This window comes from Oryx dammah, unplaced genomic scaffold (assembly GCF_014754425.2).
Source record: "Oryx dammah isolate SB20612 unplaced genomic scaffold, SCBI_Odam_1.1 HiC_scaffold_4, whole genome shotgun sequence".
NCBI classification, from domain to species: Eukaryota; Metazoa; Chordata; class Mammalia; order Artiodactyla; family Bovidae; genus Oryx; species Oryx dammah.
In genome coordinates, this window is record NW_024070188.1 from 29,764,069 (window position 1) to 29,908,247 (window position 144,179).

At 44.0% G+C, this 144,179-nt stretch overlaps 1 protein-coding gene across 2 annotated transcripts; it reads left to right on the top strand.

Annotated features, from left to right (window-relative positions):
- Positions 1 to 2,760: 2,760 nt before the first annotated feature.
- SCML4 (Scm polycomb group protein like 4) lies at positions 2,761 to 121,135 on the top strand. 2 transcript variants are annotated; one of them, XM_040238576.1, is made up of 8 exons: positions 2,761 to 2,962; positions 49,411 to 49,625; positions 66,545 to 66,674; positions 69,627 to 69,827; positions 74,750 to 74,944; positions 99,821 to 100,111; positions 106,709 to 106,854; positions 109,351 to 121,135. In XM_040238576.1, exons 2-8 carry the CDS (start codon positions 49,470 to 49,472, stop codon positions 109,474 to 109,476), a joined length of 1,245 nt encoding a protein of 414 aa, XP_040094510.1. In that variant the 5' UTR covers positions 2,761 to 2,962; positions 49,411 to 49,469; the 3' UTR covers positions 109,477 to 121,135. The 2 variants fall into 2 exon arrangements, with proteins under 2 accessions (XP_040094510.1, XP_040094509.1); XM_040238575.1 differs by lacking the exons at positions 2,761 to 2,962; positions 49,411 to 49,625; positions 66,545 to 66,674; positions 69,627 to 69,827; positions 74,750 to 74,944 and adding an exon at positions 85,349 to 85,970.
- Positions 121,136 to 144,179: the final 23,044 nt, after the last annotated feature.

Consider the following 144,179-nt stretch of genomic DNA (forward strand, 5'->3'; position numbering starts at 1 on the left):
AGGGTGCTTTTCCCCACTTAGTGGTCAAGGCCATAGCCACAACCGCAACTGAATTCACATCCAATCCAAAGTATTTGTCTGTTCCAGACCAGCAGGTGAAGCAATTCTTCGGGCTGTGGAATGTTAGGACCATAAGAGGCCAGAAAGGTGTTCTAGTCTCCTACCCCCATCCCCACGTTATAGAGTGATTCGCCCAGTGTTATTTGGTTAACGGCAGAGCTGAAGCAGGAGCAGTACCAGGAGGCTGTGTGACCAGATGACTGAGTACTGTGTCTTTAGGACAAACAGCTTGGGTCAGTCTTGAATCTAACACTTCTGAGCTATGTACTTGAGGAACTTATCTAAAATCCTCATGTCTCAGTTTCCTTATCTGTAAAATGGGGGTGATACTCATAATACTTACTTCATAGGGTTGCTGTAAATGAGATAACATATGAAAAGGACTGGTACATAATATTTTCCCAGTAAATGTTGGTTATTATTATGATAACAAGGGCTGTGTTTTCTATACCACTGATGCCCTTGTCCAGGACCCAGTCCTAGCTGTTTACCCGATTCTTGTGTTGGAACCACAGCTCTCCACCAGCAGCTGACAGAGGAGGATTAGTCTTCAGATAGAGGCTACTCTAAGTAGGTTTGTGTTTGGGAGGCCCTAAAATTAGCCTGCTCCCTCTGGACACTTCTTGCTTACCACAAATCCAGTAGCATTTGTATGGAAACAGTGGAGCATGCTGCCTGTGGTCTGAGACAGAAATGCAACCACAGCACTAAAGAAAATTGACAACATGGCACAGCCTGAGCATCCTGATCACAGCCCAGGGATGTAGCCCAAGACCTGGAGATACATTAGCTCAGAAGGGGCCCTTTTCTTCCCACAGACTCCTGAGCTTGTCTGCAGCCATCCTACCAAATTTCTTTTCTCTTATGTGTTTGACTTTAGTTTTTCTTGGAATTAAAAACTTGAACTTAATTACTTAAGATCTATAGTCATGGTTGCATAAAGAAACAAATCCCAGTAAAATTACCAATTTTTAAAAATCTAGCTGCCATCTATCTAGTTTTTTAAAGCAAGTCAAGTTTAGCTAATTTCTATTTTAAGCCTCATTATGCAATTTACCTGTGCTGCCAATGACTGTATCCCAGACACCCTTGACAAGGACAGGTCTTGTGGGCCCCAAGGACCAGAATCACCCTCACAGAACTGGGTAGGACAACTGAAAATTCCTTTATTTCAGGCAGATCCTGCCAAACCTTTTTCTTCTTTTACTAGATTTGGGAAATAGTCTCGATTATTTAGGAAAATTTTATTTGACTTCTCTGAAGAACCATTTTAAAGTGAAGACTGGTCATCTCAGGCCAACATACTTTGCTGAGTGTAGTGCAGGATTATGTTCAAGGCCATGGGCATAAAATACTACCACTGCTGGCCAAACGGAAATCATCCGTTGGGTCCTGTTTTTTTTGCTCCTCCTCTTCCTCTCCCTCTTTAATGAAATAAACTTGTATTAAATGAGCAAAATGAAAAACTACCAAACTTGCCTTTTCCCACACAAAGCAAAACAACAAAATTACATGATTAAGTAAACTAAAGTGGTGAATTTACTTCTTGCTCAATAAGTACAATGTTTTGATTTCAGAAAAATTTAACTTTTTTCTATGTTTATAATCTGAGGAGGGTGATTTCTTATTTCTTTCTTATGGGACTCTGTATATATATTCAGAAAAACCTCAAGTTGTAATTTCATTTTTTCACTCTCAGTAACTGTCCAAGTTGTGGCCTAAACCTTAATTAGCCCTGGTTGATGTTTGGTCCTGGCTAAATTTGCTTGTTGCCTATCCCCAGGAGTAAGCCTGTGGGTGGTCACATTAAATGGATGTTTCATTTTGTAGGAAATACTTGGGAATAAAACATCAGGATGGGGTGAAAGAGGTGGGCAATGGGGAGCCTTGCTCCACTTAACAAAGAAAAGATGAAAAAGTCCCTTTACCAGTATAAATTGATTTGCCACAGAGAATACAGTAGGGCATGGAGGGTGAATAGCAGCCTTTCTCCCATGTGAGGACCATTCCACCCCATGAGGCCCCTATCATATTTATGAGTATAAACCATGTTTACACTTCTGCATTTACACACAGGTCCAGGGCCCAGGTCAGTGCCCTGTTTAAAAGAACTAATCATATGCATTGTATGCAGCTATATACATATGACCATGGTATGCTCACCTTCTGGCACACTCTTCTGGCAAATGCAGTCTCCTAAACAATGATGTCATTAGAATAATTCTTTTTGTTTTATTTGTCCAAGGTCAAACATTCACTCTTTCAGATCACTGGTATCTTATAAGCCCCGCGCTGGCTCACACTGCTGCAAGACTGGGACAAAGAGATGATGTTACAGTCTGGTTTCCATGGCAACAGAGGAGGGGTAATGAAAACCGAAATGTTGGAAACACCCATTCTGACAATTGTAACATAATTCAGGTTATTACAAGGATGTAACTACTAAAGAAGCAGAAGTGTCATTACCTTGCAGCTCGTGTAGGCAAAAAAGCTACACTGCACATTTCTCTAGTTGGGCTGCTAAGAGGAAGGAAACACACACACACACACCACACACACTCGCGCGCCTCGTTTTCTGCATGTAAAATGTGTGTGTTCTTTAAAAGCCAGTGGTTGGCTGGTTTTCCGGACATGATGTGGTTGAAGCTGTCATCGTAATGGAAATTCATTGCTGTAGCTATGGTAAATCGAGTTTTCTGCCTGTGCTGAATGCATTAGTCTAATGAGATGTTTGCAGCCGGAGAGCAGGGCTGCTGGAGACTAACTATGAGCTACTAACACACGGGTGGAAGATTAGCTTTTGCAACACTCGGTTTGCATGTACTGAAAGTCATCTGTCTTCTGAGTCAACATTCCCGGCCTGGTAAAGAACCTGATCAGGGCTCTGGTGCACGAACTGTAGGTAAGGGAGATGCACAATCGGTGGGTGTGCCGCTGACATGGGATCCTTCTCTTTTCACTATCAGCGTGACAGGTTACCTGTTTCAGATCTCCTGGGTTGCATGTCTACATTTACGACAATACACAAGCATCCTGCACTAAAACTGCTGAGACTGGCAGGTAAACTTTAGTTCCTCCTATTCAGAACACAGAGATTTCTTGGCCAGATCTCAGAGGGGGAGATGTGGTATAGAATTATATAGTTTATCCATTTGGTGTGTATACACTACTTTCACTCTGCCTTTGAATATGTAGAGAGTTACTGTTTTTCCCAAATGTGAACTCAAATAATTGGTTCGCTTTTTTTTTGGCATGGTGATTTCACTTTTTTTGTTTTTTAATTATAAAAAATTACAGTATATCTCGGGAGAAAACATATTAGCCTAGAATTTAATGTTTATAATCAATATGTTGTGAACATGCAAGAGTGGTATTTAACATTGAATTTTGTGTTTTCTATCTCAGATGGAATATTTCATATGTCTTTATGTTGGTTTTTCCTAATTTACCAGGATAGACAAGAATACTATTTATTGCTAGCTGCTGGTGTTGGTTAGTTTTGGGGAAAAAAACAAAAAAAAAAAAAACAAAAAAACAGGTGATTGTGGAGTGTCAGGAACAGTTTACCCAAGTTCAAATACAGAGTCACCTCCTTCCCAGGTGGGGCTTTTTGTGACTTGAATCCAGCAGCATGAAGCTGCCTATCCAGGTTGCTTGCTGAACAGGACAGGACAGTGAATGAGGGTGAGGTGCCAGCTGAAAGGGAATCATTTCATTGATGGTTCAGGTACAAAGTCAAAAGTTCTTTCCACTACCTGTAACAGTTTAGGAGAAGAGGCTCTGGATTCTACAATGATACTCAAGAGTGTCAAGACGATCAGTAGCTTCCTGAGAAAGTGGCTTTTGGGTTAGTTTCAGAAATTGTGGTATTTGAGGAAGTAATCCAGTCACTTCACAATCCAGACATTTGTTGTATACTTTGTTTTTCTTCTTTTTCGGGGGAACCATTTTTGAAAACTGAGAAACATAGTTCTTTTTCGTCCTCACGAATTTTTTTTTTAATAGGCTATTTGGAGTGAAAGCATAAAATAACTTTGAAGGAATTTACAGTGTGGAAAAGTAAACTACCTAGGGTGCAATATTCCTGTGCAGCAATTTTTTGTGTGTGTTGTTTGGTAAAACTAGTCTGAAAAAATGAAGCGGGTATTTGAGCAACAGCACTCGGTGAAGATTACCTAGCAAAGCGGTAATGAATCGTCTAAACTCAAATAAAATGTGAATGTAGAACCTTCGGTTTTAGGGAAGTTGTTTGGTGACTTCACAGTCTTTATCTTTCAAACATATTTGTGACAGATATTTTTAAAAATATGAATGTACTTTATCTCTGTAAGTTGTGTATATGGAGAGGCTATGTATTATTTTGGTAAATTTATGTCTGCTTGATTTGTGGAATTATAAGAAAAGTGAAAATTCCACAAATACCCAGTTCTTTTATGTTTAACATGTTTAAATTTCTTCCCTGTGCCACTTAAATTACTTCTATTTTGCTGCCAGCGCCCACCGCCCGAAACAACAACAATAACAAAAACCTAACAAGTAAATGAACAATAATAGAAAGAAAACAAGAATAAATTGCTTTCGATCATTTATTTGCTTTTTGTGGTGTGTTTTTGAGGCAAGTGAAACCAGCAGAAGCAGTTTCACTTTCTATAGTTCTTGGTTTCTGGGGTTTGGGGTCGCAGGGGTTCTTCCAGCAGCAGGTAATATAAGCAGTCGAGCTGCTAGAACACAAGCCAGCCCCAGGTACTGTCTCAGCTCTAAAGCTTTTGTATTGAAAATTCAAAAGATAATGACTTTTTAAATGTGAAATGTTTCCTTATTATAAAAATTCAAGCGATGCCCTAAAGTACAAAGATAGGATTTCTGTTTTTCTTTTTTAATTTTAAACTTTAACTGATGTGAAAAATCAAAAGCAGAAACCTCTTATATTGTGGCGGCTTTTATGTATTTTTAAATCTCAATTTTGGACCTTAAACACTTCAACAAGTTTAAGGAAACATTGCTGAAGTGCCCTTTAAACAAGGGATGTCCAGAGAGAAATCATCTTTATGCACACGTGGGGAGGTAGATTTTACAGGGTTTGGTAGGCTTGTTTACAGTCTGGCGCGGTGGGCGGACACATCACACGTGTTCACTCGCTCCTGAGGACGCTTCAGAGCGAACGCGGGTCGGGCAGAGATGAGGCGGGGCTCAGAACTGGCACTCTGGGGCCCCCGACAGAGCTCCGCGGGTTGAGGTTCCTCCCGAGGCTTTACCCCTGGAAGCCGCAGCGTCACCCCAACGCCAGGTGGCCCGGCGTGCTTACCCCGATCCAGCCGTCCTGGAGAGAGCAGGAGGCGACACCGCCTGGGAACTTAAGAGCCCAGACACCTCCAGTTTCATTCCCTGAGGCTTCTCCTCCACCGAGCTTTTATTTGGGGATGGTGTGGGAGAGAAAAGAAAAGAGATGAGGAAAGACTCTTTTCCATCAAATTATCGAAGGGCATACAATTCGGTCTAACATTTTGGAGATGAAGGTTGTAAAAGCAGTCCCTTTTGGTGTGAGCACATGTGCTGCTTCATTTCCGTGGGCAAATCTGACATTTCTAGGAGAGAACTTTGTGTGAGTGCTCCCCCGGACATCTTACTTCTTAATCCTGCAATCTCTCAAAAGGCTTTTTAAAGATTTACACGTTTTTAATGCTTTTGTTGCTTTCAAAGGCAGACAGGTGAGGAGAGGCAAGGGGGATTAAAAACAGCCACTGGGAGAAAAATCAAATGGTTTGGTACCTATATAACATAACAGAAGCCACCACTGTGTCTAGTAAATTACTCTAAATTTTAATTAATGAGTCACAAAAGCCACACCATAAGCTTTAAAAATTACCCCTTTATCAATAAGGTGATAATTAACTTTCTCTGGAATTAGCAATTCTTTCAGCCCCTGGCAGTATGCAGCCTAGTAAATTCTCTGGAAACTTGCCAATTTTTAACAATTGGTCTTTTGGCAAACCTACTGGATTTTAATTCAAATGTCTATTGTGACATTTTCTAACGTGATTCCGAGACCATTAGGATCACCCAAATTGTGGCACAATTTCTGAAGTTTGAGAGTGGCTCAGTGTTTGGATTGCCTTTGCATCTGTCGCTCTTTCTTCATTTTCCTTTTCTACCTTTCCCCCGAGGCCCGCCCCTCCCCCCCCCCCCCGAAAAAAAAACCTCTGCATTTGCAAGAACGCCACAAGCTAGTCTCTGCTGTAAATCTCTGCTAGAATCTCTGCTGTAAACCTATGTGGTGAAGCCTGCGTTTCTTGCTACGTACAGACCAAATTCGAGTGTTTGGCTATGAGCCCATGTGGTTCTAAGTGTTTTTCATTGTTGTTGCGTTCATCTCGGTTTCAGTTCTGGCAAGGGTTCGTTCCTCAATGTGTCTGCAAACTGTCACCCGCGGTTTGTCCGATGCCGAGATTGACTGAGACTGATGAGAAGAGCTGCAGGCCATTTTCGACGTGCTCAGGGCTGTTTGAAATCTGGCTTATTCTGAGCTATGTGGATTAACGTCTGAGGAGGCAGAGGAGCCCTGAGCAGCCTGCTCTACCACGAACCCTCCCCTACCACACATTCCTGGGGCTGCTGGTCACTTGTGGATGGCATTCAGGGGCAGCCTGAGGAGGGACGCTGCTATCTGGCCACAGAGGCTGGAAGGCAAGTGGTGATGGGTGTAGATTGCTCCTTCCAGGAGTCTACCTCTCTCTTCACCCTCTGGTTTCTTTAAACATTAGCATCGGTGAGATGTTACTTCTCTCGGTCAAGAGGGCTGGATAGGACCGGATGTTGGAGACAAAGCTTCCTGCTGGGTTAAGCTGGCAGTTCTGATGCAGTCAAGAACATTCCTTCCTTGGTGGGTGGGGAATGGAGAGGAACAACCAGCAGAATTTGTGCATTCTGGAATAAATCAGCATTTTTCAATCTGAAGAGGCACTTTGCCACCACTGAGATAAAACACCTCTTGCTTCTTGCAGTGATTACTTCATGGACTACTATTTTAGCCCAGAAAGGAATTTATTACCCAGTGGCAGTTCTCACTTTGCATTAAGCTGAAAAGTCATTCCACCGAGTTTGTGTGACACCCTGAGTAACCGGAGTGTATTCTGAGATCCACAACGGGGGCTTCCCTGGGATTGCTTTCGTTACTGTTTGACCAGTTGTGATTTATAGAGAATTGTAGAAACGCTTCTTTACCATCCCACCAGCTCAGACACATTCTCCCTGAATTTTTATTTGTGGGGAGGCAGGTGTGCATTTCTTTGTCATCAGCTGCATTTATTGATTACGTAAGTGGAAGCTGGTCCCAGTGTTGCTGCTTTTTTTTTTCCCCTTCATGTTAGTACTTTTTAGGAAAGATTGCACCCTCCTTTGAGCCCTTTGGGGAAGGGGTTGGGCTGAGGAGTGGTGGCCTTCCTGTCTCCATAGGGCATTCAGTACAGAAGCAGAGGAGTGGAGTTGGCTGTTGTGAGAAAATTAACATGCCAGGGAAAAACAGTGTCATCGCTATACTTTGAAAGGCGATGATGTTGTCTGGTTAGCTCTATGTGACTCAACATTTGGGAGCTGAATCTTTGGAATCAAAAGCCTTTGCCCTTTTTGTCTCTCTGTGCTGACCATTCTAGAGCAAAAGCCCCAATTCTTTCAAAGCAGAAACATATGGCTGAAATTCATTCTAATGAAATAGACAGCCTTTCATCAAGATGGGCAAACGGGAGCAAATGCTGATCTGGGCAAAGCAAAGAATTATATGGGTTGGGTCCTAGTCCATCCCAGAGAAAATAGCTCTAAACCAAGGTAAAAACCAGGGAGAGAGCCTGTTTCATCCCTCTTCCAACGAGGACTTGACCATTACCCTCTCTTCCTGTACCCCTTGGTGCAGTTTAGAAAGGATTCAGTAAGAGCCAATAGTAGCTCATGGCTGTCAGCTCACAGAGCTTATGGGTCATTCGTTTTCTTTGGGAAGGAAAGATTTTCTATGTTCCCTTTCACATTTGTCCACAAGTCATCCTGAGACATGGTTGTTCTGATGAGAAAACCAGGGTGGAAAGCCAAGGAGTGTGTTTTTCTCTGGTGTCCCGAGCCAGGCCTTGAGCCCTCTTGCTGGACTGACGTTAACACTCAGAGGCCATGTGTCGGGGTCTGCCTTGAATGCAGCCTTTGAGCAGGACTGGGGCTGGCATCAGGATTTGAATCCTGTTTTGACAGAGTTTTGGTAAAAGAAAAAAGGAAGAATTGAGAAAAACCCAAGGTACAAAACAACTTTGGGGCATTCATGCTTTTTGTTTTGGAGCTGGTAGTTGGAGGTTGTGTTACTTAATTCCTTTGGGTCTAACTGTTGCAGGAAGAGGGACCCCTTCCAGGGCCCGAAACTGGGCTCTTGTCTAACACTCGGAAATGAGTTGTCCGAGGAGACACATGTGCTGACAAAGCAAGAGATTTTATTGGGAAAGGGCACCCGGGTGGAGAGCAGTAGGGTAAGGAAACCCAGGAGAACTGCTCTGCTGCGTGGCTTGCAATATCGGGTTTTATGGTGATGGGATTCGTTTCTGGGTGGTCTTTGGCCAATCATTCTAATTAAGAGTCTTTCCTGGTGGTGCACACATCGCTCAGCCAAGATGGATGCTAGCGAGAGGGATTCCGGGAAGTGGACGGACACGCGGTGTCTCCTTTAGACCTTTCCCGAACTCTTCCGGTTGGTGGTGGCTTATTAGTTCCGTATTCCTTATCAGGATCTCCTGTCATAAAACAACTCATGCAAATGGTTACTATGGTGCCTGGCCAGGGTGGGCGGTTTCAATCAGTGTGCTTCCCCTAACATAACAATTTCTAATTTATTACAAGCCAGGAGGAATCATTCTCATTCTTTGTGGCCTTCCAGAAAAGAGGCTGACCTCTTCACAGCCTTTAGGATTTAGTGCCCTCACTGTTGGGAAATTATGGTGATGTCAAGGTTTAATCAAACCATTAACTTTTAAGATATGCTCTTTATTCTAAAGTAAATAACTCCTAAATTCACTTTATCCTAAAGTGAATAACTTTATCCTAAAGTGAAAATAAAATGTTGGGTGAGGCATTGGGTTTCTTGATCAGGAAAGAACTCCACTGTCGGAATGCAGTTCTATCATTTTTCAGTCCAAAGAAACCTGTGGTCACTAGTGTGATTCATTCTGTTGCCATTGTTGCCTGTGCTGGGGGGCTTTGCTGTGAGATTTGGGGGTCAACAGCCATCTGTGCGTTCCCACTTCTATTGAGCATTCCCCCTTACAGATGCCAAAAGATACTCAAGCACATTTGATTTCACCACTTTACAATCTCATTTGTAAAGGTGCTTCAAGTGGAAAGCTGTAGAAAGCTTTAAATTTTGGTGCACATAATTATAAAGCATAGGAACAGTGGGAAAAAAATCCATCTGGCTCTAATGCCTGAAATCATCACCTACAGTGTGAAAATATAGCCCTTGTATTGAGTGTTTGCAATGTAATTAATACTAAGTATTTAGCATAAATAATAAGAGCAGACTGTAAGGTGAGACTGTGTTGGTGCCTAATGTGGAAATAGTTAATTGGTCCCACAGTGAGAAGCTGTACAACTGTTTTGTGTTAATGAGGCCAAGTGAATATAAACTCTCTCCAGGGAACTGAAGTTAGAAACTGGAGTTGGGGTGCAATGTGTGTGGTGATGTGTGGGGGCCAAAGGTACACGATGCCATAAATGGGGTGTTCCTTTCTTTCTATTGCTCTTCTTTTAGTTATGAAGTCATTTGGCATGAACCCAGTAAAGAATAAAGTACCTAAAATTCTCTGATAGCAGAGTAAAGAAAAAATACATTCAGAAAAGTTTGTCTTTTACACACATTTCCCTGGAAGCAGCCCAAATCTGCTAGGATCAAGTGTGGAGAAATTGAATTCCTACTAGTTGGCTTGAGACCAGAGTAGTGTAGAATAAACTGGAAGTACAGTCATTAAGGGACTTCTCAGGTAGCTCAGCTGGTAAAGAATCTGCCTGCAATGTAGGAGACCCCAGTTGGATTCCTGGGTTGGGAAGGTCCACTGGAGAAGGAATAGGCTATCCACTCTACTTCTTGGGCTCCCCTGGTGCCTCAGATAGTAAAGAATCCATCTGCAATGCAGGAGACCTGGGTTTGATCCCTGAGCTAGGAAGATCCCCTGGAGGAGGGCATTGCAACCCACTCTAGTATTCTTGCCTGGAGAATCCCCATGGACAGAGGAGCCTGGCAGGCTACAGTCCATGGAGTCACAAAGAGTCTGTCACGAATAAGCAACTAAGCACAGCACAGCACAGTCATTAAAAAAAAAAAAAAATCTGTTTCTCTTAGGCCACTGCTTTTATGACTATGGTTGACATTTCTAAGCCCAGGGTAAAAATATTTCCATGGGACCAAGACTTAGCTGGTCTTTGTAGATTTCCAGCAGTGGGCAGGGTGGTTTAGGTGGCTTCCTGGACAAAGTTAAGCAGTGACCAGCTGCCCTTTGGTTGAGATTTCATATATTCTGCTTGTGCACTCGCTAGATTTGGGACAGGATAAGAAGAATTTACACTGAGACCGTGGATCCACTTAAGTCTTGGACCATTTTCTAGCCAGCTCACCCCTCAGTGGAAGCTGGAATATTAAAATAATAGCCTAAATAATTATACTGAGGGAAAAACATCTGACATTTGAAGGGAAGAGTTAAAAGTGAAAACATATACTCTGAGAAGTGGTCTCTAAGTGATCATGAGATTCTTTGACTGAATGGGTTTTGAAGGTCTCCCTCCCAGGGCAAGCCTCAGTCTCTCCCCAATATTTCAGAAGTTGTTGGGAAGGGCACTGGGATAATGTACATAAAGTTCAAAAGAGGCAGTATATGGAAAAGGGCATTATAAACTGTAAAGTGCTGTACAAATGGTAATGTTCTTAGCTTCCTTAATCAATGGAAATTGATCAGAGGCCAGGAAAGAAATTCAGGCAAGGCTTTATTGGGGCCCCTCCTGCAGCAGGAGGGAGCAAGGACAAGTAACATGTTCCCTTGCTCCCTTGTTTGCTCCCTGAGGAGAGCTGAGCTCGTTGCTTATATGAGGTGAGCTTTAGGGGGTGTGTCCAGGGGTTGGGCAGAGCGGGGTTTGCCCACCCTTTTGGTGATGTTGTGTGCAGGGGCCATGCATAGCACCCTGCTTTTGCTTCCAGCAGCTTTCTTTTGCTTCCCACTTTTAAGAAGTGGCAGTTGGGGTTTTGGTTTTTCTGTATCTCGTCGTCCATAATTTGCCTCAACTGCACATTCACATAGCTATTTTTAGTCCCATATAATTTCTTTGTCTTCTGTTGCTCCAGGAGACATTTGTCCAGGTGCAAGCATGAAGCAAAGGGTGCCGAGTCCCAGCCTATCCCAGTAATAAACGCCTGTTTCCATTTATTGAGCCCCATATGCTCAGAGGTGTTGGGGAAAGCACGAAACATGCTTTATCTCATCTGTTTGATTTGATCCACATAGTAAGTCATTGTGGGAGGGGCTGCTTTTACCTTCATTACACAGATAAGGAAACCAAGGCTTAACTTGTCGTGGGTCACATGGCCCTGTGAAGTCTGGTGAGCCTTGATGAAGTGTCTGTATCTCTTCACCACTGAGGGTGAAGAGAAAGAGTTCTTTCGTGCCTCAGTGCCAGCTGCTCCTGCTCAGCTTGGCTGGGCTGGTCCTAGGTCCAGCAGGTTCCAAAAAGGAAATGATTCCCTGGTGTTTTCCACTTGGAAAGCCATTTTTGATCCAGAGCAAACTTTTTTTTTTTTTTTAAGCAATGAGCTCTCAGGCTTGTCAAACTCAACTCTCATTTTTATTACAAATACTTTTTAACACCTTGTTTACAATCCTGGGCTTCCCTTGTGGCTCAGTTGGTAAAGAATCTGCCTGCAGTGCAGGAGACCTGGGTTTGGTCCCTGGGTTGGGAAGATCCCCTGGAGAAGGGAAAGGCTACCCACTCCAGTATTCTGACCTGGAGAATTCCATGGACTGTATAGTCCATGGGATCACAAAGAGTCAGACACGACTGAGTGACTTTCACTTACAATCCTGAAGTAAATTTCCCAGATAGTATTCCACCCACATTCATAATTTAAGGAAAGTCAGCATGATGTCACCCGTGAGGTATTACAGAGAGGAATGAAGGCAGCATGACTTGGGGTTACTTCCAGGGCAGGTGCCCGGCTCTGGACGCCGCCACAGCGACGAGGTCAGGTGCATGACACCTGCCACCTCCAGCACAGCTGGAACAGTGAGTGGGACGGGCCCTTGGATAGCACGAGCTCACGCTGCTGCCAGTGACAGGATTTTCCAAAGCGGTAAACAACTCTGGGAATTAGGAACAAAACAGAGAAGAGTCTTTTCCTTGATTTACGTACTGACTGAACGCCTGGAAAATATCACAGCTGAATAGAAATACATTATGTTTACATGCAAATGAAGTTAGTTCTAGGTTCAGAAAAACAAGGTCTTCCCTTATGTGACTGTCTGGTATGACATTGCTCCCTTATGTGGGACAGATCCGCGTACTCAGCATCCTGGTTGCCACCCTCCAGTAATGTTCACCCTGCCCCCAGCCAGGTAAAAGCATCTCCCACACATTTCTAAAATGCCCCTCCACAAGGGGTGTTATCACCACCACCAAGCACCTGGAGGATCAGAGCCTGCCAAGTTGCTGTGCATTTCACTGTCTCCTGCCTCCTCAAACACTCGATTAATTATGGCTTAGAAAGAAGATGGTGCTGTTTTGCCAGCTCCCTACATGATTACTAAGCACAGCCATCTCAGGTATCATGGAATTTGGGGGTAACTGACATTCTGAGAAGATGCTTGCTGGTGAATTTCCTCCAAAAACTGCAGCTTTTAAGCTAAGTGAGAAGGCTCTTTCTATTATGTCTCATTTTCCTTCAGAGTGTGAGTAGGTTTTATGGTAAATACAGTACTTTATAAATACCTTTGTAAAATCATCACAGTTTTCCTGGGTTTGCTTAAGCTCATTAATTCTTACTGATTAAAGTTTTTATTTTTTACTAGGTATCCACACAATAGCCCTGGAACATACCATTATTCCACTTTACAGACAAGACTCCCCCATGCAACCTATACCCCCTGAGATTCAGTGAGTTTAAGGTCAAGGTCACCCAGTCAGTGGTATATATGGTCTCAAAGCTGACTTCAAACTGATGCCTTTGCTCCAATGTGACCTGGCTCCTGCCTTCATTATGGATACATGATACACTTTTATCCATGATGTGGAAACCTCATGTCTGAATACTTTCTCCTTCTTCCGTACACGGGAATGGGGTGAAGGAATAAAGCTGGCACAGATTCTTTGACATTCCTCCCATGGAGCTGTAGGGGTTCATTCCTTCTCTTTGACTCTGGGCTGTCCTAAGTGACTTGCTTGGCTCATAGGATGTGACTTCCAGGACAGAGGTAAAGAGCCTCTGGGACTCTTGGAATGCTCACGCTTGGAGTGCTGAGACACCACGTAAGAAGTGTGACTGCCCCAGGACTGCCAGGCCACAAGAAGCTCTGGAGACCCTGGAGAATGAGACACCCCAGGGGAGAGAGAAAGAAACAGTACATCGAGCCACTAGACATGCGAGTGAAGATGCCATCCTGGAAGTGGGTCTTCCTGTCCCAGCCTCCCCAGCTGATGCCTCAAGATCAGAGACAGATGGCTCAGTTGAGCCTTTCCTAAATTCCTGACCCACAAAATGATGAGATGGACAGAATAAGCCACAAGTAGTTTGGGGTAGTTTTCAAGTGTACCCACGTTACGCACATAGTAATGTCGCTCTGTGTGTTGTGCTGTGTGTTGGGTATTATTTTTGGTGCCTAAGAGAGAAGGATTTTCCACTTAAAAAGGAGGGTAAGAGTCACTATAAAATATAGTTGATTTCCATTTGGTAGGAATTGAAATGAGAGACGTTTGGTCCATATACAGTTACCATCAGAAGTGTGTGTTTTCAGGGGAGCTATTATTTTAATGTGTGTATTTAATCTTATATGTTTATATTTTTAATAAAAATGTTTGATTTAAACATCAATATGACAGGGTTGCATTTTAAAATTCATTTACGTAAATAGGCTGTTTAAAGATTTAGCAGTTATTAGGTAAATATGGTACAGGAGGTATATTATTAGAGTTCTCCAGAGAAACAGAACCAAGAGGATAGGTAGATAGATAGACTGATTAGAGATAGAGATTTATTATAAGGAATTGGCAGGAAATTCCCTGGTGGTCCAGTGGTTGGGACGCGGCTCTTTCCTGCTGTGGCCTGGGTTCAATGCCCAGTTGTGGAACTAAGATTCTGAAAGCTGTGCAGCGTGGCTCCCTGCCCCTTCCTCCCACTCGCACCTTGGCTCAAATGATTATGGAGGCTGAGAAGTTCCATGATCTCTGGTCAGCAAGCTATAGACCCAAAAGAGCCAATGGTAGTTCCAGTCTGAAAGCTGGCCAACTTGAGACCTAAGAGGAGCTGATGTTTCAGTTCAAGTCTGAAGGCAGGAAAAAACCTGATGTCCCAGCTCAAAGGCCATCGTGCACGAAGAGTTCCCTCTTACTTAGCCTTTGTGTTGTATTCAGGCCTTCACTACCCACATTAGAGGGAACAAATCTGCTTACTGAGTCTACAGAGTCAAATGTTAATCTTATCCAAAAGCATCCTCACAGATACACTCAGAATAATGTTTGACCAAATTATCTGGTTGTCCTACAGTCCAGTCAAGTTGACACACAAAATTCACCATCACCATAGGAGATGTTCAGACACCACAGATATCACAAAAGTTGTTGCTAAGGATCTAAAGTTGGCTAAGCACTGTATTGTGCCCTGGGCCATCCCTATTGAGGGTTTGAGAGTTTGGAGCTAAAATTCTTGGTGCTATTGCTTAGTTCACCTATAGAGGCTATGATCCTCTGAATCCTCCCTGTAATGTGTCTTGGAGAAGTTATTCTTTGACTTTCAGAGGAGATTTTAGGTCAGAGAACGTCCTTGTTGGTGACTTTTCTTCTGGGGAGATTTGAGCCACCCTTCAGACTTCCAGCTGTCTTCCTGGGAATGGCCATTCCCTGCACCCCTAGCTGGCTGCCCTGTTTTCTGTAGGTGCCGCAGGCCACCCCTGTCAGCTCCTGCACAGAATTGTTATGTCACAGGCAGCTTGGTCCCCTGGTAAGACAGTGTCACTGGGCATCCTGTCTCAAAATGTGATGTGAAGTCTGGCTCAGTGGTGACAAGGAGCTCAGATGTGATGTATACAGTGTGACATCATAGGTGCTATAATAAGTCCATGTCTCATGACCATGATGGGAGTTGGACATTTTCATTTGCCCCTCTGGGCTGGGCTTGTTTGGATAATGCTGTGTGACACCATCAATTTCACTTACCTCCTGTCCTCTCTCTGAGAATTTGTGTTCTAACTGCCCTTGGAGGTGGGATGAAAAGTCCTTAGGACAACATTTTTATCTCTTTGGCTTCTTTGACTTAGTTTTATAGCAGAACAGAAAATCAGAGGTGGGTACCTCAGTGAGATTGAAGAAGATACACCTTTTCTCCAGGTGGATTCCTTTGACTGGGCGTACTCTGGACAGCCCTCACTCACGCAAGGTGCTGTGTCTGAGAGACGGATGGAACTTTCCACAGTGCACACTGCCCCTCTCAGTAGGACACAAGACATCCTAAGATAATGTCCTGGGAGACATCCTAAGATGCTTTGTGCACCAGTTGGGTGGGAAAGTCTTGAAGATACAGATTCTACTTAAGTGAAAACTACTAATCTACATTTCACCCTTTAACTAGATTTTCTTGAACTCTTCAGTGTAGTAGTTCCTTCTTATTCTTGAGAGATTAGCCTGTTGAAATGAATGATAGTTATTGTGGCCTGAATTTGACACAGATGTTCGGATGCATGTGGTTAACAGGCTCTGCTGCAAGAAGGCTGACGCGCTCTTGCTGCAGTGTCTATGACAGTAGCAGGGTCAAACATCCCAAAGAGGTGTTTTTTGGTTTTTTTTTCATCCAACTTCTCTATTACTCTGGGTAAAATATGTCTCCCACAGATGAGTGTGGAGGCATGCAGCCAGACTGACAAAGCAGGAGGGAGTCATCGAGGGGGTGTGCAAAAGTAAACTGGATTCTGAATATCACGCAATTGGGCTGATGTGATTTGGAGTGATGTTGAATGTGATGCGTGATGTTTGTTTTCCCCTGACACTGTAATTAACTCAAGGAAGCACTATAGATTGTTAAATTTTAGTAAGCAGGTAATAGAGCTGTTCTTTGAAGTAAAATCAGTGGCAACAACCTAGTCGTTTTACAGTCATGTGAATGAAAGACAATTACAGTTTGTGGGAACTGTCTCCATCAGGTTTGGAGAACTGTCTCCATCTAATGCAGACAACGTCGGCAGGACAGGGCTGCTTGTCTTTGGTGGGGTGTTGCTGTGAACACAAATCACAGAGTTGATGTGCGTGCAGGGAAACGGCCAGGCATTTTTCCCATTTAGCTAAGGAGAGTGCTTAACTCGCTTTTCAGATATTCCAGCCAGTGTCCAACAGGGAATTGTGCTAATAAATATGACAATAACATTGTAATGGGACAAGAAAGGCTGACACAGCATTTAGTTAATTTGTGTTTGTCATTAGCAGGGAGCTTTGCAACCCCTGGGCAATGAAACAGGAGCATACTGGTTGACTGTAGGCATTTTAATTAGAGGTCTTGGGAATATTTCTCTGCTGTTGTAGCTGAGTGAAACCTGGCCCCACAAAGTTTACCCAAGGCGGGCTTTCCTCCTTGCCCTCAGCAGCCATTAAAAGGTCTTACCCAAGGCACGGAGCTGGGGGAAGGGAGGAAAAAGTTTCTATGAAGAGAAGGACTCCTGGTGGGCTGGTGTCCAACACCAATTAGCTACTCAGCTGTCAGCACCCAGAGCCCTCATTTTAACCAAGTGGTGGCAAAGATTGACAGAAATGGCTCGACCCCATGATGGGTCCCCAAGCATTTTTAAAAGGTTCTTTTGACTCTTGCTACCTTTTCATAATTTGGCATAAATACAATGCAAGAATAAAGACATTGTAAATCAAAAGCTGTTAGCGCACATGGCCCCTGAAATTTATGGGTATTAAGTAGAAAAAGCTTAGGAACATTTCACCAAATAATTTTCCAATCCCCTAAGACTTATTTAAATTTCCCTCTTCCCCCTTCTGTTGCTGATGCACGTGCTCTCGCTGCCAGCGATTTATCACAGAGGAGCACCTGAGCCCTATGGTGGGGGAAACCAGTTCTTTGCCATCAGACAAGCTGGGGGCTTCTTGTAGGGTGGAGGGCAAAGCTCTGACAAGCTACCAGCACCATATGGGCAAAGAGCCAGGTAACCAAGAGAAAGATATGGCATCTGCCCTCAGGTCAGTGATTTGGCCTTGGAGATGCATGAGTCAGAGAGATGAAAAGAGGCGATCTAATCACCTCGGCAGTGGCAGGGCTGGGATTCAAATCCTGGGTTGCTCAGACACCAGTCTTGCATCACAGCCTCAAGTGCGAGGCAGCAGCTGTCCTCAGAGATTTCCCTCAGTGACAAGTCACAGTCACACACACGAAATAGATAACCTCCAACCTAAGGGAGGAGAAGGAAATGGCAACCCACTCCAGTGTTCTTGCCTGGAGAATCCCAGGGACGGGGGAGCCTGGTGGGCTGCCGTCTATGGGGTCACACAGAGTCGGACACGACTGAAGCTTCTTAGCAGACTTAGCAGCCTAAAGGAGCAGGGGATTGAGGTACTGACCTGAATGGCTCTCTAAGAGAAAGTACAAGAATTGGGTGAAGGCAGGGAGGCTTCCTGAAGGAGGTCATCCTTGAAGGGCAGGAGACTCACTTCTGGTGCTAGTAGATCTGACTTTGTCTTTCTGAATGGCCAGAGTAAGTTTCTACTGTGTGTCTCACCCATCAAGAGAGGTTCAGTAATTTTTTTGTCAAGTTGACTAATTAACTACTAGTAACAAACATAAGTAACAACACCAGTTGGTTTCTACTTCACTACTAGCAGTGAGACTTAGTAACCACCATCCAGGGCACAGCTGGGTGGTTCTGCTCCTTATGTTGACCTGTGATGGGCCCACTGCTCTGCAGACATGAACATCTGTATCACAGGTAGCTCTGGAAACAAACAAGGTAAGATGGGTAAAACACTAGCATATTGCCTGGCCACAGGGAGTGTGCAATAAGTTGAAGCTAATGTAAGTCTGTCTTTTAGCACATGGATTTTCAACCGAGCCCTTTTTTGTTCATCGCCTGTGAAGACAAAGTCTCTTTCTGATTGTCCTTCTGAGTTGATAAAAGTGAAAGTGAAGTCGCTCAGTCGTGTCGGACTCTTTGCGACCCCATGAACTGTAGCCTATCAAGCTCCTCTGTCCATGAGATTTTCCAGGCAAGAGTGCTGGAGTGGATTGCCATTGCCTTCTCCAGCTATCTGAGTTGATAGGGGACCCTCTAAGTTGATAGCTGCTTGGAAGAAGTAGCGAAGGTAGTAGGCCCAGAACTCCCTATGTGTCTCCTGGCCCTATGATAAATCTTATTTTATTCAATGAGGAAGGAAAAGAAGATGAACTTCTCCTTAGATATTCTTCTGAAGCTGACAGAAATCTATAGATCGAGAACTCATAACCGTGGCCTTCTCCACATGAATCCCTGTGCTCTCATGCTCTCTGATCCCCAGCAATCCTGGTTCTCCTCAGAGATAACATTTGTCCATTTCAATGGCATCGTTCCTACTATAATTAAGAATGTTATATTTTAGACCCAGGCTAACTTCTCAGGTCTCCAATATTCTAGCTATCATGTGCTCTTAGATCTGAGGGCCCATAAAACCGCTCACCATACATGTGAAACTTGACGTCACTCTTCGCTTAGCTAAGTGGGAAATTTTATAGTTTAGGAGAACACAAAGTCAGGTTGAAAATATGGCTTTGGCTGGGTCTGGGTGTAATTGGGGTTTTCAGGTGTAGTTTGGCAGCTTTCATCTAACAGAAACATCAGGGCTCATAAAATCAGTCCAATGTCAGAGTTTCAAGGTACTCTATTAAATATTCCTGCACTGGCTGCCATCCCTCACTTTTTAGAAAATGAGGGTATGCTAATGGCATGATGTGTTGCTTTAAAGGCCACAATCTCAATTGTTCTCACAATGAGGGAGAAAAAGCATGCTGTTAAAAATAGATGGTATCTGATGTTTTCCCATCCATTCATATTTTAACATCTAATAGCAGCTCTACATTTTAGGCACTATTCTAGAATACGAGAAAAAAGTTAAGTCATGGTCCCAGCCTTCACGGAGCTGATGATATACTGGAGGGTCAGCGAGCATTTTCTGTAAAGGACCAAACTGCCAGATGTTTTAGAATGTGGGCCATTTTGTTTGCAGCCCCTCAATAGAGCCTTCTCCAGGCCCCTCAGCTCTCCAGTCCCACCTCCCTCCCTTCAGCCTGCTGACCCTCACTCCTCACCTTATGAACACCTGTGTCTCCTCACCCAAAGGACAGCTGGCAGGATCTCCAGCACAGGCTGATTGTAAGGATGAACCAAGGTGACAGTGTAAAGCTCTCACTCAGACCCTAGCTGCCTCCCTTCCTTCCAGAGGAATCTGAGAAAGTAACATCCCTCCCCTCTCCTAGGTTAGATCATTGACTCGTGCCCCACTGTAACCCAAACATCTTCTCCAAGACTCCTATCCATACAGTTCTTTCTCTTGAACGTTCTACCATCCCTCTGTCCTGTTACACTTTGCCCAGAAACACACTTGCTGCTGCTAAGTCACTTCAGTTGTGTCCGACTCTGTGCGACCCCATAGCCGGCAGCCCACCAGGCTCCCCCATCCCTGGGATTCTCCAGGCAAGAACACTGGAGTGGGTTGCCATTTCCTTCTCCAATGCATGAAAGTGAAAAGTGAAAGTGAAGTTGCTCAGTCATGTCCGACCCTCAGCGACCCCATGGACCACAGCTTTCCAGGCTCCTCCACCCATGGGATTTTTCCAGGCAAGAGTACTGGAGTGGGGTGCCATTGCCTTCTCCGAGAAACACACTTAGGTCTCCTCTATTTAAAGAGGGCTTTAAAGGAGGAGAGTTGAGGAGGAATCTCCTCCAGCCACCATTCTTTTTCTTGTCAATCCAACTGGTCTCTAGCTACTTTAACTTTCCCATCATCTCTTTGTTAATTTCTGTTTCTTCCTTATGTTTTCCCCTCTTAAAGACAGATTGAGCTGTAGAAAAGGAGGGCTTTAGAGTCAAGCACACTTTCCACATCACCGTCTGAATGTTACAGAGCCTGGGCAACTTACATAGCACCAAGAATCTCACCTACAGAATGGAAACAGCAAGACCTCCCTCATCAAGGGATTTATGAGGACTCAGCAAGGAAATCAGCGAGAGGCACTGCGTCAGCACGTGGCGTGTGCCAAGTGCCGCTCGATAGATCTCTTTCTCCTCCACCAGCTGCTTAAGGAAGGGCAGGGGCCTCCGTCCTTGGGGGTTTAGGGAAGAGGGGACTGTTTACTCTTCTCAACAATACCTAATACAGTCTTCTGACTTGGGGAAATAGGCCTAGATGATTTTCTTTTATTAATCTTTTTCCCCCATCTTTGTTAAGACTTGGAAGAAAGCAACATAGGATTCAGGTCATGTGAAAATACATAGGCGCTCAGGTTCAGTTCAGTTCAGTCACTCAGTCGTGTCCGACTCTTTGCGACCCCATGAATCACAGCACGCCAGGCCTCCCTGTCCATCACCAACTCCTGGAGTTCACTCAGACTCACGTCCATCGAGTCAGTGATGCCATCCAGTCATCTCATCCTCTGTCGTCCCCTTCTCCTCCTGCCCCCAATCCCTCCCAGCATCAGAGTCTTTTCCAATGAGTCAACTCTTCACATGAGGTGGCCAAAGTACTGGAGTTTCAGCTTTAGCATCATTCCTTCCAAAGAAATCCCAGGGTTGATCTCCTTCAGAATGGACTGGTTGGATCTCCTTGCAGTCCAAGGGACTCTCAAGAGTCTTCTCCAACAGCACTGTACAAAAGCATCAATTCTTCGGCGCTCAGCCTTCTTCATAGTCCAACTCTCACATCCATACATGACCACGGGAAAAACCATAGCTTTGACTAGACGGAACTTAGTTGGCAAAGTAAAGTCTCTGCTTTTGAATATGCTATCTAGGTTGATCATAACTTTTCTTCCAAGGAGTAAGTGTCTTTTAATTTCATGGCTGCAATCACCATCTGCAGTGATTTTGGAGCCCCCCAAAATAAAGTCTGACACTGTTTCCACTGTTTCCCCATCTATTTCCCAGGTTAATTTCATTAAATAATAAATCTACTCAATATATACTTATTCAGCATCAGCTATATGTTCATCCCTATGAAAGTCCTGGGGATGAGAAGTTGGCACTTGCCTGAGAGAAGCTCTCAGTCTGGTTGGAGGTGCAGAGAAGCAAGCCAGGCAAGTCACATGCAGCCATCATTACCAGGCACTGAGAGGTCCACTGTAGGAGTTCCTACAAAGTGCCATGGGAGTGTAGGAAGGGGGTGATCCTCATTGCTGGACAGGTTAAGGAGTCTTGACACAGAAATGACCTAGGAAACTTCTGGAAGGATGACTTTCAGTGTGCCAGGGCAGAGAAGGGAGGTGGGAAGGGATTTCACAGGTGAAACAGTGTGTACAAGACAGTCTGTCTGTAGATCAGGGGGAACATGCCTTGAGTCTGGGATGGAGAGAGACAAGGTAAGAAATACAGGCTGAAGGTGTGAATTTCACCATGATTTTCCTCTTGAAATAAAGAATTAGCTTCCATATGGAGGGGAAAGTGGACTTCCCCATGTAAATACAGAGATTGAGCTAGGACCAGGGGAGAGAAGTTTCTGGAGGGCAAGGTTCAGCTCAAGATCAAGAAGAATTTGCAATCAGTCATATCTAGCAATGGAGCAGGTTTCTGCAGACCATGTGTAGGCCCATGGCATATGAGGGCAGCAAATGTGGGGACTGGCTCCTCTGCCAAACATAGGAGGAATTCATAAACGGGATGAGAGGGACAGATGAACTTGAACTCCACCCTCACACAACCCTGCTCAGATGACCGGTGCTGATCTCACGCCTCAGGCTAGGATGAGAGCAGGGCCTTGTCCCGGGTAAGGGCTGTGTGTCCAGCTCAGCTCTGGGTTGCCTCAAAGGCCTCAGTTTTGTCACACTTTTTCTTTTTAAGGGACGAGAAAAAGTGGAACAGCTGGATAATATCCTCTGCTAGCAGGAGAAATATGGAGGGCTGGCCAACTTTTAAAATTAAAGGGTTTTATGTGTCTATGTGTGTATACACATATACATAGGTATAAAATATTGTGTTTGGATTCCAATATTAGGTCCTTGGATGCTTCATCAACATGTTGCAATTTCAATCTGGCTCCATTTTCTCTGTCTTATTTGTACACCCCTCTGGGTATTCTGCATCTGTAAGGCTGAAATGAAACTTGAGAAGCAGAGCCCTGGGGCCCACCTTGCCTTCCCAGGGGGTCTGGCCTCAGGCAGTGGTGGACACTCTGCCAGGGCTTAACTTTGTAGCAGGCTGTTGAGGGTTATTTATTTATTTTAATTTTTTTTTTGAGTTATACAAGTTGTACACACACATGTTCATGTTTAAAATGAAAATGAGTAAATTGGTACGGAATTCACATAGCTGTGTTCTCCACACAGCAGCCAGAGTGACTCACATTACTTCTCTGGCTCAGAAATGTCTGGTGATTCTGCATCTCAGAGGAAGAACCGACACTCATAAGTGACCTACAGGGTGCTGCACTCTCTGGCCCCTTATTCTCCCTTTCACTTCTTCTCACACCCCTCCCCTCAGACTCTCTACACTGAGTATCCTGGCCTTCTCACTGTCCTAGTACACTAAGTATGTAATCACTGTGGGCCGCTTGTGGTCTTCTCTACTGTACATTCTTCATTCACATATCCTCAGGGCTCACTCTCCAAGTTCAAGGTCTCTGCCCAAATATACCTTGATGAGAGGCTTTCCCAGGCCATCAATATAAAATAGCACCCTGTTGCAAGAGGGCATCAGAGGGCAGACACACTGAAACCATACTCACAGAAAACTAGTCAGTCTAATCACACTAGGACCACAGCCTTGTCAAACTCAATGAAACCAAGCCATGCACGTGGGGCAACCCAAGACGGGTGGGTCATGGTGGAGAGGTCTGACAGAATGTGGTCCACTGGAAAAGGGAATGGCAAACCACTTCAGTATTCTTGCCTTGAGAACTCCATGAACAGTATGAAAAGGCAAAATGATAGGATACTGAAAGAGGAACTCCCCAGGTCAGTAGGTGCCCAGTATGCTACTGGAGATCAGTGGAGAAGTAACGCCAGAAAGAATGAAGGGATGGAGCCAAAGCAAAAACAATACTCAGCTGTGGATGTGACTGGGGATAGAAGCAAGGTCCGATACTGTAAAGAGCAATATTGCATAGGAACCTGGAATGTCAGGTCCATGAATCAAGGCAAACTGGAAGTGGTGAAACAAGAGATGGCAAGAGTGAACGTCGACATTCTAGGAATCAGTGAACTAAAATGGACTGGAATGGGTGAATTTAACTCAGATGACCATTATATCCACTACTGTGGGCAGGAAGAAATGGAGTAGCCATCATGGTCAACAAAAGATTCCGAAATGCAGTACTTGGATGCAATCTCAAAAACGACAGAATGATCTCTGTTCATCTCCAAGGCAAACCATCCAATATCACAGTTATCCAAGTCTATGCCCCAACCAGTAATGCTGAAAAAGCTGAAGTCGAAAGGTTCTATGAAGACCTACAAGACCTTTTAGAACTGGCACCCAAAAAAGATGTCCTTTTCATTATAGGGGACTGGAATGCAAAAGTAGGAAGTCAAGAAACACTTGGAGTAACAGACAAATTTGGCCTTGGAATATGGAATGAAGCAGGGCAAAGACTAATAGAGTTTTGCCAAGAAAATGCACTGGTCATAGCAAACACCCTCTTCCAACAACACAAGAGAAGACTCTACACATGGACATCACCAGATGGTCAACACCGAAATCAGATTGATTATATTCTTTGCAGCCAAAGATGGAGAAGCTCTATACAGTCAACAAAAACAAGACCAGGAGCTGACTGTGGCTCAGATCATGAACTCCTTATTCCCAAATTCAGACTCAAATTGAAGAAAGTAGGGAAAACTGCTAGACCATTCAGGTATGACCTAAATAAAATCCCTTATGATTATACAGTGGAAGTGAGAAATAGATTTAAGGGCCTAGATCTGATAGATAGAGTGCCTGATGAACTATGGAATGAGGTTCGTGCCAGTGTACAGGAGACAGGGATCAAGACCATCCCCATGGAAAAGAAATGCAAAAAAGCAAAATGGCTGTCTGGGGAGGACTTACAAATAGCTATGAAAAGAAGAGAGGCGAAAAGCAAAGGAGAAAAAGAAAGATATAAGTATCTGAATGCAGAGTTCCAAAGAATAGCAAGAAGAGATAAGAAAGCCTTCTTCAGCGATCAATGCAAAGAAATAGAGGAAAAGAACAGAATGGGAAAGACTAGAGATCTCTTCAAGAAAATTAGAGATACCAAGGGAACATTTCATGCAAAGATGGGGTCCATAAAGGACAGAAATGGTATGGACCTAACAGAAGCAGAAGATATTAAGAAGAGGTGGCAAGAATACATGGAAGAACTGTACAAAAAAGATCTTCATGACCCAGATAATCATGATGGTGTGATCACCCATCTAGAACCAGACATCCTGGAATGTGAAGTCAAGTGGGCCTTAGAAAGCATCACTACGAACAAAGCTAGTGGAGGTGATGGAATTCCAGTTGAGCTGTTTCAAATCCTGAAAGATGATGCTATGAAAGTGCTGCACTCAATATGCCAGCAAATCTGGAAAACTCAGCAGTGGCCACAGGACTGGAAAAGGTCAGTTTTCATTCCAATCCCAAAGAAAGGCAATGCCAAAGAATGCTCAAACTACCACACAATTGCACTCATCTCACATGCTAGTAAAGTAATGCTTAAAATTCTCCAAGCCAGGCTTCAGCAATATGTGAACCGTGAACTTTCTGATGTTCAAGCTGGTTTTAGAAAAGGCAGAGGAACCAGAGATCAAACTGCCAACATCCACTGGATCATGGAAAAAGCAAGAGAGTTCCAGAAAGACATCTATTTCTGCTTTACTGACTATGCCAAAGCCTTTGACTGTGTGGATCACAATAAACTGTGGAAAATTCTGAAAGAGATGGGAATACCAGACCACTTGACCTGCCTCTTGAGAAATCTGTATGTAGGTCAAGAAGCAACAGTTAGAACTGGACATGGAACAACAGACTGGTTCCAAATAGGAAAAGGAGTACGACAAGCCTGTATATTGTCACTCTGCTTATTTAACTTCTCTGCAGAGTACATCATGAGAAACGCTGGACTGGAAGAAACACAAGCTGGAATGAAGATTGCCGGGAGAAATATCAATAACCTGAGATATGCAGATCACACCACCCTTATGGCAGAAAGTGAAGAGGAGCTAAAAAGCCTCTTGATAAAAGTGAAAGAGGAGAGTGAAAAAGTTGGCTTAAAGCTCAACATTCAGAAAACGAAGATCATGGCATCCGGTCCCATCACTTCATGGCAAATAGATGGGGAAACAGTGGAAACAGTGTCAGACTTTATTTTTCTGGGCTCCAAAATCACTGCAGATGGTGACTGCAGCCATGAAATTAAAAGACGCTTACTCCTTGGAAGAAAAGTTATGATCAACCTAGATAGCATATTCAAAAGCAGAGACTTTACTTTGCCAACTAAGGTCCGTCTAGTCAAGGCTATGGTTTTTCCTGTGGCTGTGTATGGATGTGAGATTTGGACTGTGAAGAAGGCTGAGCACCAAAGAATTGATGCTCTTGAACTGTGCTGTTGGAGAAGACTCTTGAGAGTCCCTTGGACTGCAAGGAGATCCAACCAGTCCATTCTAAAGGAGATCAGCCTTGGGTGTTCTTTGGAAGGAATGATGCTAAAGCTGAAACTCCAGTACTTTGGCCACCTCATGCGAAGAGTTGACTCATTGGAAAAGACTCTGATGCTGGGAGGGATTGGAGGCAGGAGGAGAAGGGGACGACAGAGGATGAGACGGCTGGATGGCATCACTGACTCGATGGACATGAGTCTGAGTGAACTCCGAGAGTTGGTGATGAGCAGGGAGGCCTGGAGTGCTGCGATTCATGGGGTCACAAAGAGTTGGACACGACTGAGCAACTGAACTGAACTGAACTGAATCGCTATCAGACTTTATCCCCTTTAACTTAACATATTCTTATAGCCTTTATTATTACCTATTTTATCACATATTTTTTTGTTTACTGCCTTTCTCTTCCCACTAGAATATAAATTCCATGACAGCAGTAACCTTTTGTTGTTATTCATACTATATTCAAATCTTGAAAGATGACACTGTGAAAGTGCTGCACTCAATATGCCAACAAATTTGGAAAACTCAGCAGTGGCCACAGGACTGTAAAAGGTCAGTTTTCATTCCAATTCCAAAGAAAGGCAATGCCAAAGAATGCTCAAACTACCACACAATTGCACTCATCTCAGACACTAGTAAAGTAATGCTTAAAATTCTCCAAGCCAGGCTTCAGCAATATGTGAACCGTGAACTTCCAGATGTTCAAGCTAGCTTTAGAAAAGTCAGAGGAACCAGAGATCAAATTGTCAACATCTGCTGGATCAAAAAACAAGAGAGTTCCAGAAAGACATCTATTTCTGCTTTATTGACTATGCCAAAGCCTTTGACTGTGTGGATCATAATAAACTGTGGAAAATTCTAAAAGTGATGGGAATACCAGACCACCTGACCTGCCTCTTGAGAAACCTGTATGCAGGTCAGGAAGCAACAGTTAGAACTGGACATGGAACAACAGACTGGTTCCAAATAGGAAAAGGAGTACGTCAAGGCTGTATATTGTCACCCTGCTTATTTAACTTCTGTGCAGAGTAGATCATGAGAAACACTGGGCTGGAAGAAGCACAAGCTGGAATCAAGATTGCCGGGAGAAATATCAATAACCTCAGATATGCAGATGACACCACCCTTATGGCAGAAAGTGAAGAGGAACTAAAAAGCCTCTTGATGAAAATGAAAGTGGAGAGCGAAAAAGTTGGCTTAAAGCTCAACATTCAGAAAACGAAGATCATGGCATCTGGTCCCATCACGTCATGGCAAATAGATGGGGAAACAGTGGCTGACTCTATTTTTCTGGGCTCCAAAATCACTGCAGATGGTGATTGCCGCCATGAAATTAAAAGACGCTTACTCCTTGGAAGGAAAGTTATGACAAACCTAGACAGCATATTCAAAGGCAGAGACATTACTTTGTCAACAAAGGTCCATCTAGTCACGGCTATGGTTTTTCCAGTGGTCATGTATGGATGTGAAAGTTGGATTGTAAAGAAAGTTGAGCACTGAAGAACTGATGCTTTTGAACTGTGGTGTTGTTCTTGAGAGTCCCTTGGACTGCAAGGAGATCCAACCAGTCCATCCTAAAGGAGATCAGTCCTGAGTGTTCATTGGAAGGACTGATGTTGAAGCTGAAAACAGTACTTTGGCCACCTGATGTGCAGAGCTGACTCATTTGGAAAGACCCTGATGCTGGGAAAGATTGAGGGCAGGAGGAGAAGGGGATGACAGAGGATGAGATGGTTGGATGGCATCACTGACTAGATGGACATGGGTTTGGGTGGACTCTGGGAGTTGGTGATGGACAGGGAGGCCTGGCGTGCTGCAGTTCATGGGGTTGCAAAGAGTTGGACACAACTGAGTGACTGAACTGAACTGAATACTATATCCTTAGGGCTCAGAAGTAGGTGCTCGTACAGTAGGCATATAGTAGGTGCTCAATAAATAGTTGCTGAATAAATGAATGAATTAACAAAGATCATAGTAGAAAGTAAAAGATATCTCTCTTTACCCACTTATGTGCTCAAACCCATTCCACACTTGGCATTGTATTAGCATATACTTCTGGAAACTGTCTTTGCATGTGCAGGAATACCTAGAGGCTTCTACTTCCAGTTAGGATGTAAAAACAATGTGAAATATTTTTGGTCATGGGAAGCAACAATAAAAAGCTAGAAAAAATAAAATCCAAATTTTTCAATGAGACTAGCAAAAAGTTGAAGGATGCAAAGATACCTTGATGAACTATATTCCAGAGAGAAATGAGCCCTTCGTAGGTGTAGCAGAGAACTCTAGCTTCCGTACCTAAGGGGTGGGCAGGTATAGGTAGATGTAAAAATAGAGAATTTCCTCAAGGAGATGCCTTTGAGCCATCTGGAAGGATGACTTTGAGTGCACCAGGCCAGGAAGGGAGGTTGGGGAAGGGATATCAGGAGTTGAGAATAGTGTGTGCACAGATAGCACTGTGTGGGGACCAGAGAAAATCTGGGTCTATAATGGAGCAGGCCTGTAAAAGACAGAGAGTTTATAAGAAAAAACCAATTTTTGGACTTTATATAACAGTGTGTGCTGGTAGGAAGCACTAAAAGACCCCTGGGATCAGTCCAAGGTATAAACCACACCGGCAACTTTAGTAGGAAAGATTTAATACAAAGAATTGCTAAGTAAAAGATGGTTAATTACTGAGAGAGGTAAAGAAGAACTCTAAAGTAGTAACTGCGGAGTACAGTAACTATCCCTAAAAGCTGAAGGATAAGTGATTAACAAAGAAACTTAGAAACTCAGAGGAAGAGGCCCCTGTAAGGCTAGGATTCAGACCTCTGCCTGTGGAGACAGTGTGTTGACGTGTGTTGGAGAAAGCCTGCTTCTGAACCCAAGAGCCGTCTTTCAGGCTAGGAACACTGCCAGGGCCCCTGCATACTGACCCACTTGCCACCATGTAGAAAAATAAAACACTGCAAGGAGAAAAAGTCTTTCTCTTCCAGATTTGCAATGTCTTTCCAATACCGTCTGTTGACAGGGGCTAACATCAAGCCAACTGGCAAAGGCAAAATACAGTCTGTAGAATCCAGCTCTGGTATCATGGAATAGAGCAAAGAAAGACACATTTGTTGCTGGGAAGCAATAAATTAATAAGTGGCACAAAAATATATTCATAAAACCTGCAAAAACCCCAATATCATTATCTCCCCCTTTCTAAACTTTTTGGGACAGCACCAGTGGAAGAGTGACTTGTAAGCAGAGAGAAAACCACATGGTTTGAAACATTCTCCTGGGGTTTAAGTTCTGGGAGCTGTACAAGAGTTCAAAGGTAAACAAAAAATCAAGGAAATTGGCTGGAAGTTGGGCAAATTAATCTGAATAACTTTAGGTAGACTCAGTCTAAATAAAGCTGCACCAGAACCATTTCATCTCAATTCTAGGTAAACCTGAATAGCTACCCGGCAGAGGAAAGGGCGTGCAACCTGGGAAATAAACAAAAGCAAGCCAAAAATTATGTTCCATTCTCCACTATTTTTCTATACACAATTCTCTGAAGCAAGACTTTTAAAGAGAGAGGGAGAGAGACATGTAAAGAAGCAGAAAAAATGTCACTCATTATTGATAAAAAATAGAGACAATAGGAACATATTCTTGGATGAACTCAGTATTGGAGTTATCAGATAAGTACTGATAATTATATAACTGTTATAAATATGTTAAATAATGTAAGGAAAAGAGAAGGCTATTTCAGGAAAGAAATGAAAATTCTGAAACAAAAATAAATGGAAATTGAAATTCTAGAGCTAAAAAGTAAAATAAAATATAAGATAAAATATAAAAATAAAATATAAGACACAAAATATAAAATACAAGACATGCTTGGATGGCCTTAACAATAGATTAGCCATTGAAGAAGAAATGATAAGTGAACTTGAAAACAACTAAGAAAGAAAGCAAATAGCTCAAAATTGAAAGGCAAAGGTAAAATAAAAATTGAAAATTAACACAAAATAAAGTAGGAAAAGAGAAATAAAGGACCAGTAGTAAACAAATAGCAAGATGGTAGACCCAAAGTCAACACTTTCAATAATTACATTAAATACAAATGGACCAAATACCTCACACATATAGGCAGTAATTTGGTCAGATTAGATAATAAAACAAACCTAGCAAGCTGGCCCCAGAGACACATTTTAAATATAAAACTGAAGATAGGTTACAAGTAAAAGATAAATAAAATAAATATAAATTATACACAAAATATAAATTGCATGAACATTAATCATAAGAAAGATGGAGTGACTATGTTAATATCAGACAAAGTAGACTTAAAAACAATCAGTTTTATCAGAAATAGAGATACTCACAATGATAAAACAGTCAAATCATCAAGAAGACATTAAAATCTTAAATGTATCTGTACCTCAGCAACAGCCTCAAAGTACATGTTATAAGATCTGTTAGAAAGTTGCAGATTTTAATACTGCACATTCAGGTATACTTGGTAGAACAACAAATATAGAAAAAATTTATAAAAGTATAGAGGATTTGAACAGCATATCAGCCAAATGAACCTACTTAATATTTATAGAACACTATACCCTACAACTGCAGAATAGTCTTTCTTTTCAAATGTACATAGAACATTCACCAAGATAGACCAAAAGTTGGTCTATATAATAACAAATTTCAAGGATTGAACCCATACACAATGTTTTGAAAGTCAATAATGGAAACATTAGGAAAATCCTAAATATATGAAAATTAAAAATATGCTATCAAATAACCATTATGTTAAATAAGAGATTATAAATGAAGTTGTAAATGTTTTGAAATGATGGAAAATGAAATAACACTACAATTAAGGATAAAATATTAAAAAACTTCTCCTCTACAATCAGGAACAAACCAGTCTATCCTCTTTCACTGTTTATGTGCAGCGTTATCTGGGAGGTGCCAGCTGTTATAAGAAGGCAAGAGAATGAAATTTTTAAAATATTAGAAAGAAATGTAATTTTAAATTCAGACAGCATTGTGTATAAAGAAAATCTAAAGGAATGTACAAAAAACCCTTACTATATCTGGTCATTAGAAGTAGTTTACTAGTAGAACACAGAGTCATTGTGGGAAAGTCAATTGTACTTCCATACAAAGGTAACAATTGGAAAAAGAACCATTCCAATAGCATCAAAAACCAAAGCATGTTTAATGATACATTTAATAAAACATGTGCATGATATCTTTATGTATATTTTGGTGTTTGATGCTACTGGAATGGTTCGTTTTCCAATTATTGCTTTTACGTAGAAATACAATTGACTTTTGTACATTGACTATATGTTCTACTAGAAGTAAGCTACTTCTAAACGACCAGATATCTACACCAAAAAACTACAAAAATATTTCCAAGAAAAACCAAAGAAATCATAAATAAATGGAGAGATATACTCTGTATACATGTTATAAGACTCCATATTAGTAAAATTTCAATTTTTCCAAAATTGATATATAGGTTCAATGCAATCCCAATTAAAATGCTAGCAGAAATTTCTTCATGGCCTAATGGTTAGGATTCTGGGCTTTCACTATTGTGGCCTGGATTCAAACCCTGTTCAGGGAACTGAGAATGTGCAAGCCATGCAGCACAGCCAAAAAAAGAAAAAAATAACAGCAGATTTTTTTTGTATTTACGTGGAAATTCACGAAATAAACTTGAAAAAGGAAAATGAAGTTGGAGCACTCACATTACCTGATTTTAAAATTTACTATAAAGTTATAGTAACCAAAAGAATTTGACATTGGCACCAGGATAGTCCAGAAATAGACTCAAATTTATACAGTAAATTGATTTTTGACACAGGCACCAAAGCAATTTGACAGAGAGAGAAAACTTTTTGAACTAATTATTTTGGGGATAACTGAATATCTGTATGGGGGAAGAATGAATTCTGAATCTTATCTCCACACCAAACGCAATTGTTAATTTGATGAATCATAGACCTAAAAGCTATGACCAACCTAGACAGTGTATTAAAAAGCAGAGACATTACTTTGCCAACCAAGATCCAGCTAGTCAAGGCTATGGCTTTTCCAGTAGTCATGTATGGATGTGAGAGTTGAACTATAAAGAAAGCTGAGCACTGAAGAATTGATGCTTTTGTGGTGTTGGAGAAGACTCTTGAGAGTCCCTTGGACTGCAAGGAGATCCAACCAGTCCCTCCTAAAGGGTATCAGTCCTGGGTGTTCATTGGAAGGACTGATGTTGAAGCTGAAACTCCAATACTTTGGCCACCTGATGTGAAGAAGTGACTCACTGGAAAAGTGACTCATTAAGCTCTCACCCTGATGCTGGGAAAGATTGAGGGCAAGGAGGAGTAGGGGATGACAGAGGATGAGATGGTTGGATGTCATCACCGACTTGATGGACATGAGTTTGAGTAAGCTCTGGGAGTTGGTGATGGACAGGGAAGCCTGGTGTGCTGCGGTCCATGGGATCGCAGAGTCGGACATGACTGAGCGACTGGACTGAACTGAGGCCTAAACTGTAGTGAGTAAAATCACAAAGCTTCTAAATTAGAAGAAAACAGAATAACTTCATGATCTTGGGGTGAAAAAACATTCCTTGGAGAGGGCACAAAACTCACTAATCAACTAGAGGTTGCTATATTGGACTTCAATGAAAAAAAAAAGACAACCAAAATTTCTGCTCATTAGAAGACACTAGTTAGAGAGTAAATAGGCAAGACTGAGAGAAATTTTGTAGTACAGGTATTTGACAAAAGACTTGTATCTAAAATATATAAAGAACTCATACAGCTCAACAATAAAAAAGGCAATTAACTCAATAAAATTCAGGCAAAAGACTTGAACATGTACTTTAAACAGAAGATGCGTGAACAGCCAGTATACATATAAAAAAGGTATTCAACATCTCTACTCATCTAAGAGATAAAGATTAAACTCCACCCACTAAAATAACTGAAATCAAAGGCTGACAACGCTGAAAGTGAGGATATGGAACTCACACTGCTGGTGGAGTGAAGAGGGCACAACCACTGGAAAAATGTTTGGCAGTTCCTTACAAAGCTCAACATAAGCCTATCCCATGAACCAGATAGTCCACTCCTAGGTATTTACCTTAGATAATGAAAGCATATGCCCACAAAAGACTTGTACATGAATCTTTCCATCAAAGTTGTTCAAAATAGCTTAAAAACAGAAATAACTCAAATGTCTATCAACAGGTGAATGGATTAACAGACTGGAATATTCATACAACAGGATACTAATCAGCAATAAAAAGAAATGAATTACTGATACATGCAAAAATATACTTAATGAACTAATGAAGCCAGATGCAAAGGAATACATAGTGTATAATTCCATTTATATGAAACTCAAGAACAGACAAAACTGATCTACGGTGATAGAAATCAGAGCAATGGTTGGCTTTGGAGGAGTGCAACTGACTGGAAAGAGGCATAAAGGAACTTTCTGAGTTGAAGAAAATGTTCTGTATTTTGCTGGGGATATATGAATTACATTGGTATATACATTTGGCAAAACTCATTAAGCTGTACCTTTAAGACCTGTGCATTTCACTGTATATATTTGTGTCTCAATTAAAACAGATATTTGTACTTGGGAAATTTAAATTTAAAATGGAAAACTTTACTTGCACAAGTTAGCTTGAATGTAAATAAATCATGATTAAATTACAAAAGGGCTATCAGGTTTTCTTCTTCTTCCCAGGCAATATAGGAATGAAAATGCCTTAAAGTATAGCAAAAGATTTCTATAAGAAATTCATATTCTAGTTAACACACCACAGATGGTAAGATAAAGACAGTGCTTGTGCTTAGTTGTTTAGTCATGTCCGACTCTGTGACTCTTTGGACTGTAGCCTGCTAGGCTCCTCTGTTCATGGGATTTTTTAAGGCAAGAATACTGGAGTGGATGCCATTTCCTTCTCCAGGGGATCTTCCCAACCCAGGAATTGAATCTAAGTCTCCTGTGTCTCCTGCATTGCAGGCAGATTCTTTACCCACTGAACCATCAGTTCAGTTCAGTTCAGTCGCTCAGTCGTGTCCAACTCTTTGTGACCCCATGAATTGCAGCACACCAGGCCTCCCTGTCCATCACCAACTCCCGGAGTTCACTCAAACTCACGTCCATAGAGTCCGTGATGCCATCCAGCCATCTCATCCTCTGTCGTCCCCTTCTCCTCCGGCCCCCAATCCCTCCCAGCATCAAAGTCTTTTCCAATGAGTCAGCTCTTGGCGTGAGGTGGCCAAAGTACTGGAGTTTCAGCTTTAGCATCATTCCTTCCAAAGAAATCCCAGGGCTGATCTCCTTCAGAATGGACTGGTTGGATCTCCTTGCAGTCCAAGGGACTCTCAAGAGTCTTCTCCAACACCACAGTTCAAAAGCATCAATTCTTCGGCTCTCAGCCTTCTTCACAGTCCAACTCTCACATCCATACATGACTACTGGAAAAACCATAGCCTTGACTAGACGGACCTTAGTCGGAAAAGTAATGTCTCTGCTTTTGAATATGCTGTCTAGGTTGGTCATAACTTTTCTTCCAAGGAGTAAGCCTCTTTTAATTTCATGGCTGCAGTCACCATCTACAGTGATTTTGGAGCCCCCCAAAATAAAGTCTGACGCTGTTTCCACTGTTTCCCCAACTATTTCCCATGGAGTGATGGGACCGGATGCCATGATCTTTGTTTTCTGAATGTTGAGCTTTACGCCAACTTTTTCACTCTTCTCTTTCACTTTCAGGGAAGCCCAAATTGATTTCCCCAAATCAAGGATCAATATATAGTACTTGTACTGGTCTGGATAGTGTTCCCCCAAAGTTCATGTCAATGTAGAACTTCAGAATGTGATGTTATTGTCGTTAACTAAAATTCCTAGATCTTTTCCACATAGGAAACCTTTCCTGTCAAATCTCTCCTTTACATCTGTAAATGAAGGTTTTAAATATTTCATCTTTTAAAGTTTCTATTTCATTGATTTGGTCTACCTGTCTAGAAAAATTTTGAATCTTAACTCTGTAATGTGTTACATTAGCTGTCCCTCCCAGACTTGTATCATCTGCTTTTATTTGATAGGCCTGCTTTCTGGATCCTCATCCATGTCATCAGGGAGATGTATTAATAACTATTAATAAAACTAGAGACATGTAGCATGCCAATGGAGGCAACTGGCAGATTGGTGTTTTCATTAATTATGCAAGTTGGAACCTGATTAGTTACAATTCTACCCAAAAGTATTATCCTCTGTTCACATTTACTATCTTGATCCATGAAATAATCTTGGGAAATATTGTCAAATACTTTGCAACATCAAGACAGCCCATGGTTATAGCATTCCTTATTTCCACCTAATCTCTACTTCCCCATCTCACCCCCTTACCGCACCAATAAATCTAGTTAGGTTAACCCTTAAACTTTAAGGGAATTTGAGCTTAGTGAACCAATGTTCCAGTGTTAGCCATGATCTCATTCTTTTATAAGAGCTTACCAACTTGTTTAATAATCAGTTCGGTAATGGATTATTCACATCCAGAATTCAAACAGTTTTGAAAATTGGGATAAAATATGCCCCTTTGCTCTTCTAGTACTTCTCTTTCTATGAGTCCTCAGAGATTTCTAACAGTAGCTCCGAGACCCTATGCGTAAATTGTTACTGCCCCAGAGGAAGGGTTTGTCTGAGCCTGGAGAGATTGCGCTCATGAAAGTGATGAACAGTTTTCAGTTCTTCTGCCCCGGCCCCAGGCAGCCATCCTCTCTCTTAACTGTGTTCTGGCATCTCCCAGTTTGAAATCCTTCCCCTTCCCATCCTAAACAGAAGCAAATAGTCCCTGAGCTGTTGTATCAGTTCACTGTCACTTGTGACCCCTCCAGTCTACTTTAAGCAGTAGGCTAATCCCATCCTTGTTCTTCTTGTTCTGAAAACTAAAAGTTAGCCCAGTGGTGCCCCCCTGTACTCTTCAGGACTTTTTGCTCCTCAGCTCCTTCGGGGCTGTGAGTCCTGCTGAGACTTGTCCGCCTGCTTCCCGCGGCGAGCATGCGAGGTTCATCCCAGACCAGGTGCATCCGCCACTGCAGATGCTTTTCCATTTGTAGGCTTGTGCCGACCCCCCTTTGTATCTCCAGGAGCTGGCACACATGCTCCGCGCCTAGTAAGTCATAAGTGTTCAATAAATATTCATATAGGTCTGGATTTTCAAAAGATAAATGCTGAAAGCTAATTAAGAATTGATTTAACTGCTGTTGCACAGCCTCAGGAGACCTCTGAGAAGGGGAGAAGATCTGGAAAATTATCCGGGAGGCCCCTGTTTGCTGACGGCTAACCCACTGGAGAGGGGCCAGGATGAAAGTCATTATTTGTTTTCTTTTTTTGACCTTTTCTTTCACAATCCAGCAGTAGAAGGCCACAATTGTGTCATTGTGTGCTCTTCTCCCTCCCTTTCTTTTTATGAGTCAATCAAATCATATTTGCTGAGGATTCAGTGCCTGCAGGGCCCCAGGAGGTCACACTAACTTTACCCAGCCCAGGTACAATAATAACATCCTTGATTTCTCTGAAATTGTATGCGAGGCTTCCAGACTTTTTGGTCAGACATTTTAAAATGCAACATCTCCCACTCCACCTCCAGCCAGAAGCAAAAAGCCCTGAGAGGTGACACCCCCTTGGGTCTCAATGGCTAACATCTTGTTAACCAGGTGCTGGTTGGGAGCGGCTGTGTCTGGCACAAGACACAGAGCCTCTCTGAGCCATCATCTGTGTAGATTTGACAGACTCGTCATCTGTGTAATGGGGGTACATAATAATACTTGCCCTAACGCCTCGTAGTGAGAATTTAACAAAATAGCGTGTGCGCCTTCAGATGCTTCTTTCATCCATTTACTGATTCATCCTGTTTGTTACCTTGCTCGTCCTGTGTGTTGCCATGTCTACCAGGGCTGGCACCTGCAGCATCTCAGGCACAGATGTGAGGGAAGCAGCTTATGGGGGCTGGTGGCACCTGGGATCCCATGTCCCAAGGCAAGCAGCAGTTGCTCAGGGAAAACCTGAACATAAACTTGGCTGTTGGACCATGGGCTGGCAGGCCTGTTCTGCAGAAGCTCTGTACTTGGGGTGACCAGCCACCGCTCCTTATCTGGACCCCAAGTGTGTGCTATGACCACTTCTCCTTTTCCAGTGACCTGAGAGTGTCATCAGGCTCTGAGCCATCCTGGAAGACGGGACTGAGAATTTGGCTGTGCTCTGCACACCGCAACATGCCAGAGGGGCCCCCTGGAAGGCGGTGTGTGTGTAGACCTGATCTGTGCTCGCTGGCCAGGCTGGCTCCTCCTAAAAGCCCCACGATCAAAGAAACACACACGGTCCTTGTATACTGGGAAAGCAAAGCTCTGCCAGTGAACACAGAGGACCCAAATCAGAAGGGCTGTTGCCATTCATCTCTAAAATACATCTTTCCTTGACTTGCAAAGAGGCGAGGGCTTTGGTTCCTGAGTTGTTTTCGTATTTGTATTCTATTGAGTGATGTATCATGCCTACATGGAGCCAAGGTGTGTATCTTTCTTAGACAACAAATTCTTCAAGGGCAAACATTGAGTTGCCAGGTCTTGAGACAACTAACAAAGTGTCTTGGATACTTTAGTGTTTTGCGAAGAGTATTATAATGCAGATATCATAGTTACACATTTCTACACTTCAACCTGAACAACTGTGTGCCTGAAATTTCGTGTGAAAACATTTGTGTTGAAAGGATGCTGTCTAAAACAGCCCTGTGTGAAATCCTTGAGGAATTCACAACCCTCAAGACTGCTGAGTGGATTCCCACTTCATGAGACATTGATTTAGACAGTTGTGATTTGTCTTATTATTAAAGCTTTAAGAATCTTTCTGAGCAAAGTATTTTAAAGGAATCTAGGCCTACAGTTCACTTATATTACAAAACATACTCTTGAAAAGAAAGTTCGCTTTGTTGATAAAGATTGAACTAGAAACAACCAAAACACCAAACCACTAGTGCTTTCTTAAAACTAAATGTAAAGTATAAATAGAGAACAAAACAGGAAATCGTGGTTTTCAAAAAAAAAAAGATATAGTTGTAGCTGCCCTAAAAAGTGACTTTCCTTACACTGTAGACTGAGTTCAGAGCCCAAGTGACAGAAATTCACTGGTTCCACCTCCCAGCAGAGACAATGTCTTCCAGTACAAGCTGCCCTACTGCTACTGAAACTATAACAATCCTTTAAAAGTATTTAGATCAGCCCGTGGGTCACAGGCACTGGCCAAGTAAGTGTGCTCCTGTGTCTTTCCAGTCATCACATGCTCAGTGAGTTGATTGTGTTGCCTAGTAAAGCTCCAATACTTTGGCCACGTCATGCAAAGAGTTGACTCATTGGAAAAGACCCTGATGCTGAGAGGGATTGGGAGCAGGAGGAGAAGGGGACGACAGAGGATGAGATGGCTGGATGGCATCACTGACTCGATGCACATGAGTCTGAGTGAACTCCGGGAGTTGGTGATGGACAGGGAGGCCTGGCGCGCTGCGATTCATGGGGTCGCAAAGAGTCGGACACGACTGAGCGACTGAACTGAACTGAACTGAGTACCACTTAAGCTTTCCCTTTGTGTCAGTACCATCTCTTTAGAGACTATAGAGATGTGGAAATGTGTCTTGAAGGGTCAGGTTCCCCCCTTGTCCCTCTAGCAAGCTCCATTGCCAGCTCCTGGCATGCTACTCAGGGCTGACCCTGGGAGGCAGCTGAAGGAATTGGTGAATTTACGAATGCCCACTGAAATGGCTGCTGGTCAGTGTGAATGCACACAACGATGGCACCTGATGAGTGTGGCACCCACAGGATGACTTGTGATCTGTGGCCCTTGAAGAGTCCAGGGCACCTGCCCCATCCTACCCCCCACATGTTAGTGCAGGTAGCCCTGCTGCTCAGTGGTTGTGGATGGCACAGCCACTCACTTATTCTTCTCTGGAGTAAGAATTTGTAGATGCGCTAATTTATTTTATTTTTATTTTTGAATAGACATGAACTATAAAAGGTAGAAAACTGTGCAGAGAAAAGTTCCAGTCCCCCTGCTACCAGCTTCCAGATGATTGCTGCCATTTTTTAATACTTCCTGAGATATTTTATGCATATAAAAGTGTATATATATATATATCTATGAATATTTGTATATGTAAGTATATCTTCCTCACCTACCATATGATAGCAGGCTATCCATGCTACTGTGTAAACTTAAACATTTATCTTGAAGATTATGTGCTCTTATTTTTCTTAACCACAATTCTGCTGACCACAGCAATGGCAGAAAACATTCTATCACCTCCCTCCTCCACACAACCCAGGGGTTTGCAGCTATGCAGAGCTCCAGATATGGCAACAGAAAGACAGACTCCATTCTTTGAGATAGCAGGAAAGATGGGAAATTCCCAAAGGAGTCTTTCTTACAAAGTTCTGCCTGGTCACTAACTGACCTGCCATTCCATGTCTGCCTGTAGGGGTCTAACTAGGAAATCTCATTAGTATTTAAGGGCTGGGCATCTCATGCAGGGAAATGGAGGTATAGGGATGGATGAGCCAACCCGGGAGGCTGGACCATTAGCCACAGTCCCTGCAGTGGTACTACTGTAGCCTAGAGAGGAGGTGGTGGTGCTGCAGGCAGGGCCAGGCCACCTTGCAGAGTGTGGGGCTGTGTGGGCCTGTCTAGTGGGAGCTGGAGCCTCAGAGCATAGGAGGTTTCTGGCAGAGCCAAGCAAAGCAAAGACGGTGGATGATAGAGCCCTTGGCTTCACCCATGCCATCAGCCACCCTCCAAACTCAGATTGGCACCTCCCATTGGGCAAACCCAGCCAGCAGTCAGCTGTCACGGCAACTTTGGAAAACCACTTTGGGTACCAGGCCTATCATGTAGAGAATTGCTGGGCAGTGTGAGGGATGGAACTTGAAGGAGATAGGCCCAGGGCTGGCCCACAGAATCTCCAGAGAGCTGTTTTCTGTAAGGATGTCACCTGCAAGGGAAGAAAGGCCTCTCAGTGTGGGGAACTTGATTTTTTAAAACAGAGATGAACATTTGAAACAAGAAGGTGTGTTTTAAAAAAAAAAAAAAAAAAAAGAAGGTGTGTTTTGCCAAAAATTTTACTTATGTTTTAGGTTTGAAAGATTCATTAACAAAAGAAATCACTCATCACACAAAATAAACAATTTCAATATTTAATAGAGGATTATTTGGCTTAATTTCAAAATACAGTCATTAAAAGAAGAGAAATAGAAACAACAGAAAAGAGTTATAGCACATACATCACCAAACTGGGTTGACCAACATACAGACTTAAACAGCGCTGGGAAAGTCCCTTGTTAACAGCAATCGGGAATCCCAACTGGGAAAAGGTTCTGGGCAGTGCATACACCCCGTGGGTGAGACTTCAAATTGCAGTTTGGGGGCTCCTGGTTCTAATCATAGGCTGCATACTGATATTACCATTAATTTGCGTGCAAAAATGCAGCTCTGATGTACTTTTTAATGCTGTTTGTTTCAGCTTGTGAGTCATAGGATTTCCTTAGACCCCAGGCAGGGGGGGGGGGTTGGCCAGACTTCCAGGGGCCTAAGACTTCCAAGACCCATTCCCTTCCTTTCTTTTTAAAGTGCCACCTGACTTGCTATGCCTGCAGGCATGCACAGAACCTGGTCTGTGTGTGGTTGGGGGGAGGGGGCGGGGATCAGAAGCAGGTCAGAGGCCTGGTCTCCTGCTTCTGAAACCCAAACAAGACTCCCTTCATGTTCGTTTCCCTAACAAGGTAGCAGCCAGTGCCTTCTGGGCTTGGCCTCTGCTTTCCCTTGTTCTCTCAAGTACACCTCTTAGGAGCAGCTCTAGGCCAGATGGCAGTGCTGGAGTTAGAAGCAAATTTCTCTTCTTCCTGTGCCAGCTGAGGGGACTGGTGAGACCCAGAACATAGTTGATTAATTTACTGCCCAGTCAATAAATAATTTGTCACTCTGTAGTGTGCCTATCTCTCATACTTTCAAATGTTCCAACGTTTTCCCTAACCCTGAAGATCAGGATGCGTGTTTTCCCCACTTTGAGGTGCATACTCTCTGCTCTTGCTTCACGTATCTTTCCTCCTTAAATATATAAATTTTGGCTCTCTATCACCCTGCACCCTTACTGCACCCTTACTGGATACAAGGAAGTTTCCAGTATTAGCAAGGGAAGAGCTTTTATAAGTTTGGCCAAGGGTGGAATGGATGTGACAGGTTTTAGAATCTGCCCTCTCAGCCAATGACCAGTTAGTTACAAGGGAGTGGGAAGGCCCTTCACCTACCCAGCAGCAGAGCTGGAACTTCTGGCTGTGGGCAAGGAGACACTTATGCCTTGAAGTCTCTATATACTTACTATCTGCATCTAGAAGCTACATGTCTGGGGACTGAGGGAATAAGTCTGCACATTGTAACCCCTCTAAAGACATTTAACAGACTCATCACCTAAGAATGTTCTGTTGAACCCACTTTTTACCTGGTTATTATGTGTGACAACTGGGGCTACCTAGTCCTTTTTGTTCCTAAGTTGGTTCCTATTTTTCCAGAACAAACTGACTTATTTCTCATTTCTTTGTATTAGATGTGGAAAGACATTTATCATTTCCATGTATATTTAAACATGGAAAGACAAGGGCATATCACTATGCAATCAATGGAACAAAAATACCTGTAGATAAACCCTTCCCTGGTGGCTTAGTGGTAAAGAACCTGCCTGCCAACACAAGAGATGTGAATTCAGTTCCTGGGTGGGGAAGATCCCCTGGAGAAGGTAATGGCAACCCATTCCAATATTCTTGCTTGGGAAATCCCATGGACAGAGGAGCCTGGCAGGCTACAGTCCTTGGCGTTGCAAAAGAGTCAGACACAACTTAGTGATTAAATGACAATGACAACAACAAAACTCTCCTATACTTATTAAAATCAACAAAAGAAATATAAATTATATTATACTTGAGAGTCCCTTGGACTGCAAGGAGATCCAACCAGTCCATTCTGAAGGAGATCAACCCTGGGATTTCTTTGGAAGGAATGATGCTAAAGCTGAAGCTCCAGCACTTTGGCCACCTCATGCAAAGAGTTGACTCTTTGGAAAAGACTCTGATGCTGGGAGGGATTGGGGGCAGGAGGAGAAGGGGACGACCGAGGATGAGGTGGCTGGATGGTATCACCGACTCGATGGACGTGAGTCTGAGTGAACTCCGGGAGATGGTGATGGACAGTGAGGCCTGGCGTGCTGCAATTCCTGGGGTTGCAAAGAGTCGGACACAACTGAGCGACTGAACTGAACTGAACTGATTCTTACTTCTACTGCATTTAAAAAATTACAAATAGAGTTTGATGCACCTTAGCTTATTCTTCTGAATATCATAAAGAACTCATAGCCTTTCACAATCATTCCAATTTACTATATCACCATTTATTATTGTTGATTCATAAATTGTTACAACTTGCTTCTTTGTCCTCTTAGCAGTCATCCTTGTCTGATAATAATAAGATGTTCCAAGCTAATTCTGACCTTTCTCTGTCCCCCAGATATGGAATCAGCTCTCTAAGGAGTGTTGGTTTTATTGTAAGTGGAAAATAGTATCAGAGAGCAAAAAGTGAGTTCTAGGAGTGAGTCCACATGAGTATTGGTTTTGGCTTCTGTTGGCCCAATTCTTGTGACAGATTGGGGAAAAATTGTATCTTAAGGGAATATACATTTCCATTCAACAGATTATATTGCTGTCCCGCTTCTTATGGTAGGAAGCTTTCATTGACCAGCAAAGTGTTCTATTATATTGATATATTTCTATCCAAAATCAAAACATTTGAATGCAGAGCTTTGACCCTGACTGTGGGCCGTAAGCCTCAGTGAGATGGCAGACTCCACGGTGAAAAACGTTGCCCCAGGTGCCAAGTGCACTCTGTGGGGGCAACGTTGTACCGGGTGCTTTGAAGTGCAGAATGACAGATGAAAGAAACATAGCCCCTGGCCTCCAGGGGTGCACAAAAATCACTTACGTGCATGAAACAATGAGAGAATGATATAAACCATCATTCAATCAGTGTCTGCTGAAACTAGTGGTGCAGGCAATAGGCAATAAGAAAGTTGAGAGAAGAGAGAGACCAGTATGTAGAAGGGAAAGTCTCTGAAGCAGAAAGACTTGGGCCAACATGGAGAGCAGCCGAATTTTAGATAGATGGCAAGGCGCATCTTAATTGCTTGAAACCACCTCACATACAGACCTAAACAGAGTCGGGAGCCATGGCTATTAAGGTGCATATGAAGCTGCTGGTAAAAAAAAATGACACTAGAAATTCTGGCTTATGGTGAATTCAACTGGTGCCCCAGAACGAGAGAAAATAGGATTCTGGTTGTACTTTTAAAGTGACAGTGAGAAAGAGCGTGACACTAAGGTCAGGGACCCACCCCATGCAGAAGGAAATAATCTCAAGTCCATTAGGAGGCTAGAGAGCCTTGTAACTACCTCCTCTCAGTACTTCTAGAAACAATAGGCGGCCATTGCCCCTGCCTCTGGTCTGGCTGGCCCATCCCTTCTCCAGGGACCACCAAGCATCCCTGTGCATACCTACTCTGTTGCCAGTTCTGTGCGCTTAGCTTCTTCTGCTTGGAAAAGCTAGGCTCCGATGTCACCTTTTCTGGGCTTCTCCTGCCTCCACTCTTTCCAACCCAGTTAAAAGAATGATTTCTTTCATCCCTGATGTTCACATGTCATTTAATAGGAAATCTTTGTTATACCCTCTACTCCATGTATCATTGTTGCCTCCTTACTTGTCTGCTTCTCCACAGTGAATATCTGAAGAGACGTGAATTATTTATTCTCATCTGTAATCCGAGTGCCTATGCATAATACTCGACACTCACTGCATATTCAACAGATATTTGTTGGATAAATTAATAAATGAGAGAGTGAATGAATGAGTGGATATATAACACATGCCTCAGGATTGAATTAAGTGACTCAGTGGTCCCATGGGATTGGTGTGTGCTTTGAATTTGATAATTCCTTTTTCTTTACCTTGATGAAGCACCATTAGCCAGGATCTTGATTTTTATGTATTATATTTGCAAGGTTAACAGGGAAACTGTCATCCCCAAATTCATAGACCAGATCTTAGTTTCTCTTGGCTTCAGCTATAATATTTCTAGCCAAGCCTTTTTTTTTTTCGGGGGTGGGGTGTAAGATGAAGGAGACTTAGGAAACCAGCAGCAAATCACTTGATTTAATATGTTACCAGGATTTGACAACTACTTAAGGGGTTATAACATGGAGATTTAGAAACTTGAATGTTATGTTGTTCTAGGGACAGAATCTTTTAATGTTTAGTAAAATTCTTTGCTCCAAGATGGCTCCGATTCTGAAGTGAACAGAGGCCATCTGTATTCACTGAAGTCCTCGAGAGAAAGCAGAGAAATTCAGAGGTGTCATATACACCTTGAGATTTTGACAGTTCTCAAATGGTTTATATGATTGGTGATATCAGATTATGTGTCCACGGCTCAAGTGTCCTTGGACAGCATTTGAGGCCTTCGAAGGTCTTTGGAGATGAATGGAAATCTCTGGGTGGAGAGCAGTAACCAAGGAGCCAACTAGATAGAAAAGCCTGTAGGAGGTGGTATCAAGGTGGGTAAGGGTGGTGAGCTGGTTCTCTTAGGGGCCCAGCAAAGCACCCCGTCCACCATCTGTTTATGGATAGTCTCCTTAGCTCTGAAACAACCTTCTCTGTAATGTTGGGTATAACGTCTTTTTGCCTTTTGTTACAATTTATTTGAGATGCTAAAGCATGGCCAGTGAAGTTCTGTGGCTTTGGAGCCCAAACCATTAGAAAACAAGACAACAAAAGGCCATCGAAAGAAACAAAAATTTCCAATAGAAACTTTCAGAGAATGAGAATTAGTCACTCATTGTTTATTTTTCCCTTTCAACTGTTTTCCTGCCTATGGTTTAAAGTTTTCAAACAATGCAGAATGGTACAAAAAAGAAAGCAAAAACATCTTTCAGTATTCTTTTGCCCAGACACCACTACTATCAGCTTTTTTGATGATTATCTTTCCCAGACCTCTTTCTATGCCTAAGCACATGCAGATTTATTTCAATCTGTATATATAAAAAGGTTATGAATAAAATCATACTATAAATGCTACTTTATAGTCTTTATAGATGCATGTATGTATATGTACGTGTGTATTAATATATACACACAAGTTTTCTATTTTATGAATGTGAAATAATTTACTAAACTGAGGCTGCTTTGAGAGATATTTTGATTGCTTTCAGTATTTTACTATTATTAATATAAATAATGTTTGAAGAATATCCTTAGCCTTATATTTTTGTTTTTTCCCCAGATTATCTTCTTAGGACAAATCCTCAGGAGTGATATAGCTAGAATAGGAGCATGCATGTATACAGTTTGTAAATGGTGGTGGTTTGGTCACTAAGTTGTGTCTGACTCTTTGTGACCCCATGGACTGTAGTCCACCAGGCTCCTCTTTCCATAGAGTTTTCCAGGCAAGAATACTGGAGTGGGTTGCCATTTCCTCCTCCAGGGAATCTTCCCAACCCAGGGATCAAACCCGGGTCTCCTGCATTGCAGGCAGATTCTTTACCGACTGAGCTACCCCACAGCAATAAAGTTTGTAAGTGATTTTCAAATTGCCCTCCAGAAAAGTTAGCCAATTTCTAACTCTACCAACAATAAATGGAAATGTCCTCTATACACCCTCACCAACATATAATATTGTCAGTTATTCACATTTGTCAATCTGATAAATGACAAATGATACCTCAATTTGCTTTTTGGGAAATAACCAGTAAAGTTCAGAATCTTTTTTTTTTTAATAACTGATCATTTATTTATCTCTCTTTCTTCCTTCTTTCCAGCTCCCTCCTTCTTTTGTTCTTTCTTGCCTTCTCTAACATAGCCTGTGCTTTTCGTGAGTTTTCCGTGTCCTTTGCCCATTTTTCTATTGGAGTGTCATTTTTATTTTAATAATTTAAAAGAGTTCTTTATGTTAACCTTCTGTTGGTTCCATATGTAGCAAATAGTTTCCTCAGATTTTCGTTTATTTTCACCCTTCTCCATGATTTTACTTTTCCTGTGTGAAGACATTTGTGGGCATGCCTGTCAGTCTTTCCATGTCCACTTCCCAAGTTTTCCATCATATTTAGAAAGTCCTTTCCAATCCCAAGAGTATAAAAATATTGACTTATATTGTCTCCAACACTTCTTAATATTTCTCTTATTTTTGTATGTATTAGTCTTGGATATCTCTAGGATTTATAAATATAGTGAAATTTTATTGGTTTCTAAGTGCCCTTTGTCCATGAACCATTTATCGAGCTGTCTACATTGATATGAAATGATCCTAAATTTCAAACAAATGAAAACTTAATATAAGTTTAATTTCTGGACTAACGTTCCTTTTGATCTGATTGCTTATTTCTGTACCCAAACTACTGCCATTTTTACAGTTTTCTCCCATGGACAGAGGAGCCTGGCAGGCTACAGTCCATGGGGTAGCAAAAGAGTCAGATATGACTTAGTGACTAAACAACAACAAAAAACACATTTTAAGAAACAGAAGGGCAAGTCTGTCCTGAGACTTGTTTTGTCTTTTTTCCCCCTAAAATTAGTTTGGGTTTTTAATGTGATTGCACTTAATTTATAGAATACTTTAGGTGAAAATTATATTTTTAAAATACCCATTTGTCCAATGATAAACTTTTTCTTTATTCGTCTTATTTTAGGGCATAATTATAATTTCAAAAACTATTATTTTCATCAGATGAATCCTTCTACTTCTTATTAACTCTGTATGAAAAATAGTGAAGGGTCTGAACTTTTATCCTCTGCAAGCAAACAAGTTAGCCCACCCTTGGGTCATAGATGTTGGCAGAAAAAAAGATGACTGCTCGGTCAGAGGTATTACAGGTGGTATAATCCTCATATTCCAATCTGCTTCTTTTGTCCAAGTTCCATTGTGGATGCTTTACATGCAATTGTCACAGCTGAGGAAGTCTAAGCTTAGGAAACTCTAATGAGAGCTCAAAGTGAGTTTTGTTGAGCTAACTGATGAAGAATGAGAGGACTAAGCCAGAGCAAGAGGAAAGAGCAATGTGGGCAAAGGGAACTATATGTGCAAAGTCCCTGTGATGGGAGGAAGTTTGGAGACTATAAATAACTGGAAAAGTGACCATCATACTGATTCCATTATCTTTTGGCTAATGGTGCTGAAGACAGCTAGCTTTTTTATTTTTCCCACTGTAAATTATCTGTTTGTTCTGCCTAAATGCTTATAGATTTTTTTGCTTTTGAGTGTTTTTTGTTTGTTTTTAGGAATTTTTTGCTGTTCATTCTTAAAAAAATTTTTTTAAGACACATAGAAACTCTTTATGTTTGATGACAGCCTCTTAATATATCATTGAGTATTTTAGTTTGCTATTAGTTTTGACCTTATCCTTAAACATTTGATAAATTATGGTTGTCTATCATCCATAGTTACATTTTCCCTAAAAATTTGCATCTTTTTTGTTTCCACTGTATTCTAATATTGGTATTTTTTTTAAGTATTCATATTTGCTATTCTTACTTTTCTTTGTTCATATCTTGGTCACGGAAAGGGAGATTTGGGGGACTCCGGACTTTTGACACCATCTTTTCCAGAATGTCTGGATTTGTTACTGAAAGGACCATTTTGTATATACTTTCCTCCAATTCTCTGAAATTATTCCAAGAAGTTATTTTGAGACTCCCCAGTGGTTAAAATAACCTATTTAGTTTTTTAAGAATTTCTATCCCATTACTTAAAATTGGATTTGACTCTGTGTTAAAATGGTCTATATTTGTAACAAGAAATTGGGGAACAGCATCTTCCTGACTGATGGATGAAATACAATATGTAATCATCAGGTGTTTTGTGAATTGAGAGGACTGTGAGAAGACTCTCTCCAAGTACCTCCCCAACCATGGAGGTACTTAGTATTCCACTAAAAATACTTTACTGCTGTTCCATTGGCATGAAGTCTGTTGATCAATTTAGTTACCCGGAAAGGTCCTTCGTATTCCTGAGATTGATGTGCTTTTCTATAGAAGGACTTGGAAAGCAGCACAAATCCTAGTTTTTTCTCCCTCTAGGGAGAGTGAAGTAGAAAAAAAGAATTCAATTTAAAAGATGACTGTTTTTCCTTAGAAAGTTATTTCTGGCATATTGAAATTTGGGGATAGTTAGAGTGTAATTTTAGGGTAACGTACTAATTAGTTTGTTACCCTTTCTTTAATCTTCAAAACCTATTCAACAAAAGGAGCTTTGTAGGCCTTCTATGGTGGTCCAATGGTTAAGACTTTGCCTTCCAAAGCAGGGGGTGTGGGTTCAATCCTTGGTTGGAGCACTTATTTTAAGTATTTTTAATGCTGAGCATAGTAGTACAAGGGGGAAAGGACTTGTACGTGGTGAACAGTTACCCATAGTCCCACCATCTTTGCTATTGGCCACTTTATCACCACATAAAATTTTGCAGAGTTGAGATAACTTTTACCTGCACTTTGTGGGATGTTTTTTCACTCAACCTCATGTTATTAAAGAGTATTGTTAAAGGCTTGTATCTAGCTGATTGTATTATTCTTTAGATGTATTAACCATTCCCCGATTACTTGTTATTGGGCTCTATTCATTTTATTTTTGAGAGTTTGGAAGCTGGATCATGTAAAAATGAACACCTCTGTATGCAAATCTCTGTCCACATTTTGACTGAGGAACACAATCAACTTTAAAATTTATTTCATGGGGAAAAAAAGGTATAAGTATTTGTTACCCAGCCAAAGGGATAGGAATGAATATGAGAAAAAACTGATTGTGTTTATTTAATGCTATTATTATTTCAGTTCAAAGTTGAACTAACTGGGAAATTGAGGCACATAGATAAAACTGTCTCCTTGCTGATGACACTATTGGTTGTACTGGTTGCTGGGAATCTGTTGTCCTCTTCACCTAGCCAGTATCTTCCCTACTTCACTATAGTCCCATGGAAATTCACTATCCTTGAAATTATACCAGGAGCCCAAAAGCACTTTAAAAGCTCCGACTAATGTCTGGCTCTCTCCTATTTGGTCTTCCCCTCCCTTAGGGGTAGGTATGGCCAAAATCACCAAACCGGATCCATGTTTGCCTTGCAAACCAAACAAACACTTCTGTTTTTGTTTTGCTTTGTGTCTGGACTAATTCTTAGCACCTCTTCTGCCTGTGAGCGATTTGTCACTTCCTTCTGTAAGACTGGCACCAGCAGAAATGCAGTCTCAGAGGATCCCGGGGAGAAAGCGAGGCCGACCCCCACTTCACTCGACACCTATGAAGATGGCAGTTCATAACATTTATTCTGCTTCAGCTGGTTCTTTACCAGCAGTGAAGATCCCAAAGAAAAGAGGGCGGAAACCCGGGTACAAGGTATGGCTCCATCATCTCCTTTCTCCAAAGTGGGATTGGGCCGGGGCATGGTGCTTGGGCAGACCTCCAATGCAAAGTGTAATGAAAGGTTGGAAGTTGGGTAAAGACAGGGTGAGAAATAAGTTTCTCTTGATGAAGAATGTCACAGACGAGTCTTCATTGTTGCAACATGGCACACTATCCATGCTGTTGCTGTCGTGTGCATTTTTACAAGTAGAGAAAGCAAATTACACCAGATGGGGAAAGTTGTAAGGCGAGCAGATTTTAGGGTCATAGCTAAACACACGTTATTAAGCTTCGCATCTCAATTAGCGTGTCAGACACTGAGCTTTCCCCTGACTGTTCTTATGAGGGCGGCTCGGGAAGCCACTTTCCAGAACTCATTTGTCATTAATTTTAGTAGAAGCAGATGAAGTTCCTGAGACATTTAAATTAATAATGCGAGCAAGCTAGTGTCAAAGGATGTGAAGGATTTTCCCTAACAGAGCCTCAATAAGGGGACTCATCATGAAAATGCAGAGTGTTAATTCATAGTTTCCTGCTTACAAAAGGTGCTGACGTCAAGTTTGGCTACAAGGAGGCACATCAAGCGAAATGAAAATCCTGTTACTCTTTCAAGAATTAATGATTTGGCAAGGCTTGAGGGGGTGGAGAATAAATTCTCTGATGTAACTGAAATCACATAAAATAACTCAAACCCGAGGGAGTGCTTCTCCTCCAAGATGTTTGTGAAGAGTCTGCTAGAGAAGAAAGACCACTGAGTTGTTTTCCATGAGCCTTTTGGGCATTAGAAAATGAGCTTCAGACGTTTTCCTTTGTCTATTTTTCTTGAAATAAAGGGCTTATGTTTCCATCTTGAGATCTGAATACTCAAACCAAGATGCAAATTGGCAATTAACTCTCATATATTTAGGAAAATGTATGGAAATTATTTCTGGTCAGCAGAAAGACAAAGCTTCCGGAAGGATCGGCCATGAATTCAACCTCTGTCCCTCTGGCTCTCCATAGTTCTTCCAACTGCTGGGAAATAGATGCAGTAGGGTAGGGGGAAGGTGACTCAAAGTTTTTTGGGGGTCACTGGTTGTAGTAAAAGAAGCTTTTACTCGGCCAGCTCTTGCAGCAAAGCCTTCCATCACTGGTTCTTTTCCTAACAAAGAGAGCTTCCTTTTTCTCATGGACACACCGGTTCCAGAGCTGTGTCTCTGAAGCTGGCCCAGGGCAGGTCTCTTTGCTCAGCTACCTGTACAGTTGCTGGGGTCTGGGAATGGCCCCTGGAAGGCTGGAGCAGGGCAGCCCTTCTGCATGCTAGAGCCAGGGAGTGAATCTAGGAACTGAAGAAACACAGAGAAAACGTTTCTCTCCTATTTGCCCTTTCTCCGGCTCCCCTGGGAGCTGTGACCCAAGAATGAAAATTACCAACAGACACAGCATTTATGTGGCCAGGAAAAATGGAAATTCACTCTGTGGAATGAACCCAGCTTTGCAGTTTTCCCGTCTCTTGAAAAGGGCAGTTTTCAGTGCTTCCAATGCTCAGGGACAACTCAGGGCAGGAAGAAAGTTTTGGGAACACTTAGCTGACACACAGCAGGTGGATCTGGCTCCCATGCCTCATGAAGTGAAGTGAAGTGAAGTCACTCAGTCGTGTCCGACTCTCAGCGACCCCATGGACTGTAGCCTACCAGGCTCCTCTGTCTATGGGATTTTCCAGGCAATAGTACTGGAGTGGATTGCCATTTCCTTCTCCAGGGGATCTTCCCGACCCAGGGATCGAACCCAGGTCTCCCGCATTGTAGACGCTTTACCGTCTGAGCCACCAGGGAAGTCTCATAAAATCTCCCATGCCTCATAAGATCTATTTTTTGGGGATAACAGGCCACCGCTCTTCCTTTAGTCCATCTCCCATATGTTTGAAGGAATTGTGGGAATTATTTCAGGCCAGCAGCTCCCAGATAGCTCCCCATGCCATGGGCTTCATGTGTTAGAAAAGCAGCTCCAAACCAGGTGCCAGTCTGCATGAAGTCCTGACCTGTTGATGGTGACAGGAGAAAAACATCTAAAAGTCCTCACAGACTAAAGGAACATCTTTTATTCTGAAATATCTGCTTCTTGCTATTTTGTTGTTAAAATTTCTAAGTGCCGTATATTTCAAGGGTTTGGTAATCTTAAAAAAATAACGTCCTTACTTGGCAAAATAAAGTTAGCAACCTGTTAAGTCTCTTTGATTTTATTTTGGCAATTTCTTAGACCCTGAAGCCCCATTTTACCATTAACAAAATGGTTTTAATTGCGGAGAAGTCAACAAGGAAACTGTACAGTTTGATTTCAGTTACCGAATGGCCACTCACTTTGGCAATTTTAACTATCTGGGATACAGTTGGGGAGCCAGAGTTGTTAAAAATAAAAACTCCTGAGCAAGTGAAATAAGATATTACTTGGTCTACCCTTAAAGATCTTGTACTTTATTACTAAGAAAATGCTTCCAAACCCTCCCTCAGAGTCTATTTACCTTTGTTGTAGACATATTTCTTACAAGCTTGATTATCACAGTTTAATAGACTTCGATGTAAAGGGGAAGATATTTGGGGAAGATAGCATACACAGCTGGATACTGAAAGTATAATTATACGATTTCATATTAATAATTTAGAACAATAATATTATCAATGTTATAAAATAATAAATAACGTAACTTTTATTATATCAGTACATTATCATGATATATTTATGTTAGCAATATTATCATAAGACTTTCCCCAGGAGAGTCTGAGGAGGCCTTGTTCATTGACATTTGCCACTTCCTGCCTAGTGCTGTCCCAAGCGGCTCAGTCAACCCCCTCTGTGTCCCAGCAGACATGGAAAATCTCTCAGGTCCAAGTATGAGGACAAGCCTCTCCCTTTGAGACTCAAGCACAGCTGAACACAGACTGTGACATTTAACCCTCTCTCTGTGTCTTGAGAATAACATGAGTAAATTGCAGGCAGAAGAGTCTAACTAGTGGTCAGATGTTAGTGCTCCAGAGTTCATGGGTCAGCCCTAGTCCCAGGGCCCATCTGGCTATGTCTCTTGGCCTTGGCCTGCAGCCACTTTGCTGGGGCATGCTCACTACTGTGAGAGCATCATTTTATGGCCTTATTGCCCGCTTCTTATCCCTGTCAAAGGAAGGAAAACCCTCTTAACATCATAATTTCTCCTTAAGAGCCATGAAAACAACCTTCCTCGTTATCAAATAGAACATTTACACCTCAGTTTGAAGAATCTGCTGTTGATTTAGGTTGTCAGCTCGGAGACTCCCCAAGGTCGACAGGTAGGCTTTCCTTACATTTCATGACTGAGGAGACCATCGAGGTCTTTTTAAAAAGATAAAGAGAGAGGGTCTGCTCCAGGGACAAATCCTAGCTTCCATTCTGTAAACATAGCTGATTATAATGGTTCCACATAGCAGAATTTTCAGCTTCTGTGTCTTTATAATTTAAGCAGGAGAAAAAGTGATGGGTTTTTAAGATAGCCATTTATCCCCAATACACAATAACAATAATCAATACTAATAGCTATAATAGTCATAAGTAACACTGAACACTTTCTACATTTGAGTCTCTGAGCCTAAGCACTATATATATATATATATATATATATATATATATATTTCTTGTATATCCTTGATAGTTCAATAGTGAGAGGAGTCAGAAAAGTGGCAGGAATTAGGCATGAATTAACCACACCCTGCAGTCTGAGGCCACATAACTGTCAGGTCAAGAGCACTCTAGACCCTCAGCAATCTCTTTGCATTATTGTTCAGAATAATATTATGTTTCCTGATTCAAAAAAAGAGTAGATCACTTTGTTTTGTTTAACAAGCTGAGAAAAGTGTAGCATGTAGAAAGAACATCATCCCCGAAATATTAAAAACAAATTCAGCTGCTGTAACAAAGACTGAAGCACAGTGGCTTAAGGATGGTAGAAACTAATTTCCCTCTCATGTTACTGTCTGGGAAGGCCATCTGGGGCTGATTTGATGCTTCCTCGGTGTTGAGGACCCAGGCTTCTGTTATATTGTTGCTTTGCTCTCTTAATGGCCTTCCCAAGTGGTGCTTAGAGGTAAAGAACCTACCTGCCAATGCAAGAGATGTAATAGATGTGGGTTTGATTCCTGGTTCAGGAAGATCCTCTGAAGGAGTGCACAGCAACCCACTCCAGTGTTCTTGCCTGGAAAATCCCATGGACAGGGGAGCCATGCAGGCTATAGTCCATGGGGTGGCAGGACTGAGGCAACCACAGCCGTGCTATCCTAAGACACAGTCTCTACTTCATGCTCGAAGATGGCTCCTCCAGGTCCCACAAGCCGACTAGTCCAGCCAGCAGAATGGGGACAGAGGTAGCGGAGGGCACATTGTTCCTCTTTAAGGATGAAAGCTTCAAAATTGCATTCAACCCTCACGCTTGAACTCACTGGCCAGAACTCACTGAGTCACTTGGCCACGCTTAGCTCCACAGGCGGTGACAAAATGTAGTGCTGAGTGACAGCTTAGCTCCACAGGCGGTGATGAGCTAAAATTCAGGGATCTCATTAATTAATGAAGAAAGGGGCATGGATATTTGCGAAGAACTAGCAATCTCTGCTAAGAATTTAAAGGACAGTCTTCCATTAACTGGAAAATTATAAAGAAAGTAATTTTCTAAAGAACATGGGTAAGTGCAACATTTGGTTTTGTTCCTCCTTTTTTATTGTCATCCTTTTCCCCACTGAAAAAGTGTGTGTTCTTGACACTGTAACAAGGATGTCAAATTCCCAGAAATCTCAATTAAGAGAACGCTCAAGCTGAAAGTAGAAAGGATTTTGTTTATTTCAACAAAATTCTTTAAAGCCTCTTTCTGAAATGTGTTTTCGTTGGGTTTCAGTGCTTCTTCGATTATCCGGATCTTGTATCGCCTTGAGAGTCATAGTTATGAACACTAAACGTAGTCTAATAGTATGGAAGGGAAGAGTCAACATCTAACTCTTCCTGTGCCTGCTTCCTGTCCCTCACCTGCCGATGGTGTGTATGATGGACACCTGTGGCCATGAGGGGAATGACTACATGGGCACAAGGAACAGTGTGCAGCACCCAGGGCAGGGACCGTCTCTCCTGCGGTTTTCTGTGACACCCCCACCCCCACCCTAGGGCTGAGCAGTGATCAGAGGTGAGGCTCAGCAGTGGGTCAGGGGCAGCAGTACCTGGTGAATGTTTTCTGATCAGCATTTTGGGTGTAACTCAGAAATGAATGTTAGTTGGTATTTTCGCTTATTTTGAGGAGTAATAGAAATGTAAACAATGAAGCTGTATGTGGAAGTTTCACTCATTTGTCAAGGATGTGATTGACTTTGCTGAATCGGATACCAGTTGGTGAAAACAAAAAGTGTTTGTTTTCATGCTGTACACTGTGTAATGGCTACAGACAGGGCACACTTTAAGTTTAATTTGCATTTTAAGTATTCTCTCCATTACTCTCTTAAACCTGTGAGTCAACAAAACAGTAAATCCAGCCCTATTTGCCAATTTCCAAGGTGTAAATATTCCCAACATGGCCAATTTCAAGGCAAAAATGTAATGTTCCAGAACATGGAGCTGGTAAGATACTGCAGTGTCACTCCTGTAACTGTATTTCCACACAGATACAGCAGTAAAATAATTAGAAAGTGGTGAGCTTTGAGTGTCTTGTTGCCTTTGTTTTCAATATATTTTATTTAATTAGTACTCTGTAAGTACATGCACTTCAGTTTTTAATAATTGCTGTGTGTAAACACAGATATTGTGAACAACTTGCAATATTCCTGAAAATTTAACAGTCATATTTTGTGAACTGATATAAGCTGCTCCATCTCGCCACTGCTCTGAGCTCTGCTATGCACAGAATGCCTGTAACTGCATGTTCCACGTCCCCTCTTTTATCTGCAGGCCTGACCCCGTGCCTGCTGATGCATAGAACTTAACTGCCTCCCCTGTTTCTGTAAGAAACTCAGTCATAGCAATTTACATTCCTTGAAGTGTGTGGTCTCTATTAAAGGTTGTTGGGGTCACAGGACAGAGTGGACACTCCATTAAATATTTCACATGAATGGATCTGTTTTTCTGAATTCCACTTTAGCCAGTGATGGTTATTTTTGTTTTCCTGTTTCTTCCTTCTGTCTCCTGATAACTCATGGAGTACTGGCTTCATTGTCTCCTCTCCAGACCCCCTCTGTCAGGAGGAATTTAAGTCATTCTCTTCAGTCCCACCCAGACAGAATAGTAGCACCACCACGTCCCCCACCTCCGCCCACCCTGTTGCACTTCACCAGTTTCACTACCTCTCTGGGCCCGGAGGAGAATCTAAACCCACCACAGAGTTGGTGGGAGAAAGTTCCAGCACCCTCATGTTACTCCCATCCCATTTGCTCCCCTGGAAAGCACAAGAGACTAGACCATTTCCCTCCCATCTCTGAGCATCCTCTTCTGTCTTCATTATTATGCAAGCAGTATATCATATTGAGGTAATTTTATTTTCCTTGAGAAGTTTGTGCAAAGATTGGGGTTAACTGGGATCTCAGATTTGACTGAGGGGCATATTGCCAAAGCAGGTCCCAAGGTCAAAGGATACTGGCCCCTCCATCCCTTGCATGTTTAATCTCTCCCAAGGGAAAGGAGAAAAAGGTGTGGGTAGACTCAGACAGACTGACTCCTCGGAATGGAATTTTAGGTCATTGGCCACAAACTTCTTGTTGTTGGAGCTGATTTGCATTTCCAACAGGCAAGTTTTTCTAGACTGAAGTCTGAGGTTAAACACGGTGAGGTATTCAGTTTTCCCCAACCCTGCTTCCTGCATCACTGCAGAACCCTGAGGGAGTTTTGTGTGGAGAAATAGAGCGAACCTAAAGGAGCAATGTGTCCCCAGGGAAAGCTATGGGCAGGGATGTGGACAAAGCTATCCTCCAAAGAAGTGAGAGAGGAAAGCATGATTGAAAAGTGAAGGGAGGGAAAACAGGATTAAAAAAAATAGAACCTAGTATATTAGTTTCCTAGGGCTCCTGCAACAAAATACAACAAACTGGGTGACTTAAAAAATACAAAATTTTACAAAAACTTTATTTATTTTTAATTGAAATATAGTTGATTTACAATGTTGTGTTAGTTTCAGGTATACAGCAAACTGAATCAGTGACATATATATATGTGTGTATTCTTTCATATATAAGAAAATATTTATTCTACATTATATAATATAGTTATAATATTATATAATAGTATATATATAGTAATTGTATATATACTTATATAATTGTATATATTATATTATATATAACAACATTATTATAATGTTGTTGTTGTGCTTAGTCGCTCAGTCATACCCAACTCTTTGCGACCCTTTTGGACTGTAACCCACCAGGCTACTCTGTCCATGGGATTTTTCACGCAGCAATACTGGAGTTGGTTACCATTTCCTCCTCCAGAAGGCTCAGCAGGTAAAGAATATGCCTGCAGTGCAGGAGACAAAGGAAACCCTGGTTCAATCCCTGGGTAGAATATATGTATATATTGTCTTTCTCTGTCTGACTTACTTCACTTAGTACGATAATCTCTAGGTCCATCCGTGTTGCTGCAAAAGGCATTATTTTAATCTGAATAATATTCCATTGGGTATATATACCACATCTTCTTTATCTATTCGTTTGCTGATGGAACAGTAGAAACTTATTGACTCACTGTTCTGCAGGCTGGAAATCAGATCAGGGCCGGCCAGGTTGGTTCTTCCTGAGGGCTGCTAGGGAGGACCTTTTGCAGGTCTCTCTCCCAGCTCCTGGGGGCCTCGGGCGTTCTTTGGCTGTGGATTGTCTTCCCTCTGTGCATGTTTGTCTCTGTGCCCGAATTTCCCCCTTTTATAAGGACATAGTCATACTAAATTAGGGCCCAATCTAATGAGCTCATCTTAGCTTGATCATCTGCAAAGACCGTATTTCCCAATAAGATCACATTCACAGGTGCTGGGGGTTAGGACTCTAACATCTTTTGTGGGGAGACACATTTTAATCCATAGCATTCAGTGTAATCATTGTGGCTCACTAATTCATTCTTTAGCTATATTTGTTGTTGTTTAGTCGCTAAGCCATGTCCAACTCTTTGTGACCCCATGGACTATAGCCCAAGAGGCTCCTCCATCCATGGGATTTTCCAGGCAAGAACACTGGAGTGGGGTGGCAACCACGTCCAACTCTTTGTGACCCCATGGACTATAGCCCACCAGGCTCCTCTGTCCATGGGGTGTCCCGGGCAAGAATACTGCAGCAGGGTGTCATTTCTTTCTCCAGGGGATCTTCCCGCCCCACAGATTGAAACCATGTCTCCTGCTTGGCAGGTGGAGTTTTACCCTTGAGTCCCCTGGAAGCTATGTTTAGTATGCTGTTCAGCTCAGTTCAGTTCAGTCGCTCAGTCGTGTCCGACTCTTTGCAACCCCAGGAATCACAGCACGCCAGGCCTCCCTGTCCATCACCAGCTCCCAGAGTTCACTCAGACTCATGTCCATCGAGTCCGTGACGCCATCCAGCCATCTCATCCTCGGTCGTCCCCTTCTCCTCCTGCCCCCAATCCCTCCCAGCATCAGAGTCTTTTCCAATGAGTCAACTCTTCTCATGAGGTGGCCAAAGTACTGGAGTTTCAGCTTTAGCATCATTCCTTCCAAAGAATCCCAGGGCTGATCTCCTTCAGAATGGACTGGTTGGATCTCCTTGCAGTCCAAGGGACTCTCAAGAGTCTTCTCCAACACCACAGTTCAAAATCATCAATTCTTCAGTGCTCAGCCTTCTTCACAGTCCAACTCTCACAACCATACACGACCACAGGAAAAACCATAGCCTTGACTAGATGGACCTTAGTTGGCAAAGTAATGTCTCTGCTTTTGAATACACTATCTAGGTTGGTCATAACTTTTCTTCCAAGGAGTAAGCGTCTTTTAATTTCATGGCTGCAGTCACCATCTGCAGTGATTTTGGAGACCCAAAAAATTAAGTCTGACACTGTTTCCACTGTTTCCCCATCTATTTCCCATGAAGTGATGGGACCGGATGCCATGATCTTCGTTTTCTGAATGTTGAGCTTTAAGCCAACTTTTTCACTCTCCTCTTTCACCTTCATCAAGAGGCTTTTTAGTTCCTCTTCACTTTCTGCCGTAAGGGTGGTGTCATCTGCATATCTGAGGTTATTGATATTTCTCCCAGCAATCTTGATTCCAGCTTGTGTTTCTTCCAGTCCAGTGTTTCTCATGATGTACTCTGCATATAAGTTAAATAAGCAGGGTGACAATATACAGCCTTGACGTACTCCTTTTATTTGGAACCAGTCTGTTGTTCCATGTCCAGTTCTAACTGTTGCTTCCTGACCTGCATACAGATTTCTCAAGAGGCAGGTCAGGTGGTCTGGTATTCCCATCTCTTTTAGAATTTTCCACAGTTTATTGTGATCCACAGAGTCAAAGGCTTTGGCATAGTCAATAAAGCAGGAATAGATGTTTTTTCTGGAACTCTCTTGCTTTTTCCATGATCCAGCGGATTTTGGCAGTTTGATCTCTGGTTCCTCTGCCTTTTCTAAAACCAGCTTGAACATCAGGGAGTTCACGGTTCACGTATTGCTGAAGCCTGGCTTGGAGAATTTTGAGCATTACTTTTCTAGCATGTGAGATGAGTGCAATTGTGTGGTAATTTGAGCATTCTTTGGCATTGCCTTTCTTTGGAATTGGAATGAAAACTGACCTTTTCCAGTCCTGTGGCCACTGCTGAGTTTTCCAAATTTGCTGGCATATTGAGTGCAGCACTTTCACAGCATCATCTTTCAGGATTTGAAACAGCTTAACTGGAATTCCGTCACCTCCACTAGCTATGCTGTTAGATCTGTTTATTTAGTTTTTAATTTTAGTTATTGTATAGAAGTTCGATTTAGTTCTTTTGTAGTTTTGCTGTTATTTTTATAGTTTTCTTTTCTCCAGAGATATTTTCAAACTTGTTTTTTATATCTTTATATAGAATATCAGAGTTGCTTTTATGATCTCAGTCTGATAATTGAAATATCTCAAGTATTTCTAGAGTTTGATTGCTGTGTGCTTTTATTGCCCATTCTTGCTTGGTTCCTTGCTTTCTTGTGTGTTTGAGCTCTGTTATTCATTGACTTTGAAAAATTATTTTGGAGATTTCTTTGAGACCTTTCTCCAGTGATGATTTGAGTTTGTTTTTTCAGGTAATCTGGGAGCATTGCCAGATTGGGTAATTTTTAAACTAACTTCACAGCCTAAAGTTTTCTTGGTGACCCAAGTCTTGTGAATTTGGGCTGCAAACCTATATGAGCGCTAGCTTGTGGCAATATCTTCCCAGGGATTCTGCACACCCCCCTCCTCCTATGTCAAGGCAACTTTCCTGAGAGTCAGGTGTGGGTGTGGTGAAACAGGACAAGTTTATGGCTGGCTTACCCTTACCCAGAGGTTTTAACCCTTTGGGTGAACCCTGAGCTCTATGGCAATTCCAAGGCCTAGATTTCACCTGTATTTGGGCCCAATTATTCTTTATATTATATATTGTTGCCCCTCCTACTTTTACTAATCTTACATTTTATCCATTGTTAGTAGCTATTTTCAGTTGATCCAAATAACATAGTTTTCTATATTCCCAGAAACAAAGCTCCAGAGAAATTTAGGATGCCACATTTCTTCTAATCAACATTCAAAATATGGCACTGACCCTGGTTTTATCTCAAACTCTTTGTTTTCAAAAGTGGTCTAATGCAAGGTACATACATAACATTATGAGTTGAAAGAGAACTTAGAAATCAACAACCCGGACTTCCCTGGAAATCCAGTGGTTAAGACTCCATGTTTCCACTGCAGGGGGCATGAGTTCAATCTCTGGTCAGGAGAACAAAGATCCCGCATGCTGTGTGGTACAGCCAAAAATAAATAAATCAATCCAACAACCCTATCCTCATTCAGGGCTTCCCAGGTGGTGCTAGTGGTAAAGAACCTGCCTGCCAATGCAGGAGACGTAAGAGATGCAAGTTCTATCCCTGCGTTGGGAAGATCCCCTGGAGAAGGGAATGGCAGTGCACTCCAGAATTCTTGCCCGGAGAATCCCATGAACAGAGGAGTCTGACAGGCTACACAGTCCATAGGGTCGCAACGAGTTGGACACGACTGAAGCAACTTGGCAGGCACACACCCTCATTCGGAAGATGAAGCCCAGAAGTTCTGAGTGGTTTCCTCAGAGTCCCTCATGAAGTGGGGGCAGGACCCGGATTAGAACTCCAGCCTCTCTGAGGCGTGTGTTCTCTTCACTCTGCTGCAGTTTGCTGGGCAACAGGAACTCATGTCAGTTCTCAGTGTCCGTTTCCCAGATGAGGAAATGTGGATGCTCAGCTTCTTTTCATGTCTTCTCCCAGAAGTTCTACATAGAACCTGTTGTGTGGTATTTTGCAGGCTTACTGCTTGAGTAGTAGAGGAGGAATATTTAGAATCTTAGAGACAAGTGAGTCTTCCTCAAAGTTAACTAAATTTGCAACAAGTAAAATGCTAATGTTTTAAACTAATGTAATAGAAACATATCATCAAAACAAAGTTTATGTGAATAAATCTGGAAGTTATCTTTGCTTTTGCATGTTCTCTCTCCCATCACGTTAATTTCAATTCCAAAATGCACCTGAATCCAACCAATTATTTGTCTTCACTACTTTTACCCTAGTTCAGCCACCTATGCCTCTTGCCTGCACCATATGATAACCTCCTCACTAGTGTTCTTGTCTCTATTTTTGTACTTCTCCATCTATTCTCTGTATAGCAGCCATATTTAACTTTATCAAATAAAAGCTAGGATGTGTCTTTCTCTGCTTAAAATGCTCTAATTCTTTCCATACCTCTTAGAATAAAATCCAAACTCTTTAATCTGACTGTATTTATTTACTCAGGCTGCTATAACAAACTGTGTGGCTTGAAACAGGAGTTCTGGAGGCTAGAAGTCCAAAATCAAGATACTGGCAGGGACATGCTCTCTCTGAAGGTTCTAGTGGTTCTGAAGGTTCTTGACTCTTCTGAGCTTCTAGTGGTTGCCTGCAATCCTTGGTGTTCCTTGATCATAGACCTATCACTTGATAGGTCTTGATTGTAGACCTATCACTTGATTGTAGACCTATCACTCTAATCTCTGCCTCCATTGCCATATGGCATGCTACCTGTGTGTCTGTGTTCAGATTTCCCTCTTCTTATAAGGACACAAGAAATTGGTATTAAGGCCCACTCTAACCCAGTGTGGCCTCATCTTAACTTGATTACATCTGCAAAAACCCTATTTCCCGGTCAAATCCCATTCACAGGCACTGGGGCTTAGGACTTGAACATGTCTTCTTGAGGAGGACAGGATTCAGTCTACAGCACTGACCTAGAAAGTCCTCAAGATTGGGCCCTGACCACCTGATAACCTCATCTTACATCCTTCTGCCCTCCTTACAATTCCAGCCACCCCGGCTCCCTTGTACTTTGAAAAAGCCAAGCTTTAGGAGGTTTACACTGACCAGTCTGTCAGCTTGGAAAGTTATTTTCCCAAGCTCCCTCTTGTTATTCAGATCTTGAAATAGGGGTCACTTCCTTATCAGCCTACTCCAGTCACCAGGTTCCCTTTTATCACATCACCATATTTTACCTCTCAGAGTAGTACTTATCACAATGTGACATTTTTGTTGTGTGTTTCTGGATTTTCCTCCTACTATGATATTAGCTCATCAAGAACAATGACCTTATCTCCCCCATTCATAGCTGTATCCTCAGCACCTAGAACAGTTCTCTGCACACAGTAGGTGCTCAATGAGTATTTGTTGAGTGAATGACTACCTCATGGAATGAATTTTTTTCCCTTTTCAGACTTAGTTTAATGATGCAACTTGGAAAGAGCAGCTCCTGCCTAAGCAATACTTAGGGACCATTGCAAAATGTATTGGGAACATGTTTCCTAAAGGGGATCATGTGCAAGTTGTAAGGTAAGAGGGGCGGTCTTCAAAGATTGGGGAGATATGGTCCCAAGTGGGTAGGTGTAGAAATTGTCCATCTTCCTGGGAGGAAGGTGGACAATTCCCTTTCCTGCTGTGGCTACAGGAACAGGAAACTTGGAACTCATTTGTATTTCTGGAATTTCTAATAATAAAAGTATAATACCAGCAGCAGTAATGATAATAAATGTTTACCGAGTTCTCACTTTGCACTAGCCCCGTACTAAATGTTTATACTTCATTCTTACCACATCCTTGTGAGAAGGTATCATCCTTACCTTACAGATGAGAAAAGGCAGACTCTGAAGGCTGAGTAACGAGACTTAGCACAGCGTTAATGAGTGACTGAGTTGGGTTTTGAACCGAGATCCAAAAGCTGGTGCCCCACTGCATGTGCCCACTGCTACTCTGGACTTCATGAGTTTGGGCTGTGCTGGGTCTTCTTTGCTGTGTGCGGGCTCTCTCTGGCTGTGGCGAGCGGGGGGTGGGTGCTCTCTAGTTGCGGTGCCTGGGCTCCTCATTGTGGTGCCTTCTCTTGTTGGCAGAGCACAAGCTCCAGAGGGCACGGCCTTCAGTAGTTACGTCAGTTAGTTGCCCCACGGCATGTGGGACCTTCCCAGGCCAGGGATCCAACCCATGTACCCAGCACTGGCAGGTGAATTCTTAACCGCTGGACCACCAAGGAAGTGCCTGGACTTGTTTTTAAATTTTGCTCTGTTGTTTCATCCTCTGCGGATATGCAGTGTTAGTCGCTCAGTCACATCCACCTGTTTGCAACCCCATGGACTATAGCTCGTCAGACTCCTTTGTCCACGTAATTCTCCAGGTAAGAATAGGGAGTGGGTTGCCATCCCCTTCTCCAGGCGATCCCTTCCCGACCCAGGGATCGAAGCCGGGTTTCCTGCGCTGTGGGCAGATTCTTTACTATCTGAGTCACCAAGGAAGCCTCTACACGTGTGTATACCCCCCAAATCACATTGCATATCCTTCTTTCACCCACCTCTTGTTGTCAACCCGACACATACTGTTTAGTTAGTACATCTGTTTCTGCCACACTTGCGTATTTCTAGAAAAATACTTGAATTTTACACTCTGACCCCTTCTCCTGTAGCATGCCCTGGCCACACATCTCGGTGTATAAGCGAATCCCTTCCCAGCTGTTGTCAGTGATTTTCTATAGCAACTGTCTTAGAGAAGGTCTTCCGCTGAAGACAGTGGGAACAAGAAACACTCCAGGCCCTTTGTTTGGATCTGTGAATGGAAAGGAAAGATGAGCCGCTCCCAGATTCCCCGGCCCCTTCGGTGGAGGCTCCAGCTGGCAGGGGCCGCCTCTACCCTTCTGCTTCATCCTTACACTATACTTTAACACAGCAAAGCACAGCCACTGGCAACCAAGCCCTGGATGAGGAATCACCACACCCATTTGATTATGGTTTTGAATTTCAGGTAAAGGTGCCAAAGCTGACAGCATCTGTATGGGGCTGTTGGCTTCGAAGGCCAAGGGTTAGGTCTCGTATGTCAGAGCAAGGCGTCCTGGGCAGCAAATCTTCCAGTCTTATGCTGCCAAGAAAGAGGTCTCCTCTTCTTCCTTCCTATTTGTTTTACCCAGTTTATCCTGCCAGATTGTTTTTAAGATTTTTAAAATAAACTATATTTTAGAATAGTTTTAGATTTAGAGAAGAGTAGCAAAGATACAGATCGGAGAAGGAAATGGCAACCCACTCCAGTGTTCTTGCCTGGAGAATCCCAGGGACAGGGGAGCCGGGCGGGCTGCCGTCTATGGGGTTGCAGAGAGTCAGACATGACTGAAGCGACTTAGCAGCAGCAGCAGTAGCAGCAGCAGCAAAGATAACAGAGGATTCTCATATACCAGACACCTAGTTCCCCTTATTGTTAACATCTTACATTATTGTGTTACATTTGTCGCAGCTAGTGAATTAATAATAATATATTGTTAAATCATATCACTATTTTAATGAGATTCATTACTTTCCCCCTGTTCTGTTACAGAATTCATCCAGGATACCTCATCACACATTCAGTCACCATGTCTCCTCTGGGCTGGGAAAGTTGCTTAGACTTTTGTTGTTTCTGATGACATTGGCAGTTTTGAGGAGTATCAGTCATGTATTCTGTAAGGGCTTCCCTGCTGGCTCAGATGGTAAAGAATCTGCCTGCAGTGAGGGAGACCTGGGTTTGATCCCTGGGTTGGGAAGATCCCCTGGAGAAGAGAATGGCAACCCATTCCAGAATTCTTGCCTGAGAATCCCATGGACAGAGGAACCTGACAGGCTACAGTCCATGGGGTCGCAAGTTGTGTTAGTCACACAACTGAGTGACTAATACTTTCACTTTCATTCTGTGAAATATTCTGCAATTTGGACTTGTTTGAAGTTTGTCCCATGATTAGATTGGGATTATGGGTTTTTGGAAAAGAGGTCTCACAAGTAAGGTGCCATTACCATCATGTCTTATCAAGGGTGCATTCTATTGACATGGTTTATCACTGTGGATGGTGATCTGGCTCCCCTAACTGAGGTCGTGCTTGACCGGGTTATCTCCTGTAAAGATACTTTTTTCCCCATTTCCATACTGTCCTCTTTGGAAGAAAGTCACTATGCGTGGCCCATACTCAGGAGTGAGGAGATATGCTCCACAATAAAATACTTAGAATTGTTATACCTGGGAGATTTGTCTATTCTCCCCATATATTTACTTAGTCAGTCATTCATTTATGTGAGTATGGAGTCATGGATATTCACTATAGACTTTTTTGTTTGTTTGTTTACTACTTTATCTGTCGCTTGTGTTGCTACTGGTTTGACCATTGAAACTCTTTCAGATGACTCCTGTGTGCCTGTCACCTACCCCTTTCATTGTGTATGTAGGTGGTTTTCTAATTTAATACTTTCCTACTTTTTGGCACAGTAAGATGACCCAGGCTCATCTTGTATATTTCCGGCCCAAGCCCTAGAATCAGCCATTTCTCCAAGGATACCTGGTTCTTTTCATTGAAGAATGGTATTAGAAATCAAGATAGCAGCATTTTGTTTTATTTTATCCATTAAAAAACAAAACAAGCCATTAAAAAAGAAAGCAGCAATGAAAAGCAGTCTGGAGCAGGGTTGAAACACAGGTCAGCAGTGAAGAGGTGAAGTAACTGACTTACTCATATTTTTAGGGTGGAGAACTGAAATTAGAAACTTGTCTGTTGAACCATGGTACAAAGAGTGATTTGTTGGGATTGATCCACCACCCAGTCATCTCTCCCTTAATCCATAACAACCAATCTCAGCTCCTCATTTGTGGTTTCAAGTGAGAGACATTCAAGGTGGCTGCTTGTCACTACCAAAGAATGCACTCATCTGCACTCTTAGGCTCCACTGCAGGAAAAAACCCTGAGAAGCATTTGGAAGACCAGCTCCTGCTCTCTTTGCCAGCAGGATCCAGTGTGCTCTGTGAGCAGAAAGCTCAGCAGAGTAGACAGAGCTTCAGGGCTGCTCACTGGCTGGCTGGCTGGAAAACCCTGTCGCAGGAACCTCAGGAGCACAGGGGCTCCGGTGGGGAACTGACCCCACCCTGCACCCTGCCCTCAGGAGGCTTACGAGCTTCAACTCTTCACACCTCTGTGTGTCCCACACCCACTGCCTGACACAGTCATTTCCTGGGCGGCTCCACTGTAAGGACGGGGTGCAGAGCTCAGCTCTGGGTGTGATCCAAACTTGACTCTTGATCATGAACTTGAATCTGAAGTTCACTTTCCAAAGCAGCACAGTAGAAAGGGATGGAAGCATGATGGAGTAGCAGTGGTTAACTGAGCCCAGGAATGAGCCTGGGAAGGTGTAGGGGGCATCTGCAGATTTTTCACAGATTCCATGGGTTCTCTCTTGCAGCTCAAGTCTCGGGTCCTCATGACTCCTTTAGCCCTGTCTCCTCCACGGAGCACACCGGAGCCCGACCTCAGCTCCATCCCTCAGGATGCAGCCACCGTACCCAGCTTGGCAGCCTCACAGGCTCTCACAGGTAGGTCAGGTGAATGAACTCCAAGGCTGTGATGACTTGTCCACAAGCCAAAGTTCTTTTGTGAACTAGTGAACCACCACCTTGATGGCTCAAACGAAGGATTTAATGTGTGTTAGCTGGACAACACATAGGATGACCAAATTCTCTGAGAACATCTATTTAAATGTCTCACAGCCTGAATTATTTGCAATTGTTTTTCAATGCATCTTGAGTTCAGCTGGTTGCTGTGGGTGGATGGGGACTAGAAAGAGTGGTTGTTGGCCCAGCTTCTTCTCTTCAGAGACAGGTTAACTTTGTACCAATAGCGAGCCTGCTCACCTCAAAGAGTTCTGTCCCTGTGTTTGTGCTTCCAGATCTCCTAAGGATCCTGATGTTCCCCAGTCCCACCTAGTACCAGCCAGTCCAGTCAGGGTAGAGCTCTGCCCAGTCTCTCTGATGGGGTGTCCACCAGTGGACCGACAGTTCCATCCCAAGAGTAACAGCAATAGGATGGTCTTTTTCTCTCTCTTATGCACACACACACACACACACACACACACACACACACACAGATCCCCCTCATCACAAACCACCCCCAGCCCCATCCCACTTAAATTCCTTGGTGCCCTCCCCATACTGTTAGGTAAAAACCAAACTTTGCAGTATGGCCTACAAGGCCCTGCTTTAGTCTTTAGGGCCCACCATAAGATCATTGCATATTCTGTCTCCTTTTTCTGGAATGATCTTTCCTCTGGTCACCCTCTCTTGTATCTCAGCTCAGGTAGTGGTGGTGGTTTAGTCGTTCAGTCATGTCCAACTGTTGCGACCCCATGGACTGCAGTCCATCAGGCTCCTCTGTCCATGGAATTTTCCAAGCAAGGATATTGGAGTGGGTAGCCATTTAGTACTCCAGGGGATCTTCCCAACTCAAGGATGGAACCCAGATCTCCCACATTGCAGGCAGATTCTTTACCATCTGAGTCTCCAGAGAAGCCCCATCTCGGCTCAGGTACTGCCCTCAAAAAAGCCCTCACTGACTTTCCTGCCAGGGTTCCCAGGAAGAGCTCTTCTAGCCCCTCCCTAGTGTTTTTGCAGCCAAGGTCCCACATCACTTTCTGTAGTTCTCTGAGTAGATCTATCTCCTCTGCTGGGCCCTAAGCTCTCTGAAGCCAGGGATCGTGTAGATTCGGTTCACCATTTTCTCTGTAGGGCCTAGCACACTACTGCCTGGCATGAAGGTCCCTTGTCAATTCGGTTTTACTGAATCATCTGGGCTTAGTAGGGGAGAAGTCAACCTGGTAGAGTGAAAAGAGCACACAGGTCATTACATCAGAAAGACGTGAGTTCCAATCCCTGTTGCATCACTAATTATACTTTCTGAGCCGCCACTTTTTACCTCAGTTTCTTCATTACCAACAAAATAATAATATTTAGTTCTCAGGTTTATTTTGAGAATCAAACAAGATAAAGTATATACAATGCCTGGACTGTATAGTAGCTGCTCAGTAAAAACTAGTTTTCTTCAACTTTATTACTCTTTAATCCTTCCAAAATTCTTTTGGTTTCCTCTTAAAGTCTCTCTTCAACACTCCTCTGCACTAGTGGCCCCCAAGGTAAGATGCTCATACCTGGGCTGGGGACATAGGGAGACGTAAGAGGAGTCATTAACCTGTGGAAGAAAAGATGATACCTACTATTAATATTTCTTTTTATATCACCCTTTAAATTTTTTCTATTTTTTGGTTGCATTTTAAATGTATGCAATACATTAATATGGTTGAGAATGTCTATAACCTATAAATACATAAACACATTTGGGGACACATGCTCAAAAGATTTTTTTACCAGTATGATGTATTTAAAACTGCAGGGAGGATTCTGCTGGTGATCCAGTGGTTAAGAATCCACCTGCCAAGGCAAGGGACACATGTTCAGTCCCTGGTCCAGGAAGATCCCACATGACTCGGGGCAACTAAGCCTGTGTGCCACAACTACTGAACCCATGCTTTAGAGCCTGTGCTCCACAACAGGAGAAGCCACCGCAATGGGAAGCCAGTGTATTGAAACTGGAGGGTAGCCTGCATGCAGCAACAAAGAGCCAGCACAACCAAAAATAAATAAAAAGAAAAAAATTTAAAAAAAACTAAAACTACAGGGGCTTTTGGTTGGGCTCACCTAAATAGACTACCGAGTGTTCATTATCCCTGAGATTGTTGATAGAATTCTCTTTAGAACTCATTGATTAGCATCATGTTGATTTTTTTTTTTACCTGAAGGTTAACAACAACAATGATGGCAAATGCCAAACATTATGTATAGCTTGTGAGCTTCTTGAGAGGAGGAGGGAAGGTTTGCTTTTTTTTTTTTAATGGGAGATAATTGCTTTACAATGTTGTGTTGGTTTCTGCCACACAATGAATCAGCCATAAGTATACATCTTTCTCCTTCCTCTTGAACCTCTCTCCCACTTCCCACTCCATCCCAACCCTTTAGGTCATCACTGAGCATCAGGCTGAGCTCCCTGTGTTATACAGCAACTTCCCACCAGCTATCTATTTTACATGTGGTAATGTATATGTTTCAGTGCTACTCTCTCAGTTTGCCCAGAGGGAAGCTTTTATATGTGTATATGCCCAGCATAGAAATACATTTGTACAAATGGTCCATAACTGTCTACAATTCAGATTTGAATACATTGGAGGGGATACACCTGTCTGTCTCTTCCCAACCAGGAGGCTGTCTTGAGAGCAAGCCCTGGCAGTTGGAGGTGATTGACTCTTTTGTCTCTTTTACTTGTCAAGTTGGGAAGAATTGGTGCCACTTTGGCCTTTTCAGCTTTCCCAAGGCCAGAGCCAAGGGGACATGGCTGAGGCATCCTGCTCCCGCCTCACCCCCCACCCCGCCCCACATACAGCAGCCACCCCAGGTCTGATGTGCTTTGATACTGAGGGCTTTGTGGGTCTGTTTCCACAGTCTGCCTCTACATCAACAAACAAGCCAATGCAGGACCGTACCTGGAGAGGAGGAAGGTGCAGCAGCTCCCTGAGCACTTCGGGCCTGAGCGGCCGTCAGCAGTCCTGCAGCAGGCTGTGCAAGCGTGCATCGACTGTGCCCACCAGCAGAAGCTGGTCTTCTCCCTGGTCAAGCAGGGCTATGGTGGCGAGATGGTGTCAGGTAAGGCCCTGGAGTGGGCTGTATGAGGAGGGCAATGCAGGAGACCCCGGTTCAATTCCTGGGTTGGGAAGATCCCCTGGAAAAGGGATAGGCTACCCACTCCAATATTCTTGGGCTTCCCTGGTATCTCAGACAGTAAAGAATCCATCTGCAGTGCAGGAGACTTGAGTTTAATCCCTGGGTTGGGAAGATCCCCTGAAGGAGGGCATGGCAACCCACTCCAGTATTCTTGCCTGGAGAATCCCCACCGACAGAAGAGCCTAGCAGGCTACAGTCCATGGGGTTGCAAAGAGTCAGACACGACTGAGCGACTAAGCATGGCATCCATGGGTATGCCAAAGAGGAAAGCAGCTGAATCAGGCTTGGGGGACTGTGGCCAGGGTCTGTCCCCATCTGCTGGGCTCCAGGGGCCTTAATGAGCCTGTGTGCCAAAGGGGCTTGAGAAGAAGAGGCTCCCTGACCTTGGTAAGAAGACTAGACATCTGAATCCTCTCCCTTGACTTGTCCCTTTCTCTCATCTCCACTTCCAGCGCATCAATAAATCCTATTGTTCTAACTTCAAAATATATTCAGAATCAAGCCACTTTTCATGACCACAGTAACCACTCTGGTTCTTTCCAAATCTAAGCCAGATCATGCCCCTCCTCTGCTCCAAATCCTCAGCAGCTCTCATGTTACTCCCAGAAAAAGCTCACATCCTTACAGGGGCTCCCAGGCCCCATGTGACCTGGCTCTGGTCACTTCTCTTGTTGTTTTTTTTTTTTGTCACTTCTCTTAAGTCCCCCATTTGACTCTGGCCACAGTGGCTTCCTTCTTATGTCCTCTAACCATGCTCCTCCCACCTCAGGACATTTGCACCTGCTGTTCTCTCTTCTGGAATGTTCTTTCTCCAACTGTCCATGTGACTTGCTCCTAGACTTCCTTCAGATTTATAGTCAAATGCCACCTTCTCAAAAAATCCCTTTCCTGACTACCCTGTCTGACATATCAGCCTTTGTCACTATTTGTTCTCCCTTCCTCCATTTCATTCCTTTTTCATAGCACTTGTCACTGTGCAGGGAAGTGGGGGAAGTTCATGGTCTCAACCTATCTCACTGGATATGTTTTTGTTTGTATTTAACAAGAGCTCAATCCCACCTCCCATCACAGCACACTCCTCCAGTTTCCACCCTGACTGAACAGCCTCCAGAGGGAGGGGAAGTTGTCAGCACAGGCAGAGGCAGACTTCAGAGCTCTGCCCTCTTCAGCTGCTCCTCTGACTGAGACTCTGTCTTCTCCACGTGTACAGTGGTTGTCACCACTTGCCCTTAAGCCCTGGGAGCTCCAGACCTTTGCAAGATGCTTTGAATCCAAGAGGACAGCCTGGTGTCTTCTCTGGCCCAGTATCACGGAGACAGCCTCCATATACCCAGCCAAAAGGGAGACAACTTTCCATTCACAGGGCCGTACAGGTGACCCTGCTGGCCAGCTAAGAGAGGATTTGAGAGAGGGGCCTCTAATGTGGCTGTGTCCTGCAAAACCAAAACACGAGTGTTTTACTGGACTCCAGGTCAATAACCAGGGTTTGCAGGTGGGGAGATTTTGCAGCACAGCTTCACCAGCTCATCCTGACTCAGCCCTCCTTCTGGAGCTCCCTCTGAGAAGGAAGCTGGGTCTGTCTTGCTGGTAACTGATTAAAACAGAACTTGACGAGATCTGGGTGCATGTGTCTGACCCAGGGTGACTTCTAAGAGACTCCAGCAGATGCGGGCAGAAGAGAGGAGGAAGAAGAACTGCACCAAGAGGGGCCCAAGAGGAGAGTCCCACTCAGACCTCTGAGGGCTCTTTGGCTGTTCTTTCCTGATCTGAGAGCCAGGTTCTTGAACCTGGACTGCTCTCCGAGGTTGAAAGCCTTGTCCTTTTCCTGGCTAAACAGCAGTGCTCAAGATACAGTCCAGTGCTCAGAGAAAGCTCTTCCTGCACTCTGTGCCCCTCCCTCTTGAGTGAACCCCACCCAGGTTCTTTGTGGCCCTGCGCTCTGGGCTGGGAGGGCAGACCCCTAACTCTCTGGTCTGCTGCTCAGCCCTCCTGTGGCCTCAGGGGCCTCGGCGCTGGCGAGGAGGTTCTGCAGAGCCTGGCACCGATGCCCGAGCAGGCAGAGCACTGTCAGGCTTCCCTTGGCCGAGGGGTTCCCAGGAAGGCCAGAGTGGAGTGCCTGGTCTTGGAGAATGCAGGAGCACTGAGGAGCCTCCTCCTTGAGGCTGTGAAGCGGCTCAGTGGTCTTCCGCTTTTCTGGTGGTGATGTAGAAGCCCAGCAAGATGACGATTGCTCCAAGGTGGTTTAGGGAGGGGCTTAAGGAGAAGGACCCGGGCTCCCCCGCTCTCCACCTAGAACCCGAGCCGTCAGACACTGCTTTTTAAACATCCTCATGGGCACAGCATGTAGAAAATGGTGACGCTAGTGCGGGCGTCGTGCACCCAAGGAACTGAAACCTCCGTGACTGGGCCTCGGGCCACCCCAGAGGCTGAGGTCCCACGTCACAGCACCACGGCCCAGTCCCAGCACACCTGTTGTGATACTCCACCTTAGCCATGTTCTCCCAGAGGGCTAGCTGTTGTGATCTCACATGTTACCCGTCTGCTTCCAGGAGGTGGGATGTTCCCACTGTGTGAGCTTCCAGGAGTCTCTGGGAATGTGGACACACTGATCTAAGGCATAGGCCTGATGCCCCAGACCCTCCTGCTGTGTGGTCAGTCTCCATCTCACCTAGTCTTTTAAGGTATGGGAGGTGAGCAGTGGTGCCCGCCCCTCCATGCTCCCCCTCCCCCCAAGAGGGAATTTCCAGCATGTCCCCGAGGTCAAGATCCTCCTTACTGAGCACCTTGGCAGCTCTTTGCTGACACTCCCAATCAGAGTCATTATTCTGGGGTATTAAAGTGACAGGCAAATGCCACTTAGAGGCCACAGGAGCTGGAAAAACACTCCAGGCCTTCTCAGTTTCCTCGTCTACATTATGGGATCATAACCTTCTTTCCACTGTCTTCACAGGACAGTCAGACAGCATAAATGAGGTGATAGACATGAAAGCTCTTGTTAAATTATAAAAAGTTACTTATTCTTTTTATTTCTAATTTGAATGGGTGCGTGTGTGAGAGAGTTTCTTTTTCAGTTCTGAAATCAAAGTTAGCTCTGGTCACCCTGTCCCAGCCCTTGCCGTGCGCTAGCCTTTGGGAGCTAGAGTATAAAAGGCTAGATTGCCTTCCACGTGTGTGCACTGAGGGCAGAGCCTGGGGGAGGAGGGGAGCAGAATGTCCTGGGGGGATCTTCTCAGGTGTTCCCCACACTGGAGCTGGTGTGTGAGCTTCATGAAGCAACAGGGTTCCGTGAGGAGGATTACACAAAGAAACAAGTTCTCAGCTGGAGGAACTGGTGTTTCTTCAAAATTCTGGTAACCCTAGAGAAATTGTGACCCAGCATCACTGGCGAGAGAACACGGTTGGAGTTCTTTTACAAAGACTCCTCCCCAGAAGGCTGAATGAACCCTGAGCGCTGGGTTAGAGTTGGACACCTCAGTATGAACTCAGTTTTATCTGAATATACATATATACCCAGTGGCACGACGAATCTGCTTGCAGTGCAGGAGACGTGCAGGAGACGTGGGTTCAATCCCTGGGTCGGGAAGATACCCTGGATGAAGGCGTGGCAACCCACTCCAGTATTCTTGCTGGGAAAATCCGGTGGACAGAGGATCCTGGCAGGCTATAGTCCATAGGGTTGCAAAGAGTCAGACACTACTGAAGGGACTGAACACACACCCACGTGCACACACACACACACACACACACACACATCTAGGTATAGACATTTATCAAGACCCACCTTTGATCCAAGTCTGTTTATCTAGAGTTGCTTAAAAAATGAGGGTGTGTCGTAGGGATGCAGGGGTTAATTTGTAAGCTCCCAAAAGATAAAAACTGGAATAATTTAGCAATAAAATAAATAACATAGTATTGGACAACCCACAGTACAAAATAAATATATTGAGTCTATACTGATATTAATGAATAAACAAATAAATAAGTGGAGGAGAAGGGACAAGTCTTCCTTATGGAAGAATTTCAGATTATATAGGGACTGTTCCCTCTTTTCCCTCTTCAGGAGGTAGAGCTTAATCCCTCCATTGCCCTTGAATGTGGGTAGGACCATGTGACTTATTTCCCAGGAACAGAGTATGAAGAATACAGTGGAGAAACATAGCAAACACTTTCTTGGCCAGGAGGTGAAGGTTAACATCCCAGGGATGTCATGTGTCTGTCTGATGCAAGGAGAAGGGTGCTTTGCTTCTGCAGTCTTCCTCCTCAAAAACCCATTTGAAAGTGTTAGTTGCTCACTTGTGTCGAACTCTTTACGACCCCCTGGAGTGTAGCCCACCAGCTTCCTCTGTCCATGTAATTCTCCAGGCAAGAATACTGGAGTGGGTTGCCATTCTCTTCTCTAGGGGATCTTCCCAATCCAGGGATCGAACCACAGTGTCCTGCATTGCAGGTGGCTTCTTTACTGTCTGAGCCATCAGGGAAGCTCCCCCAAAACCATAACCCCAGTCAAATCATGAGGAAAAACGTCAAACAAACCAAATTTAGGAACATTTTACAAAGTACGTGATCAGTACTCAAGACTGTCAAGATCATGAAAAACAAGAAAAGACAGAAATAGTCACAAATCCGAGGACACTGAGTTCACGCAACAGGTAGAGCCAACGTGATCTCCTAAATGAGATCCTGGAACTGAAATAGGATGTTAGTGAGAAAACAGGTGAAATCCAAATAAAACTTAGTTAAAAGCACAGCAGAGCTGACCACACCAAGACCTGTTCCCCAGGGTTGATGGGCTTGTGGCTTTCTCCAGAGTCCTGCTCTGAGTAGCTGTGTCTGTGCTCTTCCAGTCTCCGCCTCCTTTGATGGGAAGCAGCACTTGCGGAGCCTGCCCGTGGTGAACAGCGTCGGGTACGTCCTCCGCTTCCTCACCAAGCTGTGCCGAAGTCTCCTATGTGACAACCTCTTCAGCCACCAGCCCTTCCCCAGGGGGACCAGCGCCTCCGACAATGCCCCCGAGAGCCAGGAAGGCAGGATGGAGTCAGGTAGGCTTTTGCCGTCTGTCCTCAGGGCCTGCAGGTGGTTCCGGGTGTCCCTGCCCTCCCAGGGCAGAGGAGGCTGCCACTGAGGGAGTTCCTGGGAGCTCTAGGAGCTAGAGGTTCCCTCCTTCCGCTAGAGGTTCATGAGCTGCCCCTCTGGGCATCTGAGGCACAGTGAGAGCCGGCCAGGACCAAGGACACCCTGACGGTCCGCACCCAGGCGACAGTGGAAGAGATGGCTCCAGCTACTGAGGGCTGACATTGTAACTTTTAGGCCTATGTTATTAGAATGTAGACACTAAGACCGCATCCCTTGTAATGAGTGATCTTTTTTCCTCTCTTCTAATTAAGACTCTTGGGCATTTATTCATCATTGTCAAATAATTGAAGGACTACTAACCTAAGTAACAAAGAAATCCTGAAGAAACAAGGGCTAACGAATTGATTACGTTGGTCCTGTCTGGGGGCCTCAGGTTCCTACCCAGGTCAATAGAAGGTGTAATCGAGTGTCTATCATGGCAGGAATTTGACCTGGCTGTAAATCATATATGTCCTCCAGTGAGACTTAGTGTATCTCCCTCATCACAGGACGGAATGCATCCCAGGAGCTGAATGCCTTTTGTACCACCAGCTCCAGAATAGCTCAGTGTAGGGAAGTGGTCGGTGGGAAGGGCAAGGCCACATGGACAAACTTACCACACCATTGTCTGCCCAATAGGCTAGGTGCCAGTGGGAGCTGTTCATCACCCACATAATGGCCCTGAGTTATGGATTTGCAAAGAGTTGAACATGAGTCCAGATTTTAGATTTCAGGTTTCAAGGATGAGCAGACATGTCGCCTTTTATCTTTCTCTGGAAGCAGTGTTGTTGATACGTAAAGAAAACATAGATAGTGAAACTGAAATCTAGCCATTATGTTATTCTGCAAACATTTGCTGACCCCTTTCCTATTCCAAGTACCTTGTGAGACCCTGTCTTGGAATAAGGCAAATATGTAACCTTAGGAAGTTTTTGAGGTATTGAGTGACCAGTGTGAATAATTAAAAAAACCAATACATTTGCAGTTATGTGCTCACAGACAGGTTTAGAGAGTTCAGCAGAAGGATACTTATAATCAGAGTGGCTATACTTTAAACCTAGGAGGACATCAGGGAAGATTCTTAGCATAGATTTTTCCCATATAATGTCAAGAACCTTGTCTACAATTTTACTTTAAACTCTCTGAGACTTGGGAAACAGGAAGAAATCTGTCTTTTACAAAGAAAGATACCTAATTAAATATAGCCTGTGTGAGCAGATGCTATATACTTCTGTATTTTCTTGATGTCTCTGTATGTCTGAACTTGAGAAAGTCTTCTTATGTCTCTGGGCCTCAGTTTCCTGTGTGAAATAAGGGGTTGAGTTGCTCATGTATAACCTTCTGGTTCTGACAGTCTATGAATCTGGCCTCTCCTATAAACCTTGGTTGACTCAGAAACATTTTGTAAAGCTAATGTATCTTCCAGTGAATCTTGCAATGAGAACAGCAGATGACTGATTTCATTTGACAAACTCCTAAGTCATCGTTATATTGAATAAGCAATGACCTATGGGACATAATCATAAAGTCATAGAACGCATGTCTCCCATTCTCCTTGAAATAAATGTCGCCTGTGAGACCACTTATTCCATGTCCATGGATGAAATTTAGGGCAGGTCTCCTGCCTTTCCTGGCTCCTTTCAGAAAACAAAACATTCTTTAGTGAATAGTTAATATCCAGGTCAGTGTGATCATCAAACTTTAAGTTTCACTCAAAGATGTAACTACTCCCCATTCCCAGCGCAGCCCTGTTTTGGGCCAGTTGCCTGCAGCAGCAAAGGAAGGTATGGTTGGCTTCTCTTCACCTGCCTAATCCTGTGTTTTTGCCCCTTCCGTATGGAGCTAGCAGTGATTCCAAAACCTTCCTGATCAAAGTGAGGGAAGGAGCAGAGACAAGAGGTAGGAGAGTTTTTGCTTGACTAATCCCACTGTGAGCTGGCATGAGGCTCCCTGGTTCTGGCGGGTGTTTCAAGCTGATTCTTCATCCTGAGGGCTCTTGTTGTTATTGTTCAGTCGCTAAGTCGTGTCCAGCTCTTTGTGACCCCATGAACTGCAGCACTCCAGGCTTCCCTATCCTTCACTGTCTCCCTGAGTTTGCTCAAACTCATGTCCGTTGAGTCAGTGATGCCATCCAACTATCTCATCCTGCATCGTCCCCTTCTGCTCTTCCCCTCTATCTGTCCCAGCAACAGAGTCTTTCCCAATGAGTCATCTGTTCACATCAGGTGCCCCAAGTATTGGAGTTTCAGCTTCAGCATAAGTCCTTCCAATGAATATTCAGGGTTGATTTCCTTTAGGACTGACTGGTTTGATCTCCTTACTGTCCAAGGGACTTTCAAGAGTCTTCTCCGGCACCACAGTTTGAAAGCATCAATTCTTTGGTGCTCAGCCTTCTTTATGGTCCAACTCTCACATACATACATGACTTCTGGAAAAACCATAGCTTTAATTATGGACCTTTGTCGACAAAGTGATGTCTCTGCTTTTTAATATACTGTCTAGATTTGTCATAGCTCTTCTTCCAAGGAGGAAGCATCTTCTAATTTTGTGGCTGTAGTCACTATTCGCATTGATTTTGGAGCCCAAGAAAATGAAATCTGACGCTGTTTCCATGGGTCCTTTGGAGATTCCCCCATCTCTCATCTGCACGTTCCTTGTCAAAGACTCTTTTCTGGCTGGTCACTTACTGTTCTTCCCACACCCTCAAGGCATCTGCAGGTAAATCTCTGGCTTCTCTCTCCTGAGGCCCCCTGTGCCTCCAGATAGTCCCATAGAAAGGATCTAAGCTAATCTCACTTCAGATCTGGTCTCTTAGAAACACTCACACATCCTTTGCCCAAACAAACTCCAGGCTGGCGGGCTGATCTTTGCACCACCTCTCCTTTGTTCTTCCATCAGACTTTTTTTCTCATGGAAATGAAACAATAATACTTTCTGTCTCTTGAGTTCCAGGGTCAGAGATCAAGCTATTCACAGGGCCACACTGAAGCCCATGGGAACATGGGACAGTTTTTTCTCCACAAGTCATCTTCTATCCAACCTGCTTTTCAGCCTCTGCAGTTGGGTGTGCCGCTGCATGTGGGTGGTCATCTACAGCTATAAAACTGGCTTCCCACCACCTCCATTTCTTTTTGCAAGATTTCCACACTTGACTGTTGTATGGGGATCCTACTGTCTTGCAACTTCAGCCAAAACTAAAACTAAAATAGTTTCATTTTAACATTCTGTCCCAGGAACCCCCCTCCAGCTTTCCTTAAATGATCATTGAGGAAGCCCTTGCCTTGATTTCCACCATATTCTCTCCCCTCCCAAACCCACCATGCTGAGTGAAGTTCCTGTCTTTTTCCTGGAAGTAGCCACCTTGTTTCTTCCCTTGACTGGGGCAGGTATTTCTGCCTAAAGCTGATTTCCTTCCTAGGTGTCATGGCTTTGGAAGCAATGACTTCAGTTGTCATCAAGAACCTTTCCCCAGCCCATGGATGCTTTGAAAAAATGAATTGCTCTAGATCAACCAACTTGTGGAAATTGCTCTGAGCAGCCCCCTGGCACATGTCTCTCCTACCTGTCTGCGTGGGGCCTAGGATGATACCATTAAAGTGTTTGACTTTAGAATAAGACATTGCCTCTTTAGGACTGCCTTGTCAAAGTTCCCTTGTGTGCATGCTAAGTCACTTCAGTCATGTCCAACCCTTTGCGACCCTATGAACTGGAGCCCACCAGGCTCCTCCGTCCATGGGATTCTTAAGGCAAGAATACTGAAATGGGTTGCCACGCCCTTCTCCAGGGGACCTTCCTGGCCCAGGGATCAAACCTGTGTCTCTTGTGTTTCCTGCGTTGGCAGGTGAGTTCTTTACCACCAGTGCCACCTGGGAAGCCCCAAAGTTGCCTTAAAGGATAACATATCAAGCTATTATTACCTTGGATGAGGAATTGCTTTATTACCCACTTTCCCACCATTGTGGCAAGAAAGGCAGGTGTATTTATGAGGAAAGGGCTGAGGTCTTTGTTGACTTAAGGCTTCATATCCATGTTATTCCTAAACAAGATCATACAGTCTTGAACTCATTTGAACCAGATCCTGCTCTGCCCCAAGGTTGCTCATTCAAAGCTGGAGTGTTCCAGGCTTGGTGCCACACAGTTAGAGGGTTTGTCAGCATTCATTAGGGCGTTTCCAGAAGACAGTAAATCAGACAGTTAAGAAAATACAAAGCCAGGACACACAAGGAACTGTCACAGAAACTAAGATGTTTGTGTTTTGTTTTTTTTTTAAAGGATGATTTGGGAAAGAAATGATTTTCTGTTCTAGGATGTGACAGCAGGTTACATGGATTTGTTCTCCATGGTCCTGAAGATATAGTTAATTAACCTTCAAGTCTTGTCACTCAAGTTCTGGTCAGGAGCATCACCATCACCTGAGAAAGGAAAAGCTCAACAGCCTCCCTCACTCCTTCACAACAGATCCCAGGTGTTTAAAGACACATTAAAGCTTGAGAAGTATGGGTGTAAGGAATACTCTCCCAGACTTGGCAGCTGAATAACAAAGTGGAACTCTCAGAAGATGGCTCCCTCAGGAGTCAGGTGGCATTGACATTGTAAAGATCTTTGAAAAGTCAAAACTGTTTAGAAGTAGATGGAGCTGCTTGGATGGTGTGATCTCCTCATTACTGGTGACAAAGCAGATGTCCACTTGTCAGGGCCATCAGGCTGAACTCGAGCATCCAGAGGATGTAAGGGCAAGATGTCCTCTCTGGTCCCTTCCAAGCTGAGAGTCACAGCTGGCAGTGGCAGAGAACAGCCGCAGACAGTAAGAGGTGAGGGTCCCCAGGAGCCCTGTGGTGGGATCCCCCAGAAGGGAAGATGAGGATACCAAGGTAGAAGGGCTCCCAGTGGAGCAAAGAGTGTGCTTCTTCCCAATCTCTCCCTCAGACCTTTCCAACATAAACTCTCTCATCAAATGACCTTTCTCTTGTGCTCAGGGAAAACCAGCTTCAGACCCAATCAGCTGCCTGAATTCAGTCTGAACCGTGGAGTTCTTGGCTTGAGATTGGGAATTTCAGTCATTTTCCTCTATGTCTATTAACTGACAGCCAAAGGTTCATGTTATCGGGTGGAGAGCAGCTCTCTGGGTGCTTTAGGAAAGTGGAAGCAAAAACATGGATTTGATAACATTTTTGGTTCTGGATTTGGATTTGATAACAATTTTACTTTACCTTTGAATGGTGGCTTCCCTGGTGGCTCAGAGGGTAAAGCGTCTGCCTGCAATGCGGGAGACCTGTGTTCAATCCCTGGGTCGGGAAGATCCCCCGGAGAAGGAAATGACAACCGATTCCAGTAATCTTGCCTGGAGAATGCTGTGGATGAAGGAGCCTGGGAGGCTACAGTCAATGGGATCACAGAGAGTTGTACATGACTGAGCAACTTCACTTTGAATGTTGGGGAAAAAAGGTCTCAGTTGTAAGTAAACTTTAGCCAGTGCTTCTCCACTTTGTGCCCTGGAACCACCTGGGCATCCTGATGAAATATGGACTCTGGCTCAGGATGGCTGGAGTGGGCTGAGAGCCTGTGTTCCTGACAGGCTCCCAAGGGATGCCCTGTGCCGTTGCTGCTTAGGAACACAAGGAATGAGAACGTGTGTGCTGATGGAGTCCTGCTCACAGAGGGAAATTTATGTCAGGTTTTCAGTAAAATATACCTATCTACTCTAGGATGCTGCCACCCTGTAGAAACATTGGCACTGAGGATGAGCTGGATGAGATGTCCATGGGTGTGAGGGGGCAGAGTGGTCAGGCAAAGTGGCACAGGTGAAGATGCAGGTGAGAAAAGGGAGATTTGCAGTGCTGGGTAAGAAGGTGAAAGAAAGAAAAGAATGATGACTGGCACATTTCTCAGTGTGGCCCGACCAGCACTGGCAGGAGGGTCTTTGTTGCCTTCCAAGCTTCCGCATTCCTAGAAGACCCTAGGGATCCATTCTCTCAGACCCTTGTCTGCACAGCATTCATGGCTTTTAATTCTGCCTTAAACTGCTAGAATCCAGGTCCAGACCTCATCTCCCTAGGTAGACTTGAGGGCGGGAACTTGGGGAAAGCCTGAAACACAAGTCCACAGTAAATATTTTACTGACTCCAATTCGGTGTGACAAAACAGAGCAAACTGTGCTCACCAAGCGCTGGGGAGATCTTTGGAAACCACAAATGTGATAGCTGGAGTCTTTTGCGAGATCTAATTTAGTGATTGGTTTCCTGCCTTCTGAAGTTTTGACTTGATGGGAACAAATTGTTTACTTTTTGTTGAGTAGCTTTTTTGATACACAAATGGTGAGGGTGGGAGATGAGAAAGGCCATTGATTCTTGATGCTTGATGTTTTCTTCCTTGGCTGATGGTCTTGGAGACAGGCACCTGAAAACCCTTGGAATAACAGACATGCACAGTACCTTCTGCATACCCAGCATCCAGAAATCAAATCTGCTTCCTTGTTGAAGTACAAATTTGTCTAATGTAATAGCTCTACAAAAGAATAACTATGCAGAGATTATCTCTTTCCAAAAGGTTGTTTATTTCTAAAAGGCAATAGAGCGTATCAAGTGGTATGAGTTCCATTATATAGAAACATCCATGTGGTCAGACAGCAAATGTTTTTTGAGTTCTCTCTACTTGTGATGCCTGCAGAGCTGAGGCCACTTGTTCAAAGCCAACCGGAAAGGCAGAAGCAAAGTGGAAACTGAGCCCAGGTCTCCTCCCTGGCCCTTTGCTTTTCCTCCCAAGCGTATTGATAGGGCCCCATTACCCAACACTCACTGAGTGGGGTATATGTCCTGTTTCCTGGCTCAGAAGTGTGACCACACAAAATGGATGTTCACAAGTGGCTTGTGGTACCCTTGTGTCACTTCTTCTAGCAAAGGTGTAAAAGAACAAAACAAACACCAATGCTCACTTAGCAAAATCTAGGCAGAAACTGAACTCTAGGTAGATCAGTTATCCTTTCTCCTTCTGGGTTAATATCTTGGCCGCAAGGAGTGTCTCATCCTTATCCTCGTGCCCTAGTTGCATCATTGCTGGATGACATCCACAGGGCAGGCAGAACCTATCATCCTAGACACCAGGAGAACTTCCTCATCCCTACAAAATCCACACAAAGTGGCCTACGCCGCCAACACTAGGCATGGTTTGCATGCTCAGTCACTCAGTCATGTCCAACTCTTTGCCATCCCATGGACTGCAGCCCACCAGGCTCCTCTGTCCATGGAATTTCCCAGGCAAGAATACTGGAGTGGGTTGCCATTTCCTACTACAGAGGATCCCAACGCAGGGATCAAACCAGTGTTTCTTGCATCTCCTGCACTGCAGGTGGATTCTTTACCACTGAGCCACCTGGGAAGCCCCAGGCATGGTTTAACCCAGTATTTTAAATAATATATGAAACGATCGGGTTAAAAAAAGAACAATGAAGGAAGGCATATGCAGGCCAATGATCAGAATATTGCAGAGCTATGTTCATCCTGTTTTGGCATGGGCTATATGAACAAAATGAGTGGTTTAATTTTCAAGCCTTGTGTTGAAATTGGGGTCATTTGGAAGGAGAAAAGAGTCTCAGTGCCAAGCTCAGTTTTTAAGAATCTTTGAGAGAGTTTTGATGGACACATGAAAAGGAGAACATCCAGGACTTCTTTGGCAGGCCTGTGGTTAAGACTCTGTACTTCTAATGCAAGAGGCATAGATTCAATCTCTGGTCAAGGAAGTTCCATATGCCACAGGAAAAAAAAAAAAATAGAATGTCCACCAGTTCTGCAGAAAATACAAAGGCCTTCCTGTATTTTTAGACAGATATGACCAGGAGTAGCCCAGTCAGAGCTCTTACAGCATTGCCAGTGTAGAATTCCTGATCTTAATTCTGCTTGTATGCCTATATGAGTTCATTTAGGAAAGGCTATTTATTCTCTTTTCAATGATATCATTCATTAAAATATACTTTCTGTACTTTTTAAAACACTGAGCTAAAAGGGAAAAATGTAACCTCTAAGTAAAACACTGGGTTTTGTAGAATCTTAAATAGATTTTTACAATGTTCAGCAATTTATTGAATTCTTTTGCATTGTAAGGCTTAGATTCTCTTTCAAATCCTACAGATATTGAGGAAGCACAAAGATTCAATAATTATTGGTTAAATGAATGAATGAATGCTCCAATTAAGTTGTTGGACCCTCCCAAGGTATTTTACTTATTTATTTGGCTGCACCAGGTCTTCGTTGTGACACACAGGATCTTCGAGCTTTGTTCAGGTACGCAGTCTCTTTTAGTTTTGGCATGTGGGATCTTTAGTTGCAGCGGGCAAACTCTTAGTTACACCGTGTAGCATCTGGTTCCATGACCAGGCATGGAGCCCCAGTCCCCTGCATTGGTAGCAAGAGTCTTAATCACTGGACCACTAAGGAAGTCACTCAAGGTACTTTCAATATGAGATAAATAACCCAGTATTGAATCACATTGACCAATGTGGTAATATTTTAATGTTGCTGCTGCTACTGCTGCTAAGTCGCTTTAGTCGTGTCCAACTCTGTGCGACCCCATAAACGGCAGCCCACGAGACTCCCGTCCCTGGGATTCTCCAGGCAAGAACACTGGAGTGGGTTCTTCTCCATTTCCTTCTCCAATGCATGAAAGTAAAATCGTGACCCCATGGACTGCAGCCTACCAGGCTCCTCCGCCCATGGGATTTTCCAGGCAAGAGTACTGGAGTGGGGTGCCATTGCCTTCTCCGATTTTAATGTTAAAATGAAACAAAAAGATACAAAGATAATGCTCCTCTTTCAAGGTCACAAATAAAGTCATGTTGTGGATTAAAGACACCTAAGACTTGAGGAGCAGAATGATGATGGTTGTAAATCCCTAGTAAGCTTTCTCCTGTTTGGGAGAGCTCCTTCCAAGAAGGAATAAGGAGGAGAAAAGAGGCTGTCAAAAAAGAGGTGGTGTAGATTCTTTCTTCCCATAAGGCTGGCCTCAGGAATTCTCTAAAAGATACCCCTACCCCAACCCCATGCCTCTTTTCAGATAATGAAATCTACTGGAAATCTTTTCCTTTGTTCCATGAAGCTAACTGTCCTTCAGGTGACACCCTACCCATTAGTCCCCCATGAGCCACTCTAGAACTTGAGATCATGCTGGGGACATCTGGGTCAGCTGCAGAAGGCCTTCTGTGTCTCTGGCAGGCCTGTCCAAAGAGGCTCCTGCCTGTGATGGAAGAGTATATGAGATGTGGCCATCCCCAAATCTCCAGGGCCCACAGGAGCTGTAACTGGAGACTATCTTTTGGGCTGCTCCTCTGGACCTGTACCCTGAGCCTCTGTGGTATGTTCTAAGGTAATAGCTGCAGGTTATCCACACCAGTATGTACTGACCATGTATCAGAACTAGGAACAAAATGGTAAACCTTGTCAACAGGAATTGAAGCAACTTTGGAAACCATCAGGCATCTAAGATAAACTCCACAGACTTTCTCCTATTAGTGGGTCATTTCTGGGTCTCAGACATAAGTAGCAAACCCTTTGATTATTGAAAAAAAAAAGAATCCCATAAACTTCCTGACAGAGAATTAGATATTCTATAGCATATACATCCTAACTGCTATTGAATTAATAATTGTAACTTCCAACCTAGATATGCAGAGTCAAGAGGAATATATTATTCCTTTCCCACTTGTAATATTTATATATTGCTGTGTGACAAATTACCCTAAAATTTAGTGGCTTAAAACAACATGTATCATCTTACAGTTTCTGTGATCTGGAATTCAGGTGCAGCTTGACTGTGTTCCCCAGCTGTGGGTCTCTCACAAGGTGGCAAGCACCTCAGAGCTTGGCTAAGGAAGGACCCACTCCCCAGCTCATTCATATGGTTGTGGGCAGGATTCCGCTTCCCAGGAGCCATTGATTCCTTGCCATGTAGGCCCGTCCACAGAGATGCTCACAACATGGCAGCCTACTTCACCCACTTGAGAAATACTGGAATGCCTTCCTGAAAGTCAGGATGTCCATTTGGAACCAGAATTTGTATGGTGTCCTCTATTCCAGGGACTCCAGCATTTTCCTGAGTAAGGGTCACTCTAAGTTTCCCGAGTTTCCTATGAAAGACCCCAAAATTGTTGAAGAAACAGAGCTTGACGGCAAAAGGCCCCCCACTCTCACCCTCCGCCTCCTCCTGGAAATTCCCAGAAGCCTCCGGGTAGAGGCTTTGGCAAAGCTGCAAAGAAAAGACTACAGAGAGGGAACCTGTTCTCCTCTGGAGACTGAAAGGGCATTCACTGTTCTAAAGCGGCCGTCGTTGGGCAAAATTGCCTTTGGGCAAAATTTCCGTGAGAGGAGATCTTAAATTATAAAGAACAAAGTCTCAGGCAAACCAGCAACATTCGAAAGGACTAAAGAAGTTCAGGTGTCAGGCATTAAAATTACGGTTGGTTTCTGTACCTCTCATTAGGGAAGAAAAGTATAAATGTACTTGAATGGACCCGAGGGGAGTCATAAGGTTGATTCTGAGGGCTGAGCGATCTGAACTTAGAGACAAGCTTGAAGGGAAGATCTATACTGGCCAGAGACCAAGTTAATGGAAAATGTAATTGAGGGAATGAAAGGCTAAGCCTCATAGGTGGTGAGGCCCAGTGCCCTTTGAACCAGGAAGGCTGGGACAAGAGGCTGCAGAGGGCCCTGAGGGAAAACACGATGAGCTTATCTGAACAAGAACAAGGGGCGGGACCAAGCCGGAGAGAAGGAAACCTGCAGACCTCCGAGAGAACCTCAGCGAAAGGCGGCAGGAAGGCAGAGGGGAAAGCTGGGGGTTTCTGACACCAGGCAGTCCCTCAGAGGGCCCCCTTAGGTCCCACAGCACCGAGCACGTGCTGGGCACCTGTGGCGCTGGAGAGGAGCGTGCCTGAGGCACCTGGGGGCGGAAACGCGGCCACTCAAGGTAGGAACCCAGGTGTCGGGCTCTGAGCCAGGGAGGGCAGCTCTACTGGGACCTGCGGTTGTTTCCTGGCCCTCCTCCCCACCTCTTTCTGTTTCTGTTTTTGCAGGTCTCTTTCCCTGCTTTTCAGAGCTTACTGGCTGTGGCACCTGATTAGGCAGAGGGGAATAGTTACCACACAGATTCAAGAGGCGGTGTAATCAGGTTGACTGTATTACTTCCTCTTCTAATCTGGGGTTCAGGGCTAGGGATCCGTGGTGCTGCCATCTCGTTACGCAGCAGAGCCAAGGCATTCACACACGGAGCCCTCTGGACAATCCTGTGGTCTGACCTTCCTGCCAGCCTGGGCAGAGTTGTGTGGCCGGCTGGGCAGGGCAGACCTGCTGGCAATCAATCTGCCAGGAGCAGAGATGCCTGAAGAAAGAGTTGACTCTGTGCAGCTGTCCCTTCAGCTGGAAAGTTGTGACTGATGTGGGGAAATAAGATGGGGAATGGAGGGTGAGTGTGTCTGTATGTGTGTGTGTGTGTGTGTGTGTGAGAGAGAGAGAGAGAGAGAGACAGAGAGAGGAGGTGGGGAGAGAGAGAACTGTTTAGTGCTGGGAAGAACAGGGTCTGAGACTGGGCTGTAGGGTTATTATTGCATGTAGAGATCCTATTTGAGAATAATTTTGCAGATCGTGGTCTCGCCACTTTTCAAAGCTTTGTTTGGTTAGAGAATCCAAGTTAAGTGCCATTAAAATTCTTTAAATAAATTAAATAGTCCAAGCTCACTTAACTGTGAGCAGTTGGGTCTTGTGTCCTACATGAAAATCGGTCAACACCCCCCAAAAGAACTCCCTGGCCACTCCTGCTGCTCTCGGACTTTCTCTCCTGGCTCTTGGCTTTGCCCCTCCTGTCCCTCTGCCTCTTCTTGCTTCTCCTCAGAGGTTCTCCACATTCCAGGCACTCAGTTGACCTGGAAACGCAGCAGGCTGGGCCGTGCTGGGTGTTTTGGAAGCTGAGGATCCAGGGGCATTCCCCCCACCAAACCCCGCCCCAGCCCCTGCAGGGGCACAGGCAGAAGGAGGAGTCCACACTCCTCAGACCCTAGAGCTGTGTTCCCTGAACGAAGAGGCTTAGACCTGGTGCAGATTCAGGAGCAAAGGGGTCTCCTTTGAGGCTGAGCAGATTTGAACTCTTCTGGAGTATTCTTTGGGCTTCCCAGGTGATTCAGTGGTAAAGAATCTGCCTGCCAGTGCAGAAGACCTGGGTTTAATCCCTAGGTCGGGAAGATCCCCTGGAAGAGGAAATGGCAACCCACTCCAGTATTCTTTCCTGGAGAACTCCATGGACAGAGTAGCCTGGCAGGTTACAGTCTCAGTTCAGTTCAGTTGCTCAGGCACATCCAACTCTTGGCGACCCCATGGACTACAGCACACCAGACTTCCCTGTCCATCACCTACTCCCGGAGCTTGCTCAAACTCATGTCCATCAAGTTGGTGATGCCGTCCAACCATCTCATCCTCTGTCATCCCCTTCTCCTCCTGCCTTCAATCTTTGCCAGCATCAGGGTCTTTTCCAATAAGTTAGTTCTTCACATCAGGTGGCCAAAGTATTGGAGCTTCAGTTTTAGCAATCAGTCCATCCAATGAATATTCAGGACTGATTTCCTTTAGGATTGACTGGTTTGATCTTGCAGTCCAAGGGACTCTCAAGAGTCTTCTCCAACACCACAGTTCAAAAGCGTCAATTCTTCGGCACTCAGCTCTCTTTATAGTCCAACTCTCACATCCATACATGACTACTGGAAAAACCATAGCTTTGACTAGATGGACTTTTGTTGACAAAGTAACGTCTCTGCTTTTTAATAGGCTGTCTAGGTTGGTCATAGCTTTTCTTCCAAGGAGCAAGCGTCTTTTAACTTCATGGCTGCAGTCATCATCTGCAGTGATTTTGGAGCCCCCCAAAATAAAATCTGTCACTGTTTCCACTGTTTTGTTTCCCCATCTATTTGCCATGAAGTGATGGGATCAGATGCCATGATCTTAGTTTTCTGAATGTTGAGTTTTAAGCCAACTTTTTCACTCTCCTCTTTCACTTTCATCAAGAGCTCTTTAGTTCTTCTTCACTTTCTACCATAAGGGTGTTGTCATCTGCGTATCTGAGATTATTGATATTTCTCCCGGCAATCTTGATTCCAGCTTGTGCTTCATCCAGCCTGGCGTTTTGCATGATGTACTCTGCATACAAGTTAAATAAGCAGGGTGACAATATACAGCCTTGACATACTCCTTTCCTGATTTGGAACAAGTCTGTTGTTCCATGTCCAGTTCTAACTGTTGCTTCTTGTCCTGCATACAGTTTTATCAGGAGGCAGGTCAGGTGGTCTGGTATTCTCATCTCCTTAAGAATTTTCCACAGTTTGTTGTGATCCACACAGACAAAGGCTTTGGCGTAGTCAATAAAGCAGAAGTCTTTCTCATCTTCTTTACCTCCACCATAGTTTGGTCTCAGGGCTACAGTCTATGGGGTCGCAAAGAGTCAGACACAACTGAGCGACTGTGCACACACAGAGCACGCAGAGTATTCTCTGGCCTAATAGTCAGACTTTATATGTAGCAGCTGGGGGAAACTGTAGTCCACAGATTAGCCTCGGTAAAAAAGGCACACCAGCCTCTTTTGAAAGTTTCCAAGACACCAAATCCTGAAAATGTGGCAGGCTTCTGTGAGAGCCGTCTGTGCCTGTGCCTTTCTATTTAAGCACACTCTTGTGATCATACAAAAGCAGATCAGTCCCTTTCTGGGAGGGAAGCCTTAATGATTTACAAGTGGCATCCTTAGTGTCTTGGATAGAGGCACGATTTATAGAAGAGAAGTACATCAAGTGCCTCTCGTTCACCCTACTGTGCTGGTGTCCACAGCGATGAAACAGCTTTAACTAGAGGCTGGGTTGTTGCCGCCTGTTTAATGAGAGCTGCCAGGGTGACAAGACAACTCATTTCAGATGAGAAGGAATTTTCTCTCTCATCTCATCTGGGAGAAAAGGACCAGGAATGTGTTGATCTGTCAGCCCTCTGGTTTGCCGTGAGTCTGCGTGCGGGAGCCGGGTCTTCAGAAGGCACTCTCGCCAGCTGATCCCAGGTCTGCTGGCCCCATCTGGTGTTCACTCCCCAGTCATCCACAAAACTGCTTGAAAAGTATAGTTCTGTCTCCAAGGATAGGTTTGGTCCTTCTTCTTTTTCAAATAGGCCTTTTGTAACAAACAATTCATGAGCCACACTTCATTGAATTCTTAAACTACTAGAAGTTCTGCTTACCTGTAATTCATCTTCCCTGTATGTTGCATGGCTCAATGGTTTTAAGAGTATAAACTGTATGTATCCAGAAGTCATCTTTTTAACTGAAGCAATAGGAACTGGGGTTAGATATAAGGAAGAAGTTTTAGGCAGTGAGGTTTGTGGCATAATGACCTAACTGTGAGGAGACTGTAAAATCTCTTTGGGGAAGCTTTTAAATAAGAGGCTCAGCTATTTACTTTATTTTCTTCTCCAAACACCACCCCTGCCTGAAGAGAGAATTTGGAGTGAGCTCCAGGTGTTCCTCCGTTAATTTACCACCTTCGTAATTTTTGCTTTGTTTGAGGAAACCTATAGAAGTATTTACTCAAGATATTCCTTTAAATGGATTCATTTCTTTTAACCTTAGCCTTTAGTCATCTCAAGCAGTGATATCTTATCAGTGGAAGCATAGTTGATGGGTTAATTATATTTTATTGCTGTGCACTAAAATACATGGCCATAAAAAGATAACGTTCACCAGTTTTTGTGTCTTCCAAAAAGAAACACGTTCAAGTCCTAACTGCAGATACTTGTGAAAGGGACTTTCTTTGGAAATAGGGTCTTTGCAGTAATCAAGTTGTGATGAGGTCACACTGGATTATGGGTGCCAATCTAATGACTGGTGTCCTTATAAGAAATTTGGACCCAGATTCAGACACACAGGGAGAATGCCATGTGACGACAGAGGCAGCAGTTGGAGTGCTGTGTCTGCAGCCAGGGAACACCATGGGTCGTTGGCTATCACCAGAAGCAGGTAGAGGCAAAAAAAGGATCTTCTTCTAGAGCTTTCGGAGAGCATGACCCTGCCAACACCTTGATTTCAGACTTGTAGCCTCCAGAACTAGGAGACAATAGATTTCTGTTGTTTGAAGTCACCAGATTTGTGGTCATTTCTGTAGCCTTCCGAAATGAATACACCTAAGTACCACCAAGAATCAGCCCCTGCTGGGTCAGTGGGACACATTTTAACACTTGAGGAAATGTTGGGCACGGTGCTCACTGAGGGTTCTTTTCAGTCCTGTGGTTGAAAGATGGCCTTCACTGGATCAGTTATTTTCACCCTCAGGTGTGATGTAAGTGTCAGCAACCCTATTTGCAAAGGTGAGGAAAAGGCTGTTTTAGTTGGGTTGGAGCAGGTGCATCTCCTCAATTTGGAACGGCATGCTGGTGTGTGACCTGAGCATGCTGCTCGCTCCCGGGCCTCCTGGGAGCTTCAGGCTGTGCGGGACCGTGTCCGCAGCTTAGTGATCCGTCTCCACGACTGTCCACCTGACCACCTTCGGAGTCACTGGCACAGCCTTTGCCAGATAGGGGGCTATTGTTTGACGCTCTCTCAAGTCAGTTTTACTTCATGATGAATTCACTTGGATCATAGCCCCAAAGCTGACTTTTATTACCTTTGATCTCACCCATGGTTGTCAGCAGTTTTTAAACCAATACAGTCCCCATTCCCTTGTTCTGCATCTCCACACGTTGTCATAGGAGAACAATATTCCATCTGTATCTGTATTTTTCAGCCATACTGCAGAGTGGTGAATTATCTGCATTCACTACTGTAGATTGTCAGACTTCCATAGGCATATTTAATTTGGATTTGAAATATTTAATAAACAGAATAAATGTTTTAGAGTTTTTCATTGTTTATCATGCATCCACATGAAGCATTCATATTTAGTTCTTAATAATATGAATTTTAATGCATCTTCTTTGTAATAGCAGCCTTAGTGCCCAAATGTCTACTTAATAAATATTTATTGAGCACCTTCTGTAAGCCAAGCATCATGCCAGACACTATGAGTAGCTTCCTCACATACATCAAAGCACCTGCCACTGGGGACACAGAAAGGATTAGTATCCCAGACTAGGAATACTTTCGATAAAGAGAATGGAATGGCAGTCTTGCTGCTGACTGGCTAGGAATGTGCTGGCCATATTAGTAGATTCTCGAAAATGTTTGTCTTCCTCTTCAGCACTCCACTCAAGAAGCAGCCTAGTACATAGCTTCATAGCCAGCTCCTTCCCACTGATGTCTTCTGACCAGGAGGGATGATGACATGGAGGCCATCCAGGCAGAGGTGTGGGGTTCCGGGTTCCTGCAGACCTCTTGCAGCACTGTTAGCCACAAAAGACGAGCACGGGGCACGCAGGCCTCCCCTTTGCTTCTCACATCCGTGTCCTAGTGGCCAAAGCATTGTCAGACTGGACTGCACAGCACTCTCAGGAATCTGTTCACAGACAAACACTGGGGCCTCTGCAATATTTTTAAAAATAGCTTTATTGGGATATAATTCATATTTCATACAATTCATCCACTTAAATTCAACAGCTTTAGTATAGTCACAGATTTGTGCAGCTCTCACCTCAGTCAGTTGTAGAACGTTTTTCACACCTTAAACACAACACACCCCTTAGCTAGGACCCCCAGTTAGTTCAGTTCAGTCGCTCAGTCGTGTCCGACTCTTTGCGACCCCATAAATTGTAGCACACCAGGCCTCCCTGTCCATCACCAACTCCCAGAGTTCCCTCAGACTCATGTCCATCGAGTCCGTGACGCCATCCAGCCATCTCATCCTCTGTCGTCCCCTTCTCCTCCTGCCCCCGATCCCTCCCAGCATCAGAGTCTTTTCCAATGAGTCAACTCTTTGCATGAGGTGGCCAAAGTACTGGAGTTTCAGCTTTAGCATCATTCCTTCCAAAGAATCCCAGGGCTGATCTCCTTCAGAATGGACTGGTTGGATCTCCTTGCAGTCCAAGGGACTCTCAAGGGTCTTCTCCAACACCACAGTTCAAAAGCTTCAATTCTTCGGTGCTCAGCTTTCTTCACAGTCCAACTCTCACATCCATACACGACCACAGGAAAAACCATAGCCTTGACTAGACAGACTTTTGTTGGCAAAGTAATGTCTCTGCTTTTGAATACACTATCTAGGTTGGTCATAACTTTTCTTCCAAGGAGTAAGCATCTTTTAATTTCATGGCTGCAATCACCATCTGCAGTGATTTTGGAGCCCCAAAAAATAAAGTCTGACACTGTTTCCACTGTTTCCCCATCTATTTCCCATGAAGTGATGGGACCGGATGCCATGATCTTCGTTTTCTAAATGTTGAGCTTTAAGCCAACTTTTTCACTCTCCTCTTTCACTTTCATCAAGAGGCTTTTCAGTTCCTCTTCACTTTCTGCCATAAGGGTGGTGTCATCTGCATATCTGAGGTTATTGATATTTCTCCCGGCAATCTTGATTCCAGCCTGTGCTTCTTCCAGCCCACCGTTTCTCATGATGTATTCTGCATGTAAGTTAAATAAGCAGGGTGATGATATACAGCCCTGACATACTCCTTTTCCTATTTGGAACCAGTCTGTTGTTCCATGTCCAGTTCTAACTGTTGCTTCTATATGCTGACCTGCATACAGGTTTCTCAAGAGGCAGGTCAGGTGGTCTGGTATTCCCATCTCTTTCAGAATTTTCCACAGTTTATTGTTATCCACATAGTCAAAGGCTTTGGCATAGTCAATAAAGCAGAAATAGATGTCTTTCTGGAACTCTCTTGCTTTTTCCATGATCCAGCGGATGTTGGCAATTTGATCTGGTTCCTCTGCCTTTTCTAAAACCAGCTTGAACATCTGGAAGTTCATGGTTCACGTATTGCTGAAGCCTGGCTTGGAGAATTTTGAGCATTACTTTACTAGCATGTGAGATGAGTGCAATTGTGTGGTAGTTTGAGCATTCTTTGGCATTGCCTTTCTTTGGGATTGGAATGAAAACTGACCTTTTCCAGTCCTGTGGCCACTGCTGAGTTTTCCAAATTTGCTGGCATATTGAGTGCAGCACTTTCACGGCATCATCTTTCAGGATTTGAAATAGCTCAACTGGGATTCCTTCACCTCCACTAGCTTTGTTCATAGTGATGCTTTCTAAGGCCCACTTGACTTCACATTCCAGGATGTCTGGCTCAAGGTGAGTGATCACACCATCGTGATTATCTTGGTCATGAAGATCTTTTTTGTACAGTTCTTCTGTGTATTCTTGCCACCTCTTCTTAATATCTTCTGCTTCTGCTATGTCCATACCATTTCTGTCCTTTATTGAGCCCATCTTTGCATGAAATGTTCCCTTGGTATCTCTAATTTTCTTGAAGAGATCTCTAGTCTTTCCCATTCTGGAAACCTCTATTTCTTTGCATTGATTGCTGAGGAAGACTTTCTTATCTCTTCTCACTATTCTTTGGAACTCTGCATTCAGATGCTTATATCTTTCCTTTTCTCCTTTGCTTTTTGCTTCTCTTCTTTTCACAGCTATTTGTAAGGTCTCCTCAGACAGCCATTTTGCTGTTTTCCATTTCTTTTCCATGGGGATGGTCTTGATCCCTGTCTCCTGTACAACATCATGAACCTCCATCCATAGTTCATCAGGCACTCTGTCTATCAGATCTAGTCCCTTCTCACTTCCACTGTATAATCATAAGGGATTTGATTTAGGTCATACCTGAATGGTCTAGTGGTTTTCTCTACTTTCTTCAATTTAATTCTGAATTTGGTAATAAGGAGTTCATGATTTGAGCCACAGTCAGCTCCTGGTCTTGTTTTTGTTGACTGTACAGAGCTTCTCCATCTTTGGCTGTAAAGAATATAATCAATCTGATTTCGGTGTTGACCATCTGGTGATGTCCATGTGTAGAGTCTTCTCTTGTGTTGTTGGAAGAGGGTGTTTGCTATGACCAGTGCATTTTCTGGGCAAAACTCTATTAGTCTTTGCCCTGCTTCATTCCATATTCCAAGGCCAAATTTGTCTGTTACTCCAAGTGTTTCTTGACTTCCTACTTTTGCATTCCAGTCCCCTATAATGAAAAGGATATCTTTTGGGGGTGTTAGTTCTAAAAAGTCTTATAGGTCTTCATAGAACCGTTCAACTTCAGCTTCTTCAGCATTACTGATTGGGGTATAGACGTGGATAACTGTGATATTGAATGGTTTGCCTTCGAGATGAACAGAGATCATTCTGTCGTTTTTGAGATTGCATCCAAGTACTGCATTTTGGACTCTTTTGTTGACCATGATGGCTACTCCATTTCTTCTAAGGGATTCCTGCCTGCAGTAGTAGATACAATGGTCATCTGAGTTAAATTCACCCATTCCAGTCCATTTTAGTTCTCTGATTCCTAGAATGTCAACGTTCACTCTTGCCATCTCTTGTTTGACCACTTCCAACTTGCCTTGATTCATGAAACTGACATTCCAGGTTCCTATGCAATATTGCTCTTTACAGCATTGGATCTTGCTTCTATCACCAGTCACATCCACAGCTGTGTATCGTTTTTGCTTTGGCTCCATCCCTTCATTCTTTCTGGAGTTATTCCTCCACTGATCTCCAGTAGCATATTGGGCACCTAATGACCTGGAGAGTTCCTCTTTTGGTATCCTATCATTTTGCCTTTTCCTACTGTTCATGGGGTTCTCAAGGCAAGAATACTGAAGTGGCTTGCCATTCCCTTCTCCAGTGGACCACTTTCTGTCAGACCTCTCCACCATGACCCGCCCATCTTGGGTGGCCCCATGGGCATGGCTTAGTTTCATTGAGTTAGACAAGGCTGTGGTCCTAGTGTGATTAGATTGACTAGTTTTCTGTGAGTATGGTTTCAGTGTGTCTGCCCTCTGATGCCCTCTTGCAACACCTACCATCTTACTAGGGTTTCTCTTACCTTGGGTGTGGGGTATCTCTTCACGGCTGCTCCAGCAAAGTGCAGCCGCTGCTCCTTACCTGGATGAGGGGTATCTCCTAACCGCCGCCCCTCCTGACCTTGAACGTGGAATAGCTCCTCTAGACCCTCCTGTGCCCATGCAGGCACCTCTCCTTGGATGTGGGGTAGCTCCTCCCGGCCGCTGCCCCTGACCTCAGACGTGGGGTAGCTCCTCTCAGCTGCTCCGGCGCTGTCGCAGCCTGGCACTCTCGGCCGCTGTGGGTGGCTGCGATGGCGCACAGAGCACAGGCAGTGCTAGGATCCCCAGCGCCCCCAATCCCCAGGTCCTCAGAAACCACTAATCTACTTTTGTGTTTCTATAGATTTGCCCATCCTGGACATTTCATTCAAATGAAATCATTTAATATGTGATATTCTGTGGCCTGGTTTCTTTACTTAGCATAAGAGTTCAAACTTCATTCAGACTGTAGCGTGGATCAATACTTCATCCCTTTTATGCCTGAATAATGTTCCGCTGTATGGATATGCCACGTTTTGTTTATCTGTTCATCAGTTGATAGTTATTTGGGTTGTTTCCACATTTTGGCTCTTATGAATAGTGCTTCTGGAAACATTCATGTGTAAGTTTTTGTGTGGACATTTCATTTTTCTTGGAAATATATATATATGGAGTAGAATTGCTGGGTCATATGGTGAACTCATTTTTAACCATTTGAGAAAGAGCCAGGATGTTTCCAAAGAGGTTGTACACTTTTATGTTCCCATCAGCAGTGTGTGAGGGTCCCAGTTTACTCTCTGTGTGTGCTGTTGTATCTGACTCTTTGCAACCCCATGGACTGCAGCATGCCAGGCTCTTTTACCCTCCACTATTTTCTGGAGTTTCCTCAAATTCTTGTCCATTGACAGTGATGCTATCTAATCATCTCATCCTCTGCCACCCCCCTACTCCTTTTGCCTTCAATCTTTCCCAGCATCAGGGTCTTTTCTAATGAGTCAGCTCTTCACATCTGGTGGCCAAAGTAGTGGAATTTCAGCATCAGTCCTTCCAATGAATATTTAGGGTTGATTTCCTTTAGGATCTAGTTGGATCTCCTTGCAGGAAAAGGGATTCTCAAGAGTCTTCTCCAGCACCACAATTCAAAAGCATCAATTCTTCAGTGCTCAGCCTTCTTTATGGTCCATCTCTCACATCCATACATGACTACTGGAAAAACTGTAGCTTAAAGTACAATTGATATTTACATATTTTGTATCCTATAACGTTGCTGAATTTATCTCTTAATTTCAATAGTGTTTTATTGGATTCCTTAGAATTTTCTACATAAACAGATTTAACTTTTCCTTTCCAAATTAGATGCCTTTTCTTTTCCTTACCTATTTGCCCTGGTTGGAACCTCTAATTCAGTGTTGAATAGAAGTAGCAAGAATAGAGACATCTTTGTGTTCTTCCTGATTTTAGAAGAAAAACTGTCCAGTCTTTCACCATTAACTATAATGCTGAGTGTAGGGTTTTTTGTGGAATGCCTTTTTTTTCAGTTAGAGGAAGTTCCCTTCCATTCCTAGTGTGTTGAGTGTTTTTCTCATGAAAAAATACTGGATTTCATCAAATGCTTTTTATGTATCTATTGAGATAATCATATGATCTTTGGTTTTCATTCTATCAACATTGTATGTTACATTAATGGACATCGTCAGTGCAGTTCAGTTCAGATGCTCAGTCGTGTCCAACTCTTTGCGTCCCATGAACCGCAGCACGCCAGGCCTCCCTGTCCATCACCAACTCCCGGAGTCCACCCAAACCCATATCCATCGAGTCAGTGATGCCATCCAACCATCTCATCCTCTGTCATCCCCTTCTCCTCCTGCCCTCAATCTTTCCCAGCATCAGGGTCTTTCCAAATAAGTCAGCTCTCCACATCAGGTGGCCAAAGTATTGGAGTTTCAGCTTCAACATCAGTCCTTCCAATGAACACCCAGGACTGATATCCTTTAGGATGGACTGGTTGGATCTCCTTGTAGTCCAAGGGACTCTCAAGAGTCTTCTCCAACACCACATTTCAAAAACATCGATTCTTCTGCACTCAGGTTTCTTTATAATCCAATTCTCACATCCATACATGACCACTGGAAAAACCATAGCCTTGACTAAATGGACCTTTGTTGGCAAAGTAATGTCTCTGCTTTTTAATATGCTGCGTAGGTTGGTCATAACTTTCCTTCCAAGAAGTAAGCATTTTTTAATTTCATGGCTGCAGTCACCATCTGCAGGACATCATCATGTATTACATTAATGGATGATGTCATGTATCACATTAATTGATTTTCAGATGTTAAAACAACCCTGTATCCCTGAAACAAATCCTACTTGATCATGATGTATAAGTTATTCTGTATGTTATGGATTTGTTTTGCTAGTATATTGTTGAGAATTTTTGTACCCATATTAATAAGACACTGATCTCTAGTTTTCTTGGGATGTCTTTGTCTAGTTTTGGAGTCAGGGTATTGGTGTTCTCATAGAATGAGTTTGGAAATATTCCCTCCTTATATTAGTCTGCCCAGCTTCCGTAATAGGAACCTCATCCTCGGTAGCTTTAACTTTTTATTTTCTCATAGTTCTGGATGCTAGCAGTCTGAGATCCAGCTGTCATCAGGGTTAGTTTCTAGTGGCCCACTCTTCCTGGCTAGTGGCCCACTCTTCCTGGCTAGTGGACAGTCACTCTCTGTGTCCTCACGTTGCCTCTTCTCTGTGCGTGTGCATGAAGAGGGAGACTCCCTCATGTCTCTTCCTCTTCTTGTCAGTACTTTCTTTTTTAATCAGTACTATTGGTTTGAGGTCCTACCCTTAAGACCTTAATTAACCTCAGTTGTCTCATTATGGCCCCTCTCTCCAAGTATAGTTCCCCAGGGCGGGGCTAGAGCTTGAATATATGAACATTTGTGGGGGACACAGTTCAGTCCATAGCACTCCATTTTTACTTTTTGGAAGACTTTGTGAAGAACTGGTTTTAATTTTTCTTTAAATGCTTCGTAGAGTTAATTTCTGAAGCCATTTAAGTCTGGGATTTCTTTGTTTTTTGATTACTATTTGATCTCTTTACTTGCTTTATGTCTATTCAGATTGTCTATTTCTTTCTGTCAGTTTGTCCATTTACCTAGTTTATTGGTAATTATTGTAATATTTTTAAATAACCCATTTTATTTCTTTGAGTTTGGTGTTAATGTCATCTCTTTCATTTCTGAGTCTAGTAATTTGAGTCTTCTCTCTTTTTTTCTTAGCCAATCTAGCTAAAAAAGTTTGTCAATTTTGTTGATCTTTTCAAAGAGCCAGGCTTTGGTTTCATGATTTTCCCTATTTTTTTCTTCTATTTAATTAATTTCTGCTTCAGTCTTTATTATTTTCTTCCTTGTACTTGCTTTAGGTTTGGTTTGCCCTCCTCTACCCCAGTATTTTATTGAGGAAGATTAGGTTATTAATTTAAGATTTTTCTTTTTAAATATAAATGTTAACAGGTATAAATTTGCTCTAGGCACTGCACTACTTTAGCTGTGTTCCATATGCAGTGGTTTTTATTTCTAGGCAAGCTCCATATGCATCCCCATATGTGAGAAGACCTGCTAGTTGCCCTAATTAAGTCAAGTTTTTATCTTTTAATACCTATATTGTGGGAGTAATCCATACTTGTTTACAGAAGAAGATATCTGGATCTTGTGGCCCCAGATTTGCTTACTTATCGCCAGCCTTGGTGAGGGGGGAGGGGGGTCCATTAGTTTTTCTTTTTTAAAGTCGCTTTGGGGATGTCCATAACTCCGGGAGTTGGTGATGGACAGGGAGGCCTGGCGTGCTGCGATTCATGGGGTTGCAGAGTCGGACACGACTGAGTGACTGAACTGAACTGAACTGATATCTGTTTTTGTCCTGTGTGGTATTTGGATGGTTATTGATGGAGTTAGACAGATATGATCTTGTCTAGGGTCAAGAAGAAAAGGAATTGCTAGAATATTTTTCTTCCTCTTTCTATCCCTATAATTCCTCTAGGCCTTGTCTTTTCAAACAAAACAAAACGCCCCACACCATTTGTATAGCTCACAGATAGAGTTCAAGAGGCTGTAAGAATGAGCTTTAAAAGTGTAGAAAGTCCTGATCTGCTTGGGTGAGGGAGCTGAGGAGGAGGTTGGCAGACTCTTCAGGTTCTCTTCTCTCTCTGTACTTTGGATGGGCTCTTTCTCTCTTATCTGCACGGTTTGGGGAGGACCATGGGGCCATCCACATCATCATTTATGTCCCTAGTTTGTTCACCTTGGTGGAAGGTTAGTGCCCTCCTGTGTACTGGAACTGAAAGTGTGGGGAGGAAGCACCGCCACACCTGTACCAGAACGCAGGCCAAAGTTGTTTCTCCTGACTCTGGGCCACCGTGACTCTGGCTTGATCTCTCCCAGGAATCTTGGGCCAGGTGAGGAAGGCAGTGGTTATGGGTGAAAGAAGAGGGAGCCAGGAGATTCCAACAAGCTGGCAGAGACTCCTGGAGGAGCAGAGCCATAGAGGGAGAAAGACCTTTGAATTTTATTTACACTTCATCAATAACCAAGATGATCCCATTTTCCTTGGAACACGAAGGGTCACATGTCCTAATCCCTACTAAAGTCTGCTTTGTTGGTGAGGCAGGTGTCATTCTGCTGAGAGCTGAGCTACTGGGGTGTATGCCTTGGGGTCCATTCCTTCTCCTCTGTCATCCCCACACACAGTGGCACCCGTGCTGCTGGGGAAAGATTTTCCAAGACCCAGTGCCTGGTGGCCTCTTGACTGCTCTCTAATCTCTGCTCTGCCTTCTTGCCTAGCAAAAACAGTCACCACCGAGGAGTGCCTGCTGAACCCTGCGAGCATGAACCGCTATGGCGTGGACCCCTCCTCCCCCGCCTTTAGCCACAGGAGCTCCCTGCCCACCTCCTCTTCACTGTACTGCAAGCGGCAGAACTCTGGAGACGGCCACCTTGGGGGCGGCTCAGCCACCACAGTCGGTGGTCCCCGCACCAGCCCCATGTCCCCCGGAGGCCCCTCAGCACCCGGGCTACGGCCTCCTGGCTCCAGCCCCAAGAGGAACGGGACCTCTCTTGAAGGAAACAGATGTGGTAATGTAACGCATGGGCTGGCTTCCCCATGACCTGACCTCCTCTCCCCTTGCCCTGAGACCACCGAGTATAGAGGGACTGGGGACTGTGCCTGTTTGAATGTGGGAACACAGGGAAATTAGATGTTTCCACAAATCCTTGTGGATTTTTGTTGTTCTTGAAGGCAACTGACTTCAACCTTTGACCACAAGCAAAGACAATGGTGTATGAGAGTAGGCTAAACTGTAGGAATAAGTAGAATCCAAAATGTACAGTGGCTCAGCTACAATAGAAGTTTTTATAGTTGGTGTGTGTATCACAATTCAGAGACCCAGGATCATCCGTTTTGTGGCTCTGCTGTGCCCTGTGGCCACCATGCCCCATGCACCTAGCAGGTGGATTGGGTCAATTTTCGGCCCACTGGCAGTTTTCGGCCACTGCTGATTAGAAATGTTCCTTCCTTCTGCCTGTTTCCTCCTGTGGTGCTGTCTCCTCATCTCTCGTACTTTTCCCCTTCCATCTCACAGTAGGAGCCAAGCTCTTGGCTTCATGAGGTCTCTCACTCTAATTCAAATCCTCTGCAGCCCCAGAAAAGTGGTCTGTCTGAGGCATAGCCTAAATAGCTATGTATTGAGCACCTACTATGGGCCAGACACTTTCCATACATTATTTATGACTTTTATGAGTTATAAATGAGCCACCAGGGAAGCCCTATTATTATATCAGGTGTATATTATTATTGTAGGCATTATTAGATTTGATTTACAAATAAAGCATGTGAAGATCAAGAGGTCAGTCAAGCATTGAGCCAGGATTTGACTTCAGCTGGCTCCAAATCTGGCTTTCAAAAACTATGCCTGGGGTTTTCACATGTTCAGTGGGCCTCAGTGGGTCCCTCTGAGGTTCTAGGGGAAGGCTGGAGAAGATGGGAGCAGACAGGACTCAAACACCACCCTCTGTAACCAGGGCCTCTTCACATTTGCAGAGTGGGGTTCTTCATTTGTGTAGCTTGAACAGAGCTTACGCAGCTAAACACATGTGGAAACCATAGAGATAAACCATGCTAAACTGAGTGGCAGTAGATTAAAATAGGAGAGAAAATCCTACACATTTGTCACCTAACAGCCAGCTTGGGTGTTGCTGCAGGCCCTCTGGAGGGCTATTAAGTTTTCCCTCTGCCCAAAGAAGTGCCTGGTATTGCTCTGAAATTGCATCCCAAATGAAAGCAGTCGGTATTAAGAAACCATATTTCTTTAAGAGGGTTTGACCCAAGTCATAAAACTGGAAGGGACCTAGAAATGGATTTTCCCCCATGGTGCTAACCTTAATGGTTTAAACCTGCAGAAATCAGAAACTGATATGAGACTGTGTGAGAAGGTAGGTATCACGTGAATACTTACCCTGGACTACTACTGTCTTGATATATCGCCTCTGCCCATGGACTCAAGGGATGTATTCATAGGACACATTTTCCTGTTTTTTGCTGATACTCAGGTGAAAAGCTGAGAGCTCACCTCTGTCTCTCATCCAAGATATACTCACTAAGAACTAGTAATATAAAGAGGTTTTGGATAACAGGAGATGCTGTAGAATTCCCAACTGCGAGTGCGTCCAAGCTTCAGAATTGAAATGACTTCAACATTGTTCTCACCTTACCACTTACATGCTTTCCATGGGTTTGAGTTTGAGTCTATAGGGTACGGCCTTGGGTGGTGCATAGAGAATGATTCAGCCAGAAAAAGAAGAATGGGAACAGAACTCTATGTGGGGCAGGGGGTAAAGTGAGCGAAGGTGTAGTAGGGCTTATTCATTCCGAGGAATGAGAAGAGTTTGTGCAGGGACATGGATGGAAGTCATGCTGGAAAATTTGGGGTTCAAACCAAATTGCAGATTGGGCTTTTTTTACTCTGTGGAAATCAGACGTTTCTGAACAAGGACGTGAGATGGTGGTCACAGAACTCGGGAAGACGAATCTATTGACTCCTATGGTATTGACGTATAACAATAAGAAGACTAGCAGCTACCTTTGATTAATCCTTACTGTTTAATGCTTCACATTATCCCATTTAATCCTCACAGTGTGGTAGGTATTTGTTGAGGTAACTAAGACTCAGAGGGATTTTGGTCAGTCCTGGCCAGCATATACTCATGGAGCACGATATGCTTGTCTAAGGTCTAAGGGTGGAGCTGTGAGCAAGACAGTTACGGGCCCTGTTCTCAGACAGTTTCCAATTGCAGAAAGACAGATGGTTAACAAACAAAACCGAGGGGCCCCTTTTGGAAGCCGATGGGCTTCCCCTCAGGATGCTTGTTGTCAGGCTCCAGCCCAAAGCCACAGAATCACATGATTCTTACAATACTCTCAAGAAACAGGGTGAAGAACCTGAAGCCCATGAAGAATAAGATGATCTGGTCCAGGAAGAGGTTGGAAACCTGGCCACTGGCTCTCATTCACTGCACTTTGCACACAGACATGCTGATAAGGCTTTAGAGGTGTGAGAATGTAGTGCCTTCATGTTGCCCAGGACAGGCTGTGGTTTGAGAGGACCTTGGCGATCCTTCCCAACTCCTCCTCATTTCCCAGCAGAGAAGCACAGACACACTCACACGGTGGTGGGTGGAGGGGCCTCTGACTCCTGGCTCATTGATCCTTCTCTTCTTTCACTGGACTCTATCATGAGCTAAAAAGTGTCTTCTGGATTATGAGTAAGCAAAAGGAAATTATGCATGTGCTTGTGGGCCTGTGTGAGACAGAGTGATACACAGGCAGCCGCAGGCAGACCGGGCTGTGATGGTGTCCGGAATTACTTTAGATGGATTCACAGTCTTGCATTCCTGGTGGGTGTGAATTCAGCATTAGAGAGAGCCACCACCACCTTCATCCTACATCCATTCACACCTGGGTTTCACTCTGCACATGTCTCCAGCAGCACCCAGGGAACAGACCTGACTATGCACCAAGTTCTCCACACTGGAGAATGCCCCCCTTTCACAAAGGCAATCAGCGAATGCTTTGCATGCTCTGTTCTTTTAGGAACAAGATTTTTTCCACATCCATCATGTCTGACCACTGTGCAGTCACATCTGCCTAGTCTGGCTATGTCAGCCCAGACCCATGTGTCTTTCCGACAGCCTGACAGCAGCTGGAGGGACTGTGTGGTTATTATCTTTGTGTGAGCATGGCAGAGGCTGGAAAGCTCCCTCTCCCTCCTAGAGCTAGTTCGCTTTGGATCCTGAGCTGGTCTCTAGGTGTGACAGCTTCTTGCTCCTCTCTGTCTTGCGTGACTCTAAGGCTCCTCAGAGAGGAAACATGAAAATGCCCACAGCTAGGACCAGGTGCCAGGAGCGGAGCCCCTTTCCCTCCACACTCATTGCCTGGAGAGCTTCACCCTAAAGACAAGCCAGACCCCTTGCTCAACTCCATGGCTGTGGCTCACAGAGAGAGCCTTTCCCTGGCCTTGCTCAGAGGACCTTAGGCTCCCACGGATGGTGTTGTGAGTCGGTCTGGTGTTTTTCCTTCCTGTCAAACATGGGAAATTAGATTTGACCTCTGCTCTGATCACTCTAAAAATCATCCTTGGCACTGAAGGCTTCCCGCCTTTGTAATCAGAGCATCTATTATCACCCTGATTACTGCCGACACTCTGATGGGGCAGGCTCCAAAGGCAAATGCGATTTCCGTGGTTCCTCCTCCCCTTGTTGAGTGCAGATGTCCTTAAATGCAATGAAATCATCTCTAATAAGCATGCATCCACATTCAGAGAGCCCCAGGGTACATTAACAGTTTCCTGGCAAAATGCACCCCCCCACACACCTTATGCCAGATCACCTAAGGGGACCCTTCCAGGTCTAACAAGGAAAAGGCAGGGAAAATCTCAAAGAAAATCCAATTCTCAACCAAACCATTGTATTGAGGATAGACACAGCAATGTGATAATGTACTTTTCTCAGCACCAATGCATAGCTGTGCCCTTCTCAAGCACATTGAAAAGAGGAGGAAAAAAGAGACAGCAGAAAACCGCTGCACCCTGAGATTAAAGAACATAAATGGAAAGGAAGTCTTCTCAACTATGAACTTAGAATTACTCTGTAGGGAAGCTGCTTCATTGTTCACAGCCTGAAAATAAGATGAAAGATTACACACACAAAGCTTTTGTGTAAATTACTAATGCTGTTTTTGCGAAGTGTATTGATTTGTTTTACATTCATTGAACCCATATTACAAATATATTTGCTTGGAGCCATGGAGGAGTCAATGATTATAAACCCTGTATTGAGATGATTCTAGGCTTCCCAGGTGGCACTAGTGGTAACGAACCTGCCTGCCAACGCAGGAGATGTAAGAGGCATGGGTTCGATCCCTGAGTTGGGAAGATACTCTGGAGAAGGGCATGGCCACACACTCTAGTATTCTTGCCTGGAGAATCCCGTGGACAGAGGAGTTTGGCTGGCTACCGTCCAGGGTTGCAAAGAGGCAGACACGACTGAAGTGACTTAGCATGCACGCACATAATGAGAGGATTACATTTTCCACCAAACTCTTAGCCCAGGACTTGGTACAGAAGAGATGCTCATTAGGTGTCTGTGGATGACTAGGGGGAAGATGAAAAAGATCATCCTCAAGAATTTAAAGATAACTGGAGGTTACAGGCAAGCACATGCATAATGGTAATACTAAGCAGAATGTGGAGAGCATCTTTAAGAGAAGAACAAAGATTTGGGGGTTAAAAGTAGAGGAAGGTGACTTCCAGATGGCAGGATATGGAAATGCTGCCTGTGAAGGGGTCTACTTGGGCTTTGATGGCTAGTAGAACTTCTTTGGAAAGGAGGAAGGATAAACAGCTTAAGAAGAGGTGGCAAGAATACACAGGAGAACTGTACAAAAAAGATCTTCATGACCCAGACAACCACGATGGTGTGATCACTCACCTAGAGCCAGATATCCTGGAATGCGAAGTCAAGGGAGCCTTAGAAAGCATCACTACAGAGCTAGTGGAGTTGATGGAATTCTAGCTGAGTTATTTCAAATCCTAAAATATGATGCTATGAAAGTGCCACACTCAGTATGCCAGCAAATTTGGAAAACTCAACAGTGACCACAGGACTGGAAAAGGTCGTTTTCATTCCAATCTCAAAGAAGGGCAATGCCAAAAATGTTCAAACTACCACACAGTTATACTCATTTCACATGCTAGCAAGGTTGTGTTCAATATCCTTCAAGCTAGGCTTCAACAGCACACACACAATTGTACTCATTTCACATGCTAGCAAGGTCATGCTCAATATCCTTCAAGCTAGGCTTCAACAGCACATGAACCAAGAATTTCCTGATGTACAAGCTGGATTTAGAAAAGGCAGAGGAATGAGAGATCAAATTGCTAACATCCGTTGGATCATAGAAAAAGCAAGAGAATTTCAGAAAAACATCTGCTTCATTGACTACACTAAAGCCTTTGACTGTGTGGATCACAACAAACTGTGGAGCATTCTTAAAAAGATGGGACTATCAGACCACCTTACCTGCCTCCTGAGAAACCTGTATGCAGGTCAAGAAGCAGCAGTTAGAACTGGACATGTAACAACAAACTGGTTCAAGATTGGGAAACGACTATGTCAAGGCTATATATTGTCACCCTGCTTATTTAACTTATATGCAGAGAACATCATGTGGAATGCCAGGCTGGATGAACCCCATGCTGTAATCAGCAGGGATGGAAGAGAGGAGATCCCTGTGAGAGGCATCCTTCTAAGAGCTTCAGAATAATTAAATTCGAGGAGCAGATAAAAGGTAGATCACTGAGGTTTCAGAAGCATGAAGAGGAGGAGATGCTGCTTCTAGAGAAAGAAGATGGATTAGTTTGGGACATACAAAAAAAAAAAACCACCCCCAAATATTGCCTAAATACTGACTCCCTACTCTCTTTCTCCTTTACTGATCCTGCACCTTTTAATCTGCCCTGAGGGGAAAGCATTTATGCCACAATGCAACTCATGTCCCTGACCAGCATGGACCAGGCACAGGACCAGGCTCCTGTTGTCCAGGAACCCCGTCTAGTGGGGAGGTTGGAGTGAGTGCTTCGGCAGAACTGAGGGCTGGGGAGGTGCTCAGTGTGGGCACAGGATACAGACCTCTTACAGACAGGGCTTCCAAGAAGAGACAGTAGAGGCCTAGGGCAGTAGAGACCCAGGACAAGCCCCGAAATGCACCCGTCATCTCAGGGTGATGCCAGTGAAGTCACACAGGACCTGATGTCATTTTGGCATCACAGCAGTCCAGAGCCTATCATAATAAGCGTTCTCTGGCCACCAAGGCCTGGGTCACAGGAGGTCCGGGGCCCACGGAGACAAGTGGTCAGGAGGGGTCTTTGAAGTCTAGCATGGGTCAGCATTTCCACCACTGGAGGAAATCCCTCTTCTAGTGCTCTCCCCTGTATAGATGAGGGGGTGCAGGGCTGCCTCTGTGAGCCGCGTCCGGTGCACTTCTAGCCTCACTTGGTCACAGGAGATCACTCAGGCCACCTTGGACTCAAGGGCCAGCCAAGGGGCAGGCGGCACCAGGTGGGCATCGAGCCCAAGCCTGCAGCCTCACGGCCTCCCTCTCTGTGCTCTCCCCTCCAGCCTCAAACCCTTCTCCGGACAGGCAGGATGCCCAGCGGCCAAGGAGCAGGAACCCTTCCAGCTGGTCCGTGGAGGATGTGGTCTGGTTCCTGAAAGACGCAGACCCGCAGGCTCTGGGGCCCCATGTGGAGCTCTTCCGGAAGCATGTATGCACCGTGGTGGGCCTTGGGGGTGGGGTTCAGGGAGCTGTGGGGTGGGGGAGCGTCTGCACTACACCCTGGGGGCTCCATTCAAGGGAGGCCAGATGGGACCACAGGTTTCTCAGAGCAGAACAGCCACTTAGTCTTGTACTGAAGGCACGTTTGTCCCATCTGTTCCCTCACTTGGTCTTTATCAGGAGTCCCGTTTTCTCGCCCGTCTATTTGTGCATTCAGCAAACATTGGTAACACACCTACAAAGTGCCAGCAAACTAACAGTGCCTATTCTTAAGCTACTTTGAGGATTAAATGCAAAAATGCACAATGCCTGGCTTGAAGATGGCCTTTGGTTAGCAGGCATTTGTATCATTATTTAGGAGATTCTAAAATATGTAAAGATGGTAAATTTTTTTCACTGGTAATAATTAGTATTTTATCTGCCAAGGCTTCTGTGTCATGGTTACAATTGTTGCTGTGACCAGTTACCACAAATGTAGTAACTGAAAACGACAGAAATTTATTATCTTACAATTCAGTGGGTCAGAAGTCTGACAGGGGTCTCTCTGAGAGAAGACCATGGTGTTGGTGGGGCTGACATCTTTCTGGAAGCTTTAGGAAGAATTCATTTCCTTGCCTTTTCAACATCGAGATCCACCTTCATTCTTGGCTCCTACCTTCCCGTCCTCATCCTTGGAGCCAACAACATCAAGCTGAGTCCTTCTCAAGCTGCCAGCTCTTTGGTTCTTTATTCTGATTTCTTCCTCCATTTCTGAGGACTCTGTGATTGTATTGTCTCCCTCCCTCCCCGATAATCCAGGACACTCTTCCTACTTTAAATGCAGCTGGTTAGTAGCTTAATTCCACCTGCAGCCTTAATTCCCCTTTGCCAGGTAACCTACCATATTCACAGCTTTCAGCGACTAGGACGTAGACATCTCATGTGAAGGAGAGGGAGCATTCTTCTGTCTACTAGTGTTACCATTTTTTTTTCTCCTTGTCTTTTATTTTATTTGAAATGAAGATCACAAAAATCATACACTCGGACCTGGAGAGGATTGTCATCTAACCCAACACTCATATTTTATTAGGGATATATTTGACCTCAGCTAACAGTGAGGCCTTGAGAGCAGGGACCGCAGAGGGATGTTGTTTAGACAAATCTGAGTGTGAGGACTCTGGCTTCCTTCCAGCATGAGAGGAGTCAGCAGAAGTCTAGGCAGTGGGTAAAGAGAGAACATTAGGCAATGAAGCCCCTGGGAGGGCTCACAGATGAGCTTTGCCTTGCTACGAAGGACATGGAGTGTGAGTGACACAGAGTAGGTGCTTCTCAGGCTGAACGGCTGGCTAGTTAGAGAAATGGGAGGGGCTGATAACACTTGACATTATGTGAGTCCTGTACATGCCTCTTCTTCCCACCAGAGCACCTAAAATCTCCACCCTCTCTCTCTAGTGATCTGAGAGCAGCACTATAGATGAAGGAGGAAACACAGCCTTACGAAGTTTTTGAATTCAACATGCAGTCTGGATGGGTTACCATTTTCAGAGACAAATGGGAGCAATTTCAGGATCTCAAAGGATTGGCTCTCCCTTAGTACGTGTTTGTGCTAAACCCTCGATGAGGCAGGTGCATTTTTTAGTTGTGTGCCACCTAGTACTATTGACAGGGTCAAAAAGCACCTGAAATCCCTTTTAGATTGTCATTAGCAATTTGATAATCAGCTGAAAGCTGGTGGGCTTACCAAGAAAAGAAACCAGCAATCAGGATGATGAATGGAAGTCAGGGCCATATGCCGGAGCCTGGAATGGAAAGGGAACCACTAGTTTCAGGGTCTCATGAGAAGATACTTTGTCTTAGTCAGTTCAGGCTGCTCTAACAAAGTATCAGGGACTGAGTGGCTTATGAACAACAGCATTCATTTCTCAGTTCTGGAGGCTGGAAGTCCGAGGTGGGGTCGCCATCAAGGTCGGCTTTCAGTGAGAGCCCTCATTCAGGTTTTGGACTGCTGTCTTCTCATTTCACGAGGACACTAATCCCATTCAAGAGGGCTCCACCCTCATGGCCTATGTACTTCCCAAACTCACACCTCCAAATATCATCGCTTGAGGGTTAGGACTTCAACATATGAATCTGGGGAGCAGGTGGGGAGGACACATTCAGTCCATTGATGCTTTCTCGCTTCTACAGCCCTAGATTGGATAAAGAGGTCAACATATGCATGGTATTGGGAATATGGCTGGGATTAGGTTAGATTCCTTCTATCAGGAGAGAGCAGTAATATGAAAGATCCAGTGGATCATGACCCCGGGAGAATGTGGCATGAGGAGCACGTAGTATTTGTGGGCTTTCATTTATTTTTTCAAGATACTGCTGTGAGACCAGGAGAATATACATCTAAGTAAATCCATATTCCCTTACCTTATTTCCTGACCACAGTCTAACTGTGGCCACTCTGATTACTTTGACCACCTTCTGGGTTTTCTCTTTTCTCATCCTGTTCCAGCAGGAGATTGACGGCAATGCCCTCTTGTTGCTGAAGAGTGACATGGTCATGAAATACTTGGGCCTGAAGCTGGGGCCTGCACTGAAACTCTGCTACCATATTGATAAACTGAAGCAAGAAAAGTTCTGAAGGTGTTTAAAAGATACGAGCAAAGTCCAGACAGCAGAATCTCCAGACCATCTGCCTTACCAACATCTCCACCATCGCAAGGACTCTCTTCTGAAAAAGAACCGTCACAAAGACTTGGTCTTTTTTTTTTTTTTTAATAAAACTCATAGTTCTTGACCTTTTAAAAAATTCCACATGGCCCTTTTGAAAGGTTCCTCTGTTTTAACGATTTGCCAAAAAATTACCCCAAAAAGGCCCATTATTTTTAACATTTCTAGTTGGTTGGTTGCTCTTAGGGTAGGTCCTGTTTTTATAATGAGAGTTTGGGGAACTGAAGGCTATCACCCAAGGAGGACCTTGGAGATTTCCAAGCATGTGGGAAGAACCTTTGTCTCTGCAGGCTCTGTGAGGATGCCCACCACAGCAGCCCCCCGTCTTTAACTCTGACCTGGAGACCTATCATTGTCAACCTTGTTTGATTCAGCTCTGGAAGCTGTCTTCTGAGGGTAAATGCCTCACCTTGCACTATCCGGAAAACTTGAATTCTTTTGCTCTCTGAAAGAGAAGAAGAAAAAAAATCTTTTCTATTCCTAGTTATCTGAGGTACTGTGTTTCCCCACTAGGGGGCAGACTGCCAATATAATTTCAGGACCCTCACTGCAGCAGCCTGATATTCAGTACCCAGTGGATGAATCAGGGTTTCTGGGAACAAGATCTAGCCTACACAGACACAGAGAATTTATTCCACAGTCAGCACCACAGATTGCAATGTGGGAAGAAACCATCTTCTAGAAAGTTCTTGTTCATAACCAGTCATTATCGACTGACTGAGATGCACAAGCAGCAAAGGCAAAAATTTGGAAGCACGTTCTTCCGAGATGGGGCATTGGAGTCTCTTCCCTTCCAGAGTCCTTACTGAGGTGTCAATGTATTGGCGCACCAGAAACTCTTAGTGACATTTAGCCACAGCGTTTCTTTCAAAAAGAAAAAAGATATCTCAACTAAGCTTTGAAATCGGAAGGTGGTGATTTCTACTTACACTGTGGGATTATATAGTTGTATCTGTGGCTAATTTTAATAATAATAGCATGTACACAGACATGGTATTATTGGGTTTAATTCAATTTACAAATCGGTTTTCCTTTCTCACTCTGGAATAATAGAAAAAAATTGATTTCTACCCCTTTGCAGCTGTGTCCAGGGAAGGGCAATGAATCCACAATTTACTAGGCAGAAGGGGAACCGTATCTCCATTCTTATCTTTTCCTTTCTCTCTTTTCCTGTCTCCTTTTTCCTTCTTCTCTCACTGAATAGGAAACATATCTTCAAAATGAATTCACCTTTGCCATGGGCATATCCTCTTCTGTAAAAAAACAAAAAAGAAAAAAAATCCATGTTGTTGGACATGAGGAGATGAATCCTAGACTTTGTGTTCCCTGGGAGGGGGAGGATCAACGATAACTCCAGACCTCCCTTGGCCCAAAGATCAGAAAAGGCACACCGTCCTCAGGCTGCAACCTGGACAGGTATCTCTCCGGTGAGAAGAGCAGGAGGTGAGTGCAGCCTCTCACGCCTCTACTAGGACCTCCCTGGTGGCTCAGTGGTAAAGAACCCACCTGCCAGTGCTGGAGATGAGGGTTCGGTCCTTGCGGAAGATCCTCTAGAGAAGGAAATGGCAACCCACTGCAGTATTCTCGTCTGAAAAATCCCATGGATAAAATTCCTAAGAAACCTCCCACGCCATGCTCCTAGACCCATTTTAATGAGTGATATTTGAGAAAGCACATCAGAGCAGAATCCTTTTTAGACACACAAACAGTGGCTGACTTAAAGTGCGACAGAGAAGGGACAGAGGAGAATGTCCTAAAACTGCCCACGAAGCCGAGCTTGAGTTATCAGGCTACAGAAGAGCTGAATGTCTGTCGGTCCCGGCTGGCGACTAAACTATCCTGAATTGGGCCTTGGGACAGTGTCTTCAAGATTTTGAAGCAGAAAATTGACTCTGTCTCTCTAAGTTTGCTCATTGTGAAGTGCTCACAGCTGGTCTGGAATTAAATAGTCTTCCTCAGAAAACCATGGGGAGTGTATATATTCAGAACAGCCAGTATGAAAGCAGCGAGATCCAGAAAAATTCCACAACAACCCATGTTCCTCAGTCCAAACCCTCTTGACTTGTGGTGCCTCTTCCATCAACATATACCCCGTGTGCTGTTGTTGTTTAGTTGCTAAGTCATGTCCAGCTCTTTTATGACCCCATGGACTGTAGCCTGCCAGGCTCCTCTGCCCATGGGAATTCCTAGGCAAGAGTACTGGAATAGGTTATTGTTTCCTTCTCCAGGGGGTCGTCCCAACCCAGGGATCAAACCCGCATCTCCTGCATTGACAGGCGGGTTCTTTACTGCTGAGCCACCTGGGAAGCCCTGTACCTCATACAGAAACTTTCAAAACTTTCTACCAGTCTTGCTAGTGCTTCCCTTGTCACCCAAATACCAACACTGGTGCCACCAAGTGAAAATCATCCTCAAACAATATCGAGGAGATACTTGGAGGAGTGTTCAGGGGAGAGAGATTTTTCCATCTTGAGAAAATTGGGTCCATGTTCATGTGGATCTGCTCTCACAGAGGTGCTGTCTTATTTCACTTTAAACTTAAAGCAGGACAGATTGCTGCAGCCATGATATTTAAGGTTTGACTTTTTAAAAAATCTCATTACTCTTAAAATGAATGCTGCCACATTAGAGAATAACCCAGGGAGGAAATTCTTCCTCGCCTGTTTTTACACTGAAATGCAATTAGCCGGCCAAATTATTGTCGCCAATCCTGCAAATATAATTAATTTTCACCCTTTTCAAAAATCTTGTCAAACCAGGCAGATAAATAGCTTAGCAAATGTAAAACATGCCGGGCCACCTCCTCTGCATGGACCTTACGGAGTCAGGCCGTGTGTGTCACTCTAATCCAAATGGGAGCTTATTTGGGGGGAGGCCTTGCACTTGTACAGATGTGGTACTTGTTATTCCATGGCAGTAGCTTCGCTTCAGGTTGTGGTGAATAATGATATAGTTTTGCATAATTTCAAATTAGAGTGTGTGTGCGCGCGGGCGTGTGCGTTCATGTTCGAAACATTTCCAATTATACTTGTCTGTTAAACACTTAAAAAAAATCTGAGACAATTTTATTGCCTAAGGCATTTAAAATATTTTATAAAGCACATTATTCCTTTTGTGAAGATTTTAGCTGAAAGATGTGCATTTCATGTGTGTGTGTGTGTGTGTACGTGCGTACTTCCTGGCAGTGCAGTGAGAAGAGCCTTTGAGAGCGGCTGGGAATGTATCCGCTCTTGAATTTGCTTTGTTTCTAATGCCTTCCCAGTTTTGTAGCACTGAGTTAGAACCCACCCCAGGCAGCAGAGTGCACCAGGGAGGCAGCTGGGGGGCGGTGCTGAGGTTCTAGACCTGCCTGCTGTCAGGCACTGACTGGGCACACCAAGCCAGTCCAGGCTCTGCTCCCCATGACTGAGAGGACCGGCCTCGCCAGGGAGCCCACTGGGCAGGAAATGAGCATCCTGAGCGCCTGGTACAGTGCCCGCCAGAGCTCCATGCACTCCCATCATTTCCCGGCAGCGGGGCTGTCTGGTATTTTCCTTTACAGCAGGAGAAAGGAATGGGACGCTCCTCAAGAGAAACAAAGACGATAGTAAAGTACACTGGGAAGGAAGACTGAGCTGAGGTTGGTGTACGTGAGGAGGAAACAGCGAGGAGAGGAAGCCAAAAGTGACTGTCTTAGAAAGCAGACACCTCTTCTAACAGGCCCAACTCTTTCAGCTACAATTACCTATTTTTGTATTTATGTGCTGTATGGAATATGGAATATTTCTTTTTTAATTAAAATTATTTTTTTATTACTTTCTGAGATTGTTTTAAGGAGAATTTTGTTATAGCTCTGAAGATGATTGGAAACACCCAGAAGTGACCAGGGACCCAAATTTAGTCATTATCAGAAGGTCTTGAAATGATGGAGACACTTTGTTTTCTTTCTAAAGAACCAGAGACGTTTCCATCCGTGTGAGAAGGTGAGTTGTGATGTTTGCTCTGACCGGTGGTTTTTCAACTCTTCTCTGATGGGCACAGAGGAGGAGGAGACAGAAGATGGGGAAGGAGGAGATGATTTTTGGTTAAGGAGAGGGATGAACACCTGTCTGTGGGCGAGGCTTGTTTGTAGTTACTAACACATTCCAAGAATTAACACAGCCCTGCTGTAGTCTTGCCGCATGCCACAGCCCCGGTGGCCGGGGAAGACTGTGCTGAGAAGACGGGTGCTGAGCCCCGCAGATGGTCAGCCATCTAGCGGTACAGAGAGTCCTGCTCCCATCTCGTGACGTCACCCCAGTGGCTCCTCTCACGTGACTTCCGGCCACACTGCCCCAGGAAGAGGACTGGGAGCCCCCGCGTCCAGGGTGCCCTTCCCTCCAACCTTTATCCTAATCGAAGACGATTCCTTCACGGACAATTGGAAGCTGGATTTTTTTGAAATCTAACATTTACTTGAAAGAGAATCATTGTTATTTATTGCCACCAGTTAAATATTATGGAAACATGTCTGCTAACAATTTGCTTCGTGTAATTTGTTCTAATGCTAATAAGCAACAGCTGGGACACTTCCTGTGGTGAATTCCTTTGTGGTTACAGTGGTATTATCACACATGGACTTCACCAAATCGCTGAACTTGAGAAGAACACTCACTCCGGCTCTCCCAGGCTGCAGGAAATTCCCCTCACTTAGAAGCAGTTCTGGGCAAAGCATTTTTTAGAGGAGGATGTGCATTTCCTTCACTCTCTGCTCTTGAACAGGGCTGCAGACCTGTGCTCTTCAAGTCCCTCCTAGAGAGCCTGGGATTCTCCTCCCTCTCAGCAATGAGCTTGATCTCCTCCGGAGGAAACACAGCCAGCAGAGCTAAAGAGTGACACCTTCCTCCAGGTCGGTGCACCGTGCCCAGAGTGAATAGTCAGGAGTGAAAAAGGCAGTGGAAGGTGGTCTTCTGTCCACCTCGTGTGGGCTGTGCCTTCCCCACCGGGCTACCATCAATAGACAAGGCCCAAGAGGGGTGGAGATGCGTCTGAGAGCCAAGATATGCTCAGAGTGGATGAGGTGATGACACCAGACAGTGTGGGCATCTTCCCTCTGAAGGGTCTAGAAGTACCACTCAGACCTTCTCCGGGCTGCCGGCCCACCGTTCTCCGCTCTGTAGCTCCACCGCATGGCCTGAGCCTTTGTGTTGTTCCCCATATCAGATGCTTGTTGTAAAGGCCAATACAAATGCCTTCTATTGGATGCTACTTTGGCACACAACCAAAGGCTTGCTTCTCCAAGCAGCTCACTAGAAATAGCAGACCCTCGCTGGGTGTCATTTTACAGTAAGCATATGTGACCGGAGGCTACCTCCACCATAAATGTAGCATCCTCAAACCTCAGGTGGGTTCCACCTCCCCCTCCGGTACTGGAAGGCCTTCCCTACACCCCTGAGAAATGGCTCTGCCTGACCACTTCCCATTAGGGGGAGTTCAGTCCCATAGGAAGTGGCTTATTTCTCTGTTGGATGGCTCTGGTTGTGAAAACGTTATTTCTCAGGGAGACACAGATGTCTGTGAATCAGACACAGACGTTTGAGACGAAGCCAACTCTGCAGTCTTTCTCTTTTCAACAGAGCTTGTCCGTGCAGTAACCACACCTATAATACAAATTGACATTGGCAAGTCGGCCCCAGCCCCAGTACATTAGCGTAGAGCAGCAGACACTGTGTATAAATGGGGGACTCAGATAGGTCATGGCCATCAGATTCATCAGCCCTGTCAGGAAAAACTATCGAAATTCTTGCGGCCTCACACACACACAAGAGGGTGTCCTGGGAGAATCTTTACTGTAGTTGTAAATCTGGCTGTGGTTACATAAGCATGTGAGTTAGAAAAGATTGCATGAACAAATCTGTAAGTCCATGTTCCTCAATAACTGGAAAAGACTTGGAGGTCCTACCTCTTAATTGTACTCACTGGTGATATAATAAACTAAGGAAGCTTTAGTTTAGACAAAAACAAGTTGTGATGACAGAAAAGTAAACATTGTCTGCTATGAATTGAAGCAAGAGTGATGGAGTTTATGACGCCAAGCCCAAGTGGGTTTCATGGTTGTGTGTGCATGCCCCGGCGACTGTGTATTTGTAAGTTAGTGAGATAAGAGGTGGGAATTGGAGAAGGTATGAGAAAGGATTGAAAAGGGAGCTTTTGCTTTCTAGAGCATTCTTATTCAGGAGAACTATTGAGCAATGATTTAGAAATCAGATCCCAAAGTAACATATAGTTTATGTAGTTTGCTAAGATAAAATTCTGGATAATGGAACAGAGTCTCTGAAAATATTTAAAACTTGGTATTTGGAAAAAGTAGCTACCATCCAGCACCTTGCCTCGTGGCACCTGCCATATAAAAGGTACCTCATTAATATTCATCGGCTGAAAGAAGGAATGCTTGATTAGTTTTCATATTTTATTCAAAAAAGCCACTGATTTCCTTTTTGGACACCGTATCTTTACTGACAGGAAAAGTGCTGAAGGGAGAGGCCGAAAGAAGAGCTGAAGCCTTTCGTTTCCTCTAGTTCCCCAAACGCTCAGGGAGGTCAGCCCCTCAGTTGTGGACTCGCATCTCACTCTTCGTCTTAGGATCTCACATTCTCAGTGGCCTCATATTCTGCTCAAAGTATCAGAGAATAACAATAGACTCTTTCCAGCTGTACTATTAAGACATCTTTTCCTTCTCAGTCCATGATGGCTCTCAGCACTGAGTAGGGGTTCCATGGGCTGGTTAATCACTCGAGGACAGTCAGGGTCCCCGGGAGTCAGAGTGCACGTCCCCTGAGCCCTGCACTCCCGGTGCCTTGCAGATCAGCAGAGCCGACAAGCCCCTCACAAGCCACTCTGTCATCTCTTAATGGTGGCCGGGTTGGGAAGGCGCACCCTCCGAGACCACCTTCTCCTGCCGTTTTCACTCTTCACCCGTCTTCACCCCTTGAGAGCTGGTTTGGAGAGATCAAGGGCTTCTTTTTTCTCTCCCACATAGTTAAACAGGAGCATTGAGAATAGAACTATGTGACTGACTTTTTTCCCACAACCACACCAAATTTTGGAGTGTTTCACTTTCAAAGAAATCAGCTCAAAAGCCTGAGCATGTGTCCCAAGGATGTTGTCATTGCTTAGAATATTTCTAGTGCATCTCTTTTGGGGGTGGCTCAGAGGTTAAAGCATCTGCCTGGAATGCAGGAGACCCGGGTTGGATCCCTGGGTCAGGAAGATCCCCTGGAGAAGGAAATGGCAACCCACTCCAGTACTCTTGCCTGGAGAATCCCATGGGGGGAGGAGCCTGGTAGGCTACAGTCCATGGGGTCGAAAAGAGTAGGACATGACTGAGCGACTTCACTTTCACTTTCACTTTAGAAGCTAGAACACATTCTCTTCAAAGTGGAAAGCCCATTGTCATCACTTGAGGGTGGATTCTTTTTTCTTTTTGGAGTCAAAGGCATTGGGCTCATGTCTGCACAGCAGCACAGCTGATCGACTTGAGATGTCAAGCAGTGTGTCTCCATACTCATCAGTTTGTCTTTTGTTTACGTTTCCTTACTGGATGCAGATGGTCTGAACAATAACAGCCACAACTCATCTGTTAACTTGAATATATCAATATAAGGAGCTGCACTGCAGAGACTGCTATGGAGGGCAACATCACCTGGATGAACATTCAAAATGTTCATTGTAAAGCTCATTTGTAGTTCGCCACTGTATCTCTAGGCATTGTAAACTCAGGATATTGTGAGTGTCCCTACAGCTCCAAATGGCAGGGGAACTGGGAGGAAGAAGCCTTGGGGGACACCTGGACAGCTCACCTCCAGGGGAGAGCCTTCTCCCACTGGTTCTCACCATTCTGGAGGCAGATTATGGTACAGTGTGAAGAAATGAGCCCTCCAAGTTGCCTCACGCCCCATCTCCTCATCTGGAAAAGAAGTGGGATCCAGATGTCCTTCAAAGGCATTTACAGCTATTACTTCCAGCAAAGGCCAGTGGGGCTGTTGGCTCCTCCATATTCTGTTTTACGATTTCCAGCTTCTGCCTCTCCTCCTGTCTGACCTTGTCTAGATGTTTTCTCCTTCTCTTCTCTCACTGGCCCATTGTGGTTGTTCAGTCACTCAGTCATGTCTGATTCTTTGCAACCCCATGGACTGTAGCAAGCCAGGCTTCCCTGTCCATCATCAACTCCCAGAGCTCATGTCCATCAAGGCATTGGTGCCATCCAACCATCTCATCCCCTGTTGTCCCCTTCTCCTCCTGCCTTCAGTCTTTCCCAGCATTAGGGTCTTTTCCAATGAGTCAGTTCTTCCCATCAGGTGGCCAAAGTATTGGAGCTTCAGCCTCAGCATCAGTCCCATGGCTCTTCCTCAAAGCTACTGAAGTATGACTGTGCTATCCTTTCTCATTATTTTTACTTTCCATTTCTTTCTCCCTGCCTCTGTGTTTCCTTTGTTTCCTCTTTTCTGTTTTTCTTCATTCCATCAGCTCCAGTGCCTTGAGGGAAAGAGGAGAAATGGAGAGGGAAATAAAGAATTAACAAGTAGCCTCTTCCCTGCCTAACTGGGCCATCCTGCCCCTTGCCTGCCTCCCACCATCCCATCATTAGCCACCTGCAACATTCCTCGGCTCTGTGGTGCTTCCGCCCTGATCTCCACCTGCTCATTGCACTCTTCAAGGTCCTGCCCTCTCAGTCTGTCCTTGAGTGTGGGAACAAGAGTCCTGTCCCTTTTAATGGCTTCAGTCTGCGATTTCCCCTGCCATTTCCCTCCTGGGCCTCCTCAGCCTTTGCCCAGCACCGGCCCTCGTGCCCACCCGGTCAGGTGTCCCTTCTCATTCAGCCGCAAAGGTCAGAGCCAAGTGGCCTGGAGCCGCTGGGACACACATGCCTCTTGAGAAGCATCAGTTGTTTCTCCCAGTTGTGCTGGCTCCTGTAGCCTGCATGGAGTCACTCTGGCCTCCAGAAGCAATTCTGGCCATCCTACCATTCTTCATAGAACATGTAGCTTTGTCCAGACCGTCTGAGCACGACTGCAGCTCCCAGCGACCAAAGCCAGGCCAGGGTCTCCGTTTAAATGAGGAGGGCGGCCAGGATCAGAGGAGAAGCAGAATGACCTACATCAGAAGCACTTCTGGGGTGCGGGTTGTTTTTAGGCATTTTACAAGTCTGATGAGATGTGTGCAGTGTTAAGGGGCTTGTGTCTCGGTAGGGGAAGATGGGGACATATTTCCCAAAGGAAAATGTGGTTTCGATGGGGGAGAAAGGCAGCAAAATTCTGGAACAAGGATGCTCTGTTCCTGGCCTTTATCTAGCACTGTCACACCCGCTCAAGGTCTTTCTAGAAATCAAACTTGTTTGCCACCCCAGGAACCAAAAGTGTCTCTGCTCAAATGTGAAAGAGTTTGAAGAAATTTGATTTCTTTCATTCTCCACTGTTTACTAAGTCACAGTACTTAATTTTCTGTCATCTTCCAGCTTTATCTTGGATCACATGAGGATTTTTAAAAAATGAGCTCTTCTTATCTCATCCTCCAGATCTTTTGAAATAGCAGTTGTCTTATATAGTGTATATTTTCATTTTATAATTACTGGTTGATTAGATTATTTCTCTCCTGTATATACATAAAATAATTTTATTAATACAAAGATTTTATACTAAAAGTACATTCATAGATAAATTGACTTTTTATTTTATACACATGAAAACTAAATAAATAGATGAAATAAAATAATTTCATCATAACTGTATTCTGTTGCAAATTTTTCTCCACATTGACAGTGAAAACTTTTTATTAAAGTCCGTTATAACATCACGAAGCATCATGAGGCTAAAAGTTTTGTGTTTTACTACTATGCTAGGTTGTGATTATCTGACAAGGCTCTAGGTAAATAATGAGGAATTCTGAGTAAGTGGAAATCTATGTGTACTAAGCTCTCGAGATTGAATGATGATGATTGAAATGTTGTTTGGTAAGTTGAGGGGTTTATATTCAGATTCTTTCTTTCAACTCAGCCTTAGTTAATTTCACATTTCCACCTCCTTATTCTATGTCTGGACCTCAATATGCCAACACATGGGACCCTCTGCTCTCTCCACCTGGGAGACTGACTGCAGCTGCTCACTTTCTCTGGTGAAGTTCTATTTTTAATGAAGTTGCAAGTAGGCCATCGCCTCGTCTCAGTAAGAGAGAAAGAGGGTTGACTCCATCCCTTTTCTCTACCTACATGGTCTCTCCTCCTTTCTAATTAAAGATTGTGAAAGAGTGCATTTACATGGATATTCACATGAGTGCTTGTGACTGAGTTTGTAAATCTGAGGCAAAGTTTATCCAGCATTCGCTGGATGATGGAAGTTTTTGCAGCATTTGCTTGTGCCGAGGCATGTGTGCAAGAAGGGCCTGGTGAGTGTGATGCAGATACTCTAATTACTTGAAAATCCACTGTGCTTTTACTTTTTATGGTTAGAAGTTAATTCTGGAACATTACTTCAACCCACTGCTTTATTTAGAAGTGTGCAAGGAATGCAGAGCTTCGATTAGGAAATGATGTTGTCTTAGGATCTGGCTTTTTTATTTTTAAAATACTAGTGGATCTAAATTTGCAGACCAGAAATCAGTGAATGGAACTCATTGTAATGGGGAACAGTATTTACATTAGAGCGACAGGCTCTATCACCTGGGGAAAGAGCGGCTCCTTAATTTTTGCTCTTCGCAAGCATGCTGCAATCAGTGTTTCCCGACACTGGGACAATCCTCTCACCTCAAAGTGTTCCTGTGTAATTGTGTCACATGATGGGGAATTGTAATAGGCAATTTGGTTCTGTAATTCAGTTTGCAAAGCATGCAAACATAAGATAACTAGGTTAAATGCAATAAGCATTACACTAAGGTACAAAAACATGTGGGGAGAAAAGACGCTGTGTCCATAACTTAGAAAGAACATGAATTTTATTCCTCATGTGCCTCAAAGTGTAGATCTTATTAAAGTTATTTATCCTCTAGTTTAATTTCATCACATATTGTCCATACAGACACATTATCTGTGTATGAACATACATGGTTTTTTACCGCACATATTTATACAGTTTTTCTCTTACTTGTAATATGCAGGCTCCAGTGAACCGCATTCAGGAGTGAGTTGTTGTGCTTATTTGTTACAGTGTACAGTGCAAATGGACTATTAACCAAATAGACTGTTATGTAGGACACCATATCAAAATGTGCTTTAAAATTTTCAAAACCTTTTGGTTATCTGTAACTTTTGGCCTTGGACAATTCTTTCATTATTTAGAGGTCTGTTTTTAATGTATTCCCTTAAATGGTCACTACAGGTACACAATAGATATGTACAGTTTCATTACATAAACACTACTGGCCTTAATGATTTTAATATTTTCAGGTGCTTTTTTCCCCCATTTTTGATGCAGTATTTTTTTTTTTTCTAGCACAGTGTATCATTGACCTGGGACTGATTCAATAAAATTTCTAAATCCTAAGATTCCAAGACAATGCAGTATTTTCTGTTCATGCTGTAAAAAGTATTTCTGTATTTTTAATAAAGAATGGAATTTCTATGAGCCTCTGTATATTTTATCTGATCAACTTTTTAATGTTCATTATTATTACATTGGGACTAGTTCCTGTAAGTGGCTAACAAGGAAAAGTCTTTCAGATGAAGGTTGTTGACAGCCAAGACCCCAAAGGCCTGATTCACAGCTGTCTAGAAAGCCACTCCCACCGGCTGCCTGAGGCCCAGCCCCACAACCGCGCAGGAGGGACTTGTTACAGGACCCTGGGGGTCTCTGCTGAGTACACTTCATATCTCCCCGACCTTCCAATTCCAGTTCATGACTACAACGGGGCAGCCCCTGGGCAGGGAAGGAAGACTCGACCTGATCGGAGCCTCAAAGTGAGGGTTTCCCAGGGGTCATCTTAGACCGGGATCTTCTTCAAGGTCAGTAATAGGAACAAGAGGGCTGCCTCCTATGACAGTCAGGAAGATTAAAATTGCAATGCTTGGACAGCTCCTCAACAGCGTCCTTTGAATCTGGAATCCTTGTTCTAGGCTGTTTACTCCCATTGGTTGTAGCTGTTTGGGGATCACGGCTCCTCCTGGTTTTTGATCCAACTGTCATCCTGAGTGGCCAGTTCCCTGCCCAGAGGCCTCCCACCCATCCCTGGTGCTTTGAAATAATCCTTGACAAGGGCAACGTGGTTCTCAATGAAACAATCCAGGATGGGGAATCCTCTCATGTCAGTGTTCTCTAGGCTGGATAAAGCCAGCAAGAAAGGTTTGGGGACAGCTCTTGGGAAGGGTTGGGGTGCAAACCTCCAAAGCCTTCTCCCACTATCTGCCATGGGTTTGCTTAAAACTTAACAGCCTCTGAAAATATTAACCTTACTATTTGCCTTGCCTTGAACACAACCATTTTCAAACTCATTTCTCCCCTCTCTCCTCTAGTCCAGGACCAAGCTAGGTGGCCTTTCTCACATGTCCATGAGCCCCTGAGCCACCCCAAGAAAACCCAGGCACCCAGGTCCTAAGGATCCCTTCCCCGAGCCTGCTCTTCCCCAGTTGTTAGATGAAAGCTCTGAAAACCCACCTTCCATGACTAGCTTTTTCTTATTTTGTACCAACTGTAGTATCCTAATTATAAACTGTCCGTGTGGAGAAGAAATCCTGAAATAAATGCTTTTCTGTCAAATCTGAACATAGATTTGACCAGCTGAACACTTCCAGACCTGGAAAGCAAGGAGGGAACTTCATGATGGAGGGATGCATCTTGCCTGGGATTTTAGCAGCTACATGGTGTGCAGACGTCACTGCTGGGCAGAATCAGTGTAGCAGGTGTGCATGGTTAGGTCTGAAGCTGGCGTGTCGGCGTGTAAACCCCTGAATGCGTCTACATGCATGCACAGCCCCTGCCTCATTCTCTGTTTCTTAAGGGCCAGAAGATATTGTTAATGAAAAAAATTAATCAGTAGTCAATCTAAGGAAGAAATGGAAAATTTTTATCCAAGCCAACCTGAGTATTATAATCCAGGAAGCTCTGAAGACTGGTCTGTCCATCAGAGGTCAAAACAATATGTTTTTGAGACAAAAGGTTATGCATCCAATGACATTCTGACAGATTTCACAATCCAGAGCTGCACGTACAAAGCAGGCAGTGGGTCATCACAGCCTTTTACGAAATGAAGAAGGAATGTCATCCCCTAAGGAGGTCCGGGTAATGCAGATGTACAAACACACCTAAAGGAGGAGGAGACCCAAGCAGGCAGAGAAACATTTTATTTAAATTTTTGTCTTGCCATAAAAGATGGATTTTATTTCATCAGTAGATTGGACCAGAAGCCACCCCAGCCTGGGTTTTAGTTTTGACTTTCCCACCGACCAGCTGCGGATGTTGGGGAAATGACTTCAACTTTCCAGACCCCAAGGGTGTTAGACTAGCCAAGGTCCACGTTCCCACTCTCACCCTGACCACTCCAGCCGCCCTGAGCCTGCGGCTTGGTCATAGAAAGGCCTTGTGTGCCTAGATTCTCCTGTCAAGATCTTGAGAGTCCTGAGCTGGTGGGAAACCCGTGGGGCCCTGTAGAGAAGAGAGGAGTTTAATTAGCTGGGACCAAGAGGACCACCTATGTCAGGGTCTCTCCTTCAGGATCGACAAGGGGAAGTTACTCTTAAGAACAGAATGGAGTTGATTTTTCTCAGACAAGTTGCCAGAAAAGAGAATTTCCTGTACACCATGTGAATCACAGTGATTCACATAGTGAGAGAGACACTGCTCTGCTGTAGGAAGGTAAAGTACCATCACACTGAGGGCGGACACAGCTTGCCTTCTGATGGCTAAGAACTTCCATTCATTTTAGTGCTGAATGAACTTGCACATTTTCCAATTACCCCTTTCATTAAAAAAAAATCATTTTTTAAGGAAAATTGCTTTTCACCTGAACTCTTCACCAAGGTTGATTCAAAAATCCATCTAGGAGTAGCTGGTAACTTATTGTTAACCTATTAGTAGAAGCAATAAACAAACAAAAAAAATCGCTATTTAAATATTTCTGTAAAATCCCCCGGGATTGGGAGGTGAAGAAGAAGTGGATCTGACAGTAGCTCTGTTGCCGGTTTCAGACTAACAGGTTTGGCAAGGATGTTTTGTTAGCAGCAGTTAATCAGCGAATCCCATTACTTAATAAGGTTATCACTTAGCAAAAGCTGCAAATTACAGTTTCTTTCTCTCCAGGCTGAAGATAACATCCTTGAAATTTTGCATCTACAAGTAGTATCTCGTTAGCAGAAATGGGATAAACAGAAGCACATTGAAAATGCTATTTGTGTGCAAATCAGACTGATGCTTTCATCCAAATATTTTATAGTTGTGCTAGCCTGCCACTTCCCTTCTCACCCATTGTTTGGTGCTGGTGTGGAGTGTAAATCAGAAAGAGGTAGGAAGCAGCTCCTTTGTTCACCACCAGCTGAAGGAAACACACTCTTGTGTCCACTGAGAGTAAATTCACAGGCTTGCAAAAGCCTAAGTCAATGCCAATTCCAGGTCTCAGCCTTGAAGGAGACTTTCCAGTGATTTAGTGATCCAGGAGAGCCACTTGGCCTCAACAAGACCACCTCCATTAAACCCCCCTCAGCTCTCACTTCCAGGGCTCTGAGCTCTGTCTCCCTGTCTCCTCATACCTCCCCACCCTTAGCTCTTGCTGATGTTTAAATCCCAGAGCCTCATCTGCCAAATTTCCTCTGCGTGCATTCATACAGGCTCACCCATCCCTTTCCCCACGGGCCTGGGGAAGGACCAGGTGGTGCTAAACATGTTGGCGTCTGCTTTGACCTCCTACCAAGATGGCGTCACGTCCCCTGTGGATTGGGAGGCGGGGTCCTGGCGAGTGTGTCCTCCAGCTGTTGAGAGGCACTGTGGGATGGAGAGATGGAGGCACGGGGAGCCGTTTCCTCCGTGCAAAATGCAGGGCAGGAGCTGCTGCCGGAACAGGCAGTGGAGGCCTTTCAGCCTCATCTCCAGAGGGGCATGGCTGTGTCTCAGCCCCTCCCTGACACTCACAGATGCAACCCAGCCGACCTGCTATGCCCTCGCCACACTGCTCCACTTTCCAGTTCAGCTATTTTGTTTGTTTGGTTTTTTTTCCTTTTGGCTCGAAAAGCTCCAGACGGTATGAGTTTGAGAATTTTTCTGGGGCGTGGTGTGTGTGTGTGTGTGTGGTGTTATGTTTACACATGGAGGCTCTCTGCCTCCTTCCATTGTGGGTGACGTTCCCTCCCACCCTTTCTCCGTCCACCCACCCCTTCCCACGCATCCTCTGGTCCCCAGCATTCCTTGGCGCTGCCTGTGATGTCCCCCGGGAGGGACTTTGTGTTTTCTGGCTGAGTGACTCTTTACACATCTCCAGGCCAACACTTTCGCCTTTTGGTTGCACCTCTGCATCCTTCCTGCTCTTGGCTCTCAGAGCATGTTTTCTCGGAGTTCTGTTTCCTCCTCTGCCTCCTCTGCCCCCACCCCAGCAAGACCATCCCTGTGCAAGTCTCACTGCCTTACGTTTTCCACCCGCAAACACTCTTCCAAGGGCCTCAGTGACTTGTGAAAATTCCTTCCAAACTTGTCTCCTGGAAACAGGACGGCAGATGAAAGATTTCTTCATTAAAATTAGACACTTTAGAGAGGCATCCAGTAAAAGCTCTGAGAGTCCCCCATGGGCCTCCATCTGCACAGAGCTGGAGAGGGGGGCTGGGCTTTGGGAAAGGCCAGGACCAAGTGCTCTGGGCTTCTCCCCCTCCCCTTTTACCGACACAGACCCCCTCTCTCCGGGGACAGGGAGGATTTGAGCCCCGTGGGGTGTTGCCTCGCTTCCTACCCATTGCTCGCATTCTGACTGCCACTGAAATCGCTCTTTTGTGAGGTGCCCTGAGGGCCCCATGACCCATGGCTCTTGGAGAACTGACTTTGATTTATGACTTGAGAAGCTGGTGGAGGCTTTGGATGTAATTCTAAGCTGTGATTTCTCATTTGGGCTCCTAATGTTTGATTATGCAGCTGGGCGGCGGCTCCTCCAAGAGGCCAGTTCCCAGCGTGCAATCCAAGCCTGCAGCAACCTCCCAGGCAGGGCCTTAGCAAGCTCGGGGCGTGGGAGTGTGGCTGTGGAGCTCCAGCTGCAGCAGGCCAGGTATGGGCACCCCTTGGTTCCTGCTCAGAGTTGAGGTCAGCCCTGGGTGCTTCACATGAACACGTGGCTGATTCCTCCACCCACCCTGCTCTGTGGGCACCTGGAGGGCCAGGTGAGCGTGCCCCAAGGCGCTCTGTCCTTTGGGAGGCCTTTGTTCTCTGTGAGGATCGAGGCTGGGTCCCCAGGTCTGGTGATTAAACCTCTGTCCTAGGCAAGAACCAGCTCACAGACCCCTGTTCTCAGTCTAGGGGAAACTTTTCCCTTCTCTCAGAGACTATGAACATAAACCTCTCAAAAGCTGTCAAAACGCCAAGCACAAGAATGGAGGGAAATTTTGGTTTTTGTCACCTGGCCCACCTGGAGGAAGGCAAGGTAAAGCCTTCTCTCAGTAGAAGCACACGTGTTCACATCCACACACTCAAAATACACTCAACAACTGTTACACATTCACACAGTACTCCCAGCCGATGTGCTCTATCCTTTACTGTAGACCTTTGTGGTGTGTAACTTTCAAGCAAACTCGGGACTCACATCCCTGCCAGCACACTGAATCCCGTGGCGCTGGTGAGTGACCCATGTCGACTGAGTCCTCCTTGTCCGGCTACAGTCTGCTCTCATCAAGCCCACCTCTGCAGGCTCACGGTCACGTGTGCACCCGCTGCTCTGCCAGCAGACGTTCACCAGATCCCGGATGACATGGTGTGTGAACATGCCCTCCTGAAGCAGGGCTGTGTGTCCTCACTTAGCTCTGCTGAGACCTGCCCCTGGCAACCCACCTGGAGGCAGCCAGGGCCTGGAGTGAGGTCAGGCGGAAGGGGCAGATCTCAAAGAGTCCATGGACCAGCTTGTGAGGCTTCAGAGGAAGACTCTACGTTGTCTCCAGGCAAAGGGAACCCCTCTGTTCAGTGAGAAGGGCCTGCTTCTGCTGACCCAGAGAACTAAGGAAAACTGGGGGGCTGAAGTTTCCCAGGTGCTTCCAGTCAATGTCTCCATCCCAAATCTCAGGGTCCCACTCTGTCACTTTTAGAACCATGGCTTAGCTGCAGGAAACCTCAGGTTGTCCACTCAGTGTCCTTGGCAACTCTACCTCTACCATGATGAGATCTCAGGGCTGATTTTCAGCACAATTTGCACCATGGACTCAGGAGATGAGAGTTACAGGTGGCCACAGAGGACCCTGGCTTTCCCAGCGTGCTCTAAGTTGGCAGTAAAGTGTCCCAAACATTTTTTTTAATCAAGTGTTGCAATGCCATCAAAAGCAGCCAGCACCTACTTCAATCCTTACCATTATAATTATCCCATTTCACCAGTTGAGAGCCATGGTCCATGCATAGGCCATATACTAAGTCCTTCAGTCGTGTCTGACTCTGTGTGACTCTATGGACTGCAGTCTGCCAGGCTCCTGTGTCCATGGGGTTCTCCAGGCAAGAATACTGGAGTGGGTTGTCATGCCCAGGGGACCTTCCTGACCCAGGAATCGAACCATGTCTACCTCCTTTGACAGGCAGGTTCTTTACCACGAGTGCCACCTGGGAAGCCCATGCATAGTCTAAGGGTTCCCAAATTTTGGTGCATAAGAATCACCTGATAAATTTCAAAGATTCTCGACACCTGGCTTCCACCTAGAGACAGTGTGATTTAATAAGTAAGTGGTGGAGCCCAAGTGGGGGCTTGAAAGCTCCCCAACATGATTATAGCATGCAGCAGTTTGGAAACTACTGGCATATCCTGGCACCTTGACTTGCATCTCCCTGCAGTGCTGTGAAAGTATTAGCGTGGCCATTGCATGTCAGGGCACGTCAGGGTTTTTCCCACGAGCAATGGGGGTCCAGCACTTTCAGACCAGGAGGTGATTCAACTCCCAAATCCATCCTGAGGATCTCTCTAGGGCCACATTGGGAATTGTCTCTGCCCAGAATCCCTAGAAAACAGAGTCTGAGCCAAGGTTAAATGCTAAGACTTCCTTAGAAATGGGGGAAGCAGAACTGAAGATAAGAGAAACGGGAAGAGACAAGGCAAACACATAAGGAGGCGTGTCACCAAGTCGCCCATGGCTTCGCGAGAAAGCAGTTGCTCAGAACTGCAGCACGTCCGTGGAGAGACCACGTGACGTGAGACCCATCCTCAGACAGTCCCCCTGAGGGGAAGAAGGGAGATGGACTTACCTCTGGCTCCCATCTTCCACTGGTCCTGGCATGCCAGTTGCCATTTCTGGGTGTGTGTGTATGGGCACCGGTAGCCTCCCACATCTCAGCAGGTAGAGGCAGGAACTGGGCGGTTGGCATGTGGGAGGGCACTGTGACAGGTGTGTGCTGCTGCAGAGCACACCACCCTAGGTTAAAACAACAGTGCTTTCATGAGAGCACAACACTACAGGCAAGCATCTTGGGCTGGGCGCAGTGGAGTGTTTCCTCTATTGGTCTTGCCAGGGGTTGCTCCATAACCACAGGCATCCGGTGGCTCACCTGGGCTCACCTGGGCTCACCTGGGGCTGAATGGTCTAGACAGCTACACTCAGTCATCTAGCTGCTTGCTGATGGCAGGGCCTCTCTCTGTACATGGTCATTCACCTTCAAGGGGGCAGCCTGGGCTTCCCAACATGGCAGGATCGAGCTCTAACGAGGGGAGACAAGGCTGCAAGGTCTCTTGGGGCTGAGGCTCAGAAGTCGCACAAGTCCTTCCTACATATTTTATTAGTCAAAGAAGTCACAAGGGCTTCAGGGAAGGGGAGACAGGCCTCTGGATGGGAGGGACAGGACAGGCACACGCAATAGGTGTGGATATGGCAGGGAAGCGGTAATTCCCACCCTCTTTACAAGGAGTGCACATAGTCACTTGATGCCTGCAAGCCGCCCTGGGCCGAGGGCAGTGGTGGAGACACAGCAGCCACCCAGCTCCAAGATGGAACAGAACAAGCTGTGGTGAGAGCTACTCCAACTCCAGCCCGAATCCAGGGAGAAGGTGCAGACCTGGAGGACTTGTACCTGAATCTCATCTTAGACAGCAATGTGGTGACATCTCACAAAGTTGAACACGTGCCTATACTACAACAGCAAAATTCCACTTCTAGAAATTCTCATGGGTATTCACAGGGAGGCCAAATATATTCACAGCAACATTGCTTGAAATAGCCAAACATTAGAACCAACCTAAAAGCCTACCAGCAAGGGAATGGATAAATGAACTCTGACCTGTTCCTTCAATGGGCTGCTGCTGCTGCTAAATCTCTTCAGTCCGACTCTGTGCGACCCTATAGACGGCAGCCCACCAAGCTCCCCCGTCCCTGGGATTCTCCAGGCAAGAACACTGGAATGGGTTGCCATTTCCTTCTGCAATGCATGCATGCTTGCTACAATGGGCTACTATACAGTAACTAAAATAATACAGATGTGTCAATGTGAATAAAGCAAGAAATACAATGGTGAATGCAAAAAAGAAAGTGAAGGGTATTGATATAATTTGTGTCCATCTTAAAAAATGTAAAAATGATACCTTATTGTTTAAATATGTAAATACACATAGAAAAATAGAAAAACACACATGGGAAAGAGACTTAACCTCAGAAGAGGTTATCTCCAGAAGAGGGGAAAGGATTGGGGGCGGGGAAGCATATCAAAACTCAGCCACATTGTGTTTACTAAAACAAAAGGTATCTGAAGTTCATGCAAACTTGTGTTACATGCAGGCCTTGGCTTCTCGGATTTTTGTACTATTGTCTATGCTTACTGTGATTTGAAATATATCTCAATAAATAAAAGCAAATACTCTTAAAAGAGACCGAGAAGCCTTAATTCTGGTCTGGGTTCAACTTCCAAACTTGCTCTTTGCTAAAACTAGATCTGGAAATATACACCAACATATAAAGTGAACGTTCCTCTGGGGTGATGAAATTTTAGATTATCTCCTGTTGTTGTCAATCAGTTGCTAAGTTGTGTCTGACTCTTTGTGACCCTGTGGACTACAGCATGCTAGTCTTCCCTGACCTTCACTATCTCCCGGAGTCTGCTCAAACTCATCAGTGATGCCATCCAACCATCTCATCCTCTGTCATCCCTTTCTCCTCCTGCCTTCAATCTTTCCCACATCTGGGTCTTTTCTAACCAGTCAGCTCCTTGCATCAGGTGGCCAAAGTATTGGAGCTTCAGCTTTAGCGTCAGTCTTTCCAATGAATATTCAAGGTTGATTTCCTTTAAGATAGACTGGTTTGATCTCCTTGCTGTCCAAGGGACTTCTCAAGAGTCTTCTCCAGCACCACAATTCAAAAGCATTAATTCTTCAGTGCTCAGCCTTCTTTATGTTCCAACTCTCATGTCCATACATGACGACTGAAAAAAACCATAGCTCTGACTACACGGACCTTTGTTGGCAAACTGATGTCTCTGCCATCTTTATTTCCTTAATTTTCATTGCATTTTTAGTATTGTTTTTATTTTTGATTATTTTTATTGAAGGATACAGAATTTTGTTGTTTTCTGTCAAACCTCAACATGAATCAGCCATAGGTTTACATATATCCCCTCCCTTTTGAACCTCCCTCCCATCTCCCTCCCCACCCCACACCACTAGGTTGATAAAGAGCCCCTGTTTAAGTTTCCTGAGCCATACAGCAAATTCCCGTTGGCCATCTATTTTACATATGGTAATGTAAGTTTCCACGTTTCTCTCTCCATACATCTCACCCTCTCCTCCCCTCTCCCTGTGTCCATTAGTCTGTTCTCTATGTCTGTTTCTCCATTGCTGCCTTGTAAATAAATTCTTCAGTATCATTTTTCTAGATTCTGTATATATGTGTTAGAATACAATATTTATCTTTCTCTTTCTGACTTACTTCACTCTATATAATAGATTCTAGGTTCATCCACCTCATTAGAACTGACTCAAATGCATTCCTTTTTATGGCTGAGTAGTATTCCATTGTGTATATGCACCACAACTTCTTTATCCATTCATCTGTCGGTGGACATCTAGGTTGTTCCCATGTTCTAGCTATAGTAAATAGTGCTGCAATGAACATTGGGATATATGTGTCCTTTTCAATTTTGGTTTCCTCAGGATATATGCCTAGGAGTGAGATTGTTGGGTCTATAGTGGTTTTTTCCTAGTTTTCTAAGGGATCTCCATACTATCTTCCATAGTGGCTGTACCAATTTACATTCCCACCAACGGTGCAAGAGTGTTCCCTTTTCTCCACACCCTCTCCAGGATTTATTGTCAGTAGACTTTTCGATGATGGCCGTTCTCACTGGTGTGAGGTGATATCTCATTGTAGCTTTCATTTGCATTTCTCTAATAATGAGCAATGTTGAGCATCTTTTCATGTGTTTGTTAGCCATCTCTATGTCTTCTTTGGAGAAATGTCTGTTTAGGTCTTTTGCCCACTTTTTCATTGAGTTGTTTGTTTTTCTGGTATTGAGTTGTATGAGCTGCTTGTTTATTTTGGAAATTAATCCTTTGTCAGTTGTTTAATTTGCTATTTCCCCCCATTCTGAGGGTTGTCTTTTCACCTTGCTTATAAGTTTCCTTTGCTGTGCAAAAGCTTTTAAGTTTAATCAGGTCCCACTTACTTACTTTTGTTTTTATTTCCATTACTCTAGGAGTAATGGAAGTATTTTCATTACTCATAGAGGATCTTGCTTAGATTTATGTCATTGAGTGTTCTGCCTATGTTTTCTTCTAAGAGTTTTATAGTTTGTGGTCTTACATTTAGGTCTTTAATCCATTTTGAGTTTGTGTATGGTGTTAGGAAGTGTTCTAATTTCATTCTTTTACATGTAGCTGTCCAGTTTTCCCAGCACCATTTATTAAAGAAGCTATCTTTGCAACATTGTATATTCTTGCCTCTGTTATCAAAAATAAGGTACCCTTAGGTGCATGGGTTTATTTCTGGGCTTTCTATCTTGTTCCATTGGTCTATATTTCTGATTTTGAGCCAGTACCATACTGTCTTGATGACTGTAGCTTTGTAGTATAATCTGAAGTTGGGAAATGTTGATTCCTCCAGCTCCATTCTTCTTTCTCAAACTGTTTTGGCTATTTGGGGTCTTTTGTGTTTCCATATGAATTGTGAAATTTTTTGTCCTAGTTCTTTGAAAAGTGCCATTGATAATTTGATAGGGATCACATTGAGTCTGTAGATTGCATTTGGTAGTATAGTCATTTTTAAAATATTGATTCTTCCTACCCAGGAACATGGAATATCTCTCTCTCCATCTGTTTATGTTGTCTTTGATTTCTTTCATTAGTGTCTCATAATTTTCTGTGTACAGTTCTTTTGCCTCCTTAGATAGGTTTATTTCTAGATATTTAATTCTTTTTGTTGCAATGGTGAATGGATTGATTCCTTAATTTTTCTTTCTGATTTTTCTTTGTTAGTATATTGAAATGCAAGTGATTTCGGTGTATTGATCTTGTATTCTGAAACTTTGCTAAATTCACTGATTAACTCTAGCAATTTTCTGATACTTCTTTAGGGTTTTCTATGTACAGTATCATGTCATCTGCAAACAGTGAGAGCTTTATTTTTCTTTTCTGATCTGGATTCCTTTTATTTCTTTTTTTTCTCTGATTGCTGTAGCTAGGACTTCCAGAACTATGCTGAATAATAGTGGGTAAAGTGGACACCCTTGTCTTGTTCCTGATCTTAGGGGGAATGCTTTCAGCTTTTCACTATTGAGAATGTTTGCTGTAGGCTTATCATATATTGCCTTTACTGTGTTGAGTTACGTTCCTTCTATGCCCATTTTTTGAAGGGTTTTAATCATAAATGTGTGCTGAATTTTGTCAAAGGCTTTTTCTGCATCTATCGAGGTTATCATATGGTTTTTATTGTTCAATTTGTTAATATGGTGTATCACATTGATTGACCTGCATATATAGAAGAATACTTGCATCCCTGGAATAAACCCAATTTGATCATGGTGTATGAGCTTTTTGATATGTTGCTGAATTCTGTTTGCTAAAATTTTGTTGAGGATTTTTGCATCAATGTTCATCAGTGATATTGGTCTGTGGTTTTCTTTTTTTGTGTTGTCTTTGTCTGGTTTTGGTATCAGGATGATAATGGCCTCGCAGAATGAGTTTGGAAGTATTCCTTCCTCTGCAATTTTTTGAAAGAGTTTTAGAAGGATAGGCATTAGCTCATCTCTAAATGTTTGATAGACTTCTGTGAAGCCATCTGGTCCTGGGCTTTTGTTTTGGGGGAGAGTTTTGCTCTCAGTTTCAATTTCAGTGCTTATAATTGGGTTGTTCATAATTTCTGTTTCTTCCTGGTTCAGTCTTGGAAGATAGAACTTTTCTAAGAATCTGTCCATTTCTTCCAGGTTATCCATTGTATCATCATGTAGTTGTTCATAATAGTCTCTTATAATCCTTTGTAAATCTGCACTGTCTGTTGTAACCTCTCCTTTTTCATTTATAATTTTGTTGATTTGATTCTTCTCTCTTTTTTTCTTGATGAGTCTAGCTAAAGGTTTGTCAATTTTGTTTATCTTCTCAAAGAACCAGCTTTTTGTTTCATTAATCTTTACTATTGTTTCTTTCATTTCTTTTTCATTTATTTCTGCTTGGATCTTTATGATTTTGTTCCTTTTACTAATTTGGGGAGTTTTTTGTTCTTCTTCTTCCAGTTGTTTTAGGTGTAAATTTAGGTTGTCTATTCAATGTTTTTCTTGTTATTTGAGGTAGGATTGTATTGCTAAAAACTTCCCTCTTAGAATTGCTTTTGTGGCATCCCATAGGTTTTGAGTTGTTGTGTTTTCATTGTTATTTGTTTCTAGAAGTTTTTAAATTTCCTTTTGATTTCTTCAGCAACCTGTTGGTTATTTAGAAATGTGTTGTTTAATTTCCATGTGTTTGTGTTTCTCACATTTTTTTTTCTTGTAATTGATATCTAGTCTCATAGCATTGTGGTCAGAGAAGATGCTTGATACAATTTCAATTTTCTTAAGTTTACTGAGGTTTGATTTGTGACCCAGGATGTGGTCTAACCTAGAGAATATTCCATATGCACTTGAGAAGAAGGTGTATTCTCCTGCATTTGGGTGGAATGTCCTGAAGATATCAATGAGATCCATCTCATCTAATGTATCATTTAAGACTTGTGTTTCCTTATTAATTTTCTGTTTTGATGGCCTGTCCATTGGTATGAGTGGGGGGTTAAAATCTCCTACTATTATTGTGTTACTGTAAATTTCTCCTTTTATGTATGTTAATGTTTGTCTTATGTATTGAGGTGTTCCTATGTTGGGTGCATAGATATTTACAAATGTGATATCTTCCTCTTGGATTCATCCCTTGATCATTATGTAGTATCCTTCCTTATCTCTTGTAATCTTTATTTTAAGGTCTATTTTGTCTGATATGAGATTGCTGCTCCAGCTTTCTTTTGCTTCCCATTTGCATGGAATATATTTTTCCATCCTCTCACTTTCAGTCTATATGTGCCTTTAGGTCTGAAGTCAGTCTATATGTGCCTTTAGATCAGTTGCTCAATCATGTCTGATTCTTTGTGACCCCATGGGGGTTTTTTGTAGACAGCATATATATGGGTCTTGTTTTTGTATCCATTCAGCCAGTCTGTGTCTTTTGGTTGTAGCATTTAATCCATTTACATCTAAATAATTATTTATATATATATGTGTTCCTATTGCCATTTTCTTCATTGTTTGAGGTTGCTTTTATAGATCTTTTTTCTTCTTTTGTATTTCTTGACTATATGAGTCCCTTTAACATTTGTTGTAAAGCTGGTTTGGTGGTGGAACTGAATTCTCTTAACTTTTACTTGTCTGAAAAGCTTTTTATTTCTCCATCAATTTTGAATGAGATCCTTGCCAGGTACAATAATATTGGTTGTAGATTTTTCCCTTTCAGTACTTTAAATATATTATCCTGCCATTCCCTTCTGGCCTGCAGACTTTCTGCTGAAAGATCAGCTGTTAAGTGTATGGGGTTTCCCTTGTATGTTACTTGTTGCTTCTCTCTTGCTGCTTTTAATATTCTTTCTTTGTGTTTAGTCTTTGCTGGTTTGATTAGCATGTGTCTTGGCCTGTTTCTCCTTGGGTTTATCCTGTGTGGGACTCTTTGTGCCTCTTGGACTTGATTGACTATTTCCTTTTCCATGTTGGAGAAATTTTCAACTATAATCTCTTCAAAAATTTTCTCGTACCCTTTCTTTTTCTCTTCTTCTGGGACCCCTATAATTCAAATATTGGTGCCTTTGATATTGTCCCAGAGGTCTCTGAGCCTATCCTCAGTTCTTTTCATTTATTTTTTACCTTATTCTGCTCTTCAGAAGTTATTTCCACCATTTTATCTTCCAGCTCACTGATTCATTTATTCCTGCTTCAGATATTTTGCTATTGATTCCTTCTAGAGTATTTTTAATTTCAGTAACTGTGTTGTTTGTCTTTGTATGTTCATTCTTCTAGGCCTTTATTAGTTGATTCTTGCGTTTTCTCCATTTTGTTTTCAAGGTTTTTGATCATCTTTACCATCATTATTCTGAATTCTTTTTCAGGTAGTTTGCCTATTTCTTCTTCATTTATTTGAACTTTTGTGTTTCTAGTTTGTTCCTTCATTTGTGTAGTATTTCTCTGCCTTTTCTTTTCTATTTTTTTTTTTGACCTATTGTTTTTGAGGTCTCCTTTTCCCAGGCTTCAAGGAAAGGTGAATTCTTTCCTTGAAGAAGGTTGAATTCTTTCTTCCTTTTGGTTTCTGCCCTCCTAAGATTGGTCCAGTGGTTTGTGAAAGCTTCGTATAACATGAGATTTGTGCTGATTTTTTGTTTGTTTGTTTGTCTTCTGATGGGCAAGGCTGAGTGAGGTGGTAATCCTGTCTCTTGATGATTGGGTTTGTATTTTTGTTTTGTTTGTTGTTTAGATGACGCACAGGGTGCTACTGGTGGTTGGGTGATGATGCTGGGTCTTATATTCAAGTGGTTTCGTTTGTGTGAGTTCTCACTATTTGATACTCCCTAGGGTTAGTTCTCTGGTAGTCTAGGGTCTTGGAGTCAGTGCTCCCACCCCAAAGGCTCAGGGCTTGATCTCTAGTCAGGAACGAAGATTCAACAAGTGGTTTGTTATGGCATTAAGTGAAAGTAAAACAAATATCCAAAAACGAGAGACTGAAGATGAACCCCAGACAAATGGCAGTTACAAAATCAGGCAAATAATAATTAAAATAATGGAATATACATGTATACATATACACCCATGAGCAAAGTCAAAGCAGTCCAACAAAAATAAAGTACAGTAGATTGACCTGGCAAACAAAGGAAATAAAAACTTATATTTAGCAGTTAAGAACAAAACTAACTAAAGCACAAACTGGAAAACAAAACTAAAGCAAGGTGCCAAGTGGGAATAAAGCAGTGAATACCAAACTAGCAAATATGTTGAGAGGAAAGGAAAGAAAGAAAAGAAAGAAAGAATAGATATGCAAAGTTATGTAGAGGTAGATGAAGAAGATTTATTTACATTAAAGATTAATTGCAAGGGGAAAAGAATAGTAGGAAAGGCAAACAAATGAATAAATGTCAAAAAATATAATAGGTTTAAAAAAATTAAAATTATATAAAACATAAAAGAAAAAAGAATGGAAAAAAAAAAGAAAAAAGGGGGAAAAAAGGAAAACTCCACAGAACTGCAAAAGCCCAATGTAGAGGCAGAGGTTTATAACAACAATACAAAGTGTGACTGAGGGGGAAAAAAAAAAAGCTCAAAAGGTTAAACGGGATGTCATAGTGCCAATAAAATCGACAGCTACAACGGGGGTGGGGGGGTGGCGGGGGCAGGGAGAAAAAAAGAAAGAAATCCAAAAGATTCTACAGAACAAGTGAAAACATAAGAATAATAAATGTTTTTCTTGAGTTACTGCTGTTGAGTCCTTTCCTTCACTGGGGGTCACAGTCCACCTCACTTCCCTAGGAAGCCCTCCAACACTGTGCTGATCTCTGGACATGCTGTGGGGGCAGCTCAGACTCTAATCTGGTCCTACTCCTGTCCGCAGCTATCAGAACTAGTGTATTTTCTTTTGTGGGAGCTCTCAATGACCTTTTATATATTCCATAGACACAGAGTCTGCCTAGCTGATTGTGTAGATTTAATCTGCAGCTTGTATAGCTGGTGGGAAGGTTTTGGGTCTCTTTCCTTAGATACACTGCCCCTGGGTTTCAATTGTGGTCTTATTTCCACCTCTACAAGTGGGTCGTCCACTGGGGTTTGCTCCTGAGGCTGCCCTGGAGGACTTGGGTTTGCCGCTGTGAGGGCCAGGTGTGGAGGTGGTGCAGCTGCTTGGGTCGCAGGGGTTCTGGCAGCACCAGGTACTCAGGGGGGGGGTTGGTGGCTAGGGCAGCAGGAAATATAGTGCTCTAGAAGGGTATGGCAACCAGTATTGGCCAATATGCTCCAGTGTTCCTGCCTGGAGATCCGCCTTCCCTGATAGAGAAGCCTGGCAGGCCACAGTCTACAAGGTTGCAGAGTTGGACACGACCAAAGCAGCCCTGCATGCACAGATGCAAGACGTTTTTTGCCTGTGGCATCTCTGCCCCAGTGAGAGTTGAGCATGAAGGTGGCGCGGCTGCTTGGGTAGCGGGGACCCTGGCGGCACCAAGTGTGCAGGGACATGGATTACCTCTGCTGCAGGAGTTATGGCCCTATCAGAGTCTTTTTTTGAGCCTCTTGTAGCTGGTGATCAGAAGGCCTCTTTGGCCAGTCTTACTCCGTAGCTCTGCCCGTTCAGGCACTTAGAGGGTTCCCTTGCCTGGAGTCCTTCTCTGTTGTTTGGTGTGTCAGGCACATAGTGGGGGCCCCCAGCTGGGGTCCTACTCTGTAGTTCAGTGTCAGGCACTTGATGGGCCAGCCTCTCTATTGTTCAGCTGCCCATGCTGGCGCAGGGAGAGAGAGGCTATGGTGGTGCCTCCACCCCCTATGTGTGGCTCAGCAGTATCACCTTGCTTCCATGGCTGCCTGGCTTTCCTCCACAGGCATTTCCCCCCACAATTTCCTTCCTCACATCCCCTCGATCCTTCTCTCCACAGTCAACAGCAGCCCTTGCCCTGGGATTGCTCCACAATCCCTGAACTCCAGCTCCCAGACACTGTGCCTGCCAGGGGACCAGCGTTCCTGTCTGGGGTATATATGGCTGCGGCAAGGACCGTCTGATTCTCATTCCATTTAGGCTGCCACAGATCAGCTGTTGCACTCTCAGCCTTAAATGTTTCTCCTCTGACTCAGACAATTGCCCCCATGTGGGGATCAGACCCCTGCTTCAGTTCCCCCACCAGCAGAGGGGAGGTTCAGTCCTACTAACACTCCTGTTTTTCCCCCTAGTTCCTTCATCCTACCGAGTTTTGCATGGTTCTATATATCCTTTTCCACTGGTCAGGTACTCCTGTCCACTCTTAGCTGAGATATGTAGGTGTTCTGCATGCACTTCTGTGTCTGAAGGTGTATTCCTGACGTATCCATGGAGAGAGATGTACTCCATGTCCACCTACTCCTCTGCCACCTTCTTCTCTCTCGGTATTGTTTTAATTTTTTATTATCAGAAAAAAGTAAGATGTTCCCAGAACACCTTGTTCTTTGACCTTAGACAAATCACTCAACTTCAAAGCCAAATTATACATCATAAAGAAAAAAAATGAAGGGATACACTACAAAACACCCAACCAGTATGCAAAACTGTCAGGCTCATGAAAAAAGAAAGACAAGTGGGAAACTGTCATAGACCAGAGGAGGCTAAAGAGACATAGGAATCAAACAGAGTGTGGTTTCCTGCCTCGGATTCTGGGACAAGAAAAGGACACTAATGGAAGAACTCCTGAAATCTGAATGAAATCTGGAACTTAGTTCAAATCAACGTGCCAGTTTTGGCTTCTTAGTTTTGACATGGGTACCATGTTCTGTAAGATGCTAACAGTGGGGGAAATTGGGTGGGGGTATACAGGAACTCTGTGTCCTATCTTTGCAACTTCCTTGTAAACTAAAATTGTTCTGAAATAAAATATTTATGCAAAAAAAAAAACAATTCCTTTCAAGTCAGGAAGAGTGGTAAAATGACCTCAGAATGCTAATCAGCACTGGAAGAAAACAGAAAGAAATAAAGCATATTCAGGATTAAAAAGGAAAAACTAAAACTGGTATTTATTTGATATGATTGTTTACACAGAAAATTCAAAGCAACAGGCAAATTGTTAGAACTAATAAGGCTTCAATCAACTGTTACACACACACAGATAATTAGAAGATGTATTCTTTCTTTTTTACTGTATGTATACTTATTTTAAAATTGTAGACAAAATACTGTGTCAATATCTATTGAGCATAGTATAAAGTCTATACCATTATAACCCAAAGAGGCTGAGTTCATGATGAAATAAACATGGTTTTATTTTTAATTATTAAAGAAACAAAAGTCTTTTTGTCTCACTGAAATTATTTTTATATTTGAATATGCTTCACTATTTTCTGAAACTCAAAAAAATGTGTGATACAATCATTTAGTTCCATTCAGTTCAGTCGCTGTCATTTCTATGTCTTTGCGACCCCAGGGACTGCAGCACGCCAGGCCTCTCTGTCCATCACCAACTCCCGGAGTTTACTCAAACTCATGTCCATTGAGTCAGTGATGCCATCCAACCATCTCATCCTCAGTCATCCCCTTCTCCTGGCTTCAACCTGTCCCAGCATCAGGGTCTTTTCTAAGGAGTAAGCTCTTTGCATCAGATGGCCAAAGTATTGGAGTTTCAGCTTCAACATCAGTCCTTCCAATGAATATTCAGGATTGATTTCCTTTAGGATGGACTGGTTGGATCTCTTTGCAGTCCAGGGGACTCTCAAGAGTCTTCTCCACCACCATAGTTCAAACGCATCAATTCTTTGGCACTCAGCTTTCTTTATAGTCCAACAATCATTTACACGTTTCTTAATTCATTTTCTCCAGTATTTTGTTGTAGTGGTTTTTGCAACTAAGGAATATGTCTCATGAAAAAACATAAATCCATAATAATTTCCTTTATTGGCTGTTTTAAGTAAATTTCATTCACCAATTATGGAAAGACTTTTGTTAAAATTTGGCTATAGATTTCCATCTTCTCTGATGTCAATCAGTTGTTCTTGCAAAGCAATAAGCAGATTTTTACAAGAGGTAGCTATTCTTAAGGATACCATTACAATAGCAATAAAAGCTATAATTTACTTAGGAATAAATCTACCATACGATGTACCATATCTTTATTAAGAAAGAAAATTTTATGCTGAAAGATATAAAGAAGAAATGAATGGAAAGATGCACCATGTTCATGCAAGGAAAAATGTTATATTGTAAAGATGCCACTTTCCTACAAATTAACATAGAGCATCAGAGTTTTTCATAGGATATTTCCAGAGTAGTTCATTTCCACCGAGGGACAGGCCACAGGAGAAACTCCACAGAGCAATGACCACTGACGATAGTCTAATCTCTTCTTTGCCACCATCCCAGGGTGATTGGGTCTGGGTCTCAGTCCCCATTCACCCCAATAGGGTGATGAGCAAAGGAGTATCCAGTCAAACCTACGACTGGGTGTGTTTCAACACTGGCTGAGTTCTGTGTTTTTGAAAGAGGAGAAACAGAGAAAATGGGTCCCTGCTATTTCTATTGCTCAGGAACCAAAGCCTCTTCAACCCTTGGCTCTGGCCAACTAGGACATAATAAATAACCCCGCTAGTGGAAAAAACGCCTTCATTTCATTCCATGAGTTTATAAATCAGTATGTTACTCAGTTATCCCCTGACTTCATCTAATATTTTTCTCCATCACTCCACCATTGGGGAGGGTGTCCTGCAGGAAAAACTTACATTCTGAAATGTGCATTTCATCTTCTTCCAGTATGGAAAAGCAGGCTCACTGGAGGAAGAGGGAGCAGCCACTGCCAGCGCTCTGCTTGGAAACCTGCCACGGAAAGGCATCCAGGAAGAATCTCGCTGGCAGATGACTATCGGGCCAGATCAGGAGTTGACAGCCTGCAGCTCACAGGAACTGCAGTGACCCTCTGGGAGAGGAGCTGGCCTCTTGCCCTGCCCATGTCTGTGCCTCCAGTCCCAAGAAAGCGCTGTGACACGGCTCAGCTCAAAAGACCAACCCCAACAACGACACCCCTGTGTATATGGGACATCACAGTTTGCAAACCATTTTGTCTCCTTTGATCCACAGAACAACCCTGCCATTTGAAAAAAGAATGTGGCACTTTTTACAGATGGGGAAGCAAACCTAGGCTTCAGATTCACAGCTAGCAAGCAAACAAGCCAAACTCACGCCTAGATCCTGTCCTTACTCTCCTGTCTCCACACTTCGTGCATCACTGCTTTCTGGACGTTTCCCGCCCCCGACTCCCACCTGTCTCCGCTTCTTTAAGCTGTGGTTTGGTCAAGAAGCCCCGCAGGGGCCGTTTTACTCCTCTGAAGTGAGAGAGGCCTGTGGTTGGTCCATTGGCAAGACTGAGGGAGGGACTTTGGTAACTTCAGTACAGTGCTCCTGCTAAAAAGAAAGGCATTTTCTCAAAAAATTCCTCTCAAAACGAGGAATTTTAAAGAGCAGCCGGCGACACCTTCTCCGCGTGCTGGGCGTTCCTCCTGGAGCCGCGCAGAGCAGGCACCTGGCCAGCTCACTGCTGCCACCTTGTGGCCGAGAAACAGAGCGCCCACCCACTTCCCCCCGGAATCCCATCAAGGAAGGAAGCTGAACAAGGCTAGGGCCGGCCGGATCTTTTGCTGTCCCTCCCGGGCTCCCCTGGCAAGCCGCTCCTCTGAACCCCTCTGCAAGGTTTGCTAGGGAGCTGATGTAACCCTCGGTGGCTGGCTGCAGCGCTTCCTCAGGCCCCGGGGCTGTCCAGCTCCTGACGGTGGGCACGGTGGCTGTCACAGGGCCCTCTAGGTGGCACCTGCTGCCCAAGGCGGTAACCAGCACGCAGGGCACTCGCCAAACAACTGACAGATGAAACAAGGATTTGCTCGTAAAAATAGGCCTGAACCGGACACCTGAACGCCGGTCTGCTGCTGCAGACCTGAGCATCAAAAGGCGGGCAGAGGACACTGCTGGAAATAGAGCTTGTGACAGACAGCCCTGCTAACAGCCACTGAGGCAAGTTTAGAGGCAGAAAGCATCGGGGGCCTTGTTCCACAACTCATATTCTCAGGAGACACTGATAAGCTCTGGAAAAGGGGTGCTATTTGATACCTGTTTGTGCGTCCTTCTAGTGGAAGCATTATATCTGAATCTGAGATGCTATCGGTCTTTTAAGATGTGGTGTGCAGTAATTTCAGTCCAGGGTTTGTTTGTTTTTAATATTCCTACCAGTACCCATCCGTGGGGCTGTGATTTGCTTAATAAGAATTTAAGACCGTTCTATCTCAAAGCACCATGACATCCCATTACACTTGATAGCTTAGCGCCCCGAAGCAGATCATTTCTTCTCTAGCCCTCTGTTTCCCCATCTATGAAATGAAAAGATTGAACAAACCTGTATTTCTTGAAATGTGGTTTGTGAACATGTGTGCATGAGAGTTGCGTGGTCTTATTAAAGACCCAGATTTCAAAATGACTGCTCTGGTTCTGGGTGGGGAGTGGGGGACGGTCTGCATTTCAATCCGTTCTTCAGGTAATTCTTCTGTACGAGTGTTTGAGAAGCAGGAAACAAGCTGGTGTGGGATCTAAGGCTTATTGAGATCTATATGCACCAAACACTGACCAGAGCAGATCCTTTCCCTCAAAAAGCCCGCAGTCCTGTTGGGAACAGAGACGAGTGAACAGAAGGTACAGCAGATGATAACAGATGCTGTGGAGGGAGGAGGAAAGCGTGGTAACAGTCTAGGACATCGCCCCTGAGGGCTTCGAGGCGACTCTGGGGCTGTCCGGAAAGACTGGGTCACCCGGGGCAGACAAGGTGCTGCTGACGGAGGTCGGGAGGGGCGCTGTAGGCCTCGTGAGCAGCATGTGACCTCCGCCCCGTCCTAGGACGGAGGGGAACTGTTAGATCTCTGAGGCCCCACCCCTAGGGTGAGGCGGCATCTGTAAGCCGAGAGGGAGACGCTAAGGATTAGCCTGACGTTTTCATTTGATCCAAAAATGGATCCAAAGCTCTGGTAATCTCATCCTCCCCTTCCAAAGCAGTAAGAGGTCAGGTCCTCACGAAGGGAACTGCCCAGGGCGGCCGGCACTGTGTCCCACAAGGCACACACGTGGGAGGGCCGTGGGAGCCTCCACAAAAGCTGGCCTAGGGTTTGGGTCAGCACATGACTTTCTCCATAAAGGATATTTAAAAACCCTAGTCCTTTTCCTCCTTATTTCTCTTTCTCCTGCCCGCCTTTTCCATTCAATTTCCTTGACTATCAGTTTCCTTTTGAATTCCCCTGATAAGGAAGCCTGATAGTGCTGCCGTCCATGGGGTCGCGAAGAGTTGGACATGACTTGGTGATGGAACAACACTGTCTAATATTTAAAACTTTACTTTCTGTAACGTTTAGAAAGATATATAAAAGCTCAACTCCATCTTTACTCACCTGCTACCTAGGATCTGATCTATGGTGTTCAATCTGCCCTCTATGCCTCACATGAGTTCTGTCCAGGCCTTCTTACCCAGGTGGCCAGTGTCTGGTCTCCTCAGCCTGGTGCCCTTTTGCATGCCCTGAGCAGGAACAAAGCACCTTCCCACCCATATCCTGCTAGTGCTGTGCTAGAGGCTGCTCCTATGGGCTCACAGGAGCTGATTCTTAATTTTCAGGAATATTCTGAGTCAGTTGTTAAATACAGACATTGTTAAAATTTAAATTACACATATTACAATTCAATAAGATGTTAAAAAGTAATCGATGCTCGAAACATACCACTTCCCAATTATTTTCTACCTTATATTATACTATTCTCTCTGCTCTTGAGGTTATCTACACCTACTGTATCTGAATAGTGGAAGTACTGCATAACGTGGAGCCTCTGCACAGGTCTTTCCAACTCCGAGTTCAGTGACATCACACTGGTAGCTTGATCATAATGAAAATATTCATGCCACAGAAATCAGCATATGCTAGACCTGAGGGCTTGATTTATGGTTTGCTGATGTCTAAACTTAGGAAGATGATGGAAAATATTAATATTATATTGAGGATTAAACTCAAAAGCATGTCCTATTTATGGCTGTGATATTGCAAATAGCACAAAAACTTGAAAGAATATCCTCCCTATATTTGAAGGCTTCTAGCTGATTTAGGAAAATGTCATTGTTGTCAATGAAGAATAAGCAAAGTTTCAACTTGCGTCTTTGTGGCTTTACTTTTGTCTTGTTGGCTAATGTACAAGAAAATACCACTGAACATTTCTTCAGCAATTGCAGCCAGGTACAGGTACAAGAATTCAGCCAAGATCAACAAAAACATCCTGTGAGAATTAACTGGCAGTAGGGAA

Excerpts from the sequence above, each read along its gene's own strand:
- SCML4 (XM_040238576.1), top strand. The coding sequence starts at position 49,470 with ATGCAGTCTCAGAGGATCCCGGGGAGAAAGCGAGGCCGACCCCCACTT. Across the intron at positions 66,675-69,626 it reads AGCCTCACAGGCTCTCACAG|TCTGCCTCTACATCAACAAA; the intron begins GTAGGTCAGGTG and ends CTGTTTCCACAG. Across the intron at positions 100,112-106,708 it reads TCTTGAAGGAAACAGATGTG|CCTCAAACCCTTCTCCGGAC; the intron begins GTAATGTAACGC and ends TCTCCCCTCCAG.